The sequence below is a fragment of the Phoenix dactylifera genome, chromosome 14 (assembly GCF_009389715.1).
Source record: "Phoenix dactylifera cultivar Barhee BC4 chromosome 14, palm_55x_up_171113_PBpolish2nd_filt_p, whole genome shotgun sequence".
Classification (NCBI taxonomy): Eukaryota; Viridiplantae; Streptophyta; class Magnoliopsida; order Arecales; family Arecaceae; genus Phoenix; species Phoenix dactylifera.
Window position 1 is genome coordinate 15,343,307 of NC_052405.1, and position 144,179 is coordinate 15,487,485.

The 144,179-nt window shown below is 39.6% G+C and overlaps 5 protein-coding genes and 1 non-coding gene across 6 annotated transcripts; 2 read left to right on the forward strand and 4 right to left on the reverse strand.

Annotated features, from left to right (window-relative positions):
- Positions 1 to 329: 329 nt before the first annotated feature.
- On the forward strand, positions 330 to 23,726 carry LOC103710842 (ubiquitin carboxyl-terminal hydrolase 1-like). The gene is made up of 3 exons (XM_039133810.1): positions 330 to 469; positions 586 to 3,459; positions 23,230 to 23,726. The coding sequence occupies exons 2-3, from the start codon at positions 680 to 682 to the stop codon at positions 23,459 to 23,461; spliced, it is 3,012 nt and encodes a 1,003-aa protein (XP_038989738.1). The 5' UTR covers positions 330 to 469; positions 586 to 679; the 3' UTR covers positions 23,462 to 23,726.
- An 11,424-nt stretch (positions 23,727 to 35,150) lies between these two features.
- On the reverse strand, positions 35,151 to 46,340 carry LOC103710817 (purple acid phosphatase 15-like). Its single transcript, XM_008796716.4, has 7 exons — positions 45,901 to 46,340; positions 43,926 to 44,117; positions 42,609 to 42,945; positions 41,514 to 41,731; positions 36,694 to 36,884; positions 35,879 to 36,163; positions 35,151 to 35,768 (listed from the first exon to the last, which is right to left on the reverse strand). The coding sequence occupies exons 1-7, from the start codon at positions 46,169 to 46,171 to the stop codon at positions 35,607 to 35,609; spliced, it is 1,656 nt and encodes a 551-aa protein (XP_008794938.3). The 5' UTR covers positions 46,172 to 46,340; the 3' UTR covers positions 35,151 to 35,606.
- Positions 46,341 to 51,721: 5,381 nt separating this feature from the next.
- Positions 51,722 to 56,740, reverse strand: LOC103710844 (purple acid phosphatase 15-like). The gene is made up of 7 exons (XM_026806131.2): positions 56,379 to 56,740; positions 55,811 to 56,002; positions 54,414 to 54,750; positions 53,466 to 53,683; positions 52,958 to 53,148; positions 52,265 to 52,546; positions 51,722 to 52,172 (listed from the first exon to the last, which is right to left on the reverse strand). Exons 1-7 carry the CDS (start codon positions 56,644 to 56,646, stop codon positions 52,029 to 52,031), a joined length of 1,632 nt encoding a protein of 543 aa, XP_026661932.2. The 5' UTR covers positions 56,647 to 56,740; the 3' UTR covers positions 51,722 to 52,028.
- A 19,767-nt stretch (positions 56,741 to 76,507) lies between these two features.
- LOC120113083 (purple acid phosphatase 15-like) lies at positions 76,508 to 85,545 on the reverse strand. The gene is made up of 2 exons (XM_039133811.1): positions 84,931 to 85,545; positions 76,508 to 76,872 (listed from the first exon to the last, which is right to left on the reverse strand). Exons 1-2 carry the CDS (start codon positions 85,208 to 85,210, stop codon positions 76,832 to 76,834), a joined length of 321 nt encoding a protein of 106 aa, XP_038989739.1. The 5' UTR covers positions 85,211 to 85,545; the 3' UTR covers positions 76,508 to 76,831.
- A 25,023-nt stretch (positions 85,546 to 110,568) lies between these two features.
- LOC120113213 lies at positions 110,569 to 110,678 on the forward strand. Its single transcript, XR_005515014.1, has one exon. It is a non-coding gene; the product is annotated as a small nucleolar RNA R71 (small nucleolar RNA).
- A 19,935-nt stretch (positions 110,679 to 130,613) lies between these two features.
- On the reverse strand, positions 130,614 to 136,121 carry LOC103699707 (purple acid phosphatase 15-like). The gene is made up of 8 exons (XM_039133812.1): positions 135,776 to 136,121; positions 135,206 to 135,397; positions 134,048 to 134,143; positions 132,965 to 133,205; positions 132,172 to 132,389; positions 131,710 to 131,900; positions 131,087 to 131,368; positions 130,614 to 130,988 (listed from the first exon to the last, which is right to left on the reverse strand). The coding sequence occupies exons 1-8, from the start codon at positions 136,041 to 136,043 to the stop codon at positions 130,845 to 130,847; spliced, it is 1,632 nt and encodes a 543-aa protein (XP_038989740.1). The 5' UTR covers positions 136,044 to 136,121; the 3' UTR covers positions 130,614 to 130,844.
- Between the last annotated feature and the right edge of the window lie 8,058 nt (positions 136,122 to 144,179).

The window sequence follows — 144,179 nt, forward strand, 5'->3', positions numbered from 1 at the left end:
CTAAAAAATATAAAGTCTCAATTAAAGAAGAAAAATTAAATACAATAAACTCTAAAATAATAATCTAGCATTACAGATTTTTGGAATCTAGTATAACATTCACTTTCTAAAAGAATATAAAAGTCTCAAGCAAACAAGAAAATTCAATCCAGTAAATTCTAAAATGATATGCCAGCACGGCAGATTTCCCCCCAGTTTTGTTTCTTCCTCAACTGAAAACATCCCATGCGACGTACTAAAGTACTCTTAAAGGAACGTTTTTTATTCTTACTCCAGACGTTGTGTCCGTTCCTCCCTCTCTCTCTCTCTCTCTCTCTCTCTCTCTTCACACTGTCCTCACAGAGTGGGAGATGGCCGTAGGCTGAGAGTGACAAGCGTTCATCTCTTCCATTTCTTTGCCATTTCGATTCGATTCAAGGCAATGGCTCCGCCTAATCGATTCTCTCCGTCTCCATTCCTATTCTTCCAGGTAACCAATTCTTGATTCCTCTTTTGTTTTATTTTTACGGGAATTCCCCGTCTAGTTTCTTCATAGAACACGATCCTCAACTGGTTTTTCCCCCCGAATCTTGATCATTTCCGCAGAAAAAACATATTTTTTCCTTGAAAAAATTCATTAACTGAAGCTGTTCTGCTGCCAAGTTTCCCATGTTGGAGTCGCATTCTTGATCTTGAACCAATGGGGATGAAAACCAAGGCAATGGCTCGAACCCCTCGAAGGACAAGGCCACGGGTTTTCGCCTTTTGCTACTTTTCCAATTCTCAGCCGAGCAATCGGAATTCCGATGATGGAGGTGAGAGAGAGCGCTGTGATCACTACAAGAAGGACAGTGCGGGGTTGAATCTACTTCTATTGGAATTTCACAGTACCATTTCAATTGATATAGCGTGTGAAGAATGCTTTGAGGAGATCCGCGGAAGTGGAATTGAAGAAAACTGCCAGCAACTTGAGAAGACAGATGGAGAAATGACCTTGGACACAGTCTTGGGTTCTCGAATCATCTGGGTTTGCCTGGATTGTGAACGTTACCTCTGTGGGGGAGTGGAGGGTGGCTCCGAACCGCATGGCCATGCCCATCAACATGCAATGCTCGAGGGACATCCATGGGCTGCACGGTCTGATGATCCTGATGTTGTTTGGTGTTTTCAATGCAGTTCATTGGTCCGAATTCAGATGCCGGGGGAGGGGACTGAGGAGGCAGAATTGATGGCGAAAGATGAAGATGTGGGTTGTACAGGTGGAGTGGAACCCAAGAAAGAAACTGATGATGGACCCAAGGATTTGATCATAGAGAGAAGGAAAGCTTATGTTGTTAGAGGGCTCAAGAACCTCGGGAACACATGCTTCTTTAATTCGGTCATGCAGAATCTTCTTGCGATGGATATGTTCCGGGATTATATATTGAGCTCGGAATGGCTTGTTGGGCCTCTTACTATGGAGATGAAGAAGCTTTTTGTTGAAACAACTGCTGCTGAGGATTCTGCACTGAATCCAAATTCCCTTTTTGAGTGCATATGTGCCAAGGCACCACAATTTCGAGGTTATCAGCAACAAGACAGCCATGAATTGCTTCGTTACTTGCTTGATGGCTTGTGCACAGAAGAAAAAAATCGAGCCAGTTCTGTATCTTCTGGCGGGAAAGATAAGACTGCGGCCAATACAGGAGCTACTTTTGTGGAAACTATCTTTGGAGGGAAATTATCTACTACCATTTCTTGTGCAGAATGCGGGCATACTTCAACAGTTTATGAGCCATTCTTGGATCTTTCATTACCAATGCCAGCAAAGAAGCTTCCATCTGAAAATGTTCCACTTGCTGTATCTACAAGGAGTAAGAGAGAAGGAAATGGACATGAGAGGCCTGGAGGAGAGGATGTTGCTAAAGGATCTCCAGTGACTAAAAGGCAAAAATTTGAAAGTTTCAGCCCTGCATCAGAATGCAATGAATCCTGTATTCCGCTATTTGAACAAGCTGTTTCTCAGGCAGTGCAAGAAGTACTCATGGGGATTAAATTTGATGGGCCAACTGCAGTACTGGAAGGTGCTGATTCTGCTTCTCAAATGTGTGATGTTTCCATAGTTCAATATGTTGAGAATAATTCATCAGGTAGTTCAGACTCACAAACTGAGATATGCTCCAAGGAGATCGTAACATCTTTAGGTTTCTATGGCGAGAACTCTGGAAGAGAAGAGAACCTTTCTTCATGTATTCCAGATTCTGGTGTTACAGTGCTTCCTTATAAGAAGCGGGTTTCAACTCGTACTGAGATAAACAGCATGACTCAAAGTCAAGAAAATGTGCCTTTTTCCTCTGCAACAGTGAAGGAATGTAGTGCACAAAGCACATCTGCTTGCTCTGGACCGGTAGACGTTGACTTGGGTGTCTTTGCTGACATATTTGATGAGCCTGAGATCACTTCTGATTGCAAGCCAGGAACTGCCACAGATGAAGATACATACTTTTTTTTGTGTGCCAACAGTGAGTCCAATCAGCATGAGGTTGATGATACTGGTGGTCCATTGTCAGTTGATAGTTGCCTGGCCTTATTCACCGAAACCGAGCTTCTTTCTGATGAACATGCATGGCATTGCGAGCAGTGTTCTGGTAATTCTCTACTTCATAATCTAGGATATAAAAGAAGCCAAAGCCAAGCTGGTACAAGTCTTGATCAGTCAGAAGCATTAAACTCTCAGGTGGATGGAAGTGAAGTCAGAAGTAAAACAGCTTCGCTTAGCCTAGAAGTGGACAATGAAAAGATGGCAGTTACACCTCAAAACCTTGTTTCAAATGTCGAGAGACTTGTTAGTGCACGCACAACCTGGGATATTTCCCAGAATGCACTTGACTGTACTGGGATATTGGATAATAAAACTTGCAAACATGGACAAGCTAGGAACATAAAGAGCTCAGAGTCATTAGACCCCATATTGGATGACCAAACTCAATGTGATGTTTCGCAGAAGGATGAAAATGTTGCTGAATCAAATTTTACATCTCAATATTTATCATGCCCTGCAGCTCAAGAAAATTCTTTCTTCCAAGAGAGCCAAGGAAATCTACAGAGTGATTCTTGTAGCATTAATGATCAGATCTATGTTGGTTGTGGTCGCCCAGCTCAGCCACCTGCCTCTAGTTGCTCCCGAGATCACCCAGAGACAATATTCGATACTTCCTGTGATAATGACAGCTTTAGTGAAATTAATCAAATAGGGAAGCAAGGTTCACAGCTGCCGGGTAAGGTTAATCCTACAGAGGATGGTAGGGGTCATGAGATGGAGCCCAAAAGCCGGAAGGTTAAGAGGGATGCAACTATAAGGGTTCTTATTAGTAAAGCCCCACCTATTCTAACAATTCATTTGAAGAGGTTCAACCAAGATGCTAATGGTCACTTAAATAAATTGAGAGGACATGTTAGCTTCCAAGAGATACTTGACATAAGACCCTACATGGACCTCAGGTACTCTTCTAAGTCTCTTTCAGATTCTGAACACATCTTTTAGTTGTACTATTTGTGGAATAAGCTTTATTTGATTACACTTGCGGACAATATCTCATGATTTGTCTCCTCTGTAATTGCTCATAATGCTAAACTCTTTACAAAGCCAAATGGAAAAATGGTTTTCTGTTCTTGCAATTTAAATAAACTTCTGTTTTCCTCCATATTCAAGGACCTTTAAAAGCTTAGGTTGTGATGACAACATTTGGGAATGGAAATGTTACGAGAACAACAAATCATATTATATTGAGATTCTCAGGACATAACATAAATGGATGAGCATCTTTTTTTGCTACTGCCACTTTCTGTTATAGTTTCTTTAGATGTGCATCAAATACTTCTTAACAGATCTATGATCGTTGAAAAATCAGTTACCATAAATGTTTTAGGTTAAACCTAATATTATGTCAAAAGCTTGTGACATTATGTTGCATATTAAGCATGAATGATTACATACTATCTTTGTCAAATGAAAGACAAAATCTGACAGCTATAATGCTTTAGAGATCACTATGCATCTGAAAGTATGTCATGTCATCGCATCATAAAAGAGGTATAAGCAATCTAACTGCATCACTAAAAGAGGTAAATGCCTATGGTACATGGTTGATTATTACTGCCAAGTGTGTTAGATGTGTAAGCTTAGTGCTAAATTTCAAAACCACTGAAAAATTTAATAATATCTTTATCTTGAAATCATGCTTCCAAGTTCATTTAGGACTTATTTGGTAATTGGAAAATAGGGAAGAAGTCATAAACTATGCTAGACAAGGTTCGTCATCTCAAGACCGGTTCGCCATATTAGCACAGTTTTGGTACGATATGGTACAGAATTTTTTTTGGCGTACTGAATATCGGTACGCCATCCGTACCGAATATCGGTACCGAACTGGTAAAGTACGGTACGCTCTATACTATTTGATTCGGGCTGGTACGGTGTACCATGTTGCTAGGTGTTTATGCCAATGTTACCACGACATGGCAAAGACTGGACTTTTGCCATATCCCAACAGGGACATGAGATGACACCGCTAATACTATGAGATACGCCATGGACAAGGCTCTAATGGAGCTCGGCAAACAAGGACTAAGCCTTTCAAGGGAGAAAAAAATAAATGGCCTATCAAAAAGAAAGATTTTCTTCTTTTTCTTTTAAAAACTTTGCTCTTATGTCTTGTTTCGTTGGATGATGTAAAGGTTAAAAGGAGAATAGTCTTGCAGCTGGACTTATTCAATGATTTCAGACAACGAAGGGGAATATAAGAGAAAAATAAAGAAAAATAGAGATAGAAGAAAGAGCTAGAAGTAGGGTTTTGCACCTTTTTTCTAGTTATCTCCCATCACCTAAGCCTTCCTTTGAGCAAGCATCTTTGTGCTCTTCTTTTTCTCCTCCCTCCCTCCCCTTCACTCCCCTCCCCCCTCCCCTTCCCTCCCCTCCCCCCAACTCTCTCTATATTTTTCTCTCTTGGTGAGGTTTTCCTTAAATGGAAACCTTGGACCAAAAGGAGGGGATGGGGTAGATATTGCTGCTACAAGATTCTAGAATGTACCCGAAAAGACTCGAATGAGGTTTTGATTAGATATAAATCATACATTGAAATGAGGGGACGGGGTAAAGGTAGCTGATGCATGTATTCTATAAAGTACCAGAAAATACCCAAAAACTTCTACTTGTCTTTTCCCTCTTTATTGAGTGGTATAGTCCTTTCATCGCTAATAGTTTTTTATAAACCACAGAAGAGGTGGTGGTGTAATCCAAATGCCAAAATGCCACTTCTACCCTCCTATTTTATGAAGCATCAAATTATGCTCCTTTTAAGTGTATTTTAGCAAGATATAGATAGCATCTAATTGTTCAATTTATCTAGATATCTTCTTCCTCTCTTCTTTTTAATAGATTCAATATTTCATAATTTAATAATATATATTAATGATATGTATAAATTATATATATAGTTGTGCGCATGCATCTAAGATTTTGGAAACTACTGTTTAGGTTCTTCAAGATACTTGTAAACTTGACACCCACATCCTATATCCATATAATATTTGTTTATCCCATTTTTTGTTTAGCTATCAAAATCTTATGCCCATATAAAATAAATTGAGGTCCTATTAAGTTGGCCTTTTGGAATAAGCTAAAAGATTGGATAAAACTAACCAATTTTTACTAATATTGTTTTTGGTCTAAGGTACGCCGTATCAACCTAAATCGAATAGTATGAGATGTACTGTATCGTACTGGTTTGATACCGATATTCGATACGGATGGCCTACCGACACTCGGTAAGCCAAAAAAATTTTGTACCATACCAGACTGACACTATGCTAGTGTGACACTGGTACGAAGTTCAGTACTGAGATGGCGAACTTTGTCTTGGACTATTATAGTATATTTATATTACAATATTAATATTTAAAAATTATCTTAATCAATATGAACAATAAATGTAGTATCACTAGAGATACAATACAATACATTAAAACCAAGGTCGGCAATACCATCCCAAATTGCCCAGTTCGGGACGTAGGGAGCCGTACCAGAAGTTGACCGGGACGATTCTAGCCTTCGATTCGAGAAACCTATGAGAGAGGGGTAGAGAGGGAAGAAATGAGAGGAAAAGAGAGAGAGGGGGAAGGGAGGGAGAGAGATGAAGGAAGGGACGGAGAGGGTAACAGAGAGTGAAAGAAGCAGAGGGAGGGGTGGAGAGAGGGCTTTCGAATCCCTCTCTCTTTTGCTTGCCAAAATAGGGGTGGAGCCCCTGTTTTGAAACAAAATAGGGGCTCAAGGGCTTCAGCCCCTTTTGTATATTTTTTGGATTTTTTTTACTTAGTTTTTTTTTGAAATTTTTTAAGTGAAGTCGACAAATGTCGATTACACTTAAAAAATTCAAAGAAAAACATAAAAATGAGGTCAAAGCCCTTGTTTCATTTTGAAATAGAGGCTCCACCCCTGTTTAGGCAAGCGGAGGAGGGAGGGTTTTGAAAGCCCTCTCTTCACCCCTCCCTCTGCCTCTTTTGCTCTTCTTCTCTCTTCCTCCCTTCCTCTCTCTCTCCCTCCCTGCCCACCCTCTCTCTTTTCCTCTCCCTCCTTCTCTCTTTCCCCCTCCCTCTGCCTCTCTCCCTCCCTTCTTCTCTCTCCTGGTCTCTCCCTCCCTTCTTCTCTCTCCCTCTCCCTCCCCCCTCTCTCTCCTTGCTCTCCCCTTCCGTTGCCAATTTTTCTCTATTGGTTCATGTTGGAATGGCATGACATGGTACCATACTGTACTGTGCTACTAGCCTATTGGCACAAGTACCGGTTCCGGTACTGCAGACTTTGATTATAACAAAAGATAATATTCTATTATATATGTGGAAAATATGATTACTATATTTTTACAGTGCTATATTCTGATAATTAATTCTATTTTGTTATATCATATTTTAATATCTTATTATTAATGTTATATTTTTGATCTATTTTATCAATATTAATATCATGTTATAATCAATATTATAATTATAATATAGTATATTGTAGAAAATATGACTAGTATGTTAGAAGTATCTTTATGTTCTATATTAATGGTTAAGTAACCTGTATCACTTGTTGGCTAGAGATATGATCAAATATAATCAAATCACAAAATTTTGCCATCCACCACTCATCTAGTATCTTTGATTACTTCATTGTTGCGGTCTACTTTCTCCTATTAAGATCATTCATCTATCTCATACCCCATTTTTTCCTATTTCCATTGCGTCATGATTCTTTAGATATTATAAATAAATCTTTCTTAAAAAAGACTATAAACTATTTAATTATATTGTTCCATTTTTGTTTATTCCAAAATCATATTGCTTTCTCAAAAGAATCAACTATTATTGACCTAGTCTATTTACATTCATATCAAATCCAACCCAGTCCAATTTTATCTAATCTTGATCTAAGATTGGGAAATTGTAAAGTTGAGCTAAGTTTGCGTTTAGTCCTGTGGCTTCTTGGTCATGTTGATATTAATAGTTAATTGAGTTTTACTTGAACAAATCTATTAACAATCCAACCTAGCTAGAACTTTAACGACTTACCTTGTGGATATCTCATGTCAATGAAGAGATTGACAGTGATAGACATGGTACGCCATCTCGGTATCAGGCTCCATATTGGTGCCACCTTGTCACTACGTCGGCATGCCCGGTATGAGAGACGGTTTGGTGTCCCGAGTATCACTATGCCCTCTGTACCACATACCAGTACTAAATCGGTACAGTATGGTATATGTCATATACCACTCGGTTTGATAAACTATGGCATACCATGGTGACGAACGCATATTGGGAAATCCCAATTTTGCTAGGATATTTGGAAGGAAAGGTGTAACCCACACTGTTGGGATATTGGGGCTACAGTGAGAGGAGTGGATTATTAAACTATGTGCATGGAGCAACAAGACCGCAGAGAAGCCTGCTGTTGGATTTTGATCATAGTTGTTTTTAGCCAAGAGGGTATCATTAAATCCAAAAGAAAGAGGGTTATATTAGGTGTAGGGAAGGGATATTTTGGCCATATGAAATTTTTTCCATGGAAGAAATATTGCTAGAACTATATCATTGTTAGGACAATCGATACTTAAGTCTGCTATGAGCCATTATCTTAGTATATAACAGGATCTTTGTCTATCATTTTACTTATTTATTATTAAATTAAATACGATCTTATTTTGGTAATTTAAATCTCCATATAAATTAAAAGATCAATGACTTGTTCTTAGAACAATGTTGTAATCTCTTAGTATTATTATTTTGCTATTATTCTCCATTATACGTTGTCATAATGTCGGATGGTGACTAATTGGCTTTTTCCCAAAAAAATAAAGTCAAATGAGCAAAGGCTATAATTTCCGTTATCAATTTTGGAAATGTGAGTATTATTCCTAGCTTGTGTCATTATCTAAACCTTATTTTGTAGCTGTACATAGAGTTGGACAATGCACAACATGTGTATCACAATGGACAACTTTTATGGTGTGTCAAAATGCAATGTTTTTAAACTTTAGCAGGGTCAAACAAGTTGATTTTCCTGACCTTTTACCATAGGGTATAATAGGTCGGGTTAATAACGGAACTTGGAAACTTGGATGACCTATTAAACTGCTAGTCTGTGCAATTTGAGTGTTCAAACTGCCTCTCTTTGCAGCTTGAATGAATTGTTCTTTAATGAAAGAGTCATACTGTAATGGCTTAAGTTTTCTATATCAAACAAACCTCCAACTCATCATTGGCTTTGACATCTCGATTGAGGACTCATCCTGAGCAGTCAAGAATGTCAGAAGTTCACATTAGATCTGTGGTATTTGGTTTCTTCATTTGCATTCAAGGGTTCCTCTCGACAGCAATGAGTTTAGTTGGTGCCAAGGATCTGTGTGATCTTATGATCCTAGGGTCTGACCTAGGGTTTACTTGGCAATGAGGGAAGTACAGTGGGAGCTGAGAGGAATTAAATGAAGAATGGGTGAACTAGTGTTTGGGTTTTTAGTGGGCCCCTTTGGGGTGAAAGAGAGTTGCATTGTATTGGGGTTTAGGATTACTAGTTTATAATTGGAAAAGAAAAGAAATCTCAGTTCCATGCCATGATTTCGGAAGGTGGGGGATGGCCATCAGTTGGGGAATGGATGAAAAGTTGCTTTCTTTGGGCTGGTGCAATTGCCAAAATTATAAAAATAACCTCATTGTATCAGCTAATATAGGAATAATCACCTGTTAGACTTTACTGAAAAAAAACTACATTTGTTGGCTGGTTTACTCGGTCAAGACTGCTGCTATTTGTTTGTTTAATGTTTTTAACAATGAATCTTCTTGTGTTTGTTTGGGTATTTACTTCACAAATTTTTGATTTTTGAGTGGGTTCCATATCTTGCAGTATTTTATCTTGGGGCGATGAATTACATAGACATCATCCATGAAATTAGAATTTATATCAATTTTATGGTATGTATAACGTGGGAAATTATTATGTTATCATATGGATGCGACATACATATATAATTAATTATAATTATATTTTAATTTTTTTATTTGAAATATTATTTTATTTTTATTTATAATGTCGTAGTCAATAGGTTGATCTGCTGTTGAATTGCCAACCCATGATTCAACTGCTAAAATGGTTGATCTGGGTCAAAGTCTTGGGACATTGCTAAAGTGGTCATTTCTCTTACATCGGGGAGGAAACTTGCAATGATATAATGCATTAATTCACAATAAATTGTTATGTTGAGAGTCCACATCATGAAATAATATTGTCATATAGGAAAAGCTACTTGGTACTCGCTATTGCTCTAGGTGGGGTCACTTACGGGTCAAGTTTAGTGCTACATGTGGAGTAACTAATGAAGCACTAATATATAATTATGTGTATTTTGAGTGTAACATAAGTCCAGCTAGGAATTTGTCAGTTGCATTTGTTTTTACTTCTTAAGAGAGGCAAAACCTTGATTAACTAAATTTAATTTTCACTAGACAAAATTGAGCTCGAGTCAACAATAAACAGTCCTAAAGTGCTTCATGGTAGTCATTCTCCAAATTTGCTTTCATGGCAAATTAATCTCTTCTGGAAGAGCTAAACAGCTGATTGATTGGACTCCTTGTAAATGTAAGGGACTGTAAGTGTATCATGAAAGAGAAGGAAACCATTATTTTTGGTTTGAAAACTTTGAACTATGGTTGTGTAGGCCATAGCTAATGTATTGTAGCCAACCAATGGCATACATACTCCCCATCCATGTAAAGTGTCCACACTTGAACATCATGCATGATCACTCAAATCCACATTTTGTGATACAATAAGCTCAATAGCGACAATCTAACATGAAGAATCGGGCATTGCCATGTCCAATGTAACCCTTAAATTTTTCATTGAAATTGAGCTTGACGAAAGGGATTGTTAGGGTTATAAATATGGAGACGAGGGTGGAAGGTGACTATACTTTGAGGCCTTCAACATGCTAGGTTATTAGCTTTTGTAGCTTAATATCTAATGTGAAATGGGTGGCTCTAACACATTAGTAGAAATCCCTTGCAAGGTGTATGGCTGAGTGAGGCTTGTGTAGGGCAAATTTTCCGAGTTGTCCGATAAAATCGGACGCCAGGCATGAAAATCAGTTTTAAAATTTTATTTATAACAGTTATAAATATTAAACATAACTTTTATGTAAAACATACCTCGATCCCGCAGCGGAAGTTGGTCAAGGTAGGGCGGATCTAGATCTTTGAACGTTGCTTCGGGAGGCCTAGATCTGCAGGCCCTCTACTTTGCGCGTACGCCAAACTTCGTAGGAAGGTAGGATGGTGTTTGTATTTTGCAAAACCAGTTTTTGCAAAAGGACCCTAGAAGAAAACACTTTTTTTTTCTTTTCCTTCTTCTTCTTCCTTCTCTCCCGTATCTTCACTGTACGTCCGAGGCTCAGACGCCGATCACAGAGAAAAGGAAGAAGAGGACATGTCGCCGGATCTGGATGCTTACCACCGGAGAGAGGATTGAGAGAGAAAAACCACTTCTTCTCTCTTCTTCTTCTCCTACAGAACTCCCATTTAAGCCTCTCTGTTTCGTGAGTTTTATACACAGACAGAGACTTCAATCTTTACTAATCCTCTCTAGTTTTTCTCTCTAATTCACTCATAATTCATCTGTAAATTGAGAGGAAACGGTGGCCTACTTATAGGCCAATGCTAAGAGGATTTAATCGGAGTAATTGACTGCCTTTACGAATCCATACGTTATGAATTCATAACGTTCGTTTCAAAAACAAACATGGGGAAAAACAGTAAATCCATCTGATAACAGCCGGATTTCAAAAATCAAATTGAACCGGAATATAGCCGGTTCAAAAAAATGGACATTCCAGTCCAGACGGCAAGTCGAACGGAGTTCGGATGGTGACGTGGTGTGGAGACGAAGCCGGGAGGAAGAAGGCTCTGTTTTCTCCTCCCAGGCTTTTCTCTATCGCGACTCACAAGAAACTTTAAGGGTCCATGGGAAAAGAGAGTTAAGGGTCCATGCGAGCTTTGGTCCATGGGTCCATGGGTCCACAGGTTATTAAAAGTTGGATTGGGTCAGCCGGTTCAATTAAATGGGTTAGCCTAATTGATTCACTTGGTTCTAAACCAAATTGATGGCCCAATTGAATGATTTTTTTGACTCGAAAAAATTCCACATGAGTTCGACTCATGGGAGGTTCAATTGCGTCCAGTCTCGGCTCGATCCAAGTCTGACTTAGATCAAAACAAATACAAAATTAAATCCCAATTAAATCGTGATCGAGCCCAATTACACTAATTAAGACCCAATCAAACCCAATCTCAACAATTGAGTCTTGATCATGTTTAATTACATTAATTGAAACTTGATCGACCCTGAATACAGACTTAAGTAGTTGTTCATCCATAAAATTTAGCATGTACCTCATGTTCAGTGCTAGCTGAACATAGACAGGATCAAATTTCAAATGACCCACAATTTTAATTCTTAATTAAATTGGGTCAAGACCTTCCTACTTAGCTTGACTAATGTGCGTGACTCCGATAGGTTCGAACACTAAGCCGGTAGTACATAGACTAGTCCATGCACTAATCGAGGTGACCATCTAGCAATGATACCTGACGTCCGGATAGGTCGAATATACAAAGCAACATTCAAGAACCTAGATGTATGGCTACTGCATAATTCATCTCTATGACCATCGATGCTCAAGATGACCTCAGAGTGGACTGTCGACCTCTGGGTCCGGTCATCCATAGTGTATTTCAAATAATCAAATCAAATGACCTATCACTTGGTTTACCCTGGCGAAGGTTTTACTGAATTGAAACACAGCGAGACATCAACTCCTATAATCTGGAGTGGTCAATCCCTTCTTGACTCATACACAGACTTCGCGAGTACTTGACTGCACTCAGCATCCTTCCGATCCCTGAATTAAAAATTCAGGTCGTCTAGTGCCTAAGTATAGTGAGTTGCTTGCAAGTCACTGTGATAGTCTCAAGTCTAAGGGGTACTTATGCCCATACGCTTTGCGAGCTAACTCCCGACAGTGGAGTGCTCCGCAGGTGAGTCACTGTTCAGTGATGATGTACTCCTACATCTCATCTGTATGCCATATAGTGTCTCCACACTCCTTGGTTAAGAGGACAACCAACTAAATGGCACACAACGACCTATACTTGACATAGCTATCGTCCAATTGATAGCTCATCATTTGGTCGCAAACTGGTTTAAGGACTAAATGATTAAAATCTCCTTTATCCACTAAATTAGTCCTAAGGACTTTATCACAATACACAGGAGTTCAAATTGAAGATGAAACACTTGTGATAAATGAAAAAATGCCATAATAAATTTTATTCATTTTAATAAATCATATACAAACTCCAATTTCTTACAATCAACAAAAAATTGGCTTTGGGACACAATTCCCAACTGCTTGTTGGCTAATGTTCATGAAATTAATGCTCGAGTATAAAGTTATTAAATGCCTTTGATTTCCTCAAGGATGGTAGAAGGTAGAGCAAAGTAAACCATCTATATGATTGACAATCAAGGAAAAGATAAAGAGAATTTTGATGAAAGACCAGGAGGAAAAAAATATACATTGAAATGACCTGTGAACTGGTTCCTAACATCGAAATAAAAAGAGGTAAAGGTATAGCAGGTGCTTTGTCACTTCCTGTATTCAAGAGAACAGGGTACAGAACAGGCTGTGGACTATCTGGCGGTAGAATAAAAGAGAAGCTATGGGAAGTTTTTGCTAATATGTTGAGACTCAATTTGAGACAAATAAACATTTTTGACAATGATTTAGCTACCATTTTTGGCCCCAAAAAGAAGATGATCAATAGAATCTTTAATAGAAATGCAAATGAAGGGGATCATAGAGCATGTTTGGAGATGTGATAATGGATAATTGGCTTGTCTTGTCTCCTGCCCATCTAAAGAAGTCAGACAGTAACTTATGTAGTTACTTGATGGTGTTCACTTTAAGCTTAAGAAAACCCAATGAGATAGGAATGTTAATAAATCAGGGAGCCATGTAAAGCAATGTCTAATTTTTTGCCAATGGCCTATTTAAATTTGAATACAGCTCTATCCCCTTAGAGCAAAAAGCCTTTTGAGTCTGGTAAGAAACATGAGGGCAGGAATTGTTCCACGGGGTGGAAGAGAAACTATACTTCATGTATTTAACTACCAAGCACTAGGAATTTGATGGTTTGGCCACCACCTTGTTTTTTTTTCCTTTTTCTTTCTTGCTAGTGACTTATGTCAAACTCAGAGCTTTCTTTTCTTTTGATAAAATATTGAAGGAGGTGGGCCTCCCCCAATGTTATTACTAATGAGTATATTTACATCAGTGGATTATTTACATAGCATGAGGGGAGAGCGAGTAGGGGAATGCCAAACATGTGTCAGCGGATGACACGAAGAGGGCTCGAAATACAACAAGGGTTAGAAATACTAACGGCCACCTAGAGTTTAGCAATTTACATTGCATGGAAAAGGGTTTTCTGCATGGGGGGTCAGCAGGCGAGGCCTTTGTCTCCTTGGGTCACTGCACGAATGTGAGAAAGCCTCGTGCAAAAGTAGAGTCTGGAACTCCCCTCAAGATATAGCAACATCCATTCAGTAAATAGAGAAACAACCTATTCCGTGAGTTTGTGGGATTTGGCTTCAAAGTCGAAGACGCGCTTATTCCGCTTCTTCCATATACATCAACAGGTGACTGCAACTACAAGGCCGTAGCTAGGACGAGATCCTTCGTTGCTGAGGATGAAATCCATATGGTCTGGATTTATTGATAGGCGTCTGAAACCCTTTTCCAGACTATGGCCAAATTCAAAGCTTTCTAATACCGATCCCACTTTTGACCGTCAAACTAATTAAGCAAGTGAATATTGTCATCATGATTCCTTTTGCCTCACAGGAAGTGATAAAAAGATGTGGTTAAGGTTGTCAGGGACAAACATGAATTACGCAACCGAAGGAGAGGAGATGGATGGAGCTCAACGACATAAGGAGAAGCATAGTGCATGAGGCTCCCTCCATTGCAAGGTTTGAGGAGGCTCAAATATATGTAGCTTTACCTCTAAGTGCAAAGAGGCTATTTCCATGTTTCAAACTCATAACCTCCAGGTCATAATAGAGCAACTTTACCATTGCACCAAGGCTCACCGGCTCACCCTCATGGATGTAGCTCAATGATAGAACCAAATTGGTAAGTGTAGCTCTTCCAACAAGGTTGGGGCTCTCAAGTTTCAAAAAAGAAAGTCACTTGTTTCTACCTTTTTGTTTATAGATTTGAAGCAAGATTTGGACACTTGTTCACCTAAAATAGATGCATCAGAGTAAGTTCAAACACTATCAATTAGATGCCCAACTCTAAAAGTGAACAACCTCTTGGATGAGAAATGCATTTTGCTGCATGATTCACCGGTCTTAGCTCTAAACCACAGTTTAATAGTGAAGAATGTAGTCGCAATTTTATAGATGTTTTTCCTAAGCTAATAATTAGTCTTGCATTTTCAGTCTTTTTCAATGCTTGTCTTTAGGCGCTCAAGATTATCAAATTTTTTCATGATGAGGGCATGCTGCTCATTTGGAAGAAATGATTGGCTATTGCTAGATTTCTTGCCTTATGGTGAGCAAATAGGATCCATAAACATACTATATGAGCCATGGTCCATAATCTCGGTACTGGGTACCATATTAGTACTTTATCGATTCGGTATGAAATAGTATAGTATGCTCCTATACTGAAATAGCTCTCTAGCTATTTCTCTCCATTTTTATCTCGGTACACCTCAATACAAGTCGGTATGCTGCACACCCTGGTATACCTTGATCGCCTCGATATAGGTTGGTTCACCGTGACATCGGCGGTACGGGGCTTGTACCGACTCGAAGTTAAGTTAAGTACCGGTTTTCTTCCGGTACAATACTATATGCCCCGTACCGAGGGGTGCGGGGTGGTACAATAAACCATGATGCAAGCCATCTGAACTTAGAAATTTATCAGATGGCATCACTTTTGAAACACTACCAATCTAGTCTTTGGAAAATGGATTAGTAAGCCTAGAATTATCCATGATAAATTTCAAAAATTCAAATAGTCTAGAGCATGGTGGCTAAAGGGGAATCAACTAATTTACTGGTTCACAGAATAAGAAAATATCTTTGACCTTGCTGTTTCGGAGACTTCTTTTCCTTCTTTTTTTTTAAGGGCAATACTAAAAAAATTGAAGTTGTCGATGATAAAGAGTACAGAGGCTGTATGAGAATACTTTAGAAAGTCAAGATCGTGCAAGTTTTGGTCATGCATTTCCAATCCAATATAAATGCCATAAATTACTCACTATATAGGATAAGTTGTTTGAAACTATAGATTCCATAACCCAAAAATGAAAAATATTAATAAAGATATCAATTCCACAATTCTAGTTCCAAAAAGAGGTAATACCATTGAAGCCACTAGAGCTTAAATGATAGGTTTATGCTAGTCTTCACCATTGTGATTTCTTTTTTCAATTATAGTTCCTAGAAAGGTGAGACCTCAAAAGGTCGACACTTTAGGTTAAGGAAATTGGTAAAATAACACATGGTAGGGGGCAATGGATGGAATTTGATTTTCTTTCCCTCCAATATATAATCTTTATTCGGCAGGTGGAACTATCCAACAATAAAGGCTAGTGAAATTTTCTCGCAATTCTCCGCGCTGCCGCCTTCCTTTTTTTTTCATTTCCTTCTCTTCTTCCTTCTTCCCGAAACGGCCCCTCTCTCCTCCTCACTTCTACTCTCTTTTTTCCCTTCTCCCACGAGCAAGGAAGGGCGAACGGAGCTCTTGTGAGGGGGGTGATCCTCGTCGGGGTGCTCGGGAGGGGGTCGGCCCGAGGCCCGGCCTTCCTTCTTCTTCTTCTTCTCCTCTTCTTTGTCTTCCTCTTCTTCTTCCTCTTCTTTCTTTCTCTTTCTGTTTCCTCTTTCCTCTTCTTCCTCTTCTTCTTCCCCGGGCGTACCGGTCCAATTCGCACCGGTACAATGCGGTACCAGTCCGAACCGGTGCGATTCACACTGGTATGCTGCGTGAATTGGTCGGTTCGGGCCTCTTTGGGGTCGGAACCATTTTCCATGCTAGAACCGGTCCAATACGTGCTGAACTGGCCGGTTCAGCATACCATGGTATCAGTTACTTGAAACTTTTAAGGGCTTAAGCTCCATAGCAAGGTATGCCGTACTGGCCCAAATTGGGCGGTATGGGGCGTACCATACCGGTTCAGTACCAGAATCCGTTATGGGTGGCGTACCGACATTCGATACATTACAAAAACTACATACTGTACCGACACTGTGCTAGTGTGGCATCGGTATGGGGTCCGGTATTGAGACGACGAACCTTGCTCCGTAGTCATAGATATCTCATTTACTTCATCTAAGATTCTTGAGACCATCTCAGTGGTTCACTAAGTATTATCCTAATTCAACATTAGCTCTGCTCATCATGATCATTGGAATTCTTCGAAGAACCTGATATTGTTGGACTACCTCCTAACAGGGTGGTTAGTCTAACAAAATCCTAGTTGTATGAAGGTCAAGAATGGGGATGATTCAAAGTCTTTCCCTAACTCAATCGTTGAGGATAGAGTAGTTTACTTTCGGACAGATTGGTGACGAAAAGTAGAGAAAAAGGACCTAAAAAGGGATGGCAGCAAACATAGGGTTGAATTATCTGGGGGATGGGCCACAAAAAAGGAATTTGGTCCGGAGAATAGTGTAAGAGATGATGGGAATCATTGAAGTTTTTGGAAGAGAATAGCCAACTAGAACTCTGCAGAAAGATGTTAATTACATGTTGACAACTTTCCATGCAATCAATGAAACAATGAGGCCGGTCACTCCCTAGTGCACACTATATTGGGAATTTTAAATGCATGAGCATTTGGAGGATAGTGGACGGAAGAGTAGAGAAGTTAGGTTATGATAAATTAAAAGTTACATCAAGGTAAGTGTCTTGCATGGCCTTGCATCTACCAAAACTGCCTTTTTTAGTGGATTTATAAATATAGTTGAACATAATTTTAAAGGCATTTATAATAATAAAAATGAGACAAGTCCCATTTTCAGTCAAGTCCCAAACACTCTAGAAAAATTTGTGAAATCTCTTTTGTTTACCGGCGTACCGGTGAGCACCGGCACCGGTACGGTTCCGGTTCGGTACCGGCTTGGAACCGGTACCGAACCGGAGCCGCGTGCACGGACGCGCGCGCGGAAATTAAAAAAAAAAAACAAAACGCGTCCGCGCGCGTCTGGGACGCGCGCGGACGCTTCAAATGCCACAGAGTGGCATTTAATGCTACTCTGTGGCATTTAATGCCCCCACGCGGGCTGCCAGCCCGCGTGGGCACGGTGCCCCGCGCGAGGAACCGCGCTCGGGCGCGATTCCCTGCTGGGAATCGCGCGCAGGTGCGTTTCCTACGCGGGGAAACGCGCGCGGGCGCGCGCTCCGCTCGCGCGCGTTTCCCAATTTAAAAAAAAACGCGTCCGCGCGCGTCCGCGGACGCGTGCGGACGCGTCAAATGCCACAGAGTGGCATTTAATGCCACTCTGTGGCATTTAATGCCCCCACGCGGGCTGCCAGCCCGCGTGGGCACGGTGCCCCGCGCGGGGAACCGCGCTCGGGCGCGATTCCCTGCTGGGAATCGCGCGCGTTTCCCCATTAAAAAAAAATGCGTCCGCGCGCGCGGACGCGTCAAATGCCACAGAGTGGCACTTAATGCCACTCTGTGGCATTTAATGCCCCCACGCGGGCTGCCAGCCCGCGTGGGCACGGTGCCCCGCAGGGAATCGCGCGCGGGCGCGATTCCTACGCGGGGAATCGCGCGCGGGCGCGATTCCTACGCGGGGAATCGCGCGCGGGCGCGCGTTCTCCGCTCGCGCGTCCGCGCGCGTTTTTCAAAAAAAAAAAAATGCCACAGAGTGGCTTTAAATGCCACTCTGTGGCATTAAGAGGCCCACACGGGCTCCAGCCGCGTGGGCGCTCTTCCCCGCGCGTGGGGCGCGCTGCCCTGCGCGTGGGCGCTCCTCCCCGCGCACCCCCGCGCGGGGAAAGTGTGGCTTGGACCGGTGCGAACCGGGCCGGTTCGCACCGGTACCGGCTTGTACCGGGCCGGTTCGCACCGGTACCGGCTTGTACCGGCGCGAACCGGGCCGGTTCGCACCGGTCCAGGTACAGAACCAATCGATTCCGACCCAGTTTGGGTCGGAACCGTTTTATACCCCGGTACCGGACCGGTGCCAGTCGGCACCGGTCCGGTACGGGCTGAACCGACCGGTACAGGTCGGTTCAGCAGACCTTGGTTGAGATCCCCCCATTTCACCATACATCTAAAATTTTGATGATTTAATGTATACTATCCATATTAGAAAATTGAGAGAAAGAGACTATATATCTTCTTTGTAATCTGAATTATAATCCAAAATTTGCACTTTCACCAAACAAAAGTAGTCTTCTAAAATGTCTCAATTCCCTCTTTAGAGCATCAATCCCGCTAAACTTTCCTCTTCTCTCGTATCCCTTGATTCTCTCCTTCCTTTCATGACTACCTAACCCATCTTTCGCTTCTATCCCTATAGGTAATCATCCTTTCTCTATAGCAATAAAAAGGTTTCCATATCTCCAAACTCTATCTCTCTCTCTCTTCTCCCTCCCTTTCTTCCCCTCCCCCTTGTCATATTCACTTTCTATAAGTGAAAGCAATAAATTTTGCATAGTTCCTTGTATCTTTTCATGCATCCTTTGCCATCTTCTATTTCTAATCCTTATATTTCAGTCAATACTTTCTCCTTTGCCACTACCACAATTAATATTGTTTAATACAATAAACTCATGGATGCCTACTATTTGATGCTTCTCTAAGTAAAAAAGTTTATGTATAATCCAGAACAACTTTTGTCTTGAATTATTTTTAGCTTCTCTTTTAACTTTATCAAACTCCAACCCAAGGTCCATTGAACCAGTACTAAGACTAGTATTGGTGGACAGGTGGAACGATATTATACAAGTCATACCATGCTGTTTCGGTATCCTTCGCACTTTTTTAATTTTCAATTTTTTGAACTGAAGTTGGCATATGATTTGCCGACTTCAATTCAAAATTCAAAAATAAAAATAAAGTGGTGACTGGTTCGTTCCCTTTCTCAAAGAGAGGGAGAGGGGGGAGGAAAGAAGAGAGAGAGAGAGGGAGGGAGGGCCATCTCGGCAAACCTTAACCATAAGTCGAGTGCGCACATTAGGGATGAAGGGGGAGAGCCGTGTCCGCAAACCCTAAACCTAACCCTAACCCGAAGCACATGCAAGAGAGAGAGAGAGAGGGAGGGATCTACTGTCGGTGGGAGGGAGGACCATTGGGAGGGAGGGTGCGGTGCTCATGAGCAGGGGAGCGCTCTCTCGAGATAATTCTCAAGCTGTAGGGGAAGTGCTCTCTCAATGCTTCTGAGCCAAGAATGGGAGTGAACTGAATATATAGCTCGAACCGTGCCGGTCCCCGACTGGTCTGATTCGGTATGCCCCGAACTAGCCGGTGCGGTATGGATTTGCATTCCTTGTTCCAACCTATATGAGTTTTTATGCAAATGAGGTCATTAATTTGAATAGCAATAAATGCTAACTATAAAATATAACATATTTGTTTGAACTCATATATATTTTTCCTTTATTTTTTCGCCTTGATTTTCCTTGCTGATCTAGGAGCTTTTCAGGAGTCATGTCCAATCTGTATTGTCATGAATGGATGCTATTTGGAGGACCGATTGATTGCAAAGGGAAATCTGCTATTTGGAGTCTTTTTATGTTTATTCAATTCAACACATGGTAGGAAGTATTGCTTTAAAATTTGAATTTTTATTTTTAACAGTGAACCGGGCTTGTCTCATGGTCTGTGTTTGGTTCTTGGGTGGTATGCATCTCCAAAAAATTGGACCTGGGTAATTACAAAGTGGATGGGTTTCCTTCTGTCTGAAAGAAGTTTGAATTCTTTTTTTGGGGATTAGTGTTCATGGCTCTTTCCATTCCATGGTAATACAAAGAGTTACAAATGCCGAAAGTACTTCTTTTCTGTTTCTCTTATGAATCCAAGTGGGGCAAAATGTAAGATGCCATATTTTTGAAACCTTAACTAGAGTTAAGTGGGAAAACAACATGGCTCTTTTGCTTAGGCAATTCATTTTCCAATTTTGAGATCAGAATTAACTTGTAGTAGGAGCCATGAACTGTAGTAAACCTACTAGAGGATGGATGAAAGATTTATTTTTTTTTTTTCTTTGAGAATAAGAAGAAACTTTCGTACCCGTGATGTATGAAACACCCATTTTAGCCGAAGAAGAAGAAGAAGAAGAAGAAGAGGAAGAAGAAGAAGAAAGAGGTCTAGGCCAGGCTAGCCCTTCATTCTCTTACTCATGACTCTCTCTCTCTCTCTCTCTCTCTTTCTCTCAACTCTTATTCTCTTCTTTATATGTTATTCTCTCAAATGTGATCTCTTTTCTCTTTTTTGGTGGTGATACTTCTAATTTCTCTATTTTTAGTTGTGATCCTTCCACTAAGTTTCTGTGCAATATTTATTACTGCATTTATCTTACTCATTAATTAATCAAAAAATTGATATTATTTGATTCTTTTAATATTCCTTAATGCATATGGCTTAATTTCAGACTCTAGTATTTGGCAGTTTTCTTTCTTTCTCCTCTTTCTTTCTGCCTTTTGTCTTGGATCTAAAATTTACTCATAATTTTCACACATCTATACGCACTGTGACCTGCATTTTAAATAAGGTCAATACAGAACAAATTCTTTAACCTCTAAATCCCTCAAAATATCTTTCTAGAATCTTTCTTGGTTATATAAGAACCAGGGATTTTTTTTTTTTGAAGACATCTTTCTAACGTACTTCCATGGGTTTCAAAAAGGGAGAGGAGTCATCACCTTTTTCGCTCATGTTCCAAAATTGGAAAAGGTTGATAGACATCATCAAAAATATTCTCATTGAACTCATTTTCACGACCTTCAATACATATGTAACCCATCCCTAGTTGGTTGGCCCTGCATCAATTACATGGATCTGCATGCTTGTACTCAAAATTTGAACTAGATGTTTTACCCAAGATGGACTTCTCCATAGACATCATTTTGGTTTTACTGAAGGCCACCTTGGTTGATCGAAGAATAGTGCATATATCAAATGAAGACTCAAAATAGCACAGCACATGTAATGATAACAAAACGCACATTCACTTGCAAATAACTACAAACATTGCAATTTAAATAGTTTCTAGGGTCAGGATTTGTAAATGACATAGCTGAGTGACACTGGTTCTCTTCTAGCTATTATGCATATAGAGTAGCCATCGGTGCTTATTTTAACAAACAATACTTAGGGATGGTTAGTCATCATGGTACATTGTCATGATTATCAGGCTTGCATGAAGAACAGTACAGAAAAATGGTAAGGACTTTGCATGTGAATACATATGAAGCTCAGTAAAGCATCAGTTGTAATCAAATTTAATAGCATGATCTCAGAGAAACATGCTCCAGCTATAATAAACATTTCTTGCTTATAGTTGAGGTGATGATGATTTGTAGTGCAAGCTGCTTCACTTGTATATCACTCCGCATATTTAAACAGAAATTCAACTTTCCACTAAATCTGTGAGAAATGCCTTTGTGGTTGTTATAGCATGTGCAGTCATTGCTGATACTAAAATGACAATGGATCCCTCATATATTCACAAGTAATAATCTTTGCTAAAGCTGCTGGAAATTCGGAAAGCAATCATCAATGTTGTTATACATGGAGTAGAAGCAATATTTGGGGACAAATGGAAGCTACTCTGCTTTCATTTATTTTTCCTTCATGCAGAAACTCATTGTGCTTAATGCGCAATAAGAAAAGGGAATTGATAAAATGGTGTATTAGTTAATAATAGTGGTCAAAACGATAATATCTTATCATCTCTTTTGCTAATTAGGTGAGCAACTATTTTTTAAGGCTTTTTATGATTGCTCTATGGATATTAGTTTTTTTAAAAAACCTGATCATCAAATTAGAGATTTTTGTGAAAGCTTTTTGGGCCCTTGCAATAGCTTTTGCTCGTATATAAAATTCCTGTAAAAAAAACATAGTCATCAATCTGCATGCAGGCATTATCAATAGAATCACGAGAGATTACTTCAGATGCAATCTGCGAAGAAGGCTTTCTAGAGTTTGACCAATATAATTGGTATTTGTCTGGATGTATTGTTTAGGAAATAGACTGTTTCATTTTTTGCTCTTCACAAGTAACTATAGATGGAATATCTTGTGAAATTACAACATAAATATCTGCTGGTCATGGACACCACTTGTTCAAATATGAGTATTGAAATTGAAATTTGTTTACCTTCTTTCTTTCACTTGTTGCCCGTGTTCTGTTTCTGTTCCCATCTTTACCAAGTTGCCTATTTTAAGGTGTCTTTCCTCAAAATGGGTATCTTTAATCAGCTTATCTTTCCTCTAAAAGGTGTCTTTCCCCAACTTCTAGCATTCATATGTTACTAAGTAATCCAAATTATGGTCCTTTATTTGATGATTTCGCTCTGATATCTATATGCAAATCAGTACGCTTGCAGATGCGAGAAGTGTTAACCCTTAACATACAATTCCTGTTCCCATCTGCAGGCATGCGGAGAAGCAGTGTTGCTATCGGCTTATCGGCGTGGTGGAGCATTCAGGGACCATGGCAGGAGGCCATTATGTTGCATATGTGAGAGGTGAGAGAAGGCAAGGCATGACCAAGAATGCTGGTAGTCCTGCATGGTTTTGTGCCAGTGATGATCAGGTGCGTGGGGTTTCTCTGTCTGAAGTCCTACAGTCAGAGGCCTACATACTGTTTTATGAAATACAGAAATAGTATAATGCGACATTGAGATCTTTAGTTCTGTTCCTGACAACCTACATACAGAAAAGAGGAAAAATAGGAAAATGAGGAATACCCTGAAAGTATATAGTCACAGTTTTGTATGCTTTATGTAAATCAGTCCCTATAGAGTTCATGGAAATGTTTACAGTGAAGTGGGGTTTTGTTTTGTTCTGTTTTTGTTTTTGCTTTGTTAAGCAGTGAACTGGTTCATTTAAGTGACTGAATGTGGTATTGGAAACTCAGTCAAGGTGAAAGGTTGGCAAAATATTTTGCATGTAGTTTATGCCATTTTTTTCTTTTTAATGCATCATATGCAGTGGATGGTTGCCTTGGAATAATGCCTGTTGAAGAACTTAGGGAAACTTGTTGCATGAGGTAGACTTGATGCAAATTTTATATTTTGGTGCCTAATTGTAGATTATCATAGGGTTATTTAACCATCCAAAACACTAACAAATATGATTTTTAATAAATTTCTTCAAAATTAAAACATTTTGAAGTTTTCCTGCTTCTTACATATGGATCAAAAACTATTCAGGAAAAAAACTGTTTTTTTTTTTCTTTTTTTGTTATTTAACATGTTCTTTTCACCACCTAATTTAAGTCTCAGAATATCTAATCCATTTGAATTTTGGTAGATATGTATGTTACTAGATTCAAGGTTTCAATAAGGTCAAATTTCCTAGATAACTGGCCCCTTCCATCATCATTAATTACTTTTATACTGGAAATAATAGCTGTCATTTCAGTTTATTCTTTTTCTTGGTTTATTTGGGAATAAAATAATTGCTTTTATAACGGCCATTCTATTCCATGATAATATAAAATATCAGACAATAAGGAAAAAACATAATAGTCTTATTTACTAAAACCACTAGCCAAACTAGTTCTAGCTGGAACAGAAATTTGAAGTTAAAAATGGCATTTACTGCCGTGAATTTTTGGAAGCATGAAAAAGTGGTTGTTGACTGTTGTAATGAAGTGACAGTCGGATAAAGATTGTTTTCTAAACATAACATTATTAATAAGGAATTAATATATATAGCATAACTGGAGTTAGGGTGCTTTTGAGACTGCTATAACAACTGTCTTTTTCCATTCTGAATCCTCTATGTCTATGAGGGTCTTACCATGTATTATATCTGCATAATTAGTCTACATGTTGGTATTGCATGTATTTGTTAGATTCATGCATTATATTATCCAGAGCCGGCCCAATCCTTAGGCCACTAAGGCAGTCGCTTAAAGCCCTAGCCCAAAGAAGGCCCACCACAGGAAAAGCCTTAAAGACAAAATAGAAAGGAAAAATGCCCCTTTAGTGAGTTTGCTTTAGGCCGGCCCAATGTAGAAAAGGCTTCAAAGATAAAATAGAAAAAAAAAAGGCATCTCTTAGTGAGTTTGCCTTAGACCCCTAAATGCATTGGGCCACTTCTAATATTATCTGCAGAGGTGCTGATACACATATCAACTGTGCTAGCAACTCATATGGCAACTAGGTTAGCCATTTTAATACCGAATCCTGTACTAATATCACATCAGTACTATATTGGTATAAGTTCGGAATCTTTTTGATGTACTGAATGTCGATACACTATCATATTAAATATTAGTATCGAATCGATATGGTATAGTACGTTCCGTGCTGTTAGATTTGGACTGATATTGACCCTTCGATGTACGCTTATGTTGGACATTGGTAGGAATACGGGATGAAGAAATTATTCTTAATTTAGAGTGTCACATCACGCATTTTGGCAACAGAACATCACTTGGGCGGCTGCGACTTTGCGTGCAAAAGTGGTGGCAGCGTGAAAACGATACGAGTGTTTGTTCTCTTTCTTTGTTTCTTCTCTGGGGCTCCAATGTTCCCTTATATATCTGTTTTGTTCCGTTCCTTTTTTGTTTTGTTTGTTGTTGGATGTCTTGATCCTGCCATGGGAGCTTGCAGGCTGGACCATATTAGATTCAAATCATTCCAAAAATGCATTTGAAATGCGTCAGTTTGCAACTGATGGAATGCACCCGAATCATGTTGAAATTTATTTACAGCTGCGTTAACCTGCAACCTCTGGATTAAAGTTTATAAATTTATGCTCGTTCTGAAGTGATGTGCTATATAAGTATAAGCTAAACTTTGCTGAAATTAGGAGTGTTCAATGATTCAAACCTAGATTTGTTGTATGGTGCATACCATTCTTTACCGAACATAACGTACCGTATCGATATCCAAAGATGTATCGAGTCTCGATATGTCGAACTGATCATGTACTAGGTATATTAATACCATATCAGTATGGTACCAATATAGGAATCAGTTTCGAGATGGTAAAGTTTCTTTTAAACATTAAATCTCTGGCATTGGAGGGTTGGGCCATGTTCCTAGAGTGAAATCAGCCAAATGGGTCCTGATATCAAGCATAATATTAATACCTAATTGATTTCATTAGGTCAATTTTGAAGTTTGTCAATTTGGAGTGCATTTAAAGTTCCAGGGAAAAATATAAATCATATAAAATGATGAGAGGCAGGATCGTTTGATCTAGTGATTACTTGTTACAATATTAACAGAACTAACAGACATTCAATATTAGCAAAAGTCACAAGCACCATCCTGTCAATTTAGGTGGCTTTTGAATTATGAGAGTTTTCATAACTACTTCTCCATACCTCCATCTTCTTTGCCCTTTTCTTTATTTTAGGTCAAGATGGACGAGAAAAAGGTGAATAACATCACTCTAACTTGTGCTTCACGGTGAGCGAAATATCATTGAGGTTGTCCCGGACTCATGCCACACGAGCACACCTGCTTTTTCTGAAAGAAGATTTTCTATTATTCTTTTTGCAACCGAAAAATAAGAGTGTGCATCGTTAAAATTAATTCATGGTAAAAATATCCATTTCCATATATTATGTCTTGGTATTGGAATTGCAGCACAAATCAATGCATCCTGTGAAAACAAGCCAACAAAAGAATTGAGAACCATGTTTACAAATCTTGTTGCAACTCCATAAATAGTTTGGATAAAAACCACACAAATAAAATAACAATAAATGCTTAGATTAAGGTTAAGTTTGATGCCACCAACTTTTTTTTTTTTTTTTAAATAACAATCACAACTCATTGTTAAGGCTTGGGCTCGGTCCACTTGACCAGCCTAAGTTGGCGATGTACAGAAGACTCCCCTTGGAGTCTTTTTTCCATGTCCAATCGCGAGACACCAACTAAGAGGCGGAGACCTAGGGCTGTCATAACCCTAGGTCTCCTCCATAAATAGTAATCCCCCCCTCTGTGACCCTCTACTACAAGCTCTCCTTTATTTTCTCTCTTTCTCCCATTTTTTTTCCTTTGTATTCGCAGCATCCCATCACTGTGCCAATTGGAAGTGGGTGTCAGAGAGCTCACCAAAATCAAGGTAAGGCCCCAACCTTTCTTCCTTTTGCTTTACCCTTCTCTAAGCTTTGAATCACCACTGCATGCTTCGAATTGCCGAAAATCGACCAAAAAAAGCCCTATTCATGTCCTCTATTTTTGGCCAATTTTTCTTCCTTTTTTTCGGCTGTTTCAACCATAGGTGTTCATTGTCGAGACCCTTAGCCTCTTCCTACGCTGACTCTTGGCCTGCACTGGAACCCTAGGCATTGACGAGCAGGCTGGGACCCAAAATGATCATGCAAAGAGCTCCATATTCGGCCTTACTTTTTTGGCTGATTTTTATGTCTCTTTCCGCCGGTCGCTGTCACCAATCATGCCCCTACTATTGCTGTTGGACCTTTGACTGTGCGTCTGTGCCACCGTGCCTTGTCTAACTATCACCAACCCTACTTCCTTGATCTTTTTCTTTTCCTTGAGAATGACAAGTGAAGGTTTTCCTCCTCGATGTTACCAAAGAGAAGAAAAAGAAGAATAAAAGAAAAATTCATCCCATGTTTTCTATTTCACTTCCATCGACCGACCACCATTGCCGTGTTGGAAATAGATAAACTTAATTGTGCATTGATTCAAGAGATATTATTTAAGACATTTGTGTTTCCAAAAAAGACCTTTTATCTTATCTATGAAAGTTACTTAGAATTCCTCTTCATGAATGAAACCGAAGTGTCATTCATAAATATGACTCTTAGTATTTTGTATAGAGGTTACTTGAAGGGTTGTAAAATCCTCTTTATAAAGGGTTGTTATTTGAGTCATTTTGTAATGAAGAGAATTGAAGAAATCTAATATAGAGAAAAGTCCTCTTCATTCCTTAGTGAAAAATACTACAATATTCTTCTCCTCCATCCACCTCTTCAAAGTGGTATCAGAGCTAGATCATGGCTACCGGAGTGCTTCCCATTCCTCGTCTTACCAATACCAACTATGAGAATTGGAGTATCCAAATGAAGGCGTTGCTTGGATCTCAAGATATTTGGGACATAATCGAAAGAGGCTATGTAGAAGCCGAAGATAGAGATATTCTTACGGCGCAACAACGAGAGACTTTGAAGAAAGACAAGAAGGCTTTCTACTTCATCTACCAAGGCCTAGATGAGGCCGCTTTTGAGAAGGTTGCTAGTGCTACTAATTCCAAGCAAGCATGGGAGATTTTACAAAATTCTTACAAAGGTGTAGAAAAGGTGAAGAAGGTTCGCCTCCAAAGCTCGAGAGGCGAGTTTGAAGCTTTGCAAATGAAGGAGTCCGAAGTTGTGTCGGACTATTTCACAAGGGTGTTGACCGTTGTGAACCAATTGAGGAGGAATGGCGAGACACTTGATGATAATCGGGTCGTGGAAAAAATCCTACGATCCTTAGACCACAAATTTGATTATGTTGTGGTGGCCATTGAAGAGTCCAAAGACTTGGACACTATGACGGTAGATGAGCTTATGGGTTCACTTCAAGCCCATGAGCAAAGAATACTAAAGAGAAGACAAGAGCCATTGGAGCAAGTTCTACAAAGCAAGCTCTCCATCAATAACAAAAAGGAGGAGTCAAGAGGCGAAAGTAGCCAAAGAGGCCGTGGTCGTGGCCGAGGACGTGTTCATGGTAGAGGTCGAGGTGGATCTTATGGTCGTGGTAGAGGCCGTGGTGACCACAACAATATTGAGGAAGGCAACCAAAATCGTGGAGGAAGAGGACAAAGAGGTAGAGGCCGAAGGTATGACAAGGGTCAAGTTCAATGTTACAATTGCAACAAATTTGGGCATTATTCTTTTGAGTGCTACTCTAATCAATCTAGTCAAGTTCATGAGAAAGCCAATTATGTCAAAAAGGAAGATGATGGAGATGACGTGCTTCTACTAGCACGAAAAGGAGGAGATGCTATCAATCAAAATATGTGGTACTTGGACTCCGGTGCAAGTAACCACATGTCGGGGCACAAAGAAATTTTCATGGAGCTTGATGAATCGGTGAATGGCCATGTCTCATTTGGAGATGCTTCCAAGGTAAAGGTGAAGGGCATTGGTAAGATACTTATTCAACTCAAAGATGGAAGCCAACAATTTATTTCCAATGTCTATTATGTGCCTGATATGAAAACCAATATTCTTAGTATTGGGCAACTCTTGGAGAGAGGATTTGATATGCAACTAAAGGAAGGAAGCTTCTATCTAAGGAAACAAAATAAATTGATTGCTCATGTTCCTATGTCAAATAACCGCATGTTTGTATTAAACATAAATCATATTGTTGCTAAATGTCTAAGTGCATGTATGAAGGATGTATCTTGGCTTTGGCATTTGCGGTTCGGACATGTAAACTTCGGTGCTCTAAAGCTTCTTTCAAGTAAAAGAATGGTGAAGGGGCTGCCTTACTAATAATATATGTGAGGGGTGTATTCTTGGCAAACACTCAAGGAGGAGCTTTCCAAAGAAGTCTCACAACAAAGCAAAAACACCACTTCAACTTATCCACACCGACATTTGCGGACCAATCACTCCAAGCTCATTTGGAGGTCGTCGCTATTTTCTAACTTTTATTGATGATTTCAGCAGGAAAACATGGGTGTATCTCTTGAAGGAGAAGTCAGAAGCATTTCAAGCTTTCAAGGAGTTTAAAACTTTGGTGGAGAATCAAAGTGGCTATACTATCAAGGCGTTGCGGTCAGATCGTGGAGGAGAATTCACATCCAAGGAGTTTGAAGCTTTTTGCAAAACTCATGGCATTTGGAGGCCCTTGACCGCTCCATACTCACCTCAACAAAATGGCGTCGCGGAAAGAAAAAATCGGACTATACTTGACATGGTCCGAAGCATGCTTAAAACAAAGGAGTTGTCGAAGGAGTTTTGGGGCGAGGCTGTCAATTGTGCGGTCTATTTGCTTAATAGATGCCCCACAAAGAACTTGGAAGAAGTAACACCACAAGAAGCATGGAGTGGATACAAGCCTGATATCTCTCATTTGAAGGTGTTTGGGTGCATAGCTTATGCACACATTCCGGATCAAAAGAGAAGCAAGTTAGATGATAAAAGCTTACCATGCATCTTCATCGGGTACAATGCAAGATCCAAAGCTTATAAACTTTATGAACCAAAGGAGAAGAAAGTCATTGTAAGCCGAGATGTGGAGTTTCAAGAAGACGGTGTTTGGAATTGGAACACTAACATGGTGATGATACAAGATGAAGAGCAGATCAAGGAGCAAATTAGAGTTCCAACACCACCTTCATCTCCTACTTCATCGGTTGAAGATGTTTCAACACCATTAAAGACAAGAAGCATTCAAGATTTATATGAGGTGACAACATGCCGGTGATGACATGGCCAGATGCCACCATGGGACTGTTGCCACCCATAGACCGAGCCTTCCCATGCCGTTCCTCCTCTTCCTTCCCTTTAGGGGCATGAGCATGCTTCCCTTCATTGCCAAAGGAAAAAAAAGAGAAAAGCAAAAAAATTCTCTCTCTTCTCCCTCTTTCTCTCTCCAGCAGATCCATACATCTCAGTACAAAATCCTAGTCTTTATCGAATATTCCTAAAATCTATTATTGATGAACCTTATTAAACGAACTTGGTCTTGTTCAAGTGTGCTGTTCATGATTCATCGATTGAACCTCTTTGACCCACCTAGAGTCATCAAACGCTATCACCCGGCCAACCATCCTTTTTTCTTATTATTTTAATACTATTGAAGTTATCGAATAAGAATTAATTTTGCTTTTAATATCTTTAAATAGTTTTAAGAGATTCGTCTCATGAATTTGAGGGTTTAACGAGGAAAGAGGTAAATAGTTTTTACACTTCTTACTAGTTTTCGAACTACCAGTTGTTTTATTATGAAAAGAATGATTCTATATTTATCTTAAAATTTAGAATCGAGCATACAATACTATAAAACTTATGAATTATTGTAAAATAATGATTCCATAATACTTGAATATTAATGACCGATTTATAAAATATGAACTTTATATTTATGGAATTTATATTTTTGTTATGAACATGTTGATTTCATGATTACCTTACTATTCAGGACTTATTTATGGACTACGAACTCTATAAATATGTAAATATGTATAATATTTTGTTCATATATGATTCAAAAAAATATGTTATAAGAAAATATGACTTAAAAAAATTTGTTTTAAGAAATATAGTTAAAGGTTCTTAGATAGCTATGATAGCTTCACTGAATTGGGGTCAATTGACACTTTGAAGTTAGCATCTAATGAAAATAACTCTCTATCTATGGGTATAAAGTTGGTAACGAATACGAATTATGATATTTTGTCGATTATGATGATGGTCCTATTATGGGTACAAAGTGAGCATAATATTGAATGTTTGAGAGAAATATTTTGTACTATAAACAGGCTAAATTGCGTACATTTATGATTTGATTATGCTATATACTTGGAACCATGTATATAAAATCTTCATGTGCATATATGATTAGTTTCTATAACTTGTTATATTATGATGAGCTATGAAATATTTTATCTTATAATGATAGTTATTCTTTCTAAATGATGTATTAATTTATGTAAAACTTATCTTTGATCTGATAAAATAGTGTAAGATTTATTTACTGAGCGGTGTAGCTTATATCTCTTTTTATTTTCTTTTTTCAAATGAATAGGATCATTAAGAATGAAGGACGATCTAGGTTTGAAGTTCATGCAAGCAAACTTAGAAAGTTTGTTACAAAAATTTTAGTTCTTTAATTGACTATGAATTTATAGTTGGTGACTTTTTGAATTTTGAGGTTATAGATTCTGGTATTTAAATTTTGATTTTATTGCTCTAAACCGGTGTTTGTCTAATTACATAATGGATGATGAATTTGGACATTTTATTTATTTGAGATTATGATAGTTAGTTTGTATTACCGTGAACTGTATCCCTCAATAACATAGTCGTATTATGTTCTAGATTTAAGGCGGCATGACGCTCACAATCTCAAGAAAACAATGAAAGAGTTTCTTCCATGCCATATCTCTTTCCATAATTTAGCTGCTGGCAGCCTAATTATATATAAGTTTCCTTTATTTTTTTTAAGCTAAATGACCAACAAATTTCTATCCTTGCACGCTTTTTTCAAGTTTAACATATTGTTTCAATTTTTGCAATTGTGAGCAGATACTTTATTAATTGAGTTTTCCAAAAGCTTTCTACTTGGGCGCAGAACGGTTCGTTCTGCTCCAGCAGCAGTTTCATGCTTTTTTATTTTTATTGCTAAAGCTCGTGATTTCCCTGCTACTCGCCGTAACTTGCTCCTTTTGTTTTGTTTTTTTTTTTAAAACCCTTTCCTTCTCGGTTAGAATTACAACGGCTAGAAAAACGGCGACGTTTAAAATGAGGCGAAAAAGAATCCGGTGGGAGGAACCAACCGTCGTTATTTCCTCTCATCCCTTAACGGCAAAAACGTCACAATTTTTTTTTCCTGGTCTCAGTGAACCAACCCGCCTGCCGCTATAACCAGAGACCATCGTCCGCTGTCGACCATCAATCTCTGTCTCTCTCTTCTTTCTGGCCGTAGAAAGCAGTAGCAGAATCCCGTGAGCGCAGTTAAAAAGAATTAAAGAGGGGGTGGGGGGGAGGGAGATCGGTCGTTCGCTCGCTTGCTTGTATGGGTTCCCAAAACCCGAGAGCAGATCTCATCTCGGATTCTCGATCCCCGATCTCTTCCTTTTTTTTCTTCTATTTTTTTTCTCTTTTTTTCTGTGATTTCTGACGCCCCCATCTCTTCTTGTTCCTTTGTCTTTAATGTGCGTCTTTAAGCTTCTTCTCCTCCTCTTTCGCCCATGAAACCCCAGATAGCTCTCGATCCATCGCCGATTTCAATTTGAATCCTTGGATCCAAATCCTCTTTGGTTCTTCGGTTTCTTGTCGAATTTGAAAGAAAGTTGCATTTTTTTTGAAATTTTCTCCAATTTGATATTCTCGATAGAATTCCGGGATAATTTCTCCCAATTTGTCACCCCAATTTGGGTTTTTTTTTTTTTCGTTTTTTGGCGGAGATTTCTTGGATTTTACTTAAATTTCTTGGAATTTGGGAGGCAAATGGAAGGAGGGCCATGGCGGACGAGGCTGACGCTCTCGGATTTGCTGGCTGTCCAGCATTCGTCGAATCTCCGAGACCTCCTTGGCTTCCAGGAGGTGGAGGAGGAGGAGGACGGCGGCCACCACGCCCACCACGCCCTCCTCCGTCGCCGCGGGGAGACCCTGACGCTGGCTTCCGCCCTTGCCTATGAGACAGGGGAAGCTTCTTCGACACCAGCCGCCGCCGGCGGCGGCAGGACGCTGCTTGACATCTTCCGCGACGACGAGAGCCTCGTCGCCGCCGGCGCCGGAGATAACTTGACCTGGACGGCATTCGAGGAGCACGTTCGGCTCAGCGCCGCGTTGGCCGCCTCGTCCAGCCGCGATCCTCCGGCGACGAACGGAGGAGCACCAACAGAGGAGGGATTGGCAGAAGACTCGGCGGACGGCGGTGACGACGCCGCTATCCCGCCGGCGGCGGCGGCGGCGGCGGCGGAGGACCAGCAGCCGGTGAGAGTGTCGCTGATGGCGCTGCTGGAGGCGACGGAGGGGCAAATGGGCGACGGCGGGGAGGTGTGGGCGGTGGCGGAGGAGGAGGGGGAGGAGATGGCGGGAGGAGAGGAGGAAGAGGAGGAGCGCTGTCACGTGTGCTGCGTGTGCGCGGAGAGGCGGAAGGGCGCGGCGTTTATCCCGTGCGGGCACACGTTTTGTCGGGTGTGCTCGCGGGTGCTGTTTAAGCGCCGCGGCAGCTGCCCCCTTTGCAACGCCCACATTGTCCAGGTCCTGCGCATCTTCTAGCATGCTTACATGTACGTGAGATGCAAGAGAATGGTGTTTCATATTAGTTGATAGGTTGGTTATTAGAGTACTTATATATTGTATTATAGAATGGTTAAGGATCAGCCTTGGTGACCGAGTTGGAAACTCGGAAAATATATGATAAGGCTGTGTGTATCTGACCCTTTCCAGATTCCATAGTGGTAGAAGCTTTGCGGCCGAGTTTTTTTTTCTTTTTTTGGTATTTTTGTGCTTATTGTGGAATGGTTAGATGGACTAATTCTATTGACATGGATAATACAAAGTTATAAGTACATTAGTTTTCGTTGTTTTTTAGTTGAATGAATGAAGGTGGTGTCATTTCTTTTTGATGAAAAGCAGTCTTGCAAGCATGGATGTTACAGATGATTGATAAAAAAGATCTTGGGTGTTCTTTGGAGAGGATTTCTACTTACAGATTTCAAGTTCCTTAAAACTTAAGTCACTGATTAACGGTAAAAAAGTATTATAAAATTTATGTCATTGTTAAAAAATATCTTTGCTGATAAAGGCGCCATAAAAGCATGGATGCTATGTTATTCGCAAGTCACTAATTATGGTAAAAAGCACAATAAAATTTATGTTATTCGCAATTATTATGTAAAAGTTATCTTGTGAATTTTGCTTCAGGGATGGTGGTAAGTTTTTCTAGGAGCATGTTTGCACCATAAGTTGTAGGGTTGAATAACTGCAAGGCTGTAAACAGATTGACTGGAAGAGATTTTGGCAAGGCCTGTAAATTAATACAAAACTAGCATGACAGACCATGCACCATGTACTGCATATGGAGAAGGGCTGTATTAGGAATTGATAATCCTTTGATTGACTTGGACAATGAATAAGCTGAATTTGAGTCGAGCAGCTCTAAGCTCCGATGCAGTTCAGACTAAATTTCTTGGATCGAAAAGCCAGAAGTACTTTAAATCTTCAGCTACACCAAAGCTCGAAATACATTTAGATTTAGTATACTGGAATCATCAATATTCTTGATGTAGCCTTACCCAGGTCTGAAAACTGATGCTAGAGTGCAAAACATAAAGAAAGCGCTGCTTATAAAAAGGGATCTTAGATAAATGCAGTTTCTCTGAATTCTCATTATTTATGTTTCGAAAAGAGAATAGTATAAGAATCTCTGCTACAAAACAAGACAATGATACAACAGTTATGCAAACCTCTATGATGCCGCATAAATATCACATCATTGCCTTGTTTTGTATTTACGAAGTAAAGATTCTTATCTTATTCTCTTTTAGAAAAATAAATAATGAGAATTCGGAGAAACTGCATTTACCCAAGATAACTGCATCAATCGTAGCAAATTTCTAAAATTCTGCCTTCCCTAGTCCAATGAATCCGGTCCACATTTGTTTTTAAAATTTCAAAAATTCTTTCTGAATTAATTGTCACATTTAAGAATTTTAATACATCCAGTAGGAAATATTCAATACAAGTTACTTCCATAGCCAAGCTGAAGCAGAATTAGCAAATGAAGCAACACTGGCTGACAAAATTAGTTATACAACAACACTTCTTCTGTTAATTATACAACTAGCCTTGGTGTTTGCCTCTCATGCTCAAGTACAATGCAAATGAGAATCATCACATCTAATGGCACACTGGCATTTCTATGGCTTGGTAACACTTGGTCAATGACTTAAACACAAGAAACCAATTTCGTTTTTCAACTTCTATTTCTAAACTGACTCCTTCAGATCTTCTGAGGTGGTACATAAACTCTAACACCTGCCGATCTTTCAGCAACATATATCATACCACATGTTCCTTGCTGTTTCCGAAATGGCTGCCAATCTGAGCATGAGGCTTGACTGGGTCATGATAGAATTTTTGTATAACAAATACTTCAAGAGTCACTAATCAAGGGTTGTGTTTTATGGGGCTTGGTCACCATTAGCTGGACAGAGCACTTGTGAGGCTGCCTGACTACATAGATTGCGTCACCTGTACTGTTATACAAGTCCTGATTCCGGTGCCATGTCCACAATGCATGTGTCTCATTCATTACCTGCAAATAAAATATTGTTCAATAACATTTGGTCTAAACTAGCCACATGAGGCTGGAACAATAGAAACACACACACACACACACACACAGAGAGAGAGAGAGAGAGATACCTCCAAGATTCCATGGCCAAAGCTACTTTCCCTATATGCGCTGTACTCGGGTTGACGGTCCCAGCAGAATTTACCTGCAGCAGGACCTGAAGTGAAGTTGGCAGCACAAAAGCCACCCAAGTGCTTATCATGTGTGCTCAAAGGTTCTGGGCAGTGGCCAGGATCGTCTGCATGAGAGGAGGTCACATTTTCTCGATTGCCCCCATCTCCAACTGTGATATAAAGAGGGCCACAGGGATCCAGTGTATAGTTGTAGACCCGGTTTGACCTTTCATAGGCATGAACCTGTGAACAATAGAGGGAAACATAGTGAAAAGCAGTGATGGTTTGACAATGTCATAAGAAAGTTGGCAAAACCAAAACTGAAATTTAATTAATTTACTATACTGAATTCAACATGACCCGAGCCTCCAAATGTAGCTCACAAGTCACAACTTAAGCAGCAGGAGAAGACACTTATTTGAGCAAGCACAGATGAGTAAATGCATTTGCTCACATAAATGTCATTTTAGAAGTTTTTCTTTTGAAGTGAAACAAATAAGTCAAAATTTCTGGGAACTAAACTGCTTTCCCAAGATGAGGAATCCGGTCATTAATTGGAATACAAACTGGCCTGATAGTTATGTAACCAAACTAGACAGAGGAAGAAGAGTTTGATAAGTATAAGTGTGGTCATTTAGCTATGGCTCTTCACTAAATCCATACAGGGGTCCAAAGCAATAATACCTGTATTCATGGCAATAGAAGATATTCTAACATTGTAATTAAAAGTGAACATAAATGTACTAGTAGGTAAAATGTGATTCTGCCCTTACATGGCCATTGAAGACAATATCAACACCATATGAATAAAATAGATCTTCCATCTCCACCCTCATACACTCTGCTTCCATGTAATGGGATTTGTAAGTGTTGTACCAAGGTGGATGCCAAGTAGCTACCAGCCAGGGTGTCATGTTTCTGTCTACACTAGCCAAGTCTCTCTCTAACCACTTATATTGCTCCCCTGTAATGTTGAAATCATAAGGCAATCTAAAGAAAAATCATGATAAATGTAACTAAAATTTTAGGCATCTGCCAATCTGTACCAGAGTACAGATTTGGCTTCATCTTAAATGAAAAATGCAGTTACCTCAAAGTTGTGATGCATAAGGATCAATTTAAAACAATTTGGGTAATTCATTGTTTATTTGAATTACTTGTAACAATTCCCCAAAATTGTAGAATTTTTAAGAATAATTTAAGAGTCCATAACTCAGGTGAACGAATGACTATGCATAATCTGGCACTACATTAACCCATGACTCAAGTCACAGTGTCTTCCTTGTGGTATTTCATGCAGGGTCCTTATCAGGAGTCAAATAATAAATGGTGTCTATTTCCTGTATAGTAGAACAGCAGCGATTATCTCATCTGGTTGGCAGCCTTTCTCCTAATGAAAGGTTGAGGGTTCAAACCTTGGTGATGACACATTACCAGAGTCTTGCTCAAAAAGAGTGTTGCATCACATAGCACTACCAAATCATCCTGTGTGCAAACATGCAAGCAATAATTTGTGCAGTTCACACCTGTATACAGATATACAAGCAATAATTCGTGCAGTTCACATGATTTCGCACATCTGATGAAGATCCGACAAGTGATAAGCTTATGAAATGCCACCAAACAACTGATTGAACTTACCCCAAGCTTTGCCGTAGAAACCAAACCCTTTATCCATAGAAAAAAACTATGTATCAAAGTTTAAAGTCTCGAAGCTGGTACCCATATTGGTACCTTGTTAGTACCATACAGCACCATACCATATGAACACAGGGTACACATGTTGGTGCCAGCAATATATAAGTGAAATATAATACCATGTGCCAGTAAAGGTACCAAGGAACATATCAGCATCTGTATCTTACTAGTATAGTATGGCCTGTACAAACATGTACTGTAAGGTACTTTTTATACTATCTATTAGAGTTGGGCATCGGGCCGTGCCGGGCCGGCCCGGCCCAGGCCCCCCGGGCCCAAGGTCTAAACGGGCCGTGCCGGCACGGCCCGTCTCGGGTGCAAAAGGAAGCCCGGCCCGGCCCCAGGCCCGTCTATTGGCGAGCCGGGCCGTGCCAGGCACGGCCCGTAACGGGCGCAAACGGGCCGCAACGGCTCCAAACGGCCCGTCTGGAGAGGGGGGAGGAAAATAGCCGTTTCCAACGGCTATTTTGGGAAAATGACATTTTTACCCCTCCCAACAGTCCAATAACGGCTGAATTGAGGGGTATTTTGGAAAATTTTTTTTTTTGGGCTTCTATAAATAGCCCTTTCCTCCCTCATTCTCACCACACCAAACCAACTATTCTCTCCTTCTCTACTACTATTATTTCTCTCTTCTAAAGTGCTCTTCTAGCAATTTAATTTTTAGTTTGCATTTAGCAAGTGTTCAAGTGCTACACAAGAGGAGGTTCCTGTTGAGAAGAGAAGGTCACTCCTGTTGAGAGCACAAGAGGAAGCTCAGAATCTCGGCTCTGCGGCTCTGCCTCTGCCCTCCGACCCTCTACTCAATTTCTCCAATCCACCTTGTGGTTAGTTTTTATATTTTGAATTCATCAATTTAGATATGTCATCTTTTGAGGAAAGTCAGTTTGGCATTCCTCCTGTTTCTGAGGGAGAAGAAACTAATCCCCAACCCCATGTTCCTAGTTCCTCTAGAACTAGTGAACCGAGTGAAGATCAAACCTCTTCTCGTAAGAGGACTAGTGCTGTATGGAATGAATTTGATAGAGTTATGGTTGATGGAGTCTGGAAAGCTAAATGTAAAAAATGTGCCAAACTTTATAGTTGTAGTAGTGGTGGGGGAACAGGGCATTTAAAAAGACATCAAGAGAGTCATAGGATGCATGATTCTAATGCTCAAACTCAAAGTACCCTTAATATACAAGGGGGATTACTTGTAAGTAATTTTGCATATAATCATGAAAATCAAAGAAAAGCACTTGTAAAATGGATAGTTAAGGATGAATTACCTTTTAGTTTATGTGAATCTTTTAATTTTGAAGAATATGTTCAATTAAACCTACAACCTGCTTACAAAAAAACTAGTAGGCGTACATTTAGAAGAGTAGCTATGACTAACTTTTTAGCAATGAAACAAAGTTTAATTGAAACACTTTCTACTTTAAATGTAAAAATTTCATTAACTTCTGATATTTGGTCAGCATCTGTAGGTAGTAATTGTTTTATTGCCATTACTGCTCATTATATTGATAATGATTGGCAATTAAATAAACGTATTCTTGCTTTTCGTGCTTTTGATTTTCCACATTCTGGGCAACAAATTTCAAATATCATTTATCAAACTGCATGTTCATATAATATTAATGATAAAATTATGTCTATTACTTTTGATAATGCATCTAATAATAATTCTGCTGTTGCATTATTAAAAGACTCATTGCATCCCATGTTAGATGGAAATTTATTGCATATTAGATGTGCATGTCATATCTTAAATCTTTCTGTTCAAGCTGGCATGGGTATGATTCAAGATGTGATTGGTAAAATTAGAAATGCAGTTTCTTTTATTCATGCTTCAAGATCAAGACTTCAAGAATTTAAGAAACTATGTATAAATCATGGTAAACGTTTTAAAAAATTTAAACTTGATGTAATTACTCGTTGGAACTCAACATATAGCATGATACATGATGCATACCCATATAAAAACTTATTAAGTGCATATATTAATGATCGTGGATTAGGCTTTACATTGACTGAAACTGATTGGAATAAAGGAAAAATTTTGGAAGATTTTTTGCTTAGTTTTTATAATGCTACCAATGTTCTTTCTGGTATTTATTATCCAACTTCATGTTCATTTTTATAACAAGCATATATAATTAGTCAAAAATTTTCAGAACATAGATATGATGATGTTTTAATGCCTATTATTGACCTAATGGAATCTAAATGGAATGAGTATTGGGACAAGATATATCCTATGCATAACTTAGCTGCTGTATTTGATCCTAGAGTTAATTAAATGGCGTGCTAATTTTACTTGATGCATACTGTGAAAATATGATTAAAGATCCTGAACCTGCTAAAAATGAGGTAAAACAACTTCTTTATGATATTTATGCTATATATGATGAAAAATTCGTGGATCTAGAACACAAATACAAACCTCTATTTCTTCTTCTAGTAGTTCTCGTTCGTCATCTATTTTTTCATTCATTGCACAGAGAAGACACACACATGCTTCAAGTTTATCTTCATCTTCTTCATCTTTAAGTAGTGAACTAGAATTTTATTTCCGAAATGATCTTCAGTCTGTATATGATGAAAATCAAATAGAGAATCTAGATGTATTATCTTGGTGGAAGAGTGTTAGAAATCAATATCCTGTTATGTCTGCAATTGCACACGATATTTTAGCTGTGCCGATGTCCACGGTAGCATCGGAATCCGCTTTTAGTGCAGGTCGACGTGTTCTTGACGAAAAGAGAAGTAGGATGACGGGCGAAACGGTGGAGATGCTTCTCTGCTTCAAAGATTGGTTGGATGCTGAGGCAAGACTTCAAGATAAAGGTGGACATAATACAACATCCTCTGATGATGATGATACAAACACTACTGAAGACTGAAGAGTGAATACTGATTCACTGAATCACTGATGATTAGTAAGATTTCTTAATTTTTTATAATTGTACATTTTTATTGTATTCTGGAGGTCAGACCAAGGTCCAAACCTCGGCCCTTTCTTATTGTATTCTGGAGGTCAGACCAAGGTCCAAACCTCCCTTCATGTACCATTTTGATTTAAATTAATAAACTGGTAGGGGTCTATGCCAAACCCCCCACCATTCCGGTGGCTTTATATTCATAAATCCTTAGTTTTCAATATTTATTAATTTATTAAAAAAATTTATGAAGCATTAATTTTTATCGGGCCGGGCTGGCCCGCGGGCCCGGACCGTTCCGGGCCTCGGCCCGGCCCGGCCCAGGCCCACCCGCGGGCCGTGCCGTGCTTGGCCCGCGGGCCTATAGCGGGCCGTGCCGGCCCAGGCCCGAAGCGGGCCGTGCCGGGCTCGGCCCGCGGGCCAGTAACCTGTGACCCAGCACGGCCCCCTTAAATGGGCCGTGCCAGGCACGGCCCGGCACTGTAGCTATCGGGCCGTGCCAGGCACGGCCCGCTTCGTGCCGGGCCGTGGGCGGCCCAGCCCAGTGCCCAACTCTACTATCTATATAGACATTGGGCCAAAATGGCCCAGGAGAGTTCCATGATCATGGTTGCAGCAGCTATGCCACCAAAAAAAAAAAAAATAGAGCGAAATATTTGCAAAAGCAAGAAGGCCAGATTAAGCGAGACCATTTTTCCGTCTCATCTTTACACATGCAAATTGTTTCAACCACATTGATGACACAGATATCATGCAACATACCAATGCTAAATTCGTAAAGGGCATGCTTAACTTGCTATTTAGATTTTACGCTACAAGTGAACAACTTATAGTCTCTATTGGCATTCCATAAGTAATCACTCTTAGTGGTTCTTTGTAAGAAAACGTCCTTTAGAACAAGAGCTCTATTTACTGTCAAAAAGTAAGCTAACATCTAAAGACTAAGAAGAGTAGGTTCCTGGTATATTTACCTGACCTATTGTAGGAAATGTAGGCACCAAGCATGACAAAATGTATTCCCCCAGCATTAAAAGAATAATAAAATGTGGAAAAGGATCCACTCTCTTGAGCTGGAAATGCAAATCTAGAGTTATAAGCTTCAAATATTTTGCCCTCGATCTGTTCTTCTATTTCATGGTTTCCCTCTACTACCATTATTGGAATTTTTGATGTAAGAGGCTCCATAAACCTGAAAAATGTTTAATCATAGTTACAGAATAGATAAAATGCAACTATTAGTCAATGGGAAATATATAAATTTTAGAACTTCACTCTCCAGATTCAATTTTGATAAATATATAGCATTAAAAAATTTGTGTTTTTATCTCAAACAGATGCATATATTGCCTTTTTCTTTTCCAGTAAATGAATCAGATCCATGCTTTTCTAACTATATATCACCTACCAGACACCATCCATGAAGATAAGCATTCAGGATATATGTTGCTTATGCATATTCAACATATGGGATGCTACCTAAGGTCTGTGAAGCAAAGGCCTAAAAATGACACATTTTAATTCATAGCATGCTTGTGGTTCAAGCCCATGCTACTGGTTTCTTCATTACATGCCTTTCAACTTGATAGGATAGAGCAGTCCGTAACTTAATCCTGCAAATATGTGCCGTGCATGTGCACATGCACGCGTGCATGTGCACATGCACGCGTGCATGTGCACATGCACGAGTGCATATTCAGGAATACAAAACATGGTCATGCCATGTCCCAAATCTATAGGACAATTTTGAAACCGATAATCAGCCCCATTCATCATCATCTATATTATCCAAATGCATGGCTTGTTTTCTTCAATAGCTCCAAGGCATCCGAACCATCTGGCTTTTAGAGAGATGTCCAAAAATAAATTTTGACGAGCAGTGTAAATTTCTGTTCTGGATGTTCCGCCATGCAAATCATGATCATGTTTTGATAAACTATCTAGGATTATACATGGGGACCCCCACAAGAGGAAGGAACATGAATATGATCATCAATGAGTTCTTATGGCTGTTGGTAAATGCTTCATACTAAAATATGAGACAAACATGTACTGAAAGGCATCTTCACCTTCCCCAATAATCCCAACGAGGCTGGTATGACTCATGAACCGGGGAGACTTTTTTAAAAGAACAATGGTAGCAGTCGGACCCAGTTCCATTTGTCAGATATAAGTCTGCATAAGAAACATCACCTACCAATACAACCAGATCAGGCTTGTTACTTCTCATGTGATCGACTGTGGATGTCGTATTGTATGTAAGACCTAGATCCCCAACAACAGCAATCCGTTTAGGGTAACTCTGGGGACCTAAAGAAGGCATTGTCTTGAAAACATGGATATTGCTCATGGCTTGTAAAGAAGCATCACCACACCGATAATAGTATTTGCTCCCTGGTTTTAGTCCTGCAAAGGAGAGAATACACAATTATCAAAAACAAATACTGGAGATAAATGTCCAGAAAATTATCAGATGACTGCCACTGCATCAGAACCTGAGCTGCTTAGAAAACTCGGCTCCCTGTCATGTTCTGTCCTAAAACATTATTCTAGTCTATAATGCTGCTATTGGGTGCCATATTCCTTGTAATAATGAACTATTAGTGAATCTAGGCAAAAGATCACAAAAAATAGCAACAGAAAAGCTGAAGCCATGGAATGGTATTGCCAGCTTATGCATATCCTGAAATAGAATAGGAAAAGTGCTCTTCTGATGTTTAACAAAAGGTTCTTAGTGTCAGAAAGTATCCTATGAGTTACTTAAAGGAAGTTTTATCATTTCTAAAATCAAAACTACAGTTTCATCTGAATGATAATTAAACTCTGACTTCTGGTTGTGTCAAAATACCTGAAGATAATTTTAATTTCCAGTATATAGAACAAAAGTGGGTACAAAAGTTCAAAACACATAAGAAAGGGCTGATTTTTAGATATGAATTGTAAGTGTGACAAAAATACACACTGATGTTGAAAGCTTATGCATATTCCTTAAAGAAAATAATAGCAGGTCCACCTTGAGTTTTCTCATTTTCAAAGTAGCACTTTATTTTTTGACCAACATACTGCTAGATAATACAAACTCAGGTTATGCAGCTATCAGTTCCCAAGGTGAACCATATCACTAATAAAACAGATAAACATGGGAATAAAGACAAAAAATTTTGTTATTTGATTAACTATGGATGGTATAATTTGTTCACGAAGAATATTGTATACTATATTGAAACAATTATGTAGCCAGAGAGATATAAAGGAAAAAAATGGGACAAATGACAGAAAAATTCACACAGAAAGTTTCAACTAGTCGAATCATTTTAATATCTCTAGTGCTACTTAGAGCACTTCTCATAATCTAAAAGCCAAAGCATGTAGTGGGGGCAATTTACCTGTGAGACGAACATGATGGATTATTCCAGAAGTGTAGTTCTTGAGGCCTTCAAATGGATACAACTGACTGTAAACAAGCGAATGTCCAACAGCCTTTTGAGTTAGGGGTTGTCTTAGTCTTCCATAACGCACAACACTGGCTACAGATGTTGGATCCAATGGCTTGATGTCTTCCCCAATTTGAAAATTTCCTGAAATGAAGGGAGTGAAAACAAAATATTATAAATGTTTTCAAGGAAGAGAAGATGTCTAGAAATCCCTGAAGAATGTTTTCGAAAAAGAAGGGAGAGAGTGAGAAAGAGAAAGAAACAAGAGGGAGATAAGAAAGAGAGATGGTGACTGTCTGATGATCTAAAAGAAAACAAATAAAAGGTTTAAGAATTGATGGGATCCCTTTCAAATTTTACTTAGTAGTTCCTTAACTACTTTAAAACCAAGTATCCTGACACTCTGTGACAAAAGTGACAACTAGTTTTCTTCGATATGCCATGCAACAGATAATGAGCTGCAATATAAAGCAAACCAAAACTTGTATTGAGTTTCATCTGTACCGAAGTGTAAATTGTCAAATTAAAAACCAAAGAGCACCTAATATTTTCAACAATTTTATAAAGTATTAACGAAGAGTTTTCATCCATCCAACCACAAGGTTCTCCTTATTGGTCCATAAAGATACCTACTAGGTTGCTGTACCCAAGCGATAGGAAACTGGTACTTGGTACACCGACATACCAACACTACGTACTGGACTGGTGTAGCATACTAACCGCTGTGCACCTATAGCAGTTGTGTGCCGTTAAGGGTACTTGTACTGGAATATAATACCTCTGTTCAATGCATCCTCATATCCTTTACATGAACTCATAAAGAGCTTTAGGTCAGAAGAACCCTCGGTCGATATAAGCCATTAACATCTTGCTAGATTAAATAAATGGTAACATCAGAATTTATGATAAGGTCCTATGTGCATTAGAATGAAAAAATAAAAAAAGGGGAAAGGAGATAAGGAAATCTCCTGGTGAATATTCATGCAAACTCCCTGGTCAGAAGTCAACATATAGAAAAAGATATGCTACTTATTGACCTATTTTTTCCTTAACTTCAGTCCGTGTGTTTGTACCAGGGTTTCCAAGTGCTTAGCCATGCCGGGCCAATATCTACATGTCGCACTGGGTTGGTACTGCTTGTAATGAGCAAATGCACACCACAGGTGTTTTGGCACAGGATGGCACATGGCCAGCATCACTTAGATCCTTGCTTTGCAGTAAACTAAATAAGTTAACTTTAATATGTATTTTACCCTCATACATGCAAATATCTGCAAGCATTTTAATATTGTTGACTCTAATTTTAAACAGGCCCTTTTCGATCCCATCAGGCCTTCCAAAAATCCCCAAATCACCAGCCACACCAGGACAACATCAAAGAACCTCCAGAAAAGAGGAGCATTGGCAAAGGCCCCTAAAACCATAGCAGAATAAACCAACAGAATGAATCTAGAAGAGTACATAAGGTCTCAGGATACCGATATTCAAAATCTCTAAATCTCCAGTCTCACAGAACCACACACACAAAAAAAAAGGTTGGGAGAGGGGTTCAAAATTAGTCAGAATCGGTTGCTATGGGACTCAGATTTTAGTGATGTTCTATAGTTCATGCACTGTAAGTGCTAACTCACCATCAAAATAATCATCAAGAACCGCAAAAAGATACTATTTTTGGTGATATAAAACAAAAACTGCTCTCATTTTCTTTGTCTCATACAATTGCAATCATTTTCCCTACTTGAAGAAAAAGACAAAAAAAAAAAAAAACATAACACGACACCAAATTTTACCGAATAATCACCATCCGAATCTAAGAAAAATTCTGATGCCAAAAAGAAATCTTATAGCAAGAAAGCTTGACATCATTTCCTGACATCAAAAGAAATTAACGAAAAAGATCAACGAAATTAGAAGAGAAATAAGGAACCTGTGACCCAAGAGATCCAGACGGAGTCCGGGGTGGCGGAGAGGGAGACGGAGATCTGCTCCGGCTCGAAGCCCCGCGCCCGGCGCCGCACCCTGGGGTCGGAGTCCAGCAGGTCCACGGCGCGGCCGCGGAAGCCGGCACCGTCCAGCGGCGACGTCACCGGAACGAACGGCCCGTCCAGCGTCGTCGGGATCCCGCCGGCGCCGCCTCCGACCACCGCCGACATCACGATCGCCACCGCGAGCGGCAGCTGCCACCACCACGGTCCCATCTCTCTCTCAGCTTTCGGGCATTTGGATAACGCTAGGGCTTGTGGCAGAGATGCAAAGACAAGACGGGGGAGAGAAAAAAGTTGGCGAGTGTTGCGGGAGAAACCGTTATCATTTCCTTGAAGGACATTTCCCTCTTCATCCTTCCGGATCGGGAATGACAACGACACAAATGTCCACTAAGATTCTCCGCTTGGTTTGGTCTTTCTCAAGCGCGTAATCGAAAAGGAGTAATGGGGGGCTCATGTTTCATACACGGGACACGTTCGTCTGCCACGTCATATGAGAAAATTAGTGCGTCCTGCATGATTGGTGCCATACAAAGGAAAAATAGAAGGAAAAACAAAGTGCGCATTGCTCTATCCAAGATTGATGGATCGCGGCACCACTTCGGCGAGACACACCCTCTGGTGCTGAGATTACGTGGATGTCCACGCGTACCAATCCCAACGTGCGGGAGCCAGGGCGGAGATAAAAGGGATGTGCAACATTTTTTAACTCTATGTTTAGAGAGTGATAATTTTTAACCTGACCCATATACTCTGTTCTGAATTACCTAAATTTGACTCATCGAACCCTATCTATTGAATTCCCAGGTCGGTTACAAATCACCAATGGTGATCCACTAGATCGGCTCGGATCGGCCTCCAGATCAAGTGGTACATGATGGAAGAAATATTAGACATTCCGACACCGGATCGGATCAACCTCCCTGACCTCGATATAACCGAGGTGGACAACTTTGGACCTCACCGAGGAGCTGACCTAGCCGAGGAGCTATTCGACACTTGTCGATGAAGACTAACAGCATCTCAGACCGAACGACTTCGATTCTGCTGAGGAGCTCACCAACCGAGGCGAGCGACTTCGTCTCCGACTGAGGAGCCGTCCGACACATTCCGACAAGAACTGACAATCCTAGTAATTGGCCGTCGTGACTGTGACTAGTCGGTGTAGCAGCTTTATATTCGGCGCACGGCCAATGCCGTACATCACTCATGCCGCCATACTACCAATTAATGCCTGGTGAATGGAGCACATCACGTCGACCCAAGTAAATGATAAAATGAACTCCCTTATATAAAAAGGGTAGTCCGAGGAACTTTAGGTATGCATTATTATTCATAAAGAACCACACTGCGAAACTTTCTTCCTTCCCTACTTTTGCCTCTTTATTCTGACTTAGGTATCAAAGAGTCTCCTGCCGGAAACATTCCGGCAAGCAAACTTCTTGCAGGCCATCTCTGGAGGAGTTCAACCCTCGACATCTCGGCCACCTTGTCCAGCTCAGATTTTACCGACCTCAGGGTCATCCCGACTTGCGCTCTAGCTTCGGTACAGAATTTAGCGGCAATAGATCGGTGCTAGAGGAAGGGCCGCCCCTAGCTGCATCGGTATCAAATAAAGGGAGAAAGTGCCAACATGAGGGCACGATGAGCCCACGATGCATCACATACTTCGCAACGCTACGCTATGACCTTTCGAAGATCATTGCAGAGCTCGGAACCTGCTCCACCGGGACAAACCGCCGTGCGGGCAATGAGCAGTTCAATCTGCTCCTTCAATTGGTGCATGCATTAACTGCAACGATCTAGGGCCTGCAGTAGGATGGAACTAATTCGGTCGAAATTCATTCAACACAGCCATCGTTCTCAATTGCCGATGCACCATTATGCTTGGTTAGTCACCACTCTCAAAGCTGGAACCTGGAGCTGCACTGCTAGAGTCGACGCACCCAACGAAGTAGCCATGGTCAGGATGAGAAAAAGTGTATTGCAAGCCTCCATTCCGACAAGGACTCCGCTCCGAGCCTCTCACCTCCTCGCCTCATGAAAAGATAATTAAGATGGTAAGATCTAATTATAGTAGGTAAAATATTAGGGTTGATATGGTGAATTTGGCCAAAAATGGGACCATTTGCTAAGTACTTGAAGGAATATGGGATAGTTTCTTAATACACCATGGCTGGAACCCCGAGCAAAATGGTGTAGCTGAGAGGTGTAATCGCACTCTTAAGGATTGGTTAGAAGCATGATGAGTGGGTGTAATTTACCAAGATATCTTTAGGGTGAGACCTTAAAGATCACCATTTATATCATGAATAGGTTTTCTGGTATGGCAATTCTGAAGACACCTTTTGAGTTGCGAGTTGGAAACAAGCCTGATATTAATCACTTTCATATTTAGGGCTTCCTTGTAGAAATCAAAATTTATAATCTATTAATTCTAAATAATGCAGATTCTACTCCCTTAACAGAGGTACAAAGATGTTGAGTCTATCTATGCTAGGTTTTTAGAGTCTGATATGGACAATTGCAAATATTCTCATACTGGAGATATGACATTGGAAGAAAGATAGGTTATTGTTTCTATTCCAATTGTCCATGAAAAGGTTATATTTCATCCTATTGAAAGGAAAGTAAAAGAGCAACAGCAGACAACTGAACTGATTAGAGCACCTTTAAAGCCAATTAATGAAATACTAGTAAGAAGATCACTTAGAGAAAGAGATTTGCCATTCTTAATGATTATGTGGTCTATTTAGGTGAGAATGACTATGATATTGGTTATATGGTTGATTTAGTCTAATGTGATCATGCTATTGCATATTCCCAATCAAATAAGTGGCATGAAGCTATGCGTGACAAAATCCAATCTCTGGTTAAAAGTGAAGTATGGGATTTGATAAAATTACCTAAGGAGTCTATGCCTATAAAGTATAAATGGGTATTTTAAAAACCAAAAAAATTCAATGGTAATATTAAATGCTACAACACCAGACTAGTTGCAAAAGGGTTCACACAGAAAAAGGGGAGAGATTATAAGGAGACTTTTTCTCCAATCTCTTGTAAGGAACTAGTAGCCCATTTTGACCTAGAGCTTACATTGATGGTATGATGAGTAGATTTGATATGCATAATTACAAACCTAACAATGTACCTATGGTCTGGGGAGATAAATTTAGTAAAAATCAGTATCATAAGAATGATGTTGAAAGAGAATCCATAAAGAGTGTGCCTTATTCTAGTATTGTGGGTAGTTTGATGTATATGCCAATATGCACCAGACCGGATATAGCATATGCTATTATTGTATTTGACAGAAATATGGCAAGTCCGAGTATGCAACATTGGAAGGTAGCTAAAAAGATTATGAGGGTTTTATAGAAAATCCAAAAAAAAATGCAGGCTTTTAGAAGGTCTGATCATTTTGAGGTAATTGGATATTGTGATTTTGATTCTCGCTGATTCCATGGATGATAGGAATTCCACTTCTAATTTTATTTTTATTTGTTTATTTATTATGATTGCTGGAGGAGCTATTTTTTGAAAAAATATAAAATAGACTCTTGTTGCATTTTCTACTATGCAGACAGAGTTTGTTGCATACTACAGAGCTACAATTCATGCTATTTGGTTAGAAAACTTTATCTCAAAGCTTATGATTGTTGATTGCATCTCGAAACCACTTAAGATTATTGTGATAATAGGGCAATTGTGTTCTTTTCAAAGAACAATAAGAGTTCCAAAGCTTCTAAACATATAGAGATAAAACATCTCGTAGTCAAAGATTTGGTTAGGAGATATTGTTCTTGAGCATATAGGGGCTGATGCAATGCTAACAGATCCATTGACCAAAGTACTTAGATTCAATGTATTTGTTAAACATGTTGAAAACATAGGTCTATTGGGATCTTTTGATGTACTTGATTAGTGAGAGCATTGTTTTGTTAAATATTTTTTGGATACCATAAAATATTTTTCCATTATTTTTATATTATAATATCACATTTGTATTTGTGCACATATAGTAGTTCATAAATGTTGTTTAAATGAAAGTCTTAAGAATAAAAATTTTGCTTAAGCATAAAGGTGTTGCATATGTTATAATTGATATCATGATCCATCTTGAAATGTAAAGATAAAATTATGGCATAAGCTTAAAGTTGTTATACCAGCTTTCATTTGAAAGCATAAAGGAGTTTCATTTGAGACCATAAAGTGGATTGATGATGAACTTTGTATGTTTTGATCACATAAGAGTACAAAGTTCGCACTACATGTACTACATCACTAAAATCCATGTCGATGAGATTACTAGCATTTGTAACTATAGAAGAGTCTTGTATCAATAAATGATGTAAAGATTGCTATGATTCGATGTTAGTAGTTTTGTTGAATCGGATTTTTGACTTAAGATGTTTATTCAGTATATTTGTATATATGACCATATGAGGTAAACTTAACTCGAGAGCCTTTTTTGAACTATATATATGTATATAATAAATATATTTCTTTAAAATTTTAAGTCTTAATTAATGTCGCCCAAGTGGGAGAATATTGGAATTTCTCATAAGGGTGGGCTTCCATTGTTTATGGACTGATTTTAATCTAATTTATTACATAACATAGCCTAAGTTGTCGTCTAAATGAATGTTTAAGGAGCCCATAATTAATTTGTGATCATATGGTTATTTCGGGCTCTATTGTTTTGGTCATATAGTGTAGCGAGTATTGGTGTAGGCTTAATTTGGTTAATGGGTTCTATAATGGGTGGACCCATTAGCATTACTAACTGGGTTAGGTCTGCACTCCACTCTTATATATATCTACCTATATAGAAATCCTGGGGCATTAAGGTCTCTATGTTCCTAGAGAACACCTATCTGATTAAGGAGATAGGCATCAAGGAGGAGATGGAGGGTAAGACTTACTCTATTTTTGTGCTTTCTTCTTCCATAGAATTTTGCTACAGCAATCATCAATGGCTGCTTAAGACTCTTAAGATATGTTTCGATCTATTCTGGTTTGATTTATAGTTATTTGTGTTCTAATCTCTTATATGGTGTCTACAAAAATCGAACATCACATCCTAGTGATCATAACTTTAAGATCATCCAAAACAACTAGTCGAAAGGTATTTTTTGGGTTCCTTAGTCCTATATAAGTACCTAAAATCTCTCCGGTGAATAACTGACATGAGGCTAAACACACGTTGGCACAAGTCCTCACAATTACATATCTAAGTAACGTTGTTACAAATTCTTCAAGCATCATTAATCAACTACCTAACCATATATTATGCTCGGATAATGTCTTTTCTAAAACGAAATTTTTTTGCTTTGATTAGCTTGTTTTGAAGCCCCATTGAAGGAATTTTGCCCTGATCAATTTGGACACTGTAAAGTTACTCAATTTTTTTTTCAAAAAAGAAGCATCAGTTGGATATCACGTGAGCAAGTTATGACATCCAGAAATTTATGCGATTCAGTTTCCCTGTGCGATGGATTTCACTTTTGAATACCATCTAGTCCTATCTGTAGTGGTCATAATGGTCTATATATGGAGTTTAGTGATCCTCCTAGATTATATATTCCTTGCTCTTAGTCTGAAAATGCCTTTAATTTGATTTTTAAACTTGACAAGGTCAAGATAAAATTTAATGCTTCATAAGTATTGTAATTACCTAGAGACTCCAAATTTTGTTTTTTTTTTTTTTGATATGTATACTTGGACATATATTTAAGAGACTAGGAAATAACAATTCTGGACATTTTATACCATCAAATTTGATATCATTATCATCGCATGTTCACTTTTGGGGCATTTCCCATGTTAAAGTTATTAACTTTAACATGACAATAGCTGATACTTTTATCAAATTTTATAAACTTAAATAGCATAGGTTTTCCTCTTCATTTTACACATACATCAACACATCCTTACATATACATATATAAAATATTAACCTGTCTGCATATCCAGCTTTTAGAAGATTTCTATGTTAAATTTTTCTAAATACGTAGATATTTGACAATCATATAACATGTCCAAGTAAGAGTTCTTCAGGGGTCACTGATCAAGTAGTTTTATGAGGGTCAACCACCATGCGCCGGATAGAGCACTTATTCGGCTGCCTAACTATATATATCGCATCGCCTGTACTATTATACAAATCCTGATTCCGATGCCATGTCCATAATGCATGGGTCTCATTCATTACCTGCGGATATATTTTTTTTTCAGTACTTTGATCTGGAACTGATTATGTGATTCATTGGAATAGCAGAAAGAGAGAAAGAGCAAGAAGGGCACCTCCAAGATTCCATGGCCAAAGCTACTCTCTCTATATGCACTGTACTCGGGCTGTTGGTCCCAACAGAATTGGCCTGTTGCGGGTCCTGAAGTGAAGTTGGTGGCACAAAAGCCACCAATGCTCATACTGCTATCCAAAGGATCCGGGCATTGGCCAGGATCATCAGCATGTACGGTCATTAGATTTTCCCGATTGCCGCCATCTCCAACTGTGATGTGAACAGGACCACAGGGATCTAACATATAGTTGTAAACTCGGTTCGACCTTTCATAGGCATGAACCTGTGAAAATAGAAAGAAACAAGGTGAAACATAGGCAAAAATGGTGAAAACGAAAGTTTTCATTTTCTCTATGCTCAATCCAATATGATCCATATCTCCTAATGCATCCTAAACCTTACCAGCCCTAGCAAACCCACAAAAGGCTTTCTTTAAAGTAAAACCAATATGATAAAACTTTGGAAACTCGCACTGCCTTCTACAAATCAGGAGTGCAGACCTCAATTGAAATAAGAACAACCTAAAGAAGAAATAGAATTTGATGGCTATAATTATGGTTTTTTGTTATTGCTATGCACTAAATTCTTACAGTAGTCCACATCACAATAGTTCATGACAATAAAAGACTTCCATGTATTGCTACTTTAAGAAAACATATTATATTAATGAAAGAAAATGAGATTCGGCCCTTACATGGCCATTGAGGATGATGTCAACACCGTATGAGAATAGTAGATCTTCTATCTCCAACCTCATACACTCCGTTTTCTTGTAAAACATTTTGTAAGTGCTGTACCAAGGTGGATGCCAAGCAGCTACCAACCAGGGAGTAATTGACCTGTCTACATTTGCCAAGTCTCTCTCTAGCCACTGGTATTGCTCCCCTGTAATGTTAAATTGATATACAGCAATTTGATAAGAAAACAATGGTCAACGAAATTGTTTTTTAAAAAACTGTAGACTGCATGAGTACAGTTTGATTTTTATTTTAAAGGCAAATAACCACAAGAAACTCAAACTAGTGATGCATTTGGATCAGTTTGGTATGTTTTTGGTAATTCAGAACTTGTGATGCAGAAGTATAATTGTCGGTAGTTCCATATATGAGAATATCCTAATTAGTTCAAGTGCCCTATTTTTCCCTGTCAAACAGGAAGCTAAGATCTGAAGTCTCAAAAGAGTAGGTGCGTGGTAAAGTTACCTGTCTTATCGAAGGAAATGTAGGCACCAAGCATGATGAAATGTATACCCCCAGCATTAAAAGAATAATAAAATGTGGAAAACGATCCACTTTCTTCGGCAGGAAATGCAAATCTAGAGCTGTAAGCTACAAAGGTTTCGTTTTCGATCTGTTCTTCCATTTCATGGTTTCCTTCGACTACCATTATTGGAATTTCCGATGTAAGAGGCTCCATAAACCTGGAAGAGATGACTAGAAATTATCAGTTAAGCAATGGAAAACATGCAAGATGATGAATTCATGAGAAGTATGCACATGCAAGATATGGACGACAATGGACTGCTTGCTAAGTTATTTATACAGAAATATCCTAAAAATCTACATATTTCTTATACCATGCTTGTATTTCAAGACAAAGCTGCTGATTTCTTCATTTCATACCCACAGACATGATGATATAGAACTGTCCATATATTTAACTACCTTGTTAATGGTGGATGCAGTTCAGCTTCTGTAACTACCTTGAAGGAAACCTCGTCACATATCTTTCTAAACTGTCTTTGCCAAAGAATTATGGGCAGAAAGCTGCTAGGCAGATCGACTTCAGTACTACACTTGAGAACTGATTGGAGGAGAAAAAGGGTGTCAAAATAGTTGAAGCATCACTAGCATCAGCTTGTGCTAGCTAGTCGTTTGCTTGTCATTATGGCAATAGCGTAACAGCGGGACCTTTTTGAACAAAAGCTCTTCTAGTTCATTAGGCAAGAAGAAGGCTTTATATCTTCTAGTCAATGTTGGATGCCTCGGAACACAAATTATAACCATGTTGATTGTGAAAACTTTTTGCATATTATAATGAATGAATACAAGTTTTTACACTTGCTGCTAAATGCTTCATGATAAACTAGGAGACGAGTTCTCTGAGAGAAAAAGAGAGAGAAGCATATATATACTGAAAGGCATCATCACCTTCCCCAATAATCCCAACGAGGCTGGTAGGTCTCACCAATGGGAAACATATGATGATGGTAACAAGTTAAGCAGTCCAACTCAGTTCCATTTGTTAGATATAGATCTGCATAAGGAATGTCGCCTAATAACAAAACCAGATCAGGCTTGTTATTTCTCATATGATCAATTGTGGAAGTGGTATTGTACGTGAGTCCCAGATCCCCAACAACAGCAATTCGCTTAGGGTAACTTCGGGGACCCAAAGCAGGCATTGTCTTGAAAACATGGATATCACTTATGGCTGGTATAGAAGGATCTCCACATCGATAATAGTATCTTGTCCCTGGTTTCAGTCCTGCAAGGTCAAGGATATATACACAATATATTATCATAAGATAGAAGAGGCAAATAGCGAGAACATAGCAGATGTTCGTGCTGTTTTGTTGAGAACCTGAGCTGGCTAAGAAACCCATATCCACTCCTTAAATAATAGTGGAAGGACAATGACTCGATGCAAAGCTTGAAGCTATGGAATGCGTTTATACAAAATTTAATTTATGCCAACCAACTAAAGTAGATGGCTGATGATGATGCATCGATCAAGATTTATTAAATTATTTATCCATGACAATTGGACAGTAATAGTGATGGATCATTTGTTGGAAGCTATAATATTATTTATTAGATAATATATTAGTTTACGAAAAATATATTATATGCTATATCAGTATTATTGCACCATAGAGATAATGCATAATACAAGAAGTATGACATTATTTACTCTTAAAGTTATGTTTTATTGTTATATTCTAAATTCTAAATTATATTTTATATTATATATAACAGTTCTATATTATATCATTTTATATAATTGTATTATATTATATGTTATATATTATATAGTTCACAAAATTATTTATTATATTGTTACATTATAACAATATATTACTTAATTTTGTTGATGTAATTAATTTAATTATTAAATATGAAATATAATTTTATATCTTGAAATTCTATGGTTAAAATGCTTATATACAATATTTATTATATTTTCATATGTGTGTATATATATATATTATCACCTTATTTTTGTAACCTAATAACACTCGTAATACTACTATCAATAATATTATCATATTATAATATATTAATATTAATATTATATTCACCTAAATAATCAAAAATATTAATTTTAGTTTATATATCAATTTCAAAATACTATATTATATGTTACAAGGTTTGCTTTATCCTCTTGAGATTACCTGGACTTATCAAGAAATAGAGTTCGGCCCCTCATTTCTGATGACTTCTGAAAATGAATGTGTGGAAAATGAGAAAAATTACCTCCACTTTCCATTGTGGTCTCATTAATTTTCCTAAAGGTACAAGTCAAAGCATGCTACAGAACAGTTTACCTCTGAGCCGAACATGATGGATTATTCCAGAAGTATAGTTCTGAAGGCCTTCAAATGGATAGAGCTGATTGTAAATAAGTGAATATCCAACAGCCTGGTGAGTTAGGGATTGTCGGGATCTTCCATATTGCACGATGCTAGCTACAGATGTTGGATCCAATGGCTCGATGTGTTCTCCAATTTGGAAGTTCCCTGAAAAATATCCAACACGTAAATGCTTACAGCAGGGGAGAAAAGGAAAAAAAAAAATCAGATACTTTTAAGAAAAGTGGAGAGGGAAGATAAGAAGGTGACAAGAGTTCGGGCCCAGTGACGTCCACAACACATGCACTTACGTACCATCTCGTAGTCAAAAACTGCGGTCACTGGCTCCGTTTTGTATTTCAAATCTCATTCTAGTTGAGAAAACAACTAGGTGGGAAAAGCAGAAATTTTACCAAATAACGACTCTGAAATCTAAATAAACTTCAAATGCTAAAACAACTGCAACTTGGCACATCGCCACTGGAAGTTGAAAAAATGAATGAGTTAGAACCTTAAGAAAGAAAAAAAGAAACAAAGAAGTGACCTGTGACCCAAGAGATCCAGATAGAGTCCGGGGTGGTGGAGAGGGAGATGGAGATCTGCTCCGGCTCGAAGCCCCGGGCCTGCCGCTGCACCCTCGGATCGGAGTCCGGCAGGTCCACAGCGAGGCCGCGGAACTTGATGTGATCCAGAAACGAGGTCACTGGATCGAAAGGCCCATCCAGCGTCGTCGGGATCTCGCCGGCACTGCCGACGACTGACAAGACCAAAACTGCCGCTGCAAACCGAAGTTTCCACCACCAGTTCATCATATGTTCCCCTCTTCCTTGGATTACACTTTGGGATTTTAGATGGCGGTAGGGTTTTAGTTGTGGAAGAGATATATAGATGCAAGAAGTGAGAAGGGTGACTCTAACTGTGATGTCATAGGAGGTGGAAAATTATGTTTCTTGAAAGGTTGGCTGTTGGGGGGAGGGAGTAGGGGTCCTATTCATGGAGTGTGACCGTGAATCTGGACGTGATTCATGTAACTAGGGAAATTGGCTGGACTGGGGTTCGCTTCTGAGAGGTGACCGCGGGATGTGTCTCCATTGGTCCAGGAGTCGTATGGAGTCGGACTCTGAATCTGGCCGCGATTTAGGTCCGCAGTGGATCTCCACACGACACGGCTCCGGGGAGGTGTCAGCTGGATCTCGGCCATTTCCTCAAAGCACGCTTAATAAATAAAATAACTGTCGCCAAGTGCCTTCTTGGGCATAGAGTATCCATCTCTCGCCAAGGCAAGAGATCTGGGATATGGATATGGAGTAAAAAGAAGATGCCACTTACATCAACATGACATCATTAAGATATTATATTTATATTTATATTTTTAAAATTCAAAGAAATAGAAAAATCAGAAAAACTGGGTTGTGAACTGGTAGGGATCAGTGAGCCTTGATCCAGTGCCATGACTCTTTCGGGGTGGTGGATTTCATGGCAGTGGATCCAAAATGGATGGAATGGGTTAACAAGGTGGATTTAATGCAAATTTTCCTCGATGTTGAGAGCTTTTAGCTTTTGACTGCGGTTTCTTTTTTCCATTAGAAGTTATTGCAGTCTATTTTATTGACTATATGTTTTTGGTAGACAATTTTAAGTATATGTTTGCTATGTAAGCTTTCTTGTGCTCGCGAATTAATGTCTGCCCAGCGACGTGCCGTGCATGGAATTTCTTCGCTGATGCAGCGCTCTGATCCCGTGTTCAGACGGTCAACACACATGCAAATTAAGCTCATGTATATATAGTTTCAAAGTTCTTAGATGACTGGGCTCTGGGGGAATCTTTGTGAATTATGTGGTGGTGTGAAAGGATTCCATGAATAGTGGAATTGATCCATCTTGTCATTTGTTGTGGAAAGTATGGTTAGAACATAATCCTAGGTGTTCATGCATGAGGAACAATAATGAGCTACGGAGGTATGTGCATTTAATTAACAAGTCATGTCTGCTTAATTGTAGGGGATGGAAGAAGTGGAGATCGAGCGAGGTGCACCAACAACTTGGATAAATCTATCTGCATGTTTTCAAGTCAGGAATGCAGGGAGTCTTCTGTGCTGTTGGGTTCCCCTTCGGTGGCCTGTTAGAAATTAATTTGTAATTCTAAAAACTTACAATTTAATATGAGTAAGTGCAGGGGTCATATAAATCTAGTATTTAATGCTTTGGAAAGCCAAAGAGACATCTTAAGTAAACTAAGAGTCGTATGGAGATTAAAAAGTTATTTATGTATTCAAAAATAGTAACCTCAGAACCATCTTTCTATCCAAAAATAGGTGGACTAGAGTTTTGGCATGAACAACTCATTGAGAGCCTCTTGTACCACTCTAGTATACGTGTATAAAATCTCTCCATGCTTCCTATAAAAAAATGCTCTTTCTTACATCTTGTTTCCTATACTTCTTCTTATACCCAAAAAAATTCGTATCAGAGCCAAGTTTCTCCTTTGGTTCTAGGTTTCATCCAAAGCCCCCCAAGCTCCACCTCATATCCTCTACCTAAATCCTATTTCTCAATTCAATTCTATCATGGCAACAAGTTCCAGTGCAAATACAAACAACACTACCTTCAACTATATGCAAAGCCTAGTGTCTGCCTTCAACCGTGAGAGCTATGATTTTTGGAGCATTCAAATGAGGACTCTTTTCATCTGACAACATTTGTGGGACTTAGTCCAAAGTGGCTACGAAGAACCAGCAAATCAAGAAGCATTCGCAGCATGAACTCAAGCAAAGCAAAGGAAGTACAAAAAGAGCAAAAAAAAAGAAATGCGAGAGCTTTACTTCTCATTCAGCAAAGGGTAAGCAAAGCTATCTTTTCTAGAATTATGGGTGCAAATAAATCTAAAGATGCATGGAAAATTCTAAAAAAGGAGTTTCAACGCTTTGACAAAGTTGCCTCTATTAAGATTCAATCCTTATGGAGAGAATTTGATGATTTAGCAATGAAAGTGATGTAGCATAAGTGCCGGGAAAGAGGAGAAGAACAAAGAACAAGAGAGGGAGAAGGAAGAAGAGGTTTTAGGGACGCAGGAAGAAGAGAAGGGGAGGAGGAGGAAGAAGAAGAATAAGATGTGGGGGAAAAGAAATTCTTAATCATTCATTAAAACCCTAATCATGAAAATAGTCCCCTATATATAGGGCCAAATAAACACAATTAATATAAAACCCCCTTATACAAAAATAACTTCTAATAAGCCCACAAATGACACAAATAAGCCCTACAATGCAAACAAGCCCAGAAATAAAATAATAAAATAAATATGCAAATAAACGGGTTTGACTCAATCCGGGGGCTTAGGATCATCTGGATGAAGTGCTCTGATGTCTTCATCAACTCCTTCCGGGTGAGAAAAACTCGACCCCGTCGAGTACAGGTCTGGCCGGCTGTCGTACTGCTCTAGAAGATCGGAGTCAAGGCGCTGCAACTGTGCTCTGGAAATCAACGTCACATCAGATTTTGGTCGACTTTTTCATCGAACAAGGTAACGTTGGTAACCACTGTTCCTAGTTGAAATAACCTGCTCATCCAAATATATTCTATTTGTTCTCTGCGTGCATGAGATTTGGGAGGTGGTGGCTCAACAGCAGGTAATAGGTTAGGGTGTCCAACATGGGCAAGTATATCAATAAAGGGGTCAGAAGGCATGAATATTATCTTTTTGTATGGGACTAAATCTTCAATATTAAATGTCGCACTAATCCCATAGTCATCAGGAAGATCCACAACATATGCATTCGAATTGATTTTCTTTAAGATTTTGAACGGTTCTGCACTACAAGTTTGTAATTTCTTAAATGTATCTGAAGAAAATCGTTCAAGCCTAATTCTTATCATGACGTAATCTTTTTCACTTAACTTTTTATAACGTCTGTATAAATCAGCAAGGAATTTATATTTTAGGTTATTAAAGTGACTACAATTACTGATTGTCAAAGACCTAGAATTCTAGTTTCTCCACCGCTCCACGATTTCGAAGCTTCGGCTTGACCGCCTGCTCAATCAAAACTGGGGCTTTCCGCAGTCAGTTCCCATTCACCTTGCCTGCTTTCAAGAAAAAAAAGAAAAAAGCTCGATTGCCTAATGAATTTCTTGATGCAATGAATGTAGATGTGATGCAATTGATTGTGCAGACTCAAAGACTCTATACTGATGAGATATGAAAAATAGGTCTATGGGTTGCCTAGGTTTGTAATCATGCACCATTTCGAATGGACTCATATCTATGGACTTGTTAACCGAACTATTACATGCAAACTCAACTGTCGTTAACATTAAATTTCAGGTCATAGCATATGCATTTGGTCTGAGCCTATGATGTAAAAGGTTGGGCAGAGATGTTCCGGGAACTAGATCAATTGCACGTTGGATATCACGCATTGGAGAAAGTGCATCCGAAAGATCATCAGGGACTACATCATGAAACTCCTCTAGAAGGAAAACTACTATAGGGGAATGTTCAAGATTGGACGCCACATGGGTATCTTTAGCTACAAGTGCCAATTCAGGTGACTGGCTCTCAATATCTGTCACTACCTCTTCGATAGTAATGATATGAAGTGGCTTGGTTGTACTTAGATCAATAGTCTCCCTTTGAAAATCATTTTGGACAAAGTCTAATTCTGTAGGTTCGTCTTCAAAATCTTCTTCATAGTCTTCTATATTTGGTTCATAGACTTCTTCGACATATTCGACCTCTTGGCTCCTAACTTCTGGTTCAGTAATCAGGTAGGTTCTAATGGAACATTGGGATGCTATGTAGTCGAATTGTTGACACCTTGAGCATTGGGTTTGGTGCCCAAGAAAATTGGGAAGGATTACAGGTGGTGCAACCAAACTGATTTTAGGTTGGGCTGCAATAGGGGTTGGCAGCGTAGGGATCCTAGAATTTTGAATGAGCTCACGGATCTCTTGTTTGAATTCCTTGTATCCAGCCCGCATGGCAACGATCTGTTCTAGGAGAAACCTCAAAATGTCGGAATTCATGGTAGCTACAAGGGTTTTAGGTTGATTGAGATAGTGCTCTATATCACTACAGGTTGGCCTGCAATGATGACACTGGGTGATGATGTGAAATGCAGTGTCACTAATGAAATCCATATAAGTATGATGCAGGACCAAATTTGATGCAGGACAACCTACTAATGCAATCTATTATGATTTCAGAGATCAGCAAGTCTTCACAAGAATAACTTAAAGTTTAAATGTTGCTGATTTTTTACTTTGGTTATTCAGAATTAAGGATTAAGATTATTCAATTTAAGAAATTAGATTGCAATCAAGTAGTTCAGTTGTTCTGATCCTAAAGTAATTTGAGCGAATAATGTTGAGAAACATCCTGTTGCTAGGGTGTGCTAATTTTATATCAAGATTTAATAGGTAATAGGACGGGTTCGGAAGTGAAAGGTTTAATGTTCTGAATTTTGACAGCAATATAAGTTTTCAAAATGTGGCTATCATGCAAGAGAACCAGAACATAATTAAATGAACAAATCCAAGAAAAGTGGAAACTTATCACCTGTCGTAAAGTAGTCGACCAGAATGTGTGCTCGTGGGCTGGGGCGACGTCCAAAAGCGCGGCGTAGCAAGAAGACTCGTCAAAGAGCTCTAATTAGATCCATGCGTCGCAACTCGTCGGGCCTGCTGTGAAAAGGGGCCTGTCGGGCTCAGAATCAGACAAACAGAGAGTCGGCCGTGTGGGCCTTGAAGTGGCTGGTTGGACCTGTGAGTTGGGCCCGTTGAATAAAGAAAAGGGGAGGGGTCTGGTGTTATGGTGGTGTTGGCTTGTTGGTGGATCCGATGGGCTATCAGAAGTCAGGGTGTGTGTCGGGTGGGGAGGAAACAAAGGGGAAAGGGTGAGGACTGGAGATGAGGCCTCCAAGAGGTGGTGGTCGCAGTGGCGGAAAGGAGGAGGTGGAGAACGGCAAAGGTGAAAAGGGTGGCGACGCTCTCGGGTGACGAAGCGGCGGATGGCGACGGCGAAAGCGGCACTGCAAGGGAGATTCCCTTGGGTCCGGTCGGTGGTGTCGGATGGAGGCGGAAGCAAAGGCGAAGGCGATGGGGAGGGGAGAGATGGCGATAGGGTTCGGGCGGTGGGCGCGAGCAAGAGCGTGAGGCGGCAACGGTGAGTGCGGGGTGGCGGAGGCGGCGGAAGCGGGAATGGTGACGGCGAAGTGGCGAAGATGGCGGCGGCACGGGCGGAGCGGCGGCGTCGGCGGTGGCGGGGAAGCAACGGCGGAGGCAGTGATGCGGCGAAACGGCTGCAGAAGAAGATGAACAGAGGTAGGATTTTCTTTCTTTCTTATTTCTTTCTTTCTTTTTTTTTTTGGCAAGCACGTGAGACTCACATGCAAGGGAAGCACGCGCAGATCACGTGCGGCTCTCTCTCTCCTTTTTTTTTTGGGTCCGGGCTACCGGATTCGGGTTAACGGATTTAGGCCTTACCCATTAATCCTTTCTTCAACCTCCCGATGGGTTCCGGAGGATACGCCGATCTCGGCGGCGGCGATCGCGGGGCGGGGCAGCAATCACGAGCAGCGGCCGGTCACGAGCTCCGGCTGGTGGCGGCTGCGCACTTTTGGCGACAGATGGCGGCCGACCACGGGTTGTTCCACTGCGGCAGTTTCTTTTGCGGACCCGGCGCAGGCGGCCGGTGGCAGACGCGGGCGGCTCGGGTGGGGTGCTCATCGGCAAAGTTCAACGGCGGGGAGGTGGCGCGATGCGGGGTGATGGTGGCCTCGGGCACGGTGACAGGTGGAAGGGGAGGAGCAGCCACAGGGGTTTCTTTTTTTTTTTTACTTTTGTGTGGGAGCCGAGAGAGAAGAAATGGGCAACATAAGGTTTTTTTTTTCTTTTTTTTTTTTGAAGTGTGTGTGTTCTTCTGGTGAGCATCGAGGGGAAGAGACAGAGATGAAGTCTCGGGTGGGATTTTGGTGGAGTGAATGACTAGGGCAATGGACCGTGGGAGGTTGAGGGAGAAAATGCTCGATCGTGGCTTTGGCAACGGAGGCAAAGCTGGGGCTCTGATACCAAGTTGATGTAGCACAAGTGCCGGAAAAGAGGAGAAGAAGGAAGAACAAGAGAGGGAGAAGGAAGAAGAGATTCTAGGGACGCAGGAAGAAGAGAAGGGGAGGAGGTGAAAGAAGAAGAATAAGATGTGGGGGAAAAGAAATTCTTAATCATTCATTAAAATCCTAATCATAAAAATAGTCCCCTATATATGGGGCCAAATAAACACAATTAACATAAAATCCCCTTACACAAAAATAACTCCTAATAAGCCCACAAATAACACAAATAAGCCCTAAAATGCAAACAAGCCTAGAAATAAAATAATAAAATAAATATGCAAATAAATAGGTCTGTCTCAATCCGGAGGCTCAGGATCATCTGGATGAAGGGCTCTGATGTCCCCATCAGAAAGATCATGAAACAATCAAAGATTTGTTCTCTAAAGTTGTTGGAATTATTAATCAATGGTGATACCATTCAAGATAAGAAGATTGTTGAGAAAATTTTGAGAAGCTTACCTACAAAATTTGATCATATTGTTGAGCAAGCATTTCAATCCAAGCTTACTACTAGAGAAAAGAAATCTTCAAGTACACAGCAAGAAGGCAAAGAAACAGGCTCATTTCAAAGAAAAGATCAAGGGAAATAGAAGCAGCCTTCTACAGAAGCCCGAGGCAAGGGAAAATGTAGATGGGGTAAAGCCAATCAAAGAAATAGTAATACTAATTCCCATTGCTTTATTTGCAAAAAGTCTAGACATGAATTTAAATCCTGTCATTGTAGATACAAAAGATGCAAAAATCCAAATCATTCTCAAAAAGTTTATTGGTTCAAAGATTATTAAATGAAAGAATGAAGCAAACTTTTCTAAAAAGGATGATAGTGAACAACTATTTTATTCTTGCATGAAGTTGCAACAAGAATCACAAGATACTTGGTATTTGGATTGTGGATGCAGCAATCGCATGATAGGAAACCGGAAGTTCTTCGTCCATCTAATACCTCCTCTCGAGTCAACCTTGGAGAGGGCAAGCTACAACAAGTTGAAGGCAAAGAGGTCATAGCAGTCTACACAAAAGGATGTATGAAGAGACTTGCCCATGATGTTTTATATGTGCCTGGATTAACTCAAAATTTACTAAGTGTTGGACAATTGTTGCAAAATAGATATATGGTAATCCTTGACAATGGCAAACGCAAAATTCTTGATAAAGACAAGAATACTGTTGGGGCAAAAGTTAAAATCATCCAAAATAAAGTCTTTGCTTTTAACATGCCAATCAAACAAAATCTTCTTTAAAAGGTGAAAAAATTGATAAGTCATATTTATGCACTAAAAAAAATAGTCTATCTCGACGTGTTTTAGAGCATGTACCGACGCTTATAAGCATTGGTAATTTTAGCGTCGACGCTTTCAAGCGCGTCGCAAAAGCGTCGCGTAGGTGGAGGTGGAAAGTTTTTTTGCCAACGATTTATGAAAGAAAAGAATATGGTCACTTACCTTGCTAAAAGAAAACGAATATGGTTATTGGGCTTCCATCAATTGAAAAAAGAAAGCAAATTTGTAAGGACGACATCTATGGTAAAATGCATCAACTTCCTTTTCCAAAAATAGCATGGAGAGCACAAGCTCCTTTTAGGCTTGTGTATACAGATATTTGTGGTCCTACAAGGACTCATTCTTTTAATCAAAAATGATATTTTCTTCTCTTTGTTGATGAGTATAGTGATATGATATGGGTTTATTTTCTTGAGGAAAAGTCAGAAGCTTTCTCTATCTTTCTCTAATTCAATGTTTATGTTGAAAGGCAGAGTGGTCACCAAATAAAGACTCTAAGAGTAGATTGACAAGGCAAATTCATCTCTACACCATTTATTAACTATAGTAAGGAGAAAGGCATCAAGAGGCAGCTTATAGTACATCGTACACCGGAACAAAATGGAGTAGTAGAACACAAAAACCAAACCATAGTGGAGATGGCTTGAAGCACGTTGAAAGAAAAAGGATTACCAAACAAATTCTGGACAGAAGTTATCAAAACAACTATTTTCATTTTCAATCGGTCTCCTACAATGGCGATACAAAATAAAATGCCTTATGAAGCTTGGTATGGGAAAAAGTCTCAAGTAAAAAATTTAAAAGTTTTTGGATGCATTGCTTATGCATTCATTCCTTCTCAAAATTGAGAAAAGTTTGAAGACAAAGCCGAAAAATGCATCTTTATAGGATATAGTGAACAGTCTAAAGCCTATCGCCTACTCAACCCAAAGAAAAATGAACTTGTTTCTCGAGAGGTTCTTTTTGATGAGTTGGAAGCATGGAAATGGGAGAAATATTCTTCTCATGGTTCGAGAATACTTGAGCTAATGGAGCCAACCCAGGAAAATTTGCAACAACATGAAAGTCCAAGAGCATCAAGAGAAGGTACTTTAAGCCAAGTTATCACTGATTCTGATTCACTCTTAAGGAAGGTACGGTCTCTAGCTGAAATTTGTGAATTTTATCATGTTGCCTTCTAATGAGAACACAAAAGTGCGACCTACATGTCACTAAAATTAGTGCTATTGCTAACGGATAATGATAAATTCACTGGATTAATATTATATTTGGGTTTGACATAGATTATCATAAATTAGAGATAAAATGCACATTGAGTACAAATTTGACTTCAGAAGGATCCCTTCCCAGACCCTACCCGGTTGAAGATCGGGTCGGGTCCGAGTCGGGTTCGGGTCTAAATCGGGTCCATTTTGTTTGTGCTTTTGGAAAAGAATTTTGGGCAAATCTAATTTGGCCATATCATAACTATGAGGTGCTGGGTGACCCATGACTTGAAAGACTTGCAATTGACCTCCAGTCAGAACAGATGACCCGTGATGAACCAAGTTGTCCGTTTGCAAGCCAAATTTCATATCACACTATTTTTTATCTATATGACTAATTGGACGGAACTTGGTGTCTCCCAGCTCCCATCTCAGGAGGGCAAAGAAAATTCCAATGCCCCAGCCGTCTCCCCCTTCCGGATTCAAGACCTCTTCTTCCGCCCGTGATGCAGCACCATCTCCATGATCCGCCCAACATTCCTCGCTGCAATCAAGCAATGCATGATCCCATCCTGTGAAGCAGCCAAGACCCCATCCCGTACTCATCTTCTGCTTCATCAACGCCTCCTCCCAGCGTCCGCCCACACCGTCCGCATCTTTAGTGGTCCCGCGGCGGCCTCCAACATTCCCTTAATCAAGCCTCCCACGATCACGCCATCATCTTCAGCCTCTCTCCCGTCGATCTCGCGGCGTCTTCCCAGCAATCTCTCAGCGGCCATCGTCCCACGCCCACCCCAGCATCACGCGTCCGTGAATGGCATCCAACCGCGTCCGCGTGCCAACCTCCAGCCCGAAATCCAGCCACGGATTGACGCCCTCCACCCTCTCCAAGCCGTGATCCGTGTCCTAGCAATCGGATCCCTCAAGACCAGCCATCCATGATCAGCACCCATCCCCCGCGTCCGAGCTCCATGGATCGTGCCGCAGTCAAGCCTCCGATCCGCCCCCTTCTGGCATCCCAAGCATCCTCACTTAACCTATAAATAGGGTGGCCATCGGAAGAAGAAGAGGGGGAGGGGAGCTCTCGGTGCAGGGTGAAGGCTCTGTTTGTTTGTAAGAGAGAAAGAAAAAAAGAAATAGAGCCATGCTCTATTTCGGGTTGAGAAGAAAGCATATTTTATTAGGGGAGAGAAGAAAGGAGTTATTTTGTTTTGTTTTTTTTCTTTGTTTGTTTTTATGTCTTGTTTTGTAGAAGGGAGGAAGCATTAAGTTTCCAATCCTCATTTTATTTTTGTAATTGTCCTTTTATGCAATCCATTATTGTCATTTTCTTTTATGCAATCCATGTTCTAAGTTTTTAATTTAATTTATGTAATTTGTTTTATATGTTCTGAAAATCTTAGTTTTAAGATAACTTTGAAATTAATCTTTGCTGTACGATTGGCGATTTTAATTTATATTCTGTCTTTAGAAATCAACTCCTACTCTGCATTAGAATTCAATTGCAAGTTGTCTTTCTTCCCTTTGTTTATTTTAAATAAAAAAATTATTTTCTGGTAGACAAGAGAATCATTCAACATTCCCGACGTAATGTTTTTCTTTTATCATTCAAAAATCGATTTTGAATCCGAGTGAACGTTTTTTTATTTTTAAGCAACTCCACTCGCCTCCCTGTGGATCGACCTCTTACAACCGCTATTCTTCGAGTAGGAAAGGTAAGAGTAAAATTAATTTAAATTTTGTTTGTCAGTTCTAACAACGATCTGTTTAACATATTTTTAGATAAACAGGAATCGGACAACACCTTCTTTACATGTGAGCCATGGAATTTTCAAAAAGCAAGGATGATGTATGGCTCAAAGTAATGGATGTAGAGATTTGACCTTTCTAAGAGAAAAGATATCATCAAACTCAAATGGATCGACAAAACAATATAAAAGAAAGATGGCTCCATTGAGAAGCAAAAAGCTCGCTTGACTGCAAAAAGATATACGTAGCAACTAGGCATAAATGTTATCGAGACATTTGCACCAGTGGTTCACATGAAGACAGTCAGGACTGTTCTTGCATTAGCAGCTCAGATGGAATTACCAATCTACTGGCTTGACATAAAATTGGTATTTTTAAATGGAAAACTTGAAAAAGTAGTCTATGTTCAACAACCAGACGGCTATGTTATAAAAGAAAAGGAGAACAAAGTCTATCGACTTCAAAAGGCACTATATGGCTTAAAGCAAGCATCTCGTGCATGAAACAACAAAAGGATGAAAGGTATGCAAGATTTCTTGATTGTTAGTCTATATGTTGATGATCTTATTTACACTGGCACAAATACCATCATATGGTAGAAGGATTTTAAAAGGAAATGATGATGGAGTATGAAATGACCGGCCTTGTTTTCATGAGATATTTTCTTGGCATTCAAGTTCAAACAATTAGAATGAAATTTATGTGTATCACAAGAAAAATATATTGAAGACTTGTGAAAAAGTTTCATATTTCTAATTGCAAGCCTGTAGCAAGTCCAATGTCCAAGAATAAAAAATTTCAGCTACATGATGGTTCTCAAGAGGTTGATGCTACAACTTATAGAAGACTAGTTGACTCTCTTATTTATCTAACAAATACAGGACCAGATATGGTTTTTCCTATTAGTCTCTTATCTACATTTATGAGTCAACCAAGTAAGTTTTATTATGCAATAGCAAAGAGAATTCTTCGCTACCATAAGCAATAAAAAGTTGAGCTTAATATATGAAAAGAAAAGTTTTAACAAACTTATTAGATAATCATATAGCAATTTGGCAGGCTCTTTTGACAATCGCAAAAGCACTTGAGGTTATGTATTTTGTTTAGGAACAAGTAATTTCTTGGTCATCAAAGAAGCAAAAGATTATGGCACTTTCATCTACCGAGGCTGAGTATATTTTAGCAACTAATGCAGCATATGAAGTAGTTTCGCTTATGAGAATTCTCTCTTAATGAACAAAATCCTACAATTGTTTGATATGATAACATATCCGATATCGCCATGACAAAGAATCTAGTATTTCATAGCAGAACAAAATACATTGATATCTATTATTACTTTATCTAAGACTTGGTCGAGAAAGACGATATATAGCTAGAGTTTGCCAATACCAATGAGCAACTAGCCGATATCTTCACCAAAGCTGTTGCAATCAAAAAATTTTGACAAGCAAAAGATATCATGAGAATTACAAATTAAGGGAGGGTGTTCGAATTTAATTTCTAATTCTGGAAGCTTAGAATTAATATGAATAAGTTTAAGAGTCATGTTATTCTAGTATTTAATACTTTGGAAAGTCAAGGAGACATCTTAAGTAAACTAAAAGTCATGTGGAGATCAAAAAGTTACTTTTGTATTCATAGTGATAGCCTAAGAGTCCCTTAGTATCTATAAATATGTGGACTAGAGTCTTGGCATAAATAAGCCATTGAGAGCCTCTTATACCACTCTAGTATACATGAATGAAAATCCCCCATGCTTCCCACTAAAAAATTCTCTTTCTTGCATCTTGTTTCCTATATTTCTTCTTGTACGAACTTGGCTATAGGGATCTGTCTTTTGTTTTGTTTTGTTTGTTTAGTTTTGTTTCATTCACCATGGTGTCTTGTAATAGAGCAGGGAGTTCTGCTTTAATACATTGTTATGTCTGAAAATCCATTCTTTTTTTAATATTGATGGCTTTAATCTTTTCTTCTAATCTCTTAGTAATGAGATATACTTAATAATTGGTATTAAAGTATGTGCATATATGTTTCAATTTTTTTGACAAATCAAAATCATAATATGGAGTAGAACTCATGTTACAGCATTCACACTCACACCCTCTCTATGATAGGATAATAGAATGGAAAGTTGCGGTTTATACTCTAATGAACAAGTCTAATAAATTTGACATCGGTAACTAATGTTTTTCTACAAAATTTGGCTATAATAGAACATATAGGGAGAGGACTTCTTTTTGCTTTTTGGTGGCTTAAAGTCCACATTTACAAGGACTTCTATTTGTAGCAGCTAAAGACAACTCTAGAAAAATATAACCTTTTACTAACTTGCTACGTTAATTTATTTTTTGGACTCAAAGACGACGATATAAAGTGCAACTAGGGAAATTAAGAGACACTAGACAATTTTAGAGAATGCTGCATATGTGAGGACCCATGTTGATATGCGTTTAGTCCCACATTAGCTATACATCAAGTAGATCTTATATATTTATACAAAGCTAAGAAACCCTAGGTATACCTTCTAGTTAGCTTTTTTGGGTAAAGTCCTGAATTGGTTCAAATTACATCAGAGTAGACCTAGCCTATAGCCATCTAGACTGAAGGACACTTCAGTATGGACCAATTTGGATTGATCACGGGCTGATATTTGTGATTAGATAAATGGTAATTATGATTAGATTTGAATAGATTTAGAATCTCAACCTTGTAGGAATATTAGAGCTTAAACTAAGAAAGTACATGAGGACATAAGGAGGCATGCATTTAGTCCCACATTAATTATGCACCGAGTAGATCGTAGGTACTTATACAAGGCCACGAAACCTAAACAACACCTTTCAGATAGACTTTTTGGATGAGGTCTTAGGTAGTTATAACATATTTTTCAAAATTGATTTCTAATACTTTCCCTCAATTTTGAAAAGTTGAACACCCAACCTTAGTGGATATATCTGCTAATTGCTCCTCTAACTTGCAAAATTATAGCTTGATCCCACCTTTGTCAACCAATTCTCTGATAAAACGATGGAAAAGCTCTGTATGCTTAGTGTGACTATGAAAAAATAGATTTTTAGTCATGGAGATGGATAAAGTATTATCACATTAAGTATTTGTTGGAGACATTTATATTTACTTCAGATCTTGTAGAATTCTTCTAAACCATACTTCTTCACAAGTTGTACTTTTAGCTAAACTATACTCAACCTTGGCAGATGTCTGCTTCTTTGATGATCAAGACAACTTTTGTTTTCCCAAGCAAAACAAAAATCCTTTTATGCCTTTTTTCTATCATCAATTGAACCGGCCTAATTGCTATCAGTGTAGCCAATTAAGTGTCTGACTTTTTTCGCTTTAGACAAGATACCAAACTTCCTTATTCCTTGAACATATATCAAAATTTACTTGGCTACTGCAAAATGAAGTTTGCTAGGTTCACTCATTAACCATGAAACAATATTAATAGCATGAATTATGTTAGGCCTCATGCCTCTAGAATAGCTAAATGGTCCAACCAAGCTTTGATAACTTGACTCATCAACCTTCTCCTTTCCATCATCCTTTATGACCTTGTCATTGACTCCCATCAGCATTGGTAAAGGTTTGCATTCTGACATAATAAACTTCCACAACAAACTATAGCACATTTTTCTTGAGAAATAAAATTTTTTCCATGCTCTTGCTTCACTTAAATTTGAGAAAGTGTCTCGTAAGGCCAAGATCTATTATCTTGAATTGGTTCATATCAGCTTCTTAAAATTATCAATCATCTTGCGATTGTTGCTAGTATATTTAGGTCATCCATGTAAACACATGCAATAAGAAAATCTCTTGCACCTTGTGTCTTTAAACATAATGAAGGCTCACTTAGACTTCTCATGAATCCATCGAGTTGGAAATATCTATCAATCTTGTTGTTTCAAGCATGTGGTACATGTTTGAATCCATATAATAATTTTCAAAGTCGATACACCATATTTTTTTTCTTTTACAACATACCCTTGTAGTTGCTCCACATAAACTTCTTATTCAATTTTGCCATTTAGAAAAGATGATGTCATATATTGCAGATTCAATTCCACTATTAGTGCTAGAAAAATCTTAATGGTCTCTCTACGAGCAACAATAGCATAAGTCTCAGAAGTCAATTCTAGGACTACTGTGCTTGCCCTTTAGCTATGGGTCATGACTCATATTTTGGAATAGAGTTATCTATGTTGTATTTTATTTTAAACACCTATTTCAATCTAAAAATTTTCTTCTCCTTTGACGTTTCTATGAGCAGCCATATATTATTCTTCTGAATCATTTTCATTTGTTTGTTTATAGCCTTCACCCCAACATGCTCTTTTGTTGTGTCTTCGTATAAGGCAAGCTTTATTCTATTGACCGGCCGACCTAACCAAGCCTAGCCTGTTAGCCTAACCTAGTGTTGGAGCAAGGCATAGAAGGCCCGCTACCAAATTCAGTCGGGGGTAGAGCCCTTGTTCGACTTGGAAATGGAGGCAACTCCTCAAGCTCTAAAGAGGAAAGGAGTCCGCTAGCTACTTAGCCTCTCCATCGATCCCTTATGAGACTGCACCATATGGCCTCTTCCCTTCTCTCCTCTATCCTCTTATTTTCTTTCGATTCTTTTTTCCATTTACCATTGTCATTGTAGCCATGGTCCTAACATCATCGAAAATGAGGTAAGCAACATATCATCCCTTTGCGTTCTCTCTCTCCATGTTTTCCTATTAAGTGCGAATATCATCAGCTTGTGTTACATTGATGATGCGTCAGAAATTTTAACTACAATTACCTTCCTTTCTTCTATCAATCATCAAAATTTTTTGGTTATTTTTGGAGCTAATTGCAATATCCTATTCCCAGCCATCATCGGCATGTTTCCTCTTCCTAAAAGAGGCGGCAACACTTTCATGTTTTGAGTTCTTTTTTTTTTTCATTTTCTCTCGATCATTGATGTTGCTGGCTACCAAGACCTTCGAGTAAGCCACCATGATCCTGCTAGACCACTACCTCCTCTTCCCTTCTCTCCCTCTTCCCCTTGAGAAGGCCACAAAGAGCACTCCATCTTTTCTATTTTGACACATTAAAAAAAAATCCCATCCCCTTTTTGTCTCTCTCTTCACTTCCTCTCTCTCTCTTTTCCTCTCCTTCTCCCTCAATTGCTCTCTTGCAAGTCTTAATGATGATCCTAGTGGAGGGGCCTGGCTGCCCGTATAGATCCCTGATCGACTTTGGTAAATAGATCATGAACTATCCAAAAAGCACGCAATATGTCAACTCCCCCCGATCCTTACCATGTAACGCTAGACTTCATCATCGTCAAGGCCTATTAAGCTATTTGTATCCAAACTTGACTCTTATTTTATAATTTAATTAGTTGGTTTACACATATCAGATAAACCTAGGATGTTGGATGCCGCTACCTATCTAGCCTTGTCGTTACTTCACTTAGCTTTTGTTGAGCATCCGTGGGCCCCATAATTGATAATTCATAATCTATTGCCTTTTCCCTAACTGGACACCCATTTCTAGATTTGACAAATAGGATTATATTGTTATGACCGGACTGCTGGGCACTGCTTCTCGACCAGCTTTGTCCTTATTTTCATGCAAATCTCTTTTCTTTTTCAACCTTGATTTTTTCATGGATGTGTAGTCATCTAGATAAGAAGCTAACAAAAGATTTTATGCTCTAGTCTCTAAATCGAGGTAAAACCTTAACCCTTTATTTATTTTAATTTGAAATTTAAGAAAGGATAGGAAAAATTTAGAGTAATTCAAATATTAGAACTCCAAAATTAGAAAATTAATATCGCTGGTGGTTGATCAAAGATAAGTTGGTTATATATTAATGCTAAATTAACTAGACATATTAGTTGAGCATTTGGACTGGTAACCCTATAGCTGAATTGGCTTATTTAGCTGAATTTTGAGGTTTCAAGAAAAAAGGAGGTAAGCAACCTAACATTTCTTAGTGTTTTCTCTTTACAATTGCTAATGCTTCTAGTATTTTCTATTCATTGCTTGCTCTTTTGATAAGTGGGACAAGCATATTATCCTTACTATTCTAGCTATTTTGTTATTGAAAATAGAACAAAAATATTGTATATATTTTGAAACTTTTGAAAATAAGTTATATTGGACATGTGACCTATTTTTAGTAATGAACTTAAAAATTTTACTGGGTAATTTATTGATTTGTATATCTATATATTCTCAATATGACTATAATTTGGCCCCACTAATGGAGAGAAAATATTGGCTCAATCAACTTGTAATCTGAGAAATTAATTTCAACATCGAGCTATCTATGATTAAAATAGCGGTACCTATTATTCGATATCTGTTATCTAGCACCTAGTGCACCTTATACCTATTATATTTGTTATTCAATATCTAACCCATGCCCCTAGGTTATGTAACCATAGCTTAATATTGAGTTTGTTAATAGTTTATGAAAAGTAAATTTTTAAAAGACATTCATTGAGATTTGATAAAAACAAGTTTTCTTGCCCAGTCAATATCATGTTTATTAATTGCTATTTCAGTTTATCATTCACTTGGCATGCTTAAATCCTCTTTGGATTGTTATGTTACTTGCTGAGCTGTTAGCTCACATCATCTTGTTGTTTTTTCTAGAGTCATAAGATGCTTAATAAGGGATAGTTGAAAAAGATCATCGAATGTTGGAATGGTTAGTTAGCTTATTGCTGATACCAGATGAACAATTGAAGTATGTAGTTGAGAAGTTTTACTATTTGATAATGGTGGATTATTTAGTTTGATTATTATGGCTACTATATGTTTGATTTAAATATCTAATGTTATTGAAATTTTGTTGCATGTTCTCTAGGGCCATGCTCTTGGGATCATGCAGCCATGTCACATGGCCGATCTGGTTAATAAGTTCTAGGCATGATAGAAAACTCTGACAAAAGGCTCTAAAAAATAAAGGAACAAGGTTAGAAGAAAAAGACTATAGTTGGTTCTTCCCTCCACCTATTATCAAAGGCATTTCCTCTCATGTTCTAGGTCTGGCATGGCTACAAGAAGAGGGAAGAGAGAAGTAAAATAAATTAGAACTTTGAAGAATGTGAAATAGAAAAGTTTTATCATCACTTCAAAAAGATGGTAATTGAATATGATATAAGAAGTCTAACAATTTTATCAGATTGCTCTTATTAAATTTCTTAGAAACAGACAGGCAGGCAGATAAAGAGAGAAGAGAGGTAGAGAGAGAAAGAGAGAGAGAGAGTGCAAGGGAGGGAGTAAAGCTCCGAAGGCTTCACTAGTCTCCTTTCTAACCACAAACCCCACCAAACTGCCATGATAAAGAGACTACAACCTCTTGTTATGAAAAGGGCTTCTACTTCCAATTGGTCAAAAACATCAAAATAGAATATGGAAGAGGGGTCACTAATAAAATTCTGGCAAATGCAACCAGATCTGCTTTGTAAAAGCACAAAGAAGCAAAATGTGTTCAACTGAATTAGCCTTGGAATTACACAGAATACAATAATCCAAGTTATCCCAGTTCCTCTTGATCAGCTAATGAGAGGTGAGAATTCTATCTCTTAAAAACCACCAAGTAAAAACTTTAATCTTCTCCGGGGCATAAACTTTCCATACCTCTTTAAGAGCCAGTGAAGAAACACCTCTTGAGTTAAAAAGGAAATCATCGGAGGACTTTATAGAGAAATTGCTAGATTTGAATAATCATTATTTTTGATGCAATATTCATCAGAAACAAAAGGCTTATGATAATAATGACTGCCCATAGGTTGGTTGTCTTAACCAATGTTGTCCCCTTGTTTCTTCAGTCTCTCACTAAAACAGTTTTTAGTTAGTGATTCCATAAAATCATGTTGCTTTCTTGTTTGTAGATTATCACAGACAACTACTTACTTCTCCACTTGTTCAATGAAAATAATACCCTATTCTTTTCTAAAGTTGAAGTTTCATTGTATACTAGTGAATTGTGAGGGCCATCGGCTTATTTATGAATGTTGTATTTTTTGGCATTCAAGTCAAGCATGATCTATATGCACCGTAGTTGATCCAATATGGGGATTTTGCGAAAATGGCCCACTTTACTTTCCTTTTTCTTCCATGCAAGAATAGCTTGCTTTAAAAGTTGCATGCAAGAATGGATCAGTTGCAGCATGACAGTCAAAGAAAAAGCTGGGTGTTAAGTTTCCCTTTAAAATTTTCAGATGCTTAAACCCTCATCCCAAACATAAAACTTAGCTTAATGCATAAGCAAAAATGGATTCATATAAATTTTATAGTGAATTCCCATGCATTTATTTGAATTACATAATTTCAACATTGCTGTTGAGTGCTAGAAATATCCAAAAATTTCAAAACTAGGCCATTCCTTGAACAAAAATAAAGGGGACCACTTCTGCAAAATTCCATCCACCACCATGATTTATTAGTGGGACAAAAGTGCCCAAAAATTAATAACTGGACCACTCTTGCCCAACAAAAAGTCAATAAAAAGTGGTCCTAATATTCAAATATATAAATAAAATGGACCATTTGTACTAAATTCCAATCTATTAGCATGATTGAATATCAAAAAGAATATTCAAGCCTTTGGGTTCATCAAATTGTCCGTAAATGAGGTATTATTGTTTTTGTCATTTACTTAGTGGAGAGAGATAAAGTTGGTTGATATAATATAGGAAACATGAATGTGCTTACAAGGAAATCATTAATGGGGGACTATTTTGGTAAATAAGCCTTTACTATATAGCTTTTGATCATGTTTATCTTCATTTCATCATAAACAAATGCAAGTTGGAAGCAGCAGAAGCCAGCTTCTCTAAATATAACAACAAATAAAAAAGAAAAGCAAGCCATAGTTTTCATTTCTGGTACCTGTAGTATAAATCCAAAATGATCTATTCACTGAAATACCACATTTAAACTACATAAAGGTTGGAGCCTAATCTAGTTCTTAATCATTTGTTTCCACAAGTAGGTCATGAACATCTTGATTCACAATTAACAGTATAAATCTCCAAATTGATCTATTTCCTCCCCAAAGTACGTCATAAACATCTTCATTCAACACAATCATTATAAGTACTGAAATAAAATCTACAGCGGAACATTAAAACAAATTTCCGGAAATACTACTCAAGACTCATTTTCTTTTTTTACTTGATTGTAGAGATGGTGCATGCACTGCTTCAGTCTAATCATCATCATAGTCAAAAGAATTCTCAATCAGTACTCGCTCCATGTAGAGTAGTTTATATACCACACATCGACATGACCAAAATTACTACTCTGCATAGAAGCTATCATTTTGAAAACTATTCCAATAATCTTTAACGATGCTTGTAAGGTGTTCCTTCGAATTACAGGTGACCATCATACATGGAATCATAACCACTGCTAATCCCAAGGAGCCTCATGCTCAAGTAAGGTTATGGCTCTTGCTGTAGTGAAGCACAATTGGGGCATTTGGCAAGCTCACATGTGCAAGACTACAACAAAGTTATGGAATTAGAACAATTCTGCCCCTATTTTGAAGTATCCACCTGAGCTGCCAAAGGGCAAAGCATAAAACATAGAAAAAGAACTTCCCATAGAACAAATAATAATCTTCTAGACAATAATAGGATGCTTCACTTACTGCCTCACCGGAGTTTCTCCGCAGAACTGACCAAAACCTTTCAAACCAAAATAACCTTTGTCTAAGTTGATCAAACAAAACTGTATTTGCATCAAAAGATCAAATGCAGATATCTTAATTTGCTTGAAATAAAGTGACTAAATGACATCATTTGTCTAAAGCATTAGCAATGCAGTTGTCTACCCTATACTTCTGCAAGAATACCCCTTGAGGACATAAACTCCTCTTACATCGACTATATCTAAGAAGAATCTTCATCATAGAATCACTTATCTGCCAATTAACTGATATTTTTTCATTTAAGTCAAGATAACACTTTGTAATAATTAAAAAAAACACACACAAGTTGTAGCTCCTGAAAAACTCTATACATAAAGAATAAGGTAAGCAAAAAAATAGGTGATTTGTATAGAATCTTCACCAAATGTGGCGATAAAGAAGGTGTGGTTAAGAATAAATATAGCATCAAAATTGACTGTTGGAATTGTTCAACTGTTAGTGGTTGATCTGATCAAGAACGTAATATTGAATAGGTTGTTTGGTTGTACCTTTTAAGCTAAGATGTTTTATTGGAAAGTGTCAACAAATAGTTTAGATACAGAATTCTTGGAATCACCATCAGCCCATCTGTATCCTCTGAAAAATAAAAATGCTCATTTTGCTTTCAAGATTCTCATTCATCTCTAAAGAAACAGAAATAGATTTCTGTTGCCTTCTTTATATCCCATCTTGTGTAAGTGTCTTAAGAAATATGACATTTACAGCATAGGGGTTTCATGAACTTACCGAAGTGAAAACATAAATCAGTCTTTAGGACACATCTCATACTAAATAGTCTATTTTTTGCTAGGAAGTAATGCTCAGCCCTCAGGACCAATCTTTTAGCATTAGGAACCAACTGTCGTACTATATGACTAGGAATATCAAATGAACCAAGCAGCTTGAGCTTACATCAAACTTAGCTTGAGAAAATCTTGAATCAACCTTGATTAAAGGCTAAATAAATCAAGCATGAACCAGCAAAACAAGCATGGAATTAATTTCAAGCCAAGCCAAAAATTACCCCAGCTCAATCAAGCTTGGCTCAATAAGGCTTGGTGTGTTTATATTATATATACAAATAATTATATAGATAGTTGAACATTAGGTTTAGTCTTCATCATGTATTTTGCTTATTTCTTTGAAACAATTAAATATTATTTCAAGCTTGAACCGAGCTTGATTCCAGCTTGAATTGATTTCAGCTAAATTTAGAATTATCAAGCTGATTATCAACCCCTATTTGTCTCACATTGAAATTAATTAAGTTCAAATTGAGCATGAAATAAATGAGAAAGGAGCTCAAATTAGCTCCTGCTTGATCATGGCCAAGCTCAATCAAGCTCCCTCAGTTGCACCCCTACCTATGAAAGTTTGACACATGGCTTTAATTTTTAATAGATGAAGCTTTTCCTCTTCATGCAAACAAAATGAGATGTACTGGTCATAACAAAAATAAAGACATTCGCTTTCCAGTCTTGTTATTTCTATTTTTTTTTGTACATATTATTTCTTTATTTCTTTATTTAACTGTGACGTATTTTTTAAGTCAGGCAGCAATGTATCCATTAAAGATAAGCTAGGTTTAACTCCTGTCAACAAGAGGAAGGCCACAAGCTACTTCAAGAAGACTTACATATTCATTTCTAAGCTGCTCCATGAATAAATATGAAAAGCGAAAGATCTAAGTTATCAATGTGGTCAGTCGCATTTCTTCAGCTTGAAAATATTAGAAGAGGATCAAGTACCTGGTATTTATGAATTGTGCAATCGTTGAGCACAAATTTTAATAGCTGCATGTCACTCAACACTACAAGTTTGTATAAAACACAAAAATGAAAAACAGATAATAAAAATGAGTTTGGACAAAGAATCCAACACCAAGGACAGGATCCGATGCACAAGTTCTAGACTAGATAGCCACAGCCTACCATGCAAAACCAACACAAGTTTGAATGCATGAGTGAGATGCCAGGTCCATTAGAATAAAGAAGCACTTGTCTAGTCAGCCTTTAGTTCTTAGGATTGAATCAAAGGAATTCATGAGGTTTGTTGGTGAGCCAGTGAAAACCAACGTTGTAAGGTTGTAATTGGTAAGCCGAAAAAACCAACTAGAATGGATTGTGAGCCCGGAAAAACAATCGATTTGGTTCTAGTCAGTGAGCCTGTAAAACCCGACCGAGTTCGTTGTGATCTCGTGAAAACAATAAGTTAGGTTGTGAGCTTGTAAAACAACCGGGTATAATCATAGGGATTATAGTGAATTCTCAAGTGACGTTTGGGAAGTCGACGTAGGAGCAGGATTGGCTCCGAACCACTATAAAATTTCGTGTGTTTTTGTTGTGGTTCTTTGAGCATCTCTTCTTTATTGCCTTCTTTATAGGTTGATTAATCTCTTGAGTTTAAAATCAAGAAAGCTTTCACAATTCATATTAGATTAATCCAAAAAGAATCTAAGTTTTACTTAGTACCCAATTCACCCTCCTTTTGGGTTATCTATTGGGCAACATGGGGAGTGTCAGCCCATCAGCAAATTGCCAGCAGAAAGGGATCCAGATGGCTCCTGGTATCTAGCGGGATCTCGACAAGCCTCTAGATCCCTCTAGCTCGCTCGCAATGAAGCAAGGCATGGTCCAAAGTCTCATCCACTTGGCAGTTTGGGCACTGGAGTTGGATGCCCAATCCTCTTCTTCTCAATACCAACCTCCTCGACAGTCATTCCCAGACCACCTTCTATAGGAATAGGCCATCCTCGGGTATAGACGTCCTCTACCCTAACACTGGCTCTGTAGGACGTGCTCCAAATCCTCACATTCGGGTCAGCATAGCCTACGACCAGAAGCTATCGGGCTCGCTCTGTGAGATGCTCTCCAAACAACTGACCGATCCTACCAGCATCCCACTCCACCCCCTCCAGTCGAAGCAGATCACAAATTTGGAGTCCCTCCGCAGCATCGATGTTGACCATGGTCAGCCAAAGTCTCATAGGAAGAGAGTCCACCCTGGGGTCCTCCACCACATCCATGCTCTGCCCATCTTCAATCAGCCATCTAGAGTTCGCCAAAGCAGTGGGCACATACATACAAATCTCCCACCATAGGTAGGATCACCTCCGGCTACTCGGAGCCATCCAATCAGTTTGCACCCGGCCATACCTAGCCATCATCACTTGACTCTAAAATCACCGCATGACGAGCAATCAGCGCCTCTCTCCTCTCCAGAAGGGACTGCACTCCCAATCCATCCTTGCAGGTCGGCATGCAGACCCTCTCCCAGGCCAACAGATGCACCACATAGCTACCTCCATGTGAGCACCAAAGGAAATTCCGAAGAAACCGCTCAATTTCTGTCAGCACTGTCTTCAGAACAACAGTATTGGATATGAGGCAAACTGGCATGAAACTCAAGACCGACCTCACTAGCATTAGCTTGCCCATCATAGATAGACATGAAGCCTTCCAGCCCTCTAGCCGATCTTAGACATGCTGCACTAACCAGGAGCACTTCAACATTCGCAACCTCCACACCAAACTAGGAACCCTTCAGATAGCTCCACAGCCCATCCTGCTTCCGCATCCCAAGGAGCCTCCTGATCTCCCACCTCACCTGCAACTTCGTCCTTGAACTAAAGCAGATAGTGGATTTGTGAAGGTTCACTTTCTACCTTGAAGCCTCGGAGCAGTCCGCCAGTACACCCTTGGGGCTAAGGCATCCCTCGCCCTCGCCCTAACCAAGAGAAGACAATCATCTGCAAAAAGTAGGGAAGAGATTGGTCGGGCACCGGAGGCTAGTACATAGGCCTCCAGCTCTCGATTCCGACAAGCTGCCCGTAGGGCATGAAAAAGCACGTCAACACAAATAATAAATTGGTATAGAGACAAGGGACAACCCTAATAGAGCCCGATGGTAGACCGGAAGAAGGGCGACGGCGTCCCGTTGACCATAATGGAGAAAATTGGTCCCTACACACAACCCAAGACCTAAGCAATCTAGGTCTCATGGAATCCAAAACTCTCTTAAGTGTGCCTGAGGAAGCCACACTGAATCCTGTCGTAAGCTCTCTCTCTATATCCAACTTTACTGCCATCATACTTTGCCTCTTTCGGGCCCGCTTTAGGTCTCACATAATCTCTTAAAAATTAGAACACTATCAGAAATGTTTTGGCCCCCCACGAAAGCCCCATGATCCTGACAATGATGTCTGGCAGCAAAGGCTTCATCCTGCCACCATGATCTTCGCATCAATCTTGTAGAGCATGGTGCAAACGCTGATAGGCCTAAAATGGCTTGGCTCTGCCATGTTCTGGCTCTTTGGCATATAGGTAACGTCGGTAGCCTTCCAGTCATCTTCCATCACTGCCTTACTAAAAAATAGCTGGACTGCCTCCACCACCACCCTCTGGATGATGCACAAATATCTACTAAGAAGAAAATAGAAAACTCGTCCATCTCGGGGCTTTTGTCCTCCGCCAAGTCCCAAACAGCCTCCCACACCTCTATCTCCGACATTGCCTGTCCACTGCTCCAACTCTGACTTTCGGCCATGGAATATGGCCAGCCACCTCAGAGCTGCTCTCCTCCATCCATCTAGACCTGAAGAAATTGACCAAAATCCGTCTGACCGCACTCTTCTCCTCCACCCCCTGCCTTGCCCCATCTCTTAGGGAACTAATCATATTCCTCTGTCTCTTGATGATCATTGTCCAATGGAAGAACCAACTGTTCCCCTCGCCCTCCTTTATCCACTGAACTTTGGATTTCTGTCTCTATAAGATCTCCTGCTGCCGCAAAAGGAAGTGGTGCATAGCTAGCTGCCGCTGCAGGACAACTATGTTAGCCTCTGGGAGCTCGCCACTACTATCCTCTCTCCTCTGGAGGTCAACAATCGATGCCTCCACCTCCTTCAATCTTCTGAATATGTTGCCCACTATCTTTCGGTTCCACCTACGAAGCCTCTGCTTGGTGAGCTCCAACCTACACAAGACCCTCTGTATGGCATCACCTTGCACCAGCATCCCCCAGGCCTTCCGAACAATATCCTAGGACTGGGAGTACGACAGCCACACTTCTCGAAGCATAAGGGGCTACAAGGGCTAATGCAAAAAGCAGTAGTAATCAAAAGTGGGCAGTGATCCGAAGCAATCTAGGGTAGATGACAAACCTGGTAGGTAGAAAAACGAAGGTCCCAGTATAGAGACACAATTGGCCTATCTATCTGCTCACACACCTCGACACGGCCAGACCAATTGTTGCACGAGGTGAATCTCGGCCTAGAAAAATCAAGGTCCACCAATCCATTCCTCGTCAGGAAGTGTCAAAACTTCTTTCTCTCCACTTTGTCGGTGTAGGCTCTGCCACTCCTTTTCTCACCAGGCCTCTAGATAGAATTGAAATTACCCACCACCAATATCGGGACGCTGTAAGAAACAAGGTTGGTGATCTCACCCTAAAGAACTCTCTTCATCCTATAGTCGGTACTAGCGTACACACCACATAGAACCCAAGGGGCTTCATTAGGTTTGGAGATAACCATTACTACCTGCTGAGAGTAATTGCGGAAGACATCTATAGTGGCTACGCCCCGCTTCCACAGCACCAAGATACCCCCAGGCAACCCCTAAGACTCCATCATAAAAGACTCCCAAAAAGCCACCAGGTGATGCTGCACTCGATGAAGGCCATCTCCGAGAAGTCGCATCTCGCACAAGAAACAAACATCCGGGTCATTCACCTAGATCAATCTTCTAAAAGAAGTATTGAAGGAGGGCTTGGCCGCCCCCTGCAGTTCCATGCAAGAATCTTCATTCCACACCACCTAATGAACGAGCCCTGGCATATGCCCACCCAGAGCTCCCAGGTCCTCAACTCCAGACTAGGCCGGCCCATCCCCTAGCCCCTTCTCCTCACCAAAGCCTAGGCTCTCCCCCATCACTACCACTTTCAACCTTTGCATGGCAGTAGGGTGGTCCACGACCTCCACTACCCGGCCTGTAGCCACCATGCCAACTGTCGGCCCGCCACTTGCATCATCGCCTGCTCATTAGGCTTGGCCACCTGGCGTATCGTAGCCCCGGTTCCCAAACACACGTCTCCCAGCGAGATCGCATCCGACCCCTCCTTTAGGGCTCTCTCTAGCAAGGGCTGAGCAGTTCAGAGGTCATCGGTGATAGGACCAATCCCTGGGCTGCCTTCGCAGTGGAAGGAACCAGCAACACGGTAGTGGGTTGGCCATTCCCCGGCTCCCCCGCTCCTGAACCCCAATTAGGCCCATCGCCTTGGGCGTTGAAGGCTCGCCCGAGTCATCTATTGCTGAGGCCCGGCTCACGCTCCCGAGTCGCCCCGCTCTTGGGCCTCTACAAGGCCCAGCCACCTCGGGCACTGGAGGCGCGCTCAAACCATCCACTAGAGAGGTCCAACCAGCATCTCGGGCTGCCCCCTGTAGCCCAACGAAGCCCAAGATTAGGCGCTGGGCTTCTGAGCTTGTTATTGGACAGGCCCAGGACCTCGTCTGCCATCTGGATCTCTGGTTCAGCCTGCAACTTGGCCAGCCCAAAGGCCCCTGCCTGCTCCACTGAGTCCACCTGGCCAGATAACGGGTCATAGCCCAATCCAACCCAGCACTGATTCAGAGTCGACACCAAGCCCGATCCTAAGTTGCTGCCTTCTCCTACCGACTGCTCCTTCGGAGGCGAACGCCGACGAGCCACCGTCGTCGACTTCTGCTAGCCTTCTGAGTTCGGTGGAGAGTTAGGCGAACTCGGATGACCCAATGGGGGCTGCGGGCTAGAGGAAGATGACTCGAGTGTGGACTCGGTCGTCTTCCTCGGCCACAACGGTCCGCTCACTTTTCTCGGCGACCGGATCTGCATCGCCGCCAACCAGGGGACGAACTCGATTCCATCTCTCCAAGGTCGCCGCCGGTCTCCACCACCATCGAGGTAGGGGTCCATGGCCGATCCCGCCACTCCTCCGCCGGCACCTATGTCGAAAACCTGCATCCCACCTCCACGTGCCCAATCCTCCCGCATCCAAAGCAGAACTCCTGGATATTTTCGTAGATGAAGGGCTGCCACAGCACCCTCGTCTTCCACTTGATTTGGACTCCGGGTAGTAATGGCGCGGTGGCATCGATAACCACTTTCACCCGAGAGAACCCCATCATTCTTTGCGGCTCTGTGACTCTGTCAATGGCAAGCGGCCGGCTCGCCACCGCTGCGATCCAGAGAACGGTCTCACTCGATCAATACTCCACCGAAAATCGGAGAAGCCAGAGCCAGACCACCACCGTCTTCACGGCATCCAAGCCCAGTACAAAGTCGAGAACCCACGACTCCATGGCCAAGAGCTGGCTCGCCACCACCCACAGCCTTTTGATAAGAGCCCGATTCCGATCTGTCGTCGACTTGAACCAGAGCGCAAGGTGGTCATCGGCAAGAAACATCGCTACCACCTCAGCCTCTGTCTTCCCCCAAGTCGCAACGTCCTGGGCCACCCAGTCCACCGGCACTCGACGGCCAAGGCTATGGACCACCATCGCTAGGCCTTCTCATTCCTTCCGCACGCCTCAATGGGCTCCTCTAGTAGCTCGAGGACTGCTGTTAAGAGTTGCCCGAGGTTCTCCACCTCCGCTTCCAAGACCCGATGAGTCGCCTAGCCTCCAAGCTTCGCCCCAGCACCCGATTCCTCCCCCCACGCCTGCTGAGCCCGGCTTCCACCCGCGGAAGCTCCAGCCACCACCTTCCCAGCCTTTGACTTCCCCTCCATCTCCACCGTACACGAATATTGAAGCAATCACCCCTCAAAGTGAACCAGCCGTTAGAGACCCAAGCTGTCCCAATAAGTAACAAAAATTCTTCGTTTTGTATTTCAAATCTCATTCTAGTTGAGAAAACAACTAGGTGGGAAAAAGCAGAAATTTTACCAAATAACGACCATCTGAAATCTAAATAAACTTCAATTGCAAAACAACTGCAACTTGGCACATCACCAGTGGAAGTTGAAAAAAATGAATGAATTAGAATCTTAAGAAGAAGAAAAAAAGAAACAAAGAAGTGACCTGTGACCCAAGAGATCCAGATAGAGTCCGGGGTGGTGGAGAGGGAGATGGAGATCTGCTCCGGCTCGAAGCCCCGGGCCTGCCACTGCACCCTCGGATCAGAGTCCGGCAGGTCCACAGCGAGGCCGCGGAACTTCTTGTGATCAAGGGGCGAGGTCACTGGATCGAAAGGCCCATCCAGTGTCGTCGGGATCTCGCCGTTACTGCCGACGACCGACAAGACCAAGACTGCTGCCGCAAGCGGAAGTTTCCACCAGCACTTCATCATCACTTTGGGCATTTAGATGGCGGTAGGGTTTTGGTTGTGGCAGAGATATAAATGCAAGAGGGTGACTCTCTAACTGTGATGTTATGGGAGGTGGAAAATTAGGTTCCTTGAAAGGTTGGCTGTTGGGGGGAGGAGCTGGGGAGGGTCCTATTCATGGAGTGTGGCTGTTCACGTCTGTACGGAACGTTGGCTGGACTGAGGTTCGCTTCTGAGAGGTGATCGCGGGGTGCGTCTCCATTGGTCCAGGAATCGTATGGAGTCGGACTCCGAATCAGGCAACGATTTAGGTCCGCTTTCGAGTGGATCTCCGCCCGACACGAATCTGGGGATGTGTCTCTGCTGGATCTCGGCCGTTTTCTTGGATATAAAGAGTATCCTTCTCTTGCTAGGCAAGCGATCTGGGATTGAGGCGCTGGATAGGTGGATATGGATATATAATAAAGAAAAGATGCCGCTTACATCAACAAGATCTCATTATGACATCATAATTATATTGTTATTTTAAAATTTAAAAATAGAAAAATCAGAAAAATAGGGTTCTGAACTGGTAGGGATCAGTGAGCCTTGATCCAGTGCCATGACTCTTTCGGGGTGGTTCACTTCATGGCAGCGGATGCAAAATGGATGGCATGGGTTAACAAAGTGGTTGTAATGCAAATTTTCTTTGATGTTGGGAATTTTTAGCTTATAATAAGTAAATTTTTAAAAGACATTCATTTAGATTTAATGAAAATAAGTTTTCTTGCCTGGTCAATATTATGTTTATAAATTGCTGTTTCGGTTCATCGTTCACTTGGCATGCTTAAATCTTACTTTGGAGTGTAATGTTACTTATTGAGTTGTTAGCTCATATCATCTTTATTTTTTTTTCTAGAGTCATAGGATGCTTAATAAGGGATAGCTGGAAATGATCTTCGAATGATGAAACAGTTAGCTTATTGCAGATGCTGAATGAATAATTGAAGTATATAGCAGACAAGTTTTACTATTTGATAATGGTATATTAAATTTGTTAGAGATAGACAGACAAACAGATAAAGAGAGAAGGGAGATGGAGAGAGAAAGAGAGAGAGAGAGAGTAGAAGGGAGGGAGCAAAGCTCTGAAGGCTTCACTAATTTCCTTGTTATTATATTTCAATATTTTGTTGTTTTCAAGAATGATGATTTCAATGTATTTAGATTTTTGTGCCTGATCATGCTACGAAAACTTGGCCTGATAAATAACAAATTCGGTCTGTAGAGAAGAATTTTGGAAATTCACTTGTTTTTTTCTATCCACAAACCCTCCCAAACTACCATGATAAAGAGACTACAACCTCTTCTTAAAATTTTTTTAAAAAGAATTCTGTTTCCAATTGATCAAAAATATCCAAATAGAATATGGAAGAGGGGTCACCAATAAAATTTTGGCAAATGCAGCCAGATCTGCCTGGTAAAAGCACAAAGAAGCAAAATATGTTATCCCAGTATACAATAATCCAAGTTATCCCAGTTCCTCTTGATCAGCTGATCAAAAGTGAGGATCCTATCTCTTAGAAACCACCAAGTAAAAACTTTAATCTTCTCAAGGGCACAAAAGCGTGCGACAAAGGGCAAACCTACCACCCTATGATCGTTCTCCATCAGTACAATAGATATATACACTGAATTATTGTTATACTGTGGAGGATGCACTCAGGCCACGTCTTTATGATCGTTTCAGACAACCACCAGACGGTGCACATGTAGGGGAAAGAGATGGGATTTGGAACCACCCAAAGCACGTGCCATAGGAGGTGGAACCAACCAAATTCTATTGGTTGATGGACTCCTGGGACCAGCTAGCTTTTTCCTTGAGAGGAAGGAAGGGCCTCCATGATTTCTACAGGATTTGGTATAGACCTGCTTAGGGTCGGAGGGCCGGCTTTGCTGGTTGGAGCTTTCGAAGAATTCTGAATGGGTCCAAATCTGAATTTTATCTGAGAGCTGAACTGGATTTGAAATGTGAGTCGGTTTGACTAGGCTTGAATTAATTAGTTTAGCTTAGCCTAATCTGAATTTTATATAATATATAATGTACACTTATATTTTAGGAATCCAATTTTGATGACTGAAAAAAAATATTAATAACTCTTTTCGATGCACCAACATTCCTTAAGACCGACCATAAACACAATTATATATATAGATCTTACCAATCCTTTTCAAAACTCACCTGACCCATCCGTTGAGCAGAACTTGTTCGGCGATATGCACTAAAAATATAAAAAATATCGAAGCAACGCAATTTATTAAATATTTTTAAAAATTATTAGAAAAATATTAAAGATGGATTACTGGTCGGAACCTAGATAGAATCAACTAAGGTCCCATATGGCAGAGCCTTTGGTGGGCTAAAAAGTATTTGATGACCCTTCAAAAGTACTTTGGGATGGAATAGGGGTGTTTGGTAAAAAAATCGTAAAGCTATTTTAGCTTTGTAGCTAAACTAAAATAGCTTCTTGGGAGAAGCTCCAAAATTGAGTTTCTTTGGAAGAGCACTTTTAGCATGTATTGAAAAGCTGTTTTTATTTTTAATTTTTTTTTATTTTTAGACCAAAATATCCATGATAGAATATTATAATTACAGAAAATGTCTCTTTATATTACAGAAATATGCAGGAGTCCAATAAAGAAAACAAGAAATCCTAATCGACCTTGGCTTTTCCATGATCAAGATATTTCTTTTTCTCTATTTATGTAGTCTCATCATCGTCTCTCTCTTCCATCGATCTCTTGTTCTCTCCTTCCAAAACTCTTTCTTCATCTTCTTTTTCCCCTCTTTCTCCTCGTCCTCTATCGCCCACTCTCTCCCTCTCTATCCCTCTCTCTATTTCTCTAAATGACAACCTCTCAGCGTGGTCGGCATCAGAGAAATAGAGAGAGGGATAGAGAGGGAGAGATTGGGTGATGGAGGACCGTGACATCGCGGTCCACCTCTCAGCATGGACCACGACATTGCGGTCCACCCACTCTCTCTCGCTCTCTCTGTTTATCTTCTGATTGATCTCGCAGTCCACAGTACACAGCGAGATCAATCCTGTTATAGAGAGAGGATCTCTCTTTGTAACAACATGGTCGGTATACTACGATTTTAATCGTGGATGGTGATGCCTTTAGATATATCAGAGGAATTCCTCTATAGTTTCTAAGCTTCTATCTTAGACAGCTATGTCTTGCTATATCTCTACCATTAGTTTAGAAGCTATTTCTCTGCAAAATGATGCCTTGCTTTAGAGTATTGTAAAACTATTTTTATAATATTTTTTTCTGGATGATGAAGACCTTGTGTGTCCATTCAATATCCTAATTCCAGCACTAATAATTATGTCTGCAAAGTCATTGCTCAATATGTGTAGGTACTTATGAAACTTTTTTTTATTTTTTTAATAAAGTTGAAATTATGAAGTAAATTGTTACTTTTAGTGGTCTCTATGGAATCTATGCAATAAGTTTACCTATTGATTATATTTTTGAATGCATAAGTAATTTTAATTATGTACAAGAAATGGATATGTAAGTAAGTTATATATGTACGTAATCTTTACAAGGTGCTTTATGATTATGGATGAAATCATAACTTATAATTGACAAAATATTTCATGTTTTTGTTGTTGCATTGTAAGAAAAACAAATGTTTAAGAAGAGCCAACATGCTCTTGTGGGTCCATCAACCCATGATGAGAAGTAGACGAAGGCAATTTGGAATGACAAATTGATGGAGGAGTTTATCGATCTATGTATTTGTGAAGTTGAAGCTGGTAATCGCCCTGAAACATATTTCAATAGGCTAGGGTGGGCCAATATAATTAAAAAATTTAACGAGAAGACTGGAAATCAATATGACCACAAAAAATTTAAAAATAAGTGAGATAACCTAAAAGAAATTGGAGCATTTGGATAAAATTGGTGGGAAAGGAAATAAGGCTTGGATAAGATCTTGTTAGAAATACAACAGATGCATCAGATGCATGGTGGGAAAAAAAAAATATAGGTACATGTGACACTAGTTTAATGTTTATAAGATTTTATATACTAACTAATAAACTACTATTGACAACTATATATTTTTAACTTGTAGGAGATTCCTGATGCAGCTAAGTTCCAAGAACGTGGTCTACAACATGCCATGAAGTTGGATAGATTATTTAGAGATACTAGTGTCCCTAGTGAGGGGGCCTGGGCACCAGTTTTATCGGTGCAGGAGGATGTTAAGGGCACAATTGGAGTAAATGAGAGGCTAGATGGGGTTAATAATAATACATTTGAGGGCTTAGGTGACTCAGATGAGGACCTTAATATGATCGCATTTAAAATTGATGACCTTTCCACTAATATAGATAATGTTAACTCTACCCTTGCATCTGTTGATATTCAGGAGAAAGGAAAGAAGAGAGTTAATTTTACTTTGCATGACAAGAAATGCAAGAAGGTAGGGGGTGTTGCACAACTATCTCGACAATTGAGTCGCCTTATTGATGCAGTGGAGAAGAGGAGTATAGTGTCATCCAAGATGATTGATAAACCTGGATGTAGAATCAATGAGGTGATGGGCCGGGTGCGTGCGATGCCTGAGATGGTAGCACAATCTGAACTGCTTCTGATTGCTATTGAGATGCTTTTTAAAAAAGAACATCAAGAGATGTTTGTGGCCCTCCAAGATACCTATCTTCAGATTGAATCGCTCAAGTGAATGTTAAACCTTCGAAAGTAGTTGTTGATGTATTATTATGATGATATATTTTGTAGTTTTAATTATGAACTTTTATTGCAGAATTATCGTGGACTATATGCATTTGTGTTATGTCTTGGATAATGTATCGTGAATGCTATTGATTTTATGGATATTATAGATGATATGTGTTGGTAATTTTTTATATTGTTTGTGTTATTTGTATGATATGTTTATATATCATTTGTTTATTTGTAATAGATGTTTTATTTTTTGCATAATATTTTTTCTACAGGTTTGGGTAGCATTGACAATAATTCTAAGGAGAATTATTCCAGTGAAGATGAGATAGTTAATGATGATAATTTTTATGCTGTACTGACTGCAACTATTGGTATGGTTATAGAATATTACACAAAGTATATTAAGAAGGAGCCTTGTAGGACCTCCTATCAAACCAGATATAGGATTGTATCAGAGATTTTACATGGCAATCTAGATAGATACTAACAACAATTTTGAATGGAAAAATATGTATTTATTGATCTGTGCATAGAATTAAAAGTCAGATATGGTTTAAAAGCTTCTAGATATATTCATGTTGAGGAGCTAGTGTCTATGTTTTTGATGATTCTAGAATATGAATTTGGGAACGGGATGGTTCAAGAAAGATTTCAACATTCTGAAAAAATAGTTAGTAGATATTTTACCCATGTTTTAAATGTAGTTTTAAGAATGTCCAGGGATATTATTAACCCGGTTGATAGAGAGTTCAAAAATATTCCAAATAAAATCTACAATGATAGTCATTGGTGGCCTTATTTTAAGAACCGCATTGGAGCAATTGATGACACTCATATACTAATAAAAGTTTCTTCATCCAAACAAGTACCATATATTGGCCGAAAAGAGATTCCTACATAAAATGTTATGGCCTGTTGTGATTTTGACATACGTTTCACTTTTGTTTGTGCTGGATGGGAGGATAATGCTTATTATACTCATATTTTTCAGATGCTTTACACAAAGAAGAGCTCCAATTTCCACACCTACCTAGAGATATTCATTTTGATTAAATATATTATAATGTAGACATATGCATATTAATTAAATATATTATAATCATAGGTATACATTTTTAACTTTCATGCATAGGTATAAAATACTAACTCATATATATATATATATATATATATATATATATATATATATATATATATATGCACGTAAATATTGTTTGGTGGATGTAGGAAATCTTCACATGCCAGAATATATGGGACCTTACAAAAGGAAGAGGTATCATTTACCAAATTTTTGATGTGGAAGTCAACCAAGGGGTATACATGAAATCATTAATCATGCACATTCCTCCTAGAGATGCACTATTGAGAGGACATTTGAATGTTGAAAAAGTAGATGGAGAATTGTGTTGGCTTCCATGGGTATTCATAATTTTATTAGAAATCATGCAATCAAAGATTTTGAGTTTTAGTCTTATGATGATAATGAGATCTACTTCCTTCTGATTGTTTAAAGATTAATGAACCATAAAAAGAATTGAGTACAGAGTAAAGCCAAATAATGGATAACTGTGTGATCGTATTGCTTCTTTACTTATAGCTCGTTGACTTCTTTTCTTTATAACATTGTTGAGGAGCTGGTTGTTTTATTTCATATTTGAGCAAACATGAATATTGCTTCTTGTATTTTTGTTGCTACTACATCAAGAATGTAAAAAAACAGGAACAAGAAAATTATTGGAAAGAAAAGAATCGTAAAATCTCACTTTTGCAAGTATGATTGTGTGCCACTATATTTTTTCCAAAAATTAGTTCCTAAAAATATTATATTAATAAAATATTAATATATAATGATAATAATTATAATATTTATACCCTTATTATTGTATATTCTATAAATATAATACTATATTAAATTATATCATAATACATTAATATGTTATATTATATAATATAAAATTATGTTTTATTATTATGCTATAGTATGCTATATTATATTACTATATTATAACAATATTATATTATATTACACTAATATTATACTATATCATATATTTATGTATTAATACAAATTATATTTTAATATGTTTTATTATATAATACTATGCAATATTCTTTATGGTCATTTTGTCATACCAAAAGTAATTTTTTAGTTTGTTCACTAAATATATATATTAAAGTTTTACAATATTTTAAACATATAGTTACCAAACAGCTAATAGTTTTTTATAAAAGCTCTACTTCAAAAAGCTCTACTGCCAACAGCCTCACCAAATGTGGCCTGAGCCAAGGAGGAACTATCACCAAGTGTTTGGACTTGTTGCGAAGGCATTAGATGGAAAATAATGCGAAAAGATGAAGGCCACCTTGTCTCTCCTGACATCCATCCCCACATGGTCATTCCAGATCTTTTCGTTTATTCTTTTTTGTTATTTATCCATCCCCATGTGATCATGAGCCCGAGGCCGCGGCAACCGCTACATAGTTATAGAAAATGCTCGCCACGAGTATACAAGGCATCTCATCATGATATCAAAATCAAGCAGCAGAAATAATTTAAATAATAACGTTCAAATTTTAATTAATAGCAAAATTAAAAGTCTTACAAAATCAATAATATTCTAAAATCTCGCATCAACTCAAAAATAAAATCTAAACTAAATAAAGATGACAAAATTTTGTCTCTAATCATTCTTCCATGATAAATCTCCGAGCCAAGCTAATTCTTTGGATCTGTAAAAATAATAAAAAATTATATAATGGCTAGACAACCTAGTAAGCAATGAATACTTTAGCTAAATTAATCGAGCAATAAAATAATAATAACATACTAAAATTAAGCATACAAAATATATTGATTCAAAGCCAAATCGATACGCTATCCAGTAATTTTGAATCTTATTTCATAAATTAGTTATCTTTCAAATCATGAAGTTCATATTGACAGCCATGAGCTATGACCACATTTATACCCTATGGCTTGGCCAAAATATGAGTTCATTAAAGTGCCAACGTATAACCCCCATTGGCAGAGTATCGAAATACCAACGTATAATCTCTACCGGCAGGGTGTCGATATACCAACATATAATCTCTACTAGCAGAGTGTCGATTTGCCAACGTATAACCTCCATTGACAGAGTACCGATATACCAACGTATAACCCCCACTGGTAGGATGCCGATATACCAGTGACTAACTCCCATTAGTAGGGTATTGATATACCAGCAAATAACCTCCACTGATATGGTATCGATAGATAGTCTGGCTGCAAGTCCAAATCCGTTTCAAAGCAAAGACTCATAATCTCATATTCAAAATTTTAAATCATAAGATACATAAATTTATACAACAACAAAATCAATCGAATATAATCCATATCAAAATCAATAAGTTCAATTAAGAGAATTATCCAATATTCCTGAAAGAAGCACATATAATAATAAATACTATGCATCAACTTCATTAATCGAGAATAATTCGATTAAGAAAATATCTATAATTTGTCATTAGATATAGAAAAAGAGTTACATTACTTAGTTTATGAGCGAATCCAAAGTATCAATCCAACCAGTTTCAAATTTTTTTCTAAGATCTTGGTATTTAAAAATTATCAGAATTCATCATAATCATCCAAAATAATAAAAATTCTAATTCCAACACTCTCATAGGGCTAACCAAGCGGGAGTGCCCAATACTCTAGTTGGTCTAATCAAAGGCAAAACTCATCTAATCATGCTCGAACTAGGTGCAGATGTACAATAGAGATCGAAGGCAACCAAATCTAACACAATTTGCCAAGGACTAGGATGGGGGCTGGCACGCTGCCCGATGACTCTGGATTAGGACTCTTCACGTAGGTCAATCTAGAAAACATTAAGAGTCATACTTATAGGGTCCAATCAACTCTAGAGAGAGAAAGTTTAGGTAGAGAGAGAAATAAGAGAGAGACAATTTAGATAGAAAGAAAAAGTCCAATAGAGAGAAAAGAAATAAAGAAAGAGAGAGGAGAGAGAAAGATGAGAGATACTCCCTTCTTCTTTGCCAACATATATAGTGGAGATCCATCTCTCCTTTTTTTTCTTCGATCAGAGGGGGTGGTAGCGGTGGCTCAACCCAATGTGGCTCAGCCCCTGGTGATAGTGGCCACGGCGGCTCTCAATCGCAGTTATCATCGGCAATGGTGACCGGCGACGATAAAACTTGGAAGAAAAAAGAGCCGAAATAGAGCACCCTATTTCGGATTGTTTTTTGGCTATTCACTGGCCCAAATGTCAACTAAAATAGCAAGAGAGAGAGAAAGGAAGAAGAAGAAGACCTACCTCAGTCCAACGAGGTGGTCCGGCGGCTCCTTTCGGCGACAAATCAAGGAAGATCAGAGGAAGAGCTTAGGATCGGTGGCTCAATCTTAGGTGAGCTCAAAAAAGGAGGAAGGGGGTCTTTAAATAGGCAATCCCAACCTTATACGGCTGGTCCTTGGGCCGCAATGGGACTCCGATCACCATTGCAATCGGAGAGGAAGAAGACTCCCAGCCAAGGTCTTCCTCTTGATCCGTCCACACGTGCATCGCATGGGAAGCCTGATGCCAAAATATGGTTGGGCTACTCAAGTAGACTCAGCCCAGTCTACTAGTTACATATATATGATACCAAATTATTTATTAAAATAATATTATGCTATATGACATTGATGGAGTCAGGGTCTCCATGTCTACCAACTATTGGAAATAGGGATTCAGATTTCTATTAAAATATCTCTTGAGAGCGACCCATATGATGAAATATTGCCAAGGCTACAAAGTTCATATTTGAAGCTCTTTCCAACCATGTTAGAAAAAACAATCCAATTCATCATTGTTCAAAAAGAAGCTTCGCCGAAATCAACATCTGATTAAACTTTTCATTTAAAGATCTATGACATGTGGTATCAGGTTACCTTTCTAACATATCTTGAATCATCCAAAATGAAGCTTAGATGAGGAAGTTATTAATGATGCATCAAAGATACAGTACTAACAAATTTTTAAAAAAATTATGAAAATACCATTCCATGGTGCATAATTTATGTGAGAAAAATGGCGTGAAGCGGTGAGCCCCAGTCAACTTTAGCCTAAGGCCCCTTTTGGAAGAAGCCAGAATAGAGGATCGCGATCACGATCCTCTTTAGCTTCTTCAGGCGGGCGCAACGAGAGCGAAGAAGCCGCAAGCGTTCTACGGCAGCCCCATAGCCGTTTCGCAGCAGCCCCATAGAGGTAGTTGGTATTAGAAGCTCTACTTCAAACAGATTTGCCTCAAAAAGTTCTACTTCAAACAACAAGTAGCTTTTTATAAAAGCTCTGCTTCAAAAGGCTCTACTTTCGAAAGCTCTACCACCAACAGCTCTACCAAACTGGGCCTAAGCCGAGAAGGAACCATCACCAAGTGTTTGGATTCATTGCGGGGGTACTATATGGAAAATAACACGAAAAGATGAAGGCCACCTTGTCTCTCCTAACATCCATCCCCACATGGTCATTCTATATCTTTTCCTTTATTCTTTATTGTTATTTATCTTTATTTTATAATAGTTTACTCCTTCTTTTCTCAACCTCTCAAAATGAATGTTTTCTGTCACGCCCCCGCCTCCTCGGGGCACGTGAGGCACCCAGTGCCCACGTGAGGGCCACATGAGGAGAGACCGCGGGGCTCCCCTGCCAGATATTGTTCGGTTTCGGAGCTTCACGCAAGCGTCCTTCACCCCTCTCCGGTTTTGTTTTTCTTCCAAAATGCATCTGCAGGATTAGGAGACACCCGCCTCATATGCCCAAGCTCTAGAACAAGTCTTTCCGATGTGGGACTATTGGGCCTCACACCCTTTCCACCATCGGACAAGAGCCGTCCTCGGCTCTGATACCAAATGTCACGCCCCCGCCTCCTCGAGGCACGTGAGGCACCCAGTGCCCATGTGGGGGCCACATGAGGAGAGACCGCGGGGCTCCCCTGCCAGATATTGTCCGGTTCTGGAGCTTCACGCAAGCATCCTTCACCCCTCCCCGATTTTGTTTTCCTCCCAAAATACGTCTGCAGGATTAGGAGACACCCGCCTCATATGCCCAGGCTTTAGAACGAGTGTTTCCGTTGTGGGACTATTGGGCCTCACACCAATGTCACGCTTCCGCCTGTGCGGAGCACGTGAGGCACCCAGTGCCTCACGTGGGGGCCACATTGCGGGGGGGGAATACGGGGCTCCCCTGCTAGATATTGTCCGGTTCCGGAGCTTCACGCAAGCGTCCTTCACCCCTTTCCGATTTTGTTTTTCACCCAAAACGCGTCTGCAGGATTAAAAGACATCCACCTTATATGCCCAGGCTCTAGAATGAGTCTTTCCGATGTGGGACTATTGGGCCTTAAATTTTCATTATAGAAAATGTTATCAAAATTTTTACTAACCATTGTGGTAGTGCTGATTTATACCAACCTATATAGTTATATTGTCACGCCCCCAACCCGAGATCATGAGCCGGAGGTCGCGACAACCGCTGCACACTTGTAGAAAATGCTCTCCACCAGCATACAAGGTATCTAATCATGATATCAAAATCAAGCAGAAAAAATAATTTAAATAATAATGTTCAAATTTTAATTAAATAGCAAAATTAAAAGTCCTACAAAACTAATAATATTTCAAAATCTTACATCAACTCAAAAATAAAATCTAGTATAAATAAAGATGCCAAAATTTTGTCTCTAATCGCTCTACCATAATAAATCTCCGAATCAAGCTAATTCTTTAGATCTATAAAAATAGTAAGAAATCGTATAATGACTAGACAACCTAGTAAACAATAAATACTTTATCTAGATAAATCAAGCAATAAATAATAATAATATACTAAAATTAAGCATGCAAAATACATTGATTCAAAGCTAAATCGATACACTATCCGGTCACTTCAAATTTTGAATCTTGCTTCATAAATTAGTTATCTTTCGAATCATCAAGATCATCTTGACAACTATGAGCTATGGCCATATTTATACCCTATGACGGAGCCAAAATATGAACTCATCAACGTGCCAACATATAACCCCTACTAGCAGAGTATCGAAATGCCAACATATAAACTCCACTGCCAGGGTGTCGATATGCCAATGTATAATTTTCACTAGCAGGATATCAATATGCCAACGTACAATTTTCACTAGCAGGGTGTCAATAAGCCAATGTATAACCTCCACTAGCAGGATGTCGATATACCGACGAATAATCTCACTAGTAGGGTGTCGATATACCAACGAATAACTTTTATTGATAGGATATCGATACATAGTCTAGCTGCGAGTCCAAATTTATTTCGATGCAAAAACTCATTTTCTCATATTCAATGTTCCAAATCGTAAGATACATAAATTTATACGACATCGAAATCAATCGAATATAATTTATATCGAAATCAATACATTCAATTAAGAATTATACAATATTCTAGAAAGAGGCATATATAATAATAAAATACTATGCATCAACTTCATAAATTGAGAATAATTCGATTAAAAAAATATCTATAATTTGCTTATAGATCTAAAAAAAGAGTTACATTACTTACTTTGTGAGTGCATCCAAAGTATCAGTCCAATCAATTGCAAAATTTCTTCTAAGATCCTGGAATTTAAAAATTATCAAAATTTATCATGATTATCCAAAAAAATAGAAATTCTAATTCCAATACGCTCATAGGGCTGACCAAGCAAAAATATCCGATACTCTAGTTGGTCTAATCATGGCAAAACTCATTTAATCATGTTCCAACTAGGTACAGATGGTTCAGTAGAGATCAAAAGTAACCAAATCTAATAGTATTTTGCAAGAACTAGGGTGGGGGTCAGTACGCTACCCAACGACTCTGAATCAGGACTCTTTACCTAGATCAATCTAGAAATTATTAAGAGTCAAACTTATAGGGACCAATCAACTCTAGATAGAGAAATTTTAGGTAAAAAGAAGAGAGAGGAGAGAGAAAGAAGAGGGAGAAAGTCCAAATAGAGAGGGAAAGTCCAGTAGAGAGAGAGAAGGAAAAAAAGAGAGAGGAAGAGAAAGAGAGAGAAGAGAGAGAAAGAAGAGAGAGATTTTTTCTTCTTTCTCAAAATAGAAAAGAGTTTGTCACTCCTTTTTCTCTCCATTTAGAGGCGGTGGCAGCCTATGGTGGCTCACCCCCGAGCGATGGTGGCCACGGCGGCTCTCAGCTGCAGTCATCGTCGACAACAGTGACCAAGGACGACGAAACCTGGAAGAAAGAGCCGAAATAGGGCACCCTAGTTCGGATGATTTTTTGGTGATTTGTCGGCCCAAATCTCATCTAAAATAGCAAGAGAGAGAGAAAGGAAGAAGAAGAAGAAGACCTACCTCGATCCGATGAGGTGGTCGGATGGCCCCTTTCGACGACAAATTGAGGAAGATCGGAGGAGGAGCTGGGGATCGGTGGCTCAATCTTGGGTGAACTCGAAAGAGGAGGAAAGGATTCTTTAAATAGGAAATCCCGACCTTATCTGGCCGGTCCTTGGGTCGCAGTAGGGTTCCGAGCACCATTGCAATCGGGGAGGAAGAAAACTCCCAGCCAATGTCTTCCTCCTAATCCATCCACACGTGCGTCACACGTGAAGCTACTTCTATGACATGTGATATCAGGTTACCTTTCTAACATATCTTGAATCATCTAAAATAAAGCTCAGATAAGGAAGTTATTAATGATGCATCAAAGATATCAGTACTGAGAAATTTTTAAAAAAATTATGGAAATACCATTCCGTGGTGCATAATTTATGTGAACTCATGGGCTGAAGCAGTGAGCCCTAGTCAACTTCAGCCCAAGCTAGGCTCCTTTTGGAAGAAGCTAGAATAGAGGATCGCGATCCTCTCCGACTTTTTTGGGTGCAATGAGAGCGAAGGTGCCGCAGGCGTTCTGCGGCAACCCTGTGGCCGTTCCGAGGTATCTACACGGCCGCTTGAGCAGCCACCGATTACGCTCAACTGCCATAGAAAATCGCGGTGGTAGCCATTTGAAATCTATCTATAAATATCCCTCCTCTCCTATTAAGCCACCATCTTTGATCCTCTCCTCCATCTCCTTCATCCTTCTTCTCCTTCCACTGACCGGTGTGCCACACTGGCCGAGCGTCGTCCGAAGACTTCTTCGGGAGCCTCCCCCTATTCCGACATCCATTTGTCGAAAGTGCCACCATCACCACCTCAAGCTTGCTGGACCTAGTTCCTCGGTTGAGACCCCTTCTCTCTGCCACTTGCCGGTGAGCTCCCTTCTCCCCTACTCTTCTATTCCTAAAAAACCTGAGCCTTTGTTCCCCTATTTCAAGCCAAACTGAAAATCACACTCTTCCTCCCTGTCGGCCGCCACTGCGATCGTGGCCGTTGACCGCTGGCCACCTAGGCCTGGTCACTATTGGAGCTCCCTCCCTCATCCCTCTCTTCCTTCTTTTTCTTCTTCCTCCTTGCTCATCGGGAAGAAGAACCCCATCATGGGCCGAGTTTGGTTCCTGTTCAGCCATGCCGATTGTGGGCCAAACTTGGGCTCAGTTTAGCCATCATAGGCCCTATTGGGCCGTGCTCATTATGGGCCAAATTTGGGCCTAGTTCAGTCATTTTGGGCCCTATTGGTCCGTCCCATTATGGGCCAAATTTGGGCCCAATTCAATTATTTTGAGCTCTATTGGGTCATGCGTATTATGGGCCAAATTTGGGCCCAGTTCGGTCATTTTGGGGCCCATTGGGCCGTGCTGATTGCGAGCCAAAATTTGGGCCCAGCTCAGTCATTTTGTCCCTGTTGGGCCGTGTCAATCGTGGGCCTTGCTTGGGCCCTGTGCAACCTTGGTGATTAAAATAGTGGTATTTAGACTTTGTTGCCACCGGTGGTTAATAATAATGGATTTGACACTTTGTGCAACCTCTGACACTGGGTTACAAGGCCATAGCCTAGTGATGTCGGAATTCTAGTATTAGAGTTTTTATTGATGATTTATTTTTCAGTCATTATTTTGTATTTTAATTAAATTTCTAGCATACTTTGATCCTACTCTGCGATATTATATTGCTTACTCGATTAGTGTAGCTCATCATCATATTTTGCCCTCCCTGAAAATATGCAATGCTCTAAATGTGGTAAACACTTGGATTATGTGCTGGATATCCAAAAGTAGAAGGTGTGTGTTTGATTATGGTTGGCCTAGCCTATTGATCCAACCGATGACAGATTGTGAGTCCCCGTCTACCTAGATATGGGTTGCTTGGATCTATGAAATTACATACACCAACCCTTCCCAGGTTGATTAGATTTGTGACCGAGCTAAGAATGGTGTTAGTCACTAGGAGGTAGACCATTTGTTCAAATTTTCTTTCCTGCAGATCATTTCATGCCCCAATCCCAGAACACAGCAGATGCCGCACGTCTACACGGCGAACCATACAGACAGGCAAGATTGCAGATCATATCAAAATAATGACAAATCCTTAAAATTTATTTAAATATTAATTTATTCAAATAGTTCTTGCAATAGTTTCAAAGTAACATGTGTTAATATAAATCAAATATTCTAACTAGTTTAACTAAAATGCTAATAACTAAAAGAATCTTCAGAAAATCTAGCGCACTCTCTAAGTCCCGAGCGATCATGTGTCTATGCATCTAGATCTGAAAACAGAAAAAATATGATAATGAGTTATACTAGCCCAGTAAGTAACATAATATCATAGAGTGGGCTAAAAGCATACCAGATATTTAATTAAAACATAAATTAGTGACTGAAAAATAAATAATCAATAAACATATCTTTTTTTGAAATTTATTATTATTTTTTATAAAAACTCTGATAGAAATATCCCAACATAAATAGGCTATGGCCACATAATCCAACCCAGTGGCATCTGTTGCACAAAGTGCCAAATCCACTATTATTAACCACCGGTGGCAACAATGTCTAAATATCACTATTCTAATCATCGGTGGTACGGTGTCGAAACTAGTTTCTCATAGATACAAGTTGATAGGGCCAACAAATAATCTCCATTGGCGGGGCCAGAACAGATCATAGCCATGCTGAGAATTCATACATACAAAATAGATTTTTCATAATTTGTCCAATCATATTTTCTAGATTTCATAACATAGAATATAATTTTAAAATAATTATTAACATGCCTGACCCGTTTAACTATATTCAAAACATATATCCAAATTTAATTAAATAATAATTATTTTATCAAATAATTTTGAAAGCACACTTTGAAGTATTAGGTTACTTACCCCTTTTCGCTTTAAATTTCACTTCATGCAAATGGTCAAGTGCACCTATTTAATATCAAATATAAATACTACTGTCTCATGCCCCCAAATCAGTTGGGTCTGAGCAAGGAGGATTCAATAGGTTAGAGGTAAAGATCGACAATGGCCAAATCTAACTAAGGCTGAAGTAATAACCGATTTACTGCACGAGTACTGGGGCAGTTCAGAGTCTCCAAACTGGATCAAGTTGGATCCGTGCAACAAGAAGAATAGGACTTACACTAAGATCTTCGAGCTTATCTAGAGAGAGAAAAAGAAGGAGAGAGAATTTTAGCTCGAGTTTGGGTTTGGTCTGATCTTGGTCTTGGGCCCGACTCAGATGGTTCGGGTCGACCATTAGAAAAAATCTAAACCTGCCCAATTAAAGAGAGTTAGGGATATATGATCCAAGGCTAGTTGAGCTTTTGGGCTTAATCCACTTAGTAAGGTCTAATCAGAGGCTTGGCCTATTTAGTTTGGTTTGACCAAAATCAGAAAAGAGATATTTGGCCGGGGTCAACCTGAATCAATCAATATATCTAGTCCAAAATGAACGGACTTGGTCCATAATGGATGAATAGGGCTGATAAGTGCTAAATAATATTAATCTATTTTACATAGTACTTATTATTATTTTTATGCACATGCTTTAGATTTAAACATAAGAAGATGTGTTTCCCTCCACAATTGCATTTTTAATAAATTATTAAAGATAATTCAAGTTTGATTTGATTATTTATTATCGAGCCTAATGTATATAGGTCGAGTCAAACCCAATTGGATGATGCCAAAACCTATACTGTACTATTTCACAAGTCCACATCCAATCGAGTTCAACCTCTCATTCATGTTCCAACCTTCTTTCCCAAAACCTCCCACGTTGCACAGTTTGAACCCGTATCACGTCTGTGGACTAGTCTTCATCCCGGTTAAAGTCAGCTATTCAAATCATCCCATCATCCTCGTCATCCTCATCTATGAATTAACTCCCCTGCTTCACATCTCGTGCACGCTCTTCCCTTCCGCATCCAAAGCTCCTTCCACGTCATTCTTTTCTTCCCCTGTTTCGGAATAGAGCCGCATGATCCACGGGATAAACTCAAACCCCAGCTCATCTTATTTTCAGCTAACGAATCTGAACTAGCCTTCATCTCGTTTAGAACCTCGAATGAGCATCCTAGTGACCGCTTGTGATTTTCTGTGTCCCACGAACAAAACCAAGCCAGCAGCTGGTGCAAAAATAAAACTGCTCTCCCAAGTGCAGGAGAATCGCACAAGTAATATAACTCGGGAGTCCGAGGTCGATTCCTCAGGGAACGATCTATAGATTATTAGCGTAATTTTTAGATGTAATTTTCAGTTGATTTTCAAAAGTTAAAAGCAGAGGATTAATAGATAACTAAACAGAGTTCAAGAATATAGAGAAGGCTAGGGATCCGGAATCCTCCTTGACAATATTACTTTCATCAAATAAACTTGGCGATTCTTGATTAAGGATTAATATGATAGGGTAGTCCTAATCATGGAATATAAAATCTGAAAACATGAATTAAACATCCAAGTATTTATCGTGCCGGTTACGTCTACGACAAATCAAGCATCGAAACAATCCATGCATCAAAAAATATAAACCATACAAGATCTATCTAATAAATAAATATGCAAGAACCCAAAACATACCAATGGATATAAAACAATTAAAACTTAAAGTTTAGAGTGTACTTGATGAAAACAACATGACAAGGGTTCATCCATCACCCTTTGCCAAGGGAATTAGCAAGCCATTACAAACATCAACATCCCTCCCTTTCTCACTCTCTATTTTTTCTTCTTTTTATTTTCGAAAACAGGGCATCCCCTGTTTCCTTTCTTTTTCTTTTTCTTTTCGTTTGAAACCAAGAGGCCCGCAGCCCGACACCCCCCTGTTCTTCTTCTTCGATGGCTCCCCTCCTTCTTCCTCCCATCCCCCTTTCGGATCAGAGGCCTCCTCATATAGGCTAGGATTCCCCTGATCGCGCGTGGAGGAGATTGCGGGCGGATCCGGCGTTGAGAACGGACGCCGAGGATCGTGCAAGGGAGGCTGAGGTCTGGGAGATTCAAATGGATGAGAGCTGCGGCAGGATCTTCGAATGCTGGGAGGCGTGTGAAACGGGCGGAAGAAGGGGCGTTGATCGGGATGCTGGAGATGGAAATGGTTGCATCCCTGGGGAGAAGCTCGAACGGACGCCATGGATCACTCGCAGGAGGCTGATCGCGGGCTGAAATCACGGAAGAGGTGGAGGACTGCTGGGAGGAGGCACTGAACGCTGGCTCGGGCGGACGCTGTGGGATTGCTGAGAAGACGCCGCGAGATCGACGGGAGAGAGGCTCAAGATGATGGCGTGATCGTGGGAGGCTTGGTCGCGGGCGGATGCTGCTAGAACGGAGGAAGAGTAGATCATGGATGCAGAGGTGATTGCGGGGGCTTCACGGACGCTTGAGATGCTGCTCCTCGGACGTGAATCTGGGTATAAGCTGATCCAGAGGCTGAAGATTTGCTGGGAACGAAGGCTGGCTTGATTCGCGGAGAGGATTGGGCGCGGAAGGAAACGGACGGGATGAAGATGGATCCATCGTGGGACGCTGGAGGTTGAGCCCTGTTTTGAGAAAGTAAAAAAAACGTGTGGATTCGGTTGGAAGCGATGAGCCGTGAGCTGAGCTGGGATTTGCTTGGACCGTGGACGCGGGATTGGGTTGATCACGGGAGATGGAATATGGGATTTGGACGTTGAAGCGCGAGCTCCTTCAAATGGACGCCTGAGATTGTGCACGGGAGCCGGGATGCATGGATGCGGCCGGATTGGGGCTTGTACGCTCGGGCTCGCTGAATAAGAGTCATGTACTCTATTCTGCAGTTGGGAAGATGCATTCTTTTTAGTTGAATTTATCTAAAATAATGATAAAAATTACAATAAGTGCTAAGGATAATATTTAATCGTGCAAATGTTAACACCGATTATTTATCATTATTTTGCTAGCATTAAGTTAAGTTAAATAGTACTTAGATCGCACTTTTGTGCTCTCATCATACCCCCCAACTAGCTTATTGCTAGTCTCTAGCAATTCAGAGTAATTAATAACATGAGAGTACAAAAAGTGTCGGTTGACCCTTTGATGTTTTATTAGAACTAATTGTATAAAATTAAGTTAAGTACTCACTTTCGTAGGAATCATGATTGCACTTAGCACGTGCAACAAGCCGTTAAACCCCTAGGTTACCTTAGTGGACGAGTGTTGTCTCGTGAGGGTTTGCAGTGATGTTACCCACAAACATAATTCATAAAATGCTATATAATGAAATCTAAGTTAATACACACGTGATATATATATTTTTCTCAAGCTTGGCAACTATCAAAGCAAGGGGAATACTAAAGTGTAGTATGCATAAACAGAATGACTTTCTTAGAGCACTAATACCTCCACCACAACATGGCACCGCTTGAATTTTAGGTGTACTACTCAAGTTCACAAGTGTTTACTACAGTTTATTAGAGCCTGATCCATCAAATTTTCGGAATATCTCATGTTGTCTAAAATTGTCAAGAATGGTTCGCATAAAAATAAGGAGCTATCAATCCAAACTAAATATCCAAAGTACATAAAGGTCCAATACAATGGAGTCAAACCAGCCATTACCACATGTCACTGGGTTCAGCCCGACCAACCCTATTCATGCTTTTATATATATATATATATATATATATATATTGGAAACACATATGGTGATTACAATAGTCCAACCCCCTTAGGCTCTAGCAAGGTCCATGTAGCGAGTTTTCGGCCAATGACTCCTGATCCAGTTGGCTCAAGGCATTAGGTGAAACACCCCTCGGGCTTAATTACTCGAACCAGACTATGCCACGAGGTTAGACTTGTCATCTCCTCATTTATTTATTTATTTATTTTAATTTTTTTTTCAAATAAAAAGAGGAGGTAAACTGAACCATATAACGTGACTGCATCGTGACTATAGGTCAACCAAGGTCGGAACATAAGGCACTTAGGTGATCTAGCCAGGGTATTCAACCTCTATCTTTATGTGAAAACCAAATTATGAACCTTATAGTACGGACAAGGATACTCGTACTTCTTTTATAGATACGGCTTAATAAAAATGCATTAAACAAATATGAACTCCTGAGGCCTTCCTATAATCATTAAGTACATGTGCGGGGATCTAATAATAGGTCTCTGATCAGTCATAATATGCATGTGTTCCTTGCCGTAATAGTTGCACAAACTCAATATGAAAATACATGTGCATTTGCTTAGAAAAGAAAGTAAAAGAATAAATTAAATGCAAAAGCATTTTTTTTTTTTGCAAAATATTTTCCTCCCCCCAACTTAGACATTGCATTGTCCTCAATGTAATAGATTAAGAAAACTATATATGAGAGACAGTAGAGAAAATAATATTGGAGAGAAGAGGAATACCTTGAGCTGTTGATATCTAGAAAATAAGACCTACAAAATAAGAAGAAAAATAGAAATAAAAGAAAATTTAATTCTAAATAATATATACATACCTTTGCCATCATGCTTTAGTCATAAGAAGGCTCCCCTAAGAAAAAGGAGTCCTCTTCATCTGAAAAATTCTTAAGAAAAGGTTTTAACCTGTGTCCATTTACCTTAAAAATTCTACCATCCCGTGGATTCTCAATCTCAACCGCCCCATGTGGAAAAACAGTTTGGACCTGTCCATCTTGATCGTAACTTACCAGGAAACAGATGTAAGCGGGAATCATATAAAAGAACTTTTTGCAAAGGTTCAAAAGATTTTTTCAAAATTGATTTATCATGTAAGATCTTCATTCGTTCTTTGCAAATTTTAGCATTATCATAAGCATCTCTGCGAATCTCATTAAGCTCGTTCAATTATAATTTTCTAGCTAGACCGGCATCTTGTAAATCAAAATTTAATTTTCTAATTGCCCAATACGATTTATGTTCTATTTCTACAGGCAGATGACACGCTTTTCCGTAGACTAGCCGGTAGGGAGACATGCCAAGATTGGTTTTATATGCAGTCCGATAGGCCCATAATGCATCTGATAGTTTCAAGGACCAATCCTTTCGTGATGGGTTCACCGTTTTCTCTAAAATACGCTTGATCTCTCGATTGGCTAACTCTACCTGGCCACTGGTTTGCGGATGATATGGGGTAGCAATTCTATGGGTGACACCATATTTTTTCAATAAGGTTTCGAAAGGCTTATTACAAAAGTGTTTTCCACCGTCACTAATTATGATTTTAGGCATCCCAAATCGTGAAAAAATATTTTCTTTTAAAAACTTCAGAACGGGTTTGTGATCATTGGTCTTACAAGCAACAGCTTCTACCCATTTGGACACATATTCGACACCGACTAAAATGTACTCATATCCAAAAGATGGTGGGAATGGGCCCATAAAATCGATGCCCCAACAATCAAAAATTTCGATAATAGTAATGGGTTGAAGAGGCATCATTTGCCTACGAGTTAGACTTCCAATACGTTGACATGGATCACATGTCCTGCAGAACTCGTGGGCATCTTTGAACATAGTGGGCCAATAGAAACCACATTGCAAAACTTTTGCAACAGTTTTCTTAGAGGCAAAGTGTCCACCGCAAGCATCAGTGTGGCAGAAAGAAAGTACGCTTTGTATATCATGATCCGGTATGCATCGTCTAAAGATTTGATCATTGCAATATTTAAACAAATAGGGTTCGTCATAGTAATAATTCTTTACTTCGCGCAAGAAATTTTTTCTATCTGTCGATCCCCAATGCTCCGGCATCCGGCTTGTAACAAGAAAATTTACAATATCTGCATACCATGGTATACTAGAAAGTGCAAACAACTGCTCTTTAGGGAATGAGTCCTTGATGGAAAACTGTGGCACTGAATCATGAAAAACTAATCGTGATAAATGGTCAGCAACCACATTCTCTACTCCTTTTTTATCTTTGATAGTGATATCAAATTCTTGGAGTAGAAGTATCCATCGTATTAAGCGTAGTTTGGCTTCTTTCTTATCCAACAAATATTTTAGTGCCGCATGGTCCGTGAAGATAACAATAGGAGCACCAAGGATATAAGAGCGAAATTTATCTAAGGCAAATACTACTGCAAGCAATTCCTTCTCGGTGATAGTGTAATTCATTTGAGCATCGTTTAAGGTTTTGCTTGCATAGTAAATGACATATGGCTTATTATCCTTGCATTGTCTTAGGACAGCTCCTATCGCATAGTCGCTAGCGTCGCACATAATCTCAAAAGGTAATGACCAATCGGGTGGTCGCACAATGGGTGCAGTGCTAAGCATAGACTTCAACTTTTCGAATGCATCTTGGCAAGTTTCAGTCCAATTGAACGGTGTATCAAGGGATAGGAGATTACATAATGGTCGAGATATGACACTAAAGTCCTTGATGAATCTCCTATAAAATCCGGCGTGACCCAAAAATGATCTAACATCTCTAACCGTCTTGGGTGCAGGTAGCTTAGCAATTAAATCAGTCTTAGCTCTATCTACTTCCATGCCCTTCGATGAAACAATATGTCCTAAGACAATTCCCTTTGGCACCATGAAGTGACATTTCTCCCAATTCAGTATCAAATTCTTTTCTATATATCGAGCTAAGACTGCTTGTAAATGTGACACGCAATCATCAAATGAGTCGCCAAAAACGGAGAAATCGTCCATGAACACTTCCAAAAATTTCTCGTTCATGTCTTCAAAGATGCTGAGCATGCATCTTTGGAATGTTGCAGGTGCATTACACAACCCAAATGGCATTCGTCGGAAAGTAAATGTGCCAAAAGGACAAGTGAAGGTAGTCTTCTCTTGATCTTCTGGTGAAATTTCAATTTGATAATATCCCGAATAGCCATCGAGAAAACAATAGAAATCATGCCCTGCAACCCTCTCCAATACTTGGTCTAGGAAGGGTAGAGGAAAGTGATCCTTTCGTGTGACCAAATTCAGTTTTCGGTAGTCAACACACATGCGCCAACTCGTCGGGACACGAGTTGGAACTAGTTCACCTTGTTCATTTTCTACTACCGTCAAACCCGATTTTTTAGGAACAACTTGAGTAGGGCTTACCCACTTGCTGCCGGAAATTGGGTAAATAATACCCACGTCAAGCAACTTGAGGACTTCTGCCTTAACCACATCTCTCATTGTAGGATTTAACCTTCGTTGCATTTGCCTTGTGGTTTTGGCATTGTCCTCCAAATATATCCGGTGCGTGCAAATTAAGGGGCTAATTTTCTTCAAATCGGCAATAGACCATCCTAAGGCTCCTTTATGATTCTTTAAAACATCAATTAATTTTCTTTCTTGGGTATGATCAAGTCCAGACGAGATGATTACAGGAAAAGTATCTTCGGGTCCAAGAAAAGCATACTTAAGTTCCTTTGGTAAGGGTTTCAATTCGAGCTTGGGTGCTTGCTCACGGGATGGTTCTATTTTCACCTCTCGAGGCAACAATCTCTCAAATTCTCCTTCTTTTGGTCTCCACCCACTGACCATCTTGATATCTAAATTATCCACAATAGGTGTGACTGACAAATTATCACCATTGGTTCCATTAGGACACCAATCAATTAAGCTATCATTGAATGGGTCGTTAATTGCTTTAGTGCGATGGTTTCAACCCAATCAACCTCCTTACTCTCTTCGGGATCATTGGATTGTTTGCACACATTAAAAATGTTCAATTCTAAGGTCATGTTACCAAAAGAAAGCTTCATGACGCCATTCCTACAATTAATCAATGCATTAGAAGTTGCAAGGAATGGACGTCCTAAAATGACCGGAATCTGAGACTGTGAGTTCGAAGCCGGATGTGTGTCCAATACAATAAAATCGACAGAAAAGTAGAACTTGTCTACCTGGACTAATACATCCTCGATAATCCCCCTTGGAATTTTAACTGACCTGTCAGCTAATTGCAAAGTGACGGAGGTTGGCTTCAACTCACCTAAACCAAGTTGCTCATATACAGAATATGGCAATAAATTCACACTCGCCCCTAAATCTAACAATGCTCGCTCTATCCTAAAGTCACCTATGATGCATGAGATGGTTGGGCAACCTGGATCTTTATATTTAGGGAGAATGTTGTGCTGCAAAATAGCACTCACATTTTCAGTTAAAAATGCCTTCTTCTTAACATTTAATCGGCGCTTGACGGTACACAAGTCCTTCAAAAATTTGGCATATGAGGGTACTTGTTTGATTGCATCAAGAAGAGGTATATTAATTTTTACTTGTTTAAAAAGCTCAAGAATTTCTGAGTTAGGTTCGAGCTTTTGTAACGGCTTTAACCGTTGTGGAAAAGGTGGAGGAAAAGGACATTCAACTTTCTTAGTAGAAGTTGGGACCTCAACTTCTTCTTTGTCCCTTTCATCAACTTTGGGAGCATCAGAATTAGAAGTGACTTGCGGTCTTGATGGGACAGTTTGATCAATGACTTTCCCATTATGCAAAGTCATGATGCTCTTTGCATGCTCTGTATGCGAACTAGAAGGAGCCGTATTATTACTACCGTGCACTTGTGGGTTAGGTTGGGGTTGAGCTGGAAGCTTACCCTTCTCTTGGGTACTTAGGACGGTAGTCAACATTGACAATTGGTTCCTTATGTCTTCAAAATTTCGAGTATTTTGAGCATTGATATTAGCTTGACCTTGTAGAAAAGTTTGTATAGATTGCAAGGTATCCTCGATATTTGGCTTTTGAGAAGGTGATGGTGCATAAGTAGGATGTGCAGGTGGAGGAGCTGAATGGTGTGACTGTTGAGGATGATCGTTTCTCCACCTAAAGTTTGGATGATTCTTCCAACTAGGATTATAGGTATTCGAGTATAGATCGTTATAAGGCTTTTGGTAGTTCATAGCATTTGCTTGATCGTGCAAGACTTCTTTGAATGCCGGTATGGTGGGACAATCTGTAGTAGTATGACCCGACATATCGCAGATACCACAATATTCATTTCTAAGCTCTATAGTCTTGACAGGCTCAACCTTCCTAAGCTCAATTTCTTCTACCTTCCTAGTGAGGGCTGCCATTTTAGCATGAAGATCATCCTCAGTTCTGAGGTTGTAAAGGCCTCCCTGTACAGAGCTAGTGGGCTTAGGCAAAGACTTGTTATTTCTATCCCCGTTATCCCAAAGTTGGGCAGTCTCAGCAAGGGAATCCAAATATTCCCATGCTTCATCAGGGTGTTTTTCTAAGAATCTACCATTGCACATGGTCTCTACAAACTGTTTCAACTGTGGAGATAAACCTTCATAAAAGAAGCTAATGGTTCTCCAAGTTTCGAACCCGTGATGAGGGCATGAGAGAAGAAGGTCTTTAAATCTTTCCCAACATTCATAAAATGTTTCATTATCTTTTTGTTGGAAATTGCTAATATGTCTTTTTAAAAAGTTGGTCCTTTGTGTGGGAAAGAACTTCTTTAAAAATTCTCTCTGCATATCTTGCCAATTTCTTATTGATCTAGGTCGCAAAGAGTTTAGCCATGTTTTGGCCTTATCCTTTAGAGAGAAAGGAAACAATGTCAACTTGAGGACATCCTCGGTGACATTTGGCACTCTAAATGTAATGCTCAATTCTTCAAAATCCTTTAAATGAAGATACGGATTTTCGGACTCTAACCCATGAAACTTGGGCAGCAATTGGATTACCCCTGGTTTGATGTCAAAATGTCCTACATTATCAGAAAAAATTATGCATGAAGGCTGACTAGTCCTAGCCGGTTGTAGGTATTGTCTTAGAGTCATAACATGGGGTTCTCGTTCTCGATTGTGGTGACTCCCCGCATCTTCATTTAAATCAGCCATCTCACAAGGTGTGAGATATTGCGAAGGAATTTCAGGGGTATGTCCTAAGGGATGATCTAAAGTTGTACGACTTAATCGACCGGTGTCGTCCCTATTCCACTTTAGCATGCAAAATATTTCTCTCTTTTTTTAAAAAAAATATAAGTACCAACTAAAGATATCCTAAAACGACACCTTAATTCAAAAATCTATTCTCAATCAATCATGCAACAAAACATTACGCCTCAATTTCTAATGTTTTTCTTAAATTTCTAGACAGCTCCTAACTGGTTTGAAGAGGACACCTAAGCCTCCAATCCGGTCTAATGAACCTAGTTGACCAGGTAACACTACAGGAAAACCCACCTATCCCGATGCATTTTTCGACCTTTAGCGACGCTTATAAGCGTCGGCTAAAGTCCAGCCGACGCTTCTAAAAGCGTCACCAAAGCGTTGTTTATTCCTGCGTGGGAAAAGTTTTTTCCGACGCTTTGGGAAAGCGTCGTGAAAGGTAGGTTTTTAGCAACGCTTTCTAGCGACGCTTAAAAGCGTCGCTAAAATCCTCAAAGCCGACGCTTATAAGCGTCGGCTTTAGCCTTCAATTATAAAAAAAAATTATTTTCTTCACTGGGGACCGAGTGTAGGCGAGAGGGAAGACCACCAGATTGAGCAGCGAAAAAATGCCCTGAAATGGAATCAAGAATTCAAGACTTTATCGAAAGCAAGAAGAGGAATTAAAGAAAAAGAAACAAATAGAATCTAATACTTACATAAGAAGAGGAAAAATCTGCCCTCAGTACATTGAAACTGGGAATTTTGAGTTCGAAGCAGTTCCTGGATAAATAGCACCAGAACCAATTAGGTATTTTCCATCAAAACATTCTAAAAATAGCCAACAAACTACACTAAAACCATCAATCAGCGACCTGTTCCACAAACTAGAAACAATGAGAGCAACAGATCCGGCGAGCGACGTTCCTAAATAGGATCAGATCACGATCCAAACCTCAAACAAAGCAATTTTTTTTCTAAATTATCCGCAGAAGGTGATCGAAAACTCACTTGCTGGGGCTCCGAGGACTGCTTCCGCTTCCATGGAAAAGTTAGGGCTTTCCGGGGCTTGGGCCGGACGTAATCCTCCCCTATTCCAGCTCCAATTCCAGTAGCTACCAATGAGATGAACAGAATCGCCATTAATATCACTCGAAGTTCCATCTCTAAATTAATTTATTTTTCCTCGCTTTCCTCTCAGAATATTTCCATCCAAGAAAAACAACAGGCCCCCCGGAGAGTAAGAAGGCGAGAGGTAAGGCGGAGGAAGAGGGAGTAGATCGAGAGAGAACCCTAACCTGGAGTCATCTTTCCTCCTCCTCACTTTCCTGGAGTCATCTGAACGCGGTGGATTGTCGGCGCTGTAGGGAGGAGAGGAGAGGATCGAGAGGGTTATAAGCTAGAAAAGAAGGGAGAGGTGATGCCGAACCTGGTGCCGGAGATTCATCTTCGTCTTCCCCCTCACCATCTTCCCTCCTCCTTTTCCTCCTCTTCACCTGAAGTCATCTTTCCTCCAGATTGGGGTTCGGGATGGAGGTGAGAGAGGGGGGGAGGCGGTGGATTGTCAGCGCCGTATGGAGGAGGAGAGGAGAGGAGAGGGGGAGAGGAGAGGAGAGGGATAACAGCTAGGGCATCTTGATGGGAGGCTGATATTTGAGGGAATTTGGCCTCCGACGACGCTTATAAGCGTCGTCGTAGGACCAACCATTAACGACGCTTTTAAGCGTCGTTGATTCCCAAGCTGTACCGACGCTTTTCAAAAGTGTCGGCAAAGTTCGGCGGGGAGGGGGGATTTCCCGATGCTTCTCCCTAGCGTCGGGAAAAAAGCGTCGGAAAATCTCCATTTTCCTGTAGTGTAAGCTCCCAGGTAAGTGGAGGGGTCACGATGCGTTCGCAAAGGTCCCACTTAAAACCCACTTGCCTCGAACAGATGAACTGTCTCCCTTATAGGGACAAAGCTTGCCTAGACATCAACTAAGCCACAGAGCGAAATTGGTGCAACTTTCAGTGGTCTTCGTCCTATTGAGCTCGAATGTCCTTAGGGGCCAACGTCTAGTTGATTTTAGTTAAGCTTAGGATATTTATGCACTGGGGTGATTTTTGGGCTAAGGACGAGTGATGAAATTCCGACCTTATCTTTTTAAATGGGTTCTACCCTTAAAATATTTTATGCTGATGCCTTATACTATATGCAACAATCAAGAGATTTTTTTTTTTAAATATTTTATGGCATGACATTAAATTTCATTGAATAGGTGATCAAGCAAATTATTTCTTTCTCTTTTTTTTTAAAATTTTATGAGTTGAAGTCTGAAATTTGAAATTTGAATTCTGAAATTTGAAATTTAAAATTTTAGGTTTTCCCTCTCTTTTTTTTTATTAAATTTTTGAATAATCACCCTTGATCTTTTCTTAAAGTTTTTTTTTTTTCAATTTTTAATTAGCAACAAGGGTTAATGAGATATAATAACAATATAATTCTGATTCTAAAAAATAAATGCAGAAAATTCAAAACAGAAATCAGCAAGACTTTATATTAATCTAGTGGTCTTAAAAGTCTCAGAATGTCAATCAGACCGTTCAGATTATTCAACAATGTGTCGTGCACTAGCTGACCAAATTTGAGTCAAATCAGACGGCTAATTTCTATGATATCAGAGTTTGATGCAAACTGTGCAGGGAATTAAAAATAGTAGTAAAGATGCAATTTTTTTTTTTTTCAAAAGAAAAATACTAACTACTAAGGTAAAAAATTAAATCTAAAATTATGCTAATAACTCAGCCGTTCCCCGGCAACGGCGCCAAAAACTTGGTGCAAAAATAAAACTGCTCTCCCAAGTGCAGGAGAATCGCACAAGTAATATAACTCGGGAGTCCGAGGTCGATTCCTCAGGGAACGATCTATAGATTATTAGCGTAATTTTTAGATGTAATTTTCAGTTGATTTTCAAAAGTTAAAAGCAGAGGATTAATAGATAACTAAACAGAGTTCAAGAATATAGAGAAGGCTAGGGATCCGGAATCCTCCTTGACAATATTACTTTCATCAAATAAACTTGGCGATTCTTGATTAAGGATTAATATGATAGGGTAGTCCTAATCATGGAATATAAAATCTGAAAACATGAATTAAACATCCAAGTATTTATCGTGCCGGTTACGTCTACGACAAATCAAGCATCGAAACAATCCATGCATCAAAAAATATAAACCATACAAGATCTATCTAATAAATAAATATGCAAGAACCCAAAACATACCAATGGATATAAAACAATTAAAACTTAAAGTTTAGAGTGTACTTGATGAAAACACCATGACAAGGGTTCATCCATCACCCTTTGCCAAGGGAATTAGCAAGCCATTACAAACATCAACATCCCTCCCTTTCTCACTCTCTATTTTTTCTTCTTTTTATTTTCGAAAACAGGGCATCCCCTGTTTCCTTTCTTTTTCTTTTTCTTTTCGTTTGAAACCAAGAGGCCCGCAGCCCGACACCCCCCTGTTCTTCTTCTTCGATGGCTCCCCTCCTTCTTCCTCCCATCCCCCTTTCGGATCAGAGGCCTCCTCATATAGGCTAGGATTCCCCTTGTTGCTGGAAATTGGACCCGGGGGCCGCCGTGAAGCCGTGGAAGGAGGAGCTCCGCTGCTGCAGGAGGCGGACGGCGATGCGCCGGCTGGCTGCGTCCTCCGCCGCGGGGGGTGTGCAAGTCCTGCAAGAAAAACCGGTGGCCGGGCTCCCCGGCGCCGGCCCTCCGATGCCTAAGTCAGAGGGGGCAAGTATGTGGAGAGAGCAGGGGAGAGAGTATGTGGAGAAGACAAAGAGAATCTTGTGTTCAATTGTGTCTGTGCTGTTTTCTTCCTTTTTCCCCCGGTCTAGGAGGGTTCTCTCCAGCTCCGGGTTTTTTCTCTTGTTTTTGGTCCCCCCTCCCTTTTCCCCCCAGGTTTCCTTTTATAGGAGGATTTTTGTTACCTGGGAGGTGACAGGAGGTTTGTCCTGTTTTGTAATAATTGGGCACGATTTGGCCCATTAATGGCGTAATGGAGAACGGGACCGGATCAGACCGGAATCAGGGAGTTGTCACGGTCGATCGGACCTGTTGGAGTGGTTGAACCGCCGGCCGTAGCGGGCCTGGGGTCTGTGGATGGTAAGTGCATTTATTACCGAATGAACCGGCGGTCAGGTAGAGCCATGCGCTCTGATGGTTCAGTGATCCGGAGATCGTCTTGGGCCGTGTTCATTAAATGACTGAGTGCATCGGAGACTTGAGAGAGTCTCGTGCATTAATGGCAGGTCGTGCCGAATACCTGCGAAGATCTTATGCCTTGATGGCTTGGAGATAGTGGCAGATCGCAAGCCGTAGGAGTTGTCAGTCCCTTGGACTTTAGGCGGAGGTTGAACATTTGGTTAAGGCATCGGCTCGGCAAGAGTGCCGAGCCGAGCTGGTCGCCCAGTGGGGCGCCCTGTGGCGGGGTTGCTTCAAGTACTCCTGGTCGGCGCCCTTTAGGCGAGCACCTTCTAGCAGAGCACCTTGGCGCTGTCTTTGGTCGGCACTTTCTAACCGAGCAGCTTTGGGTGGGGCACCTCTTGGCGCACGCTCTGGTCGACGCCCTCTAGTCGAGCGCCTTCCTGGTCGGCATCCTTTGGCCGAGCAGCTTTCCGGTCGGCGCTCTTCGGCCGAGCAGCTTTCCGGTCGGCACTTCTTGGCCGAGCAGCTTTCCGATCGGCGCTCTTCGGCCAAGCGCCTCTGTGGATATATGACTTAGGGTTTTTCCCCTAACACCCCTGATCGCGCGTGGAGGAGATTGCGGGCGGATCCGGCGTTGAGAACGGACGCCGAGGATCGTGCAAGGGAGGCTGAGGTCTGGGAGATTCAAATGGATGAGAGCTGCGGCAGGATCTTCGAATGCTGGGAGGCGTGTGAAACGGGCGGAAGAAGGGGCGTTGATCGGGATGCTGGAGATGGAAATGGTTGCATCCCTGGGGAGAAGCTCGGACGGACGCCATGGATCACTCGCAGGAGGCTGATCGCGGGCTGAAATCACGGAAGAGGTGGAGGACTGCTGGGAGGAGGCACTGAACGCTGGCTCGGGCGGACGCTGTGGGATTGCTGAGAAGACGCCGCGAGATCGACGGGAGAGAGGCTCAAGATGATGGCGTGATCGTGGGAGGCTTGGTCGCGGGCGGATGCTGCTAGAACGGAGGAAGAGCAGATCATGGATGCAGAGGTGATTGCGGGGGCTTCACGGACGCTTGAGATGCTGCTCCTCGGACGTGAATCTGGGTATAAGCTGATCCAGAGGCTGAAGATTTGCTGGGAACGAAGGCTGGCTTGATTCGCGGAGAGGATTGGGCGCGGAAGGAAACGGACGGGATGAAGATGGATCCATCGTGGGACGCTGGAGGTTGAGCCCTGTTTTGAGAAAGTAAAAAAAACGTGTGGATTCGGTTGGAAGCGATGAGCCGTGAGCTGAGCTGGGATTTCCTTGGACCGTGGACGCGGGATTGGGTTGATCACGCGAGATGGAATATGGGATTTGGACGTTGAAGCGCGAGCTCCTTCAAATGGACGCTTGAGATTGTGCACGGGAGCCGGGATGCGTGGATGCGGCCGGATTGGGGCTTGTACGCTCGGGCTCGCTGAATAAGAGTCATGTACTCTATTCTGCAGTTGGGAAGATGCATTCTTTTTAGTTGAATTTATCTAAAATAATGATAAAAATTACAATAAGTGCTAAGGATAATATTTAATCGTGCAAATGTTAACACCTATTATTTATCATTATTTTGCTAGCATTAAGTTAAGTTAAATGGTACTTAGATCGCACTTTTGTGCTCTCATCAGCAGCCACCCTCTTCTTCCGGATTCCCAGCTTTTTCCGTGATCCACCTTCATCCCGTCCGCGTATGATCCTCCAGCAAATCCCAGCCATCCGAGCTCCAAGGATCAGCATCCCAGCCATCCGAGCTCCAAGGATCAGCATCCCAGCCATGTCCACATCGTTCCCTCCACGTCTTTCCCAATTTCCGAATGAGAACCAGCCTATCCACGCTCACGAATCCAGCCTTGCATCCTTATCCCCTCCTTTTAAACAGAGTCCCAGCATCCCACGCTCATTCCCGTCGTCCGAGATCTTCTCCGCGTCCTCCCAGCAGTTGCAGCTTTCCTCCCAACCTCCTGTCGGATCAGCATCTTCCAAGATCTTGTCGTTCATCCCGTTCATGATCCATTCCTATCCCACAGCCAGCCACAAGTGAGCATCCCGCCGTTCACAAGGATAAACGTCAGCCCCTACTTCAGCCAGCAGCCGTCCATGATGAAGCTTCCCACGGATCATCACCCTCTTCCGCAACTGTTCAATGCATTTCCAGCTCATCTCCTCTTCATCACGGATCAAACAACAGCTTATCACAGATCATCTCCCAGCAATCCACCATTCGCAAGCCATCCACCTTGTCCCACTTCCGGTTATCCTTATCTTCCTACTCAAAAAATCTTGTCCAGGTAAGGGAAACAAGGGGGCTGGTGAAGCTATAAAAGGAGGAGACTTCTCTTCTTCATGGATCATCTTTTCTCAGGCTGAGTTCCCACAGAAGATCGGAGAGAGATTATTTTGGGTATGGTGGGAAGAACTTCCCACGAAAAGAAGAAATGAAATGCTAGAGGGGAGTTTGATTCTTATTCGGCTTGTGCTGGGAATAGTCTGAGAGGGGAGTAGATGTGGAAGAGAAGAAGGTAGTCGTGATGGACTCCCTGTGCGTCGCTGCCGTTATTCAATTCTCCATGGAAGCCTGATCTCTTCACTGGGACAGGATGAAGCCCTAACAAAGACGACAACGGTTATTGTATCATTTTATTTCTGTTCTTGGAATTGTATGAACTTCTTTGATCTTAATGAATATTTCTTTTATTCCATATTTTAAATTCTGTGATTTTAAGTATGATGTTTATACAATTGTTCTTCATTATCACTAAGTAAAAATAAGATAGTTCATGCTTAAGGAAGATGCAGTGTGCTGTCACCTTAGATTAGGATAGACATTGCATGCCAACTAAAGATGGATTATTTCCAAATTGCTTGTGTGAATTTCTATTTAAATGCTTATTAAGCTTGTAGCCAATTTGCATGTTAGTCCAAGAACAAGGTAAAATATAATTAATCATTGTTGCTATGTTAGTGGTGAATTTTTTTATTAAATTGCTTAGTTCAATAGTCCTCACAAACTTCCTTTTTCAAATATTATTTTTAAGAAAACAACTGTACCCCAATCCCTGTGGATCGATACCAGCAATTACTATCCTACAAGATACATGCTATTGCGTAGTCTTTAAAGTTGACTATCAATTTTTGGCGCCGTTGCCGGGGATTGCTAGCATGGTTATTTTCTTTTTATTTATTTATTTTTATTTATTTCTTTTTAGCGATTCGATACATCTACTTTCCGATATTGCCATATTTTTGAGATGTACTAATCATTATTTGTTTTGTTAGGATTATCGAACAAAAAAAAAATGAAAGAAGGAAAGAATTTTGGACGACTAGAGGACACATACTGAAGAGGTTTGATCAATTAGCTTGCCGGAATTTTTGCTTGGTAACCTCTAAACCTCTCTTGACTTTATTTTTCGTGCATCAGTTTGTAAACGTAGTGGGGAAGCTCGGCACATACATCTCGGCATATGTGTGTCTAGTCTGTCGCCCCCTTTAAACTACGAGTGCTCGAATAGATATTATTTAGGTTGCTCATGCATTTGAATCTTTGTTGTGATTGTTTGATTTAATTTGAGTAAGACGTGTATGATTGCTTGACACACCACTTAATATATCACACACATAGTAAGGGCAATCACCCCAACAAGATAAGAACTGGATTTCATCACCAGATTCTTGCCTAAAGTAGGTGAACCAATTCTCACATAGCTATCACTTTAATTAAAATCAATTAGACGTTGGCCCCTAGGGACATTCGAGCTCAATAGGACGAAGATCACCGAAAGTTGCACCAATTTTGCTCTGTGGCTTAGTTGATGTCTAGGCAAGCTTTGTCCCTCTAAGGAAGACAGTTCATCTATTCGAGGCAAGTGGTTTCTAAGTGGGACCTTTGCGAACGCATCGTGACCCCTCCACTTACCTGGGAGCTTACCTGGTCAACTCAATTCATTAGACCGGATTGGAGGCTTAGGTGCCCTCTTCAAACCAGTTAAGAGCTGTCTAGTGATTTTAGGACAAACATAAAGATTTGATGTGTTTTTATTGCATGCTTGACTGCGCTCAATTAATCAAAAGAGTTTTAGTGTATGCAAGGGTGTCGTTATAGATCTTCTGAACTCGTACCTTTTGACCCTGAAATAGAGCATTCTATTAAGGCTCTTCGAGCCGAAATCCGCACGAATAGAACCTTAGGATCTACTCCACCTATCGAGATGGCTGAAGAACAACCCAAGCTGCTAAAGGAGTATTTCACTCCTTCGATTTATACCTCTCCATCTTGTATTCGACTACCTGATACCACTGTTGCTGTACAGTTTGAAATAAAGTCTAGTGTCATCCAAATGCTTCCCTCTTTTTATGGACTCAACAATGAAGACCCATACAAATATTTAAATGAGTTTCTTGAGATCTGCACAACTGTCAAAATTCAGAACTGCACTAATAATGCTCTAAAACTTAAGTTGTTCCCTTTTTCTCTTAAGGATAGAGCTAAGCAGTGGCTCCATTCATTAGAAGCCAATTCTATTCTTTCATGGGCCCAAATGTAACATGAATTTCTGAAAAAATATTTTTTCATAGGAAGAACGAACCAATTTAGGCATGCTATCACGATTTTCTCCCAATCTGACGGGGAAGAATTTCATGAAACCTGAAAAAAGTTTAGAGATTTACTCTGAAAATGCCCGCATCATCAAATACCCAAATGGCAATTAGTGCAATGCATTTATGACGGATTGTCTGAACGAAACCGTCAGATGGTTGATGCTTCTTATGGAAGAACTTTCATGCTTAAAAGTGAACATGAGGTATGACAATTGTTTGAAAATCTCAATGAAAATTTCATCCACCATGCCTCCTCTGCTCGTCAAGCACCCCCCGAGTTTCCAAAGAAAATGGACTATATATGAAGTTAGCCAGTCCTTAGGTCTATCTGACAAAGTAGATGCACTGTCCTGCAAATTGGACCAGCTAATGTCTAGAGAACAGCTTCTAAACTTTTCCCAAGCACAAGTGTGTGCTCTCTGTTCTAGCCTGTCTCACCTTGTTTATGAATACCCTTCGGCAGCTCAATTTTCTGAATTTGTGCAAGAACAAGTTAATGCTGCCCAAACACAGTTCCGACCAGATAATGATCCATATTCCACTACTTATAACCCGGGATGGCGCAACCATCCAAACTTCTCTTGGAAGCAGCAAACTTCCAATACCTCCCAACCTTATTCCCAAAATTTTCAACCTTTCCAGAATGTTCATCCAAACCGTTCTCCTACTCACTATTCACAATTCCAACATGTCTCTCCTCCACCACCCCAAAGAGATATGGCTTTTGAGCACAAAGTATTGACTGTCCTTCAAGGATTAGAAGCCAATACACAATTGTTGCACTCCCATACCCAGTCTATTGCCAAATTAGAAATCCAGCTAGGGCAGCTAGCTAGTGCACTGAATAAAAGAGAGGAAGGCAAGCTTCCAAGCCAACCAATGAGTAATCCGAGGGGGCAGTACATGGCTCAAGAGACTCACCGGAATGAGGTTCACCGTGAACAAGCTAACGCCATGACTACCTTAAGAAGCAGACGTATAGTGGACAACAAGGTTGGAGAACAAGAGCATAAGGAAAGTGACAACAAGGGTATGACTGTGCCTAAGGAGAATCCAAACTCTTCTTTGTCACCATCTAGTCCAGTATCGACCACACCTTTTACACCGAAGGTCCCTTTTCCTCAATGTCTGAATGCATCTTCTCCCTTTGGCATGAAAGGAACTTCGTTGGAAGAAATAATGAAGGTTTTTAAACAAGTCAAAATCAACCTCCCTCTCCTTGATGCCATAAAACAAGTTCCGTCTTATGCCAAATTTTTCAAAGACCTTTGTACCCAAAAATAAAAATGTAGGACACATGTGCCTAAAAAGGTCTTCCTAACTGAACAAGTGAGCTCTATTCTCCAGCACAAAACCCCTCCAAAGTTCAAGGATCCTGGTGCCCTACCATCTCTTGTGTGGTAGGAGACAATTCTATTGATCGAGCACTACTAGATTTAGGGGCAAGTGTGAATCTTCTTCCTTACTCAGTTTATGAGAAATTCGGATTAGGTGAATTAAAGCCTACATCAGTGTCTCTGCAATTGGCTGATAGATCTGTAAAAATACCACGATGAGCAATTGAAGACGTCCTAGTCAAGGTAGATAAATTTTATTTTCCAGTCGATTTCATTCTCCTTGATATGGAACCTGTGTCGAACCTTAAGAAACAGATCCTTATGATTCTTGGTCGCCCCTTTCTAGCTACAGGCAATGCATATATTAATTGTAGAACTAGGATGATGGATATATCTTTTGGAAACATGAAAGTAAAGCTAAATGTATTCCATGCCTCTAAACAACCTGCAAGGAAAGATGAGTGCTTCCTAATAGATAAAATGGACGATCTTGTAGAAGAAGTCTTTCCCTATATTCTGGCAGATGATCCTCTAGAAGCATGCTTAGCCCATTTTGATATTGATAACTTTGATTTAGACAAAGCCATAGTAGAAATCAATTTCCTACTCGACAATCCGTCTCCCACAAATTCTCATCCTTGGCGAATCCGACATGCACCTCTTCCTACCCTTTCTAGTGCGCCACTTTGCCCCTCCATCGAGTCCCCTCCCAATCTTGAGTTAAAGCCACTTTCGGTAACGCTTAAGTATGTTTTTCTAGGGCCAGAAGATACCCTACATGTCATTATCGCGGCTGACCTATCTGACAAATAGAAAAGTCAACTTTTGAGCATGCTAGGAGAACACAAACATGCAATTGGATGGTTCGTAACCGATCTGAAGGGGATTGATCCATCTTTGTATGCATCGAATTAACCTAGAAGAAGATGCGAAACCTATCCGTGAAATGCAAAGGAGACTCAATCCTAACATGAAGGAGGTAGTCAAGAAAGAAGTAGTGAAGTTACTAGATGCTGGAATTATCTATCCTATCTCTGATAGCAACTGGGTGAGTCCTACTCAAGTAGTACCAAAGAAGTCGGACATTACTGTAGTTGAAAATGCGGAAGGAGAGTTGATGCCCACACGCACGACCACTAGCTGGCGTGTTTGCATTGACTATAGAAAGCTGAACTCCATGACTAGGAAGGACCATTTTTCTTTGCCCTTTATTGACCAAATACTGGAAAGGCTAGCCGGTCAGGGTTTCTACTGTTTCTTAGATGGTTATTCTGGATATAACCAAGTGGCCGTGTATCTGATGATCAAGAGAAAACAACTTTCACATGTCCATTTGGGACATTTGCGTATAGAAGAATGCCATTTGGATTATGTAATGCACCCGCAACATTTCAACGATGTATGATGGCAACTTTTTCTGACATGGTAAAAAAATTTCTGGAGGTATTCCTGGACAACTTCTCAGTTTTCGGTCCCTCATCTGATGATTGTCTCAATAATTTAGCCCTAGTTCTGAAAAGATGTAAAGAGACCAATCTAGTGCTCAGTTGGAAAAAGAGTCATTTCATGGTTCAAGAGGGTATAGTCTTGGGACACATTGTATCCAAAAAAGGTATTGAGGTAGATAAAGCTAAAGTTGATCTTATTTCTAATCTTCCTCCACCCAAATCTATGAAACGAATCCGTTCTTTTCTAGGCTATGCTGGTTTTTACCGACGCTTCATTAAAGACTTCAGCAAAATCTCTTGGCCCTTGTGCAATTTTCTTGCCAAGGATACACCCTTTGTCTTCGATGAAGCATGTGAGGAGGCCTTTGAAAAGCTCCGATCTAAGTTGACTACAGCACCTGTTATACAACCTTCCAATTGGGCACTTTCATTTGAACTTATATGCGATGCTTCTGACTATGCCATTGGGGCGATTTTAGGACAATGACTAGATAAGTTACCTCATGTCATCTACTACGCTAGTAAGACACTCTCAGATGCACAATTGAACTATACCACTACTGAGAAAGAATTACTAGCTGTAGTATTTGCTTTGGACAAGTTTCGATCCTATCTCTTAGGGTCCAAGGTTATTGTATTCACTAATCATTCTGCTCTCTGGTACCTCTTTTCAAAGAAGGACACCAAGCCTCGCCTAATTCGATGGATCCTATTGTTACAGAAATTTAATCTAAAAATTCATGATAAGAAAGGTACCACAAATGTTGCAGCGGACCATTTGTCTATAATTCTTCTTGAGCCTTCTCATATTACCTCACCACTTCATGACTCCTTTCTAGATGAACAATTATTTGAGGTACAACAAGTGAAAACACCTTGGTTTGCCAACATAGTGAACTATCTTGCCATAGGACAAATTTCCGATCATTGGTCCAAGCAGGACAAGTATCGATTCTTTTCGCAAGTCAGGTTCTACTTTTGGGATGACCCAGATCTGTTTAAGTACTGTCCTAATCAAGTAATCCGTCGATGTATGCCTGAATGTGAATTTCAGAGTATTCTTAATTTTTGTCATACCCAAGCCTGCGGGGGGCATTTTGGGGTAGAAAAACCGCAACTAAAGTCTTACAAAGTGGATTTTATTGGCCCTCATTGTTCAAAGATGCTCATAATTTTTGCCAGACTTGTGAGCGATGCCAGCGAATGGGTACAATCACCCGTAGAGATATGATGCCACTTAATCCTATTTTAATTATAGAAATTTTTGATGTTTGGGGTATTGACTTCATGGGCCCTTTCTCGCGTTCTTTTGGTTTTGAATACATTCTTGTCGGGGTTGACTATATCTCGAAGTGGGTAGAAGCAGTTGCCACTACGACTAATGACCACAAGGTTGTGGTTAAGTTCTTACAAAAAAATATATTTAGTCGCTTTGGCACACCCCGAGTTATCATTAGCGATGGAGGATCACATTTTTGCAACCGATCTTTTGAAGCTTTGGTTTGCAAGTATTCAATCACCCACAAAGTTGCCAACCCATACCATCCCCAAACAAGCAGGCAAGTTAAAGTTTTCAATAGGGAGATAAAACACATCTTAGAAAAAACAATACGCCCCGATAGGAAAGATTGGTCTCAGAGGTTAAACGATTCTCTTTGGGCTTATCGTACAGCCTATAAGACTCCTATTGGCATGTCTCCTTATCGACTAATTTTTGGGAAAGCTTGCCACTTACCCGTAGAACTTGAGCATAAGGCTTTTTGGGCCATTAAAAAGTTTAACTTTAATATGGCCGCCGCTGGTTCTAACCGGAAACGTCAACTCAACAAGCTTGAAGAGTTACGCAATGAGACGTATGAAAATGCCAAAATATACAAGGCAAGAACTAAGGCTTTTCATGATAAATCCATTAACCGTAAGTCTTTCGAGCCTAATTAAAAGGTTTGGCTATTCAATTCTAAATTGCGTCTCTTCCTTGGTAATTAAACTTTGCTCTAGGTGGGATGGTCCCTTTTAGTTAAGAAGGTTTGTTCTCATGGTGCGGTAGAAATTCAAAACCCCGGTGACAGTCCTGTCCTGAACGTCAATGGCCAAAAATTGAAACCTTATATAGAGTGTGTTGCAGACGGATAGTTGATCGAATTCCTTGATTTGATGGATTCTATTTATCGGGATAATTAAGGATGCGCTGCGTCTGGCTGAAGACGTTAAACTTAGCGCTTGTTGGAAGGCAACCCAATTCTCATAGGTCATTTTTGCACATTTTTTTGTCGCATTTTTTTTATAATTTCTTAACAAGAGTCCTCATTACTGATGCAACTACGGTAAAATGCTTCTATCCTCCATATGCATCATATTTTCATCCAAAATAAAATAAAATAAAATAAAATAAAATAAAATAATAATATAATTAAAAAAGAAAAAAATATTGAGGACAATGTATGATCTAGGTTGGGGGTATAGGATTGGAATTTTTGAAGAAATTTTTCAAATTTTTGATTTGTGAATACATTTTTCGAATTTTTGATTTAACCAAAAAAAAGAAAAAAAATACAAAAGAATCTAATTTCTATGCATTAGTGCTGAAATGATAAATGCACAAAGTATATAAAATCTAACAAGCCTACTGACTAGGTCAGAAGTAAGATAATTTGAGTTCTTTTTATTAAAAGTTCTTTTAGCGAGTTGTAAGATAATTTTTACTTTGGAATTTCACAACACACATGGCATGCACTTCTAAGGGTTAGGTTCAACATTAGGTTGTTAAGTCTGGTAGCAACCTTGAGTTCTGATAAATCGTACCTATCTAACTCACTATTATCTCATATTTATTAAAAAAAGGAGAGAGTGAATTTAGTTAGGTACATCGAAAAGGGCTACCTATTGTCAAAGGTCAGCGGGCTTACGATGATGAATCCAAGCATAAGTCGGGAGTCTTGATGCCCAACACCTTATGCCATCTGGTGAGGGTGTTGTTGACTGAATGCTCGCTACACGGAGGAATCATTACAAGAGTAAAAGCGCATAATTTATTTATAAATAAAAAAATAAAATAAAATAAATTTTTTTAAAAAAAGAGAAAATTGACCTTGTGAAAGCTGTCGTTGTAAAAATTCGAGTAAAGTGAAATATTACAGATAAAGCCCATGAGGTATTAAAGTAAACATCCACAACTTTCGAAATCCTGCAAAATAGGATGATTTTGAATCAGTGATTAGATCTTATCTGACCAATTCTTGGAAACTACTAGCTTTAGCAGTATTTTGGGAGATCTAAAGCCTTAACTTGTGTATGGTCCAGATATCCCCGAGCATCCAAGTATAAATAAGCCTTACAACTCTCTAACAGAAATTTAACGACTTCAACTTAAGTTGCATACTGACGTAGGATTTGGGATGACTTAGTAATTAAAACTTTGTGTACTTTTGAAATTATTGGCATTTATGCATTTAAAATTAGATTTTATGAAACGATAAAATAAACTCTTTGGGTAAAGACAGTAGTTTGTGGGTATCTGCATCAAAAATCTTCACGAGACAAAACTCGTCCACTAGAGCCACCTAGGGGTTGAAAGCCTTATTGCATACGGTAAATGCAATCGCGATTCCTGCGAAAGTGAGTTAATTCTTTTTATTTTGCTTGAGGACTAGCAAAATGTAGGTTGGAGGGTGTGATAAGTGCTAAATAATGTATAAATTAATCTATTTTACATAGCACTTATTATTATTTTTATGCACATACTTTAAATTTAAACATAAAAAAATATGTTTTCCTCCACAGTTGCATTTTTAATAAATTATTAGAGATAATTCAAGTCTGATTTGATTATTTAATGTCGAGCCTAATGTATACAGGTCGAGTCAAACCCAATTGGATGAGGCCTAAACCTATACTGCACTATTTCACAAGTCCACATCCAATCGAGTTCAACCTCTCATTCATGTTCCAACCTTCTTTCCCAAAATCTCCTACGTTGCACTGTTTGAACCCGTATCACGTCCGTGGATTAGTCTTCATCCCGGTTGAAGTCAGCCATTCAAGTCATCCCATCATCCACGTCATCCTCATCTATGAATTAACTCTCCTGCTTCACATCTCATGCACGCTCTTCCCTTCCGCATCCAAAACTCCTTCCACGTCATTTTTTTCTTCCCCTGTTTAGGAATAGAGCCGCATGATCCACGGGATAAACTCAAACTCCCAGCTCATCTTATTTTTAGCTAACGAATCTGAACTAGCCTTCATCTCGTTCAGAACCTCGGATGAGCATCCCAGCGACCGCTTGCGATTTTCCGTGTCCCACGAACAAAACCAAGCCAGCAGCCACCCTCTTCTTCTGAATTCCCAGCTTTTTCCGTGATCCACCATCATCCCGTCCGTGTATGATCCTCCAGCAAATCCCATCCATCCGAGCTCCAAGGATCAGCATCCCATCCGTGTCCACGTTGTTCCCTCCACATCTTTCCCAACTTTCGGATGAGAACCAGCCTATCCACGCTCACGAATCCAGCCTTGCATCCTTATCCCCTGCTTCGAAACAGCGTCCCACGCTCATTCCCGCTGTCCGAGATCTTCTCCGCGTCCTCCCAGCAGTTGTAGCTTTCCTCCCAACCTCCTGCCAGATCAGCATCTTCCAAGATCTTGTAGTTCATCCCATTCGTGATCCATTCCTATCCTACAGCCAGCCGCAAGTCAGCATCCCGCCGTTCACAAGGATAAACGTCCTGACCACAGTGGCGACCGATGGCCGCTATGATGGCTGACGAGAAGGAAGACCGAGAACGGGCCTGGCTTGGCTTGGAACAGGGAATAGAGGCTCAGGTTGATTCGGCAAAGAATCGAAGAGCAAAGGAAAGGGAGTTTACTGGCGGTCAACAAAGGTGGCGCTCTCAGCCAGAGGTAACCGGTCCGACGGGTAAGCAGCAATGGCACTCAAAGCAGGAAGAACTCAAAGAAAATAGGGCACTCGAACAGAATAGAGTGAGAAGAGGGATCTTTTGGTGGCGGTTCTCGTCCAGGGTGGCAAACCGGCCACCGAAGAAGGAGGAAGGAGAAGATCGAAGGTGGTGGCTTGGTGGCAGAGGAAGGGGGGATTTATAGAAAATTTTCAAACAATCGTGGCTCGTTCACTGCCGCAATTCTCACGGTGGTTGAGCAGGATTGACGGCCATTCCCCGCAGCTGCGGCACTGTCGCGGGGCTGCCACGGTTCCCACCCCCGATCACAACGAAGAAGAGGATCGCGATCGTGATCCTCTATACCTTCTCTTCCTTTGGTCATGGACTGCAGTTGGCTGGGCCTGGCGACTTCAGTCCAATAAGGCCCATTTAGGGTCTATTCTTACAGATCACTAATGGTTTCTTCTATACTATTGAATTTCCAGAATATAGTACCCACTGCAAGTCTATTCTATCACCAAAGGCTTCTTTCAGCAAGATCCAATTTGTGACTAATATGTTGCGTAGGATTTTCCCATTCATTAGCATATTCCAAACATTTTGGACATTTGACCAAGACTGGGGGTACATCATCATAATTTTCTCAAAAAAAAATGGCATTTTGCATTATGGATAGAAGAAGTCTTAATAATTAATGAAGGGCAATGATTAGATGCTATTCTAGGAAGATGAGTCACCTTAAAGTTAGAAAATCTCTGGACCCACTAGTGATTTGCAAAGGTGAGGTGTATGCTCTCCCAAACTCTAGCACCACTGGATCGATTATTGCACTAGGGGAAACAAAATCTTGTGTAGTCTAGAGCCATGAGGCCATTATTTGCAATGAAATCCTTGAATTCCCTAATTCCAATTTTCTGCACGAAGGCCTTCCCCACCTCTTTCTTCCTCCATTATGATTAAACAATTGAAGTTGCTCGCCTTTAGAGATGGGAGGCCAACTTGAAGAATGGAACTAGCTTCAGTCTAGAGGCTTCTTTCGATAGTGTGTTTGGTGCTTGCATAAACACTCCCCAACTGCCATGGAGAGGAGTAGGATTTGGTGATGACTCCTAGAACTATTTGCTCACTGTGATGGAATGCATCCACTTTGCCCAAATTCCTTTGCGAGATTCCTATGATGCCTTCTGAAAGACCTTGAGACTCCACTTTATAGAGACCCCAAGAAGAAGGATTTCTTCTTCTTATTCGCTATTAACTTCTCCCTGCCACCCAAGTATCAAAGAAAAAACACACCTCTAGACTATGACATGCTATGATTATTCGCACAATCTGGGCAAAGGATGGCTTGGCCGCCCTCTGCAATTGCACAACAAAATCTTTATTAGGTGGAAGAATGGGAGGAGGGATCAGGTATTTATCTTAGATTATTATACCTAGACTCGAACATTGAAAAGTCCAACCTAGTGCAGGTATTTATCTTAGATTATTCTATACAATTCTTCTCCCTCTACTACTATTGCACATAGCCCTGTCTGACTTAAGCATCAGAGGCTTCTTGACTAGATCAACTTCAGCAACCACTTTTGATTTTCTTTTGCTCTGTAGGTGGCACTTTATCTTCCACCTTATTAGATTGATCAGCATCCTCCTCATCTTCAAATCACCTGATTGGGTTTTGGTGGCAAGAGTATACATTATAGTGGTTGTCAAATTTCTCATGATTGGAACCCATATGATGAATATATTTACAATAAGTTGGCAATTTTCTTGGTATTATCATATATAGGTCATTGATTTAACCAAACTTGTACTAAAATATTAAGAATCAAAAATTATTCAAGATAAAAATATAATATAAAAATCAGTGAGTGATTCAACCCCCAATGCTTCCTCCAACCCCACTCCAAAGAGATAAAGAGAAGGAAATAAAAAAATTAAAAAAAAACACACACATGGGAGAAGATACACAAAACCAACTTCTTTCTTTCTCTCTTTTCTAACTAACATTACATGTGTAAAGATGCAGTCATATAGATTGTGTTTTGGTTTATAAGCTCTCCCACTTACAGCATCTTTCACTAATTATACCTCCTGCTCCTTGCTCTTAATATGCAACTGCTTCTATCTAAATTTTAAGCTTGATGAGGTCAAGATAGAACTTTATGTTGAAGAAGCAGGAGCTTTAAATTTTGGAGTATCGGATACTAAAATACTTAGAATACTTGGAATACTTCGTAACACTCTTGCACATTTTATACCATTAATTTTCTACTTTTGGCACTTCAAGGTGAAAGCAGTTAACTCTAGTGCAACTATTCTTGATCATTTTTATCAAAGCTTATGAACTTACACATCACAATTCAACCTAATTATTAATTTTTATATCATATATATATATATATATATATATATATATATATATATATATATTTACATGTACATATACAAAACACAAGCTTCTTTGCATGTCCTACTTTTAGAATTTTTGTATTTTTCTGCATGTTTGGACACTTGACACCATGTTACATATCCAAGTAACATTGCTACAAGTTCTTCAGGCATCATTGATCAATATATTATGCTCGGATAATGTCTTTCCTAAAAGAAAAATTTTACTTAGGTCAACAAGTTTTGAGGCCCAATCGATGGAATTTTAGAGTTGTAAAATTACTTAATTTTTTTTTAAAAAAAAGGAAGCATCTCAATTGGATATTATATGAGCAAGTTATCATGACATTTAGAAGATTATGTGATTCAACTTCCCAATATGTTGGATCTCACTTCTAGATACTCTCCAAATCTATCCATAGTGGTCGGAGTGGTTTATTTATCGAGATTAGTGATCCTTCTAGATTTTTTTTTGATCTATTCGATCCTTGGACATATACCTAAGACACTTGGAAATAAGAATCCTGGACATTTTATACCACCAAATTTGATATCATTATCATCACATGTCCACTTTTGGGGCATTTCCCATGTTAACATTTTTAATTTTAACATGACAATAGCTGATACTTTTATCAAATTTTATAAACTTAAATAGCATAGGTTTTTCTCTTCATTTTACACATACATCAACACATCCTTACATATACATATATAAAATATTAACCAGTCTGCATATCCAGTTTTTAGAAGATTTCGATGTTAAATTCTTCTAAATACGTAGATATTTGACAATCATATAATATGTCCAAGTAAGAGTTCTTCAAGAGTCACTGATCAAGTAGTTTTATGAGGGTCAACCACCATGCGCCGAATAGAGCACTTATCCGGCTGCCTAACTATATATATCGCATCGCCTGTATTATTATACAAGTCCCGATTCCGATGCCATGTCCATAATGCATGGGTCTCATTCATTGCCTGCAGATAATATATTTTTTTTAATTCAATACTTTGATCTAGAACTGGATATATGATTCATTAGAATAGCAGAGCGAAAGGAAAAGAAAGAAGGGCACCTCCAAGATTCCATGGCCAAAGCTACTCTCTCTATATGCACTGTACTCGGGCTGTTGGTCCCAACAGAATTGGCCTGCTGCGGGTCCTGAAGTGAAGTTCGTAGCACAAAAGCCACCGATGCTCCATCTGCTATCCAAAGGATCTGGGCATTTGCCAGGATCATCTGCATGCACAGTCATCAGATTTTCCCGGTTGCCGCCATCTCCAACTGTGATGTGAACAGGACCACAGGGATCTAACGTATAGTTGTAGACTCGGTTCGACCTTTCATAGGCATGAACCTGTGAAAATAGAAAAAAACAAGGTGAAACATAAGGAAAAATAGTGAAAGGAAAAGTTTTCATTTTTTTAATGCTTAATCCAATATGATCCATATCTCCTAAAGTAGCCTAAACCTTAATTACCAGCCCTAGCAAACACCAAAGGCTTAAAGTAAAACCAACATGATAAAACTTTGGAAACTCAAATTGCCTTCTACAAATCAGGAGTGCAGGCCTCAGTTGAAATAAGAACAACCTAAAGAAGAAATAGGCTTTCTTACAGTAGTCCACATCACAATAGTTCATGACAATAAAAGATTTCCAAGTATTGTAACTTAAAGAAAATGGGATTCAGCCCTTACATGGCCATTGAGGATGATGTCAACACCGTATGAGAATAGTAGATCTTCTATCTCCAATCTCATACACTCCGATTTCTTGTAAAATATTTTGTAAGTGCTGTACCAAGGTGGATGCCAAGCAGCTACCAACCAGGGAGTAATGGACCTGTCTACATTTGCCAAGTCTCTCTCTAGCCACTTATATTGCTCCCCTGTAATGTTAAATTGATACAGCAATTTGATAAAAAAACAATGGTCAACGAAATTGTTTTGTAAGAGACTGTAGACTGCATGAGTACAGTTTGACTTTTATTTTAAAGGCAAATAACCACAAGAAGCTCAAACTAGCCAGTGATGCAGAAGTATAATTGTCGGTAGTTCCATATAGGAGAATAGCCAAATTAGTTCAAGTGCTCAACTTTTCCCGGTCAAACAGGAATCTAAGACTGAGGTCTCAAAAGAGTAGGTGCATGGTAAAGTTACCTTTTCTATCGAAGGAAATGTAAGCACCAAGCATGATGAAATGTATACCCCCAGCATTAAAAGAATAATAAAATGTGGAAAATGATCCACTTTCTTCGGCAGGAAATGCAAATCTAGAGCTGTAGGCTACAAAGGTCTTGTTTTTGATCTGTTCTTCTGTTTCATGGTTTCCTTCGACTACCATTATTGGAATTTTTGATGTAAGAGGCTCCATAAACCTGAAAGAGATGACTAACAATTATCATCGAGATTCAAAGACAACCAGTCAAGCCATGGAAAACTTGCAGGATGATGAATCCATGAGAACTATGCACATTCAGCATATGGATGACAATGGACTGCTTGCTAAGTTATTTATAAAGAAATATCCTAAAAGTCTACATATTTCTTATATCATGCTTGTATTTCAAGACAAAGCTACTGAAATACACTTGAGGACTGATTGGAGGAGAAAAAGGGTGTCAAAATGGTTGAAGCATCACTAGCATCAGCTTGTGCTAGCTAGTCGTTTGCTTGTCATTATGGCAATAGCGTAACAGCGGGACCTTTTTGAACAAAAGCTCTTCTAGTTCATTAGTCGAGAAGAAGGCTTTATATCTTCTAGTCAATGGTGGATGCCTCAGAACACAAATTATAACCATGTTGATTGTGAAACCTTTTTGCATATTATAATGAATATGAATACAAATTTTTACACTTGCGGCTAAATGCATCATGATAAACTAGGAGACAAGTTCTCTGAGAGAGAGAGAAAGAGAGAGAGAAGCATATATATACTGAAAGGCATCATCACCTTCCCCAATAATCCCAACGAGGCTGGTAGGTCTCATCCCTGGGAAGGATATTATGATAGTAACAATTTAAGCAGTCCAACTCAGTTCCATTTGTTAGGTATAAATCTGCATAAGGAATGTCACCTAACAACAAAACCAGATCAGGCTTGTTCTTTCTCATATGATCAATTGTGGAAGTGGTATTGTACGTGAGTCCCAGATCCCCAACAACAGCAATTCGCTTAGGGTAACTTCGGGGACCCAGTGCCGGCTCGAGCCTTAGGCGACTGAGGCGGTCGCCTAAGGCCCCCGGCCCAGGGAAGGCCCCCACCGGAAGATGCTGCAGCTATACAAACACTCATTCTTTCCATTCTCGTCTTCCCCCCTTCGTCTTCCACTCTTATCTTTCATCCCTTCTCTTTTTTGGTTTTGGTCTTGGTTTTCCTTCCCTCACATTACTCCTGATCCAGCTGGGCCATCGGGAAGAAAGATAGGGGGATCGGAGATGGACTTCTTGGAGGGTGGAGATTCTTTTAATTTTCTCCTCTCGATTTCTTCTCCCCTCTTGGGTGGTAGATAGAGAAAAGGAGCTAGAGGGAGTTGAATGGCTGCTGTGCTGTGATGTTGCATTTGCTGCTTGGGTACTCACTTGAAGGGGAGATGGTGGGATGGGACTTTTATTTATTGGATGGAGTGAATTTCCCATAATGCCCCTACTTTCTCTTATAGAGAGGTTCAATTTTTTTATTACCTTGACAATGAAATGCCATGAGATAACCATTTCCTATTCGGCTTTTGCTTGACATGGTAAACACTATTGTCAAGCATTATTTTAGTTAATTAATCAGTTTCATGGCCCTTCTTTTCGAGCAATTACTTTTATTTACTTTCATTTAAAAATTATATTAAATTAAAAAAGTTTTTTACCTATTTTTATTAAATTTATATATCTTTGTTGAAATAGTATACTTGATAGCTATCTATTTCTATATCATTTTTTTAAATATTTTATATTTATTAAAAAATTTATTATCAAAAAAAGAGGCCTCATTCATTGGATTTGCCTTAGGCCCCCAAATGTATTGGGCCGCCCCTGCGGGGACCCAAAGCAGGCATTGTCTTGAAAACATGGATGTCACTTATGGCTGGTATAGAAGGATCTCCACATCGATAATAGTATCTTTTCCCTGGTTTCAGTCCTGCAAGGTCAAGGATATATACACGATATATTATCATAAGATAGAAAAGGCAAATGGCGAGAACATAGCAGATGTTCGTGCTGTTTTGTTGAGAACCTGAGCTGGCTAAGAAACCCATATCCACTCCTTAAATAATAGTGGAAGGACAATGACTCGATGCAAAGCTTGAAGCTATGGAATGCGTTTATACAAAATTTAATTTATGCCAACCAACTAAAGTAGATGGCTGATGATGATGCATCGATCAAGATTTATTAAATTATTTATCCATGACAATTGGACAGTAATAGTGATGGATCATTTGTTGGAAGCTATAATATTATTTATTAGATAATATATTAGTTTACGAAAAATATATTATATGCTATATCAGTATTATTGCACCATAGAGATAATGCATAATACTAGAAGTATGACATTATTTACTCTTAAAGTTATGTTTTATTGTTATATTCTAAATTCTAAATTATATTTTCTATTATATATAACAATTCTATATTATATCATTTTATATAATTGTATTATATTATATGTTATATATTATATAGTTCGCAAAATTATTTATTATATTATTACATTATAACAATATATTACTTAATTTTGTTGATGTAATTAATTTAATTATTAAATATGAAAATATAATTTTATATCTTGAAATTCTATGGTTAAAATGCTTATATACAATATTTATTATATTTTTCATATGTGTGTGTATATATATATTATCACCTTATTTTTGTAACCTAATAACACTCGTAATACTACTATCAATAATATTATCATATTATAATATATTAATATTAATATTATATTCACATAAATAATCAAAAATATTAATTTTAGTTTATATATCAATTTCAAAATACTATATTATATGTTACAAGGTTTGCTTTATCCTCTTGAGATTACCTAGACTTATCAAGAAATAGAATTCGGCCCCTCATTTCTGATGACTTCTGAAAATGAATGTGTGGAAAATGATAAAAATTACCTCCACTTTCCATTGTGGTCTCATGAATTTTCCTAAAGGTACAAGTCAAAGCATGCTACAGAACAGTTTACCTGTGAGCCGAACATGATGGATTATTCCAGAAGTATAGTTCTGAAGGCCTTCAAATGGATAGAGCTGATTGTAAATAAGTGAATATCCAACAGCCTGGTGAGTTAGGGATTGTCGGGATCTTCCATATTGCACGATGCTAGCTACAGATGTTGGATCCAATGGCTCGATGTGTTCTCCAATTTGGAAGTTCCCTGAAAAATATCCAACACGTAAATGCTTACAGCAGGGGAGAAAAGGAAAAAAAAAAATCAGATACTTTTAAGAAAAGTGGAGAGGGAAGATAAGAAGGTGACAAGAGTTCGGGCCCAGTGACGTCCACAACACATGCACTTACGTACCATCCCGTAGTCAAAAGCTGCGGTCACTGGCTCCGTTTTGTATTTCAAATCTCATTCTAGTTGAGAAAACAACCAGGTGGGAAAAGCAGAAATTTTACCAAAAAACGACTATCTGAAATCTAAACAAACTTCAAATGCTAAAACAACTGCAACTTGGCACATCGCCACTGGAAGTTGAAAAAATGAATGAGTTAGAACCTTAAGAAAGAAAAAAAGAAACAAAGAAGTGACCTGTGACCCAAGAGATCCAGATAGAGTCCGGGGTGGTGGAGAGAGAGATGGAGATCTGCTCCGGCTCGAAGCCCCGGGCCTGCCGCTGCACCCTCGGATCGGAGTCCGGCAGGTCCACAGCGAGGCCGCGGAACTTGATGTGATCCAGAAACGAGGTCACTGGATCGAAAGGCCCATCCAGCGTCGTCGGGATCTCGCCGGCACTGCCGACGACTGACAAGACCAAAACTGCCGCTGCAAACCGAAGTTTCCACCACCAGTTCATCATCTGTTCCCCTCTTCCTTGGATTACACTTTGGGCTTTTAGATGGCGGTAGGGTTTTAGTTGTGGAAGAGATATATAGATGCAAGAAGTGAGAAGGGTGTGACTCTAACTGTGATGTCATAGGTGGAAAATTATGTTTCTTGAAAGGTTGGCTGTTGGGGGGAGGGAGTAGGGGTCCTATTCATGGAGTGTGACCGTGAATCTGGACGTGATTCATGTAAGTAGGGAACATTGGCTGGACTGGGGTTCGCTTCTGAGAGGTGACCCCGGGATGTGTCTCCATTGGCCCAGGAGTCGTATGGTGTCGGACTCTGAATCTGGCCGCGATTTAGGTCCGCAGTGGATCTCCACACGACACGGCTCCGGGGAGGTGTCAGCTGGATCTCGGCCATTTCCTCAAAGCACGCTTAATAAATAAAATAACTGTCGCCAAGTGCCTTCTTGGGCATAGAGTATCCATCTCTCGCCAAGGCAAGAGATCTGGGATATGGATATAGAGTAAAAAGAAGATGCCACTTACATCAACATGATATCATTATGATATTATAATTATATTTATATTTCTAAAATTCAAAAAAAAGAAAAATCAGAAAAATTGGGTTGTGAACTGGTAAGGATCAGTGAGCCTTGATCCAGTGCCATGACTCTTTCGGGGTGGTGGATTTCATGGCAGTGGATCCAAAATGGATGGCATGGGTTAACAAGGTGGATTTAATGCAAATTTTCCTCGATGTTGAGAGCTTTTAGCTTTTGACTGCGGTTTCTTTTTTCCATTAGAAGTTATTGCAGTCTATTTTATCGACTATATGTTTTTGGTAGACATTTTTAAGTATATGTTTGCTATGTAAGCTTTCTTGTGCTCGCGAATTAATGTCTGCCCAGCGACGTGCCGTGCATGGAATTTCTTCGCTGATGCAGCGCTCTGATCCCGTGTTCAGACGGTCAACACACATGCAAATTAAGCTCATGTATATATAGTTTCAAAGTTCTTAGATGACTGGGCTCTGGGGAACCTTTGTGAATTATGTGGTGGTGTGAAAGGATCCCATGAATAGTGGAATTGATCCATCTTATCATTTGTTGTGGAAAGTATGGTTAGAACATAATCCTAGGTGTTCATGCATGAGGAACAATAATGAGCTACGGAGGTAATGTGCATTTAATTAACAAGTCATGTCTGCTTAATTGTAGGGGATGGAAGAAGTGGAGATCGAGCGAGGTGCACCAACAACTTGGATAAATCTATCTGCATGTTTTCAAGTCAGGAATGCAGGGAGTCTTTTGTGCTGTTGGGTTCCCCTTCGGTGGCCTGTTAGAAATTAATTTGTAATTCTAAAAACTTACAATTTAATATGAGTAAGTGCAGGGGTCATATAAATCTAGTATTTAATGCTTTGGAAAGCCAAAGAGACATCTTAAGTAAACTAAGGCCCTGTTTGGGGGAGCTTTTGGAGGGCCAAAAAGCACTTTCTGGCCCTCCAAAAGTACTTTTAGATGAAAAATTGTGTTTGGTAAATTTTTCAAAAAGCTGTTTCAGCTTTTGCGGGAAGCTGAAAACAGCTTTTAGGAGAAAGCTCCAATTTGAAGCTTTTGGAAGGAAGCTGTTTCAGCTTTTTCGGAAAGCTGTATTTTTGACAAAAATACCTATATTAAAATAATATAATTACATAGTTTGTCCCTTTATAAATCTAAAAATCTGCTGTAGCTAAGAACCCTACCCGTCAGACTCCCTTCCGTAAGAAAAGGTATTTTTTTTTTTCAATTTTTGTATGCATCTCTTGAACCACATTTTAGAAGAAAATTTTTTTAATCCTTTTCCATACCTTCCAAAATCAATCTATTGTTTTTTTTTATCATCAACCTCGCGGCCCGCGCTGAGGTTCTCCTCGAGCGTGGACCACGAAGAAGAGCCCCTGGACCGCGGAAAATTATTTTATGAGAAATTATGAAAAATTATTATGAAAAATTATTTTATACTAATAATTATAATATTTTATACCTTTATTTTTGTATTATACTATAAATATAATATCATATTATATTATATCATAATACATTAATATGTTATATTAAATAATTTAATATTATGTTATATTATGAAAAATTAATTTATACTAATAATTATAATATTTTATACCTTTATTTTTGTATTATACTATAAATATAATATCATATTATATTATATCATAATACATTAATATGTTATGTTAAATAATTTAATATTATGTTATATTATAGAAAATTAATTTATACTAATAATTATAATATTTTATACCTTTATTATTGTATTATACTATAAATATTATATTATATTACATTACATTATAATACATCAATATGTTATTTTAAATAATTTAATATTATGTTATATTATGAAAAATTAATTTATAATAATAATTATAATATTTTATACCTTTATTATTGTACTATACTATAAATATTGTATTATATTGCATTACATTATAATACATTAATATGTTATTTTAAATAATTTAATATTATGTTATGTTATGAGAAATTAATTTATACTAACAATTATAATAATTTATACTTTTATTATTGTATTATACTATAAATATAATATATATTACATTATATCATAATACATTAATATGTTATGTTAAATAATTTAATATTATGTTATATTACCAAATATTAATTTACTCTAATAATTATATTACTATTATGCTATATTAATATAATATTATTTTATATTACAATAATATTATACTATATCGTATATTTATGTATTAATTTATGTTATGTTGTATAATACTATGCAATGTCCTTTATGGTAATTTTGTCATACAAAAGTATTTTCTCAGTTTGTTTACCAAACACAAAACAAAGTACCACAGCACTTTACAAATGTAGTTACCAAACAGCAAACAGCTTTTTATAACAACTCTACTTCAGACAGTTCTACTTCCAACAGCTCTACTGCCAACAGCTCTCCCAAACAGGGCCTAAGACTCGTATGGAGATTAAAAAGTTATTTATGTATTCAAAAATAGTAACCTAAGAACCATCTTTCTATCCAAAAATAGGTGGACTAGAGTTTTGGCATGAACAACTCATTGAGAGCCTCTTGTACCACTCTAGTATACGTGTATGAAATCTCTCCATGCCTCCTATAAAAAAATGCTCTTCCTTACATCTTGTTTCCTATACTTCTTCTTATACCCAAAAAAATTCGTATCAGAGCCAAGTTTCTCCTTTGGTTCTAGGTTTCATCCAAAGCCCCACAAACTCCACCTCATATCCTCTACCTAAATCCTATTTCTCAATTCAATTCTATCATGGCAACAAGTTCTAGTGCAAATACAAACAACACTACCTTCAACTATATGCAAAGCCTAGTGTCAGCCTTCAACCGTGAGAGCTATGATTTTTGGAGCATTCAAATGAGGACTCTTTTCATCTGACAAGATTTGTGGGACTTAGTCGAAAGTGGCTATGAAGAACCAGCAAATCAAGAAGCATTCGCAGCATGAACTCAAGCAAAACAAAGGAAGTACAAAAAGAGCAAAAAAAAAAGAGATGCGAGAGCTTTACTTCTCATTCAGCAAAGGGTAAGCAAAGCTATCTTTTCAGAATTATGGGTGCAAATAAATCTAAAGATGCATGGAAAATTCTAAAAAAGGAGTTTCAACGCTCTGACAAAGTTGCCTCTATTAAGATTCAATCCTTATGGAGAGAATTTGATGATTTAGCAATGAAAGTGATGTAGCATAAGTGCCGGGAAAGAGGAGAAGAAGGAAGAACAAGAAAGGGAGAAGGAAGAAGAGGTTCTAGGGACGCAGGAAGAAGAGAAGGGGAGGAGGAGGAAGAAGAAGAATAATATGTGGGGGAAAAGAAATTCTTAATTATTCATTAAAATCCTAATCATAAAAATAGTCCCCTATATATAGGGCCAAATAAACACAATTAACATAAAACCCCCTTACACAAAAATAACTCCTAATAAGCCCACAAATAACACAAATAAGCCCTAAAATGCAAACAAGCATAGAAATAAAATAATAAAATAAATATGCAAATAAACGGGTCTGACTCAATCCAGAGGCTCAGGATCATCTGGATGAAGGGCTTTGATGTCCCCATCAACTCCTCCCGGGTGAGAAAAACTCGACCCCGTCGAGTACAGGTCTGGCCAGCTGTCGTACTGCTCCAGAAGATCGGAGTCAAGGCGCTGCAACTGTGCTCTGGAAATTCACGTCATATCAGACTTTGGTCAACCTTTCCACCGAACAAGATAACGCTGGTAACCACCGTTCTTGGTTGAAATAACCTTCTCATATAATATATGTTCTATTTGTTCTCTACGTGCATGAGATTTGGGAGGTGGTAGCTCAACAGCAGGTAATAGGTCAGAGTGTCCAACACGGGCAGGTATATCAATAAAGGGGTCAGAAGGCATGAATATTATCTTTTTGTATGGGACTAAATCTTCAATACTAAATGTCGCACTAATCCATAGTCATCAGAAAGATCCACAACATATGCATTCGAACTGATTTTCTTTAAGATTTTGAACGGTTCTGCACTACAAGTTTGCAATTTCTTAAACGTATCTGAAGAAAATCGTTCAAGCCTAATTCTTATCATGACGTAATCTTTTTCACTTAACTTTTTATAACGTCTGTGTAAATCAGCAAGGGATTTATATTTTAGGTTATTAAAGTGACTACAATTGCTGATTTCTTGATGCAATGAGTGTGGATGTGATGCAATTGATTGTGCAGACTCAAAGACTCTATACTGATGAAACATGAAAAACAGGTCTATGGGTTGCCTAGGTTTGTAATGATGCACCACTTCAAATGGACTCATACCTATGGACTTGTTAACCGAACTATTACATGCAAACTCAACTGTCAGTAACATTAAATTTCAGGTCATAGCATATGCATTCGTTCTGAGCCTATGATGTGGAAGGTTGGGCAGAGATGTTTCGGGAACTAGATCAATTGCACGTTGGATATCACGCATTGGAGAAAGTGCATTCGAAAGATCATCAGGGACTACATCATGAAACTCCTCTAGAAGAGAAACTACTATAGGGGAATGTTCAAGATTGGACGCCACATGGGTATCTTTAGCTACAAGTGCCAATTCAGGTGACTGGCTCTCAATATCTGTCACTACCTCTTCGATAGTAGTGATGTGAAGTGGCTTGGTTGTACTTAGATCAATAGTCTTCCTTCGGAAATCATTTTGGACAAAGTCTAATTCTGTAGGTTCATCTTTAAAGTCTTCTTCATAGTCTTCTATATTTGGTTCATAAACTTCTTCGACATATTCGACCTCTTGGCTCCTAACTTCTGGTTCAGTAATTAGGTAGGTTCTAATGGAACATTGGGATGCTATGTGGTCAAATTGTTGACACCTTGAGCATTGGGTTTGGTGCCCAAGAAAATGGGAAAGGATTACAGGTGGTGTAACTAAACCGATTTTAGGTTGGGCTGCAATAGGGATTGGCAACGTAGGGATCCTAGAATTTTGAATGAGCTCACGGATCTCTTGTTTGAATTTCTTGTATCCAGCCCGCATGACAACGATCTATTCTAGGAGAGACCTCAAAATGTCAGAATTCATGGTAGCTACAGGGATTTTAGGTTGATTGAGATAGTGCTCCATATCACTACAGGTTGGCTTGCAATGATGACACTGGGTGATGATGTGAAATGCAGTGTCACTAATGAAACCCTTATAAGTATGATGCAGGACCAGATTTGATGCAGGACAACCTACTAATGCAATCTATTATGATTTCAGAGATCAGCAAGTCTTCACAAGAATAACTTAAAGTTTAAATGTTGCCGATTTTTACTTTGATTATTCAAAATTAAGGATTAAGATTATTCAATTTAAGAAATTAGATTGCAATCAAGTAGTTCAGTTGTTCTGATCCTAAAATAATTTGAGCGAATAATGTTGAGAAACGTCCTGTTGCTAGGGTGTGCTAATTTAATATCAAGATTTAATGGGTCATAGGACGGGTTCGGAAGTGAAAGGTTTAATGTTCTGAATTTTGATAGTAATATAAGTTTTCAAAATGTGGCTATCATGTAAAAGAACCAGAACCTAATTAAATGAACAAACCCAAAAAAGTGTAATCCTATCACCTGTCATGAAGTAGTCTACCAGAATGTGGGCTCGTGGGCTGGGGCGACGACCAAAAGCGCGGTGTAGCAAGAAGACTCGTCAAAGGGCTCCAATTAGATCCATGTGCCGCAACTCGTCGGGCCTGCTGTGAAAAGGGGCCTGTCAGGCTCAGAATCGGACCAACAGAGAGTCGGCCATGTGGGCCTTGAAGTAGCCGGTTGGACCTGTGAGTTGGGCCTATTGAATAAAGAAAAGGGGAGGGGTCTGGCTTGTTGGTGGATCCGATGGGATATCGGGAGTCAGGGTGTGTGTGTGGTGGGGAGGAAACAAAGGGGAAAGGGTGAGGACCCGAGATGAGGCCTCCAAGAGGTGGTGGTCGCAGTGGCGGAAAGGAGGAGGTGGAGAACGGCGAAGGTGAAAAGGGTGGCAGCGCTCTCGGATGGCGAAGCGGCGGATGGCGACGGCGGAAGCGGTGCTGCAAGGGAGATTCCCTTGGGTTCGGTTGGTGGTATCGGATGGAGGTGGAAGCGAAGGCGAAGGCGATGGGGTTCGGGCGGTGGGCGCGGGCAAGAGCGTGAGGTGGCAATGGTGAGTGCGGGGCGGCGGAGGCGGCGGAAGCAAGAATGGTGACGGCGAAGTGGCGAAGACAGCGGCGGCATGGGCAGAGCGGCGGCGTAGGCGGTGGCGGGGAAGCAATGGCGGAGGCAGTGATGCGGCGAAACGGCTGTGGAAGAAGATGAACAGAGGTAGGGTTTTCTTTCTTTCTTTCTTTCTTTCTTTTTGGCAAGCACGTGAGCTCACATGCAAGGGAAGCACGCACAGATCACGTGCGGCTATCTCTCTCTCCTTTTTTTTTTTTTGGGTATGAGCTACCGGATTCGGGTTAACGGTTTAGGCCTTACCCGTTAATCCTTTCTTCAACCTCCCGATGGGTTCGGGAGGATACGCCGATCTCGGCGGCGGCGATCGCAGGGCGGGGCGGCAATCACGGGCGGCGGCCGGTCACGAGCTCCGGCTGGTGGCGGCTGCGGACTTTTGGCGACAGATGGCGGCCGACCACGGGTTGTTCCACTGCGGCAGTCTCTTTTGCGGACCCGGCGCAGGCGGCCGGTGGCAGACGCGGGCGGCTCGGGTGGGGTGCTCGTCGGCAAAGTTCAACGGCGGGGAGGTGGCGCGATGCGGGGTGATGGTGGCCTTGGGCACGGTGACGGGTGGAAGGGGAGGAGCAGTCGCAGGGGTTTCTTTTTTTTTTTACTTTTGTGTGGGAGCCGAGAGAGAAGAAATGGGCAACATAAGGTTTTTTTTTTTTTTTTTTTTTTTTTTTGAAGTGTGTGTGTTCTTCTGGTGAGCACCGAGGGAAAGAGACAGAGATGAAGTCTCGGGTGGGATTTTGGTGGAGTGAATACTAGGGCAGTGGACCGTGGAAGGTTGGGGGAGAAAATGCTCGATCGTGGCTTTGGCAATGGGGGCAAAGTCGGGGCTCTGATACGAAGTTGATGTAGCATAAGTGCCGGAAAAGAGGAGAAGAAGGAAGAACAAGAGAGGGAGAAGGAAGAAGAGGTTCTAGGGACGCAGGAAGAAGAGAAGGGGAGGAGGAGGAAGAAGAAGAATAAGATGTGGGGGAAAAAAATTCTTAATCATTCATTAAAACCTTATCATGAAAATAGTCCCCTATATATGGGGCCAAATAAACAATTAACATAAAACCTCCTTACATAAAAATAACTCCTAATAAGCCCACAAATAACACAAATAAGCCCTAAAATGCAAACAAGCCTAGAAATAAAATAATAAAATAAATATGCAAATAAACGGGTCTGACTCAATCCGGGGGCTCAGGATCATCTGGATAAAGGGCTCTGATGTCCCCATCAGAAAGATCATGAAACAATCAAAGATTTGTTCTCTAAAGTTGTTGGAATTATTAATCAATGGTGATACCATTCAAGATAAGAAGATTGTTGAGAAAATTTTGAGAAGCTTACCTACAAAATTTGATCATATTGTTGAGCAAGCATTTCAATCCAAGCT

Coding starts and splice junctions, on each gene's coding strand:
- LOC103710842 (XM_039133810.1), top strand. CDS start 680: ATGGGGATGAAAACCAAGGCAATGGCTCGAACCCCTCGAAGGACAAGG. Junction 3,460..23,229: donor AGACCCTACATGGACCTCAG/GTACTCTTCTAA, acceptor TCCCATCTGCAG/GCATGCGGAGAAGCAGTGTT.
- LOC103710817 (XM_008796716.4), bottom strand. CDS start 46,171: ATGGGACCGTGGTGGTGGCAGCTGCCGCTCGCGGTGGCGATCGTGATG. Junction 44,118..45,900: donor CTGGATCTCTTGGGTCACAG/GTTCCTTATTTC, acceptor CCTTCATTTCAG/GAAATTTTCAAATTGGGGAA. Junction 35,769..35,878: donor TTGGCCATGGAATCTTGGAG/GTATCTCTCTCT, acceptor TTTTATTTGCAG/GTAATGAATGAGACACATGC.
- LOC103710844 (XM_026806131.2), bottom strand. CDS start 56,646: ATGATGAACTGGTGGTGGAAACTTCGGTTTGCAGCGGCAGTTTTGGTC. Junction 53,684..54,413: donor CGTTGGGATTATTGGGGAAG/GTGATGATGCCT, acceptor CATCTCTTCCAG/GTTTATGGAGCCTCTTACAT. Junction 52,173..52,264: donor TTGGCCATGGAATCTTGGAG/GTGCCCTTCTTG, acceptor ATATATCCGCAG/GTAATGAATGAGACCCATGC.
- LOC120113083 (XM_039133811.1), bottom strand. CDS start 85,210: ATGCCCAAAGTGATGATGAAGTGCTGGTGGAAACTTCCGCTTGCGGCA. Junction 76,873..84,930: donor CTGGATCTCTTGGGTCACAG/GTCACTTCTTTG, acceptor TTGGTTTGAAAG/GTTTTGGTCAGTTCTGCGGA.
- LOC103699707 (XM_039133812.1), bottom strand. CDS start 136,043: ATGATGAACTGGTGGTGGAAACTTCGGTTTGCAGCGGCAGTTTTGGTC. Junction 134,144..135,205: donor CCATCATGTTCGGCTCACAG/GTAAACTGTTCT, acceptor TTGACCTTGCAG/GACTGAAACCAGGGAAAAGA. Junction 131,901..132,171: donor CATTTCCTTCGATAGAAAAG/GTAACTTTACCA, acceptor TTAACATTACAG/GGGAGCAATATAAGTGGCTA.